Source organism: Embiotoca jacksoni, unplaced genomic scaffold (genome assembly GCF_022577435.1).
Source record: "Embiotoca jacksoni isolate LCO1_2020_lvr unplaced genomic scaffold, fEmbJac1.0.p SCAF_6, whole genome shotgun sequence".
NCBI classification, from domain to species: domain Eukaryota; kingdom Metazoa; phylum Chordata; class Actinopteri; family Embiotocidae; genus Embiotoca; species Embiotoca jacksoni.
Genome location: NW_027185414.1, coordinates 2653112 through 2797290, shown reverse-complemented (window position 1 = coordinate 2797290; position 144179 = coordinate 2653112). Strand labels below are relative to the sequence as shown.

The 144179-nt window shown below is 42.1% G+C and overlaps 1 protein-coding gene across 2 annotated transcripts; it reads left to right on the top strand.

Annotated features, from left to right (window-relative positions):
• Positions 1–41192: 41192 nt before the first annotated feature.
• On the top strand, positions 41193–104151 carry adamts18 (ADAM metallopeptidase with thrombospondin type 1 motif, 18). 2 transcript variants are annotated; one of them, XM_069174398.1, is made up of 25 exons: positions 41193–41544; positions 41834–41915; positions 43247–43560; positions 58656–58944; positions 59705–59919; positions 61190–61273; positions 61382–61541; positions 63114–63219; positions 63569–63706; positions 63798–63951; positions 64034–64093; positions 66236–66331; positions 66972–67120; positions 74884–75056; positions 75986–76116; positions 77063–77186; positions 77305–77549; positions 86485–86605; positions 87950–88076; positions 94233–94437; positions 96813–97007; positions 99902–99972; positions 100154–100319; positions 102026–102224; positions 103247–104151. In XM_069174398.1, exons 1-25 carry the CDS (start codon positions 41443–41445, stop codon positions 103360–103362), a joined length of 3822 nt encoding a protein of 1273 aa, XP_069030499.1. In that variant the 5' UTR covers positions 41193–41442; the 3' UTR covers positions 103363–104151. The 2 variants fall into 2 exon arrangements, with proteins under 2 accessions (XP_069030499.1, XP_069030500.1); XM_069174399.1 differs by lacking the exon at positions 64034–64093.
• Positions 104152–144179: the final 40028 nt, after the last annotated feature.

The following is a 144179-nucleotide window of genomic DNA, read 5'->3' as shown; positions in this document are numbered from 1 at the left end:
CATTTTCCATGTGATGACAGCTGACAGACAGATGTGTTTCTCAGGAAGTGGCAGATACTAGATCAGCATTAAGAGGACTATGAAGACAGCCAGAGGGGCCACAAACGTGACACCAGATGAATACAAATACAGTCTGTTAGAACTGTAAAATAACATGTCTGCTATATCAACTTTATTAGTTTGTGGCCATAAAAACTGATTAGGGAATATAAAACTATATATAAAAAGTTGTAAAAAGTGCACTATATGTATTAGTCAGAAGAGATGTTGGCCTTCTTCTTATTTTACAGTACTTTGTAACAATAAACTATCAAATATAGTGGAAACAGCAAACATATCATAACCCTTGCTTTCTTCCAGTGTTGTGTGGTTGCAAAAGAAAACATCTTTTTAGGGAAGGAACTCACCTGAATCGCTTCCTGAAACAATTCGTTTATTTCTCAGTTCATTTGATGTCTCAGTCAGCTGCCAGAGAACGAACAGTGATAGACTCACATGAAAGACATTCTTTTCTCCGACTTAACGAGCTGCGATGCAGCGTGAGATAATTTATGGCCTAATTCTGCACGTGCACTTACAAAGCCATCTGAATATTAACACACACACCTTCAAGTTCCTCGCAATTTTAACAAGAGTTCACCAATAAACTAAATTCTACAGTGTGAGGCTGCCTGTGTGATTGGAGAGGGTAGAGACTCACCGGCACTGCAGCAGCTACGATGAGAGGAAAATCCTTACACTGTGAGTCAATGGTGCGTCTTCACTGATTCACTCACTGACCATAACACACAGTAAACTACACAATGAACGTGAGCCCGGAGCGACAGTCAGCTCCTCAAACTGCAGGAATGCCCGGCAAGTTCAAGAGCCATGCCAGACTGTAGATCAGTTATAAAACCTTTATAATATCAATAATTCTTAAAGTCCCGGAAACCAGGAATCATGCAGAATATATGGCATATTCTGCATGATTCCTGGTTTCCAGAACTGTTGCTTGAGTTCTGAATGTTTCAGTTCAGTGACTGGAATTACGCAGTCGAAGCTCCAGTCAAAGGTTAAACGATTCAGTGAAGGAAGTTTTTAAAAGAATCTTTTTCATGCCCTCGGTCCTGTGATTTGGGACACTAAAAAGAACTGCTTTGCATATCACAGCTTGCCTCTGTTGGCACGCTGTATGTGCTCTGTCAAATAACTGCTGCAAAGCCCACAGAGCAGCTGCTTTTACTTGCCGTGGAAAAGCAGCTTTGAGAGGGCAGCCGACCTCCCACCTTTTCCAGAGGTAGAACAGCCAAGCGTCCCCTCTGACCTGCGTGGTAAACACAGGGCGACGCGCACCGTGTGCCTTCGAGGGATAGTCAGAAAACATTAGGTCAAAGCTGGCAACATCAGGTCAAAAGTCCTCATGAGTGGCAGGAACAGGAGTAAATAGTTCTGTTACATTCTAGAAAGTAAACAAGAAGACTTTAAATTTCTGATTAAACGAGTTGGAAAATTGCCAATTTTTTCCCCAGCAGATTGTGGAGTGCCTCGCAGGCAGAGTCCACCTCAATGTGCTGAAACACGGGACCCCACCCTAACCCTACAGTAAGGCTGCCCAACAAATCAGTGCGCCCCCGGGGCAGCACGGCCTGTCTGCTGAACTATCTGTCTTCTGCAGCACCCACCAGGAGGGCGACGTGCTGCTTCAAACGCCGTCACATCTGCTGGTGTCATGTCGGTGCTTGACCAGCACCGTCAGCTCATCACAGCTGATTTTCCTGATTTACTCTTCCCGGGACGACTTTATCTCTGCCTGTCAGTTCATCTGTGTGGCTCCTTCTGTTCTGTATATATATTTCCGTTTAAAGATAAGAAATGATAACATTTTACTGATCCCTGTGAAGAGCCCAGGAGTCAAAGTAACAGAAGAAAAAAAAAAAGAAGAAAAAGGAAGAGAAATCATATTCTGGGCTTACATTTGACATACAAATGCTACTTTGCTGATGTTTTGAAACTTTTTGGACACATATAGCTTATTATTGTTTGTATAAACTGCATGCTGAGACAAATTTAAGCCAAAATGATGAAGGATATAAGCCCATATGAATACATTGTCTTTAATGAGAGAATATCTGCTACGCTGTATCATTTCCTCGTCCACAAACGAATTAGATCCCATAAATATTATTGAAGTTTTGTTTTTTTAATTCCTAATTTCTGTGATAGCTGTAAAAATATCTCTTATGTGTTGTGTGTTATTCTCCAGCAGACCTGGAGACAAAACATCTACGAGATCATTAAACTTCTGCTTGTCCGTTTTCCTCCTTACAGTACCAATGTTGGCCACAGGATGGCGGTAAACGGCAACAAATTGGACAAACGTGGAGAGCCTCACAGTAGTAAATCATATGTGGAGAACAAGAAGAACAAGAGAAAACATGGAGCAATTTAGTTTTTGTTTGCATTTTAAGGGATAATTTTAAACAATCAATATGAGACAGAACGGAACCAAACCTCTGCAGCAGGTAAAATCTTCACATAATTTCAGAGAAACAACATTGGATTTTCATCAAGTGCAAACATGACCTGATTGCTCTGACACATCTATGCTTTGATCTTCTTTGTGAAGTCTGGAAGCTTTGACTAATGGGCTACATTGTCGGCGGAGTACCTCAAGGCTCAGGGCTCGGTCTCACACTATTTAGTTTGTCAATAAATCCACTGGAACTTCTCTTACTCAGTTGTGATATTTACTAGTTGCAGTGGTCTGCAGATGCATATTTACAGTGTGTCAGCTGAGATAAGTATTGTAAACTGTAATATGGGCATCAACACATGAAAAATAATTTCCACGCTTCTGACTTTGTCACGAAACATCCTGTTTCAGGAAAATAGTTTCGGGATTTTCATACCAATTAAATTTTGAAATGAGAAAGGAAATCTCCTTTTATCACTTGAAGTTTGTTAGTAACGTCCGACGGACAAAATTCCTGAGGAAAACTATGAATGCACAACAATTAATCCATCATACTGCTTGAAAAAGTTTTTCTAGAAATGACAAAAGTGCAGTTTTCAAAACTGAAGAGTGTCCTTTTTCTTGCATTAAAATAAAAATCTATTGTTAGAAAGTGGTCGACTACAGAGTGCTGCTTCTGTTTGTCAGATAAAAGACCGCAGCAGGATAACAGCTTTTTAAATATACCTCTACTTGCTTCAGATGATACTGTTCACTTTCTAATCTCTTGTTTAATTAGTCAGACACCGAATCCTCTACTTGTGCTTTTTAAAACACGTGTGGCCACTGTGACATTTATTGTGGATTTATGGCTGCTGACTGAGAATTAATTTCTGTGGTCTGTAAATGTTTGTCAGAAGCTCTTCCACCACATCCTCTCTGATGTGCAACACCTTATGTGAGAGCATGTTAATCCCCATCTCCTGATGTTCACAGGTCAGACTGCACACCTGAGCTGGATAACAAACAGCATCAATATATTCTAATTTTGAGAACCTTCGCTGCTACATGGAGTTTGACAACATATTTTGTATCAAGAAGTTAAAAACTTACCGTAATTGTTGTATTTGTTACAAAATATAGAACAGTGCTCAGAAGTTTTACTGGAATACTTCATTATGCACATCACGCATCTAAATATTCTGGCATGCTTATGAGCATCGAAGCAGCGATTGACCGTTTGCTAAATCCCTCCCCTGAACACTGACCGTTCAATCATAGCTTGTCAGTTTTGAATCTATGTGGAAACAGCATCTTTATCTCAGTGTTTTCTACATGGATCTGCATGAGTAACAACAATAACTAATGTGGGAAGGACCTATTTTCTATTTTCACTTTGGCATTTAAGTAAAATAAATTGCAACACAATCAAATACAATGCTGGATACCTACTGTTTTAAATACTTTAACAAATAGAAGGAACCAGATGTAATTTTGTCAAATGAGGAAGTATAATACATTTAGTCCTGTTCTCCAATTGGAGTTGAGAAATGAACTCCACAGAGAAACCAGACTGCTGTTTCCTTCAGTTCAATGTGTAATAACTGACAAATAAGCCCTTGCATCCCTCTGTAGTGAATACGGAGTGAGAAAATAAGCAACATTTGCATCTCTCGCTCCTCTAAAAGTTTTAAGTGCTTTAATTTCCCAGTCCTGTGCACCCTGATAATTGTCTGCTGCTAATTGATTCTTTAGTGTGTATTAAAAGCGAAGCTGCTGTATGCATGCTCTAATAACAGCTTCCTTATACACTGGTTCTTTGCCATGCACTTTGGTTGGTTTACAAAGCACTGTTTGCCAACTTGGGTTGCCTTGAGGCAGCAGGAATGCTATGAATAACTGATTTAAGGGCCATGTTTACACTCAGCTTGTTCAGCTGCTTTAACACCAGCAACACTGTGCAGCCTCTGAAGGAAGCAAAAGTAAAACAAATTACCGTACCTCTCAGTGAGCTTCTTTTTTTCTGCCCAGTAGTGCCAAATAAAAACAATTTGACTTAATGAACAGTTTATTTTGGATTAAAAAAAACAAAAACAAAAAATAAAATTATTAGGTTCTCTTTAGAATATAGCCATGCTCTTAAATTATGTTTTTGTCCAGTTTTCAGTCATATACAGTCCCTATGGGGCAGCATGTGTATCCATACATACAGATACATACAGAGGCAGTTTGAACTTTGACCAACAAAAACAAGCTGTCATTAAAAGCTACAACAGCATGGTGCTTGTTTCTATATTTCTATGTACAACGTACATGCTCACGAATACATTGATCAACGGTGTGCCATGACTCACACTTGTAAGTCCACACTTGTACTTAGAGCAGAGCGTATAATATGTAATTACTCTATTCAGAATAGTGCCAAAGTGCACAAGTTTACCCTTGTCTCGGCTGCTTCAGGATGTAGATCAGGTACCTCAGTCAGCAAAATGCACATGTGAAATGATAACTTTGTGGAACCGTTTGGCTGAAATAGACGAACACAGGTCAAGAAAAAAAGGTTTTCTCTGAACTAAATCACAATTATTGAGATCTCAAGCTGCACTACACTATAGAACTAACCAAGAATGTCACATAAAATAAGAATGCAGCTAGGCACACATTTTTAGATACACTGGTCAAAAACCTACTCTGTGGAAATTAAAATGTAGGACTTATATTAAAATTGAGAACCACTATGGTACTGAACCTCAAGCTAAATTTTATTTCTGAGTAAGCCAACGATCTTTAGTTGCCCAGCTAAGAAGTTTTGTACAGCTCCAGAAATTGGCAGGTTGGAAAACATCCAGAAGGAGCTGTGTGATTTAGGATAAATTATGTTGCGGTATAGATCAGGGCGAAGGTAGAAAAGCTTAGAGTGTTCCCACGAACACAGTGGACTCAATAAATGTGAAGTGGAATATGTTTTAAACCACCAGGACTCTGTCAGAGCTTCATAGGTCCTCTGCAGAGACCGGAGAACCCGCCGAAAGGACCACCATATCAGCAGTACCCAATTATGGCAGAGCGGCTAGACGGAAGCAACTCTGAGAAACAAGCAGCCTGCTTTGAGTCTGCCAAACTGCGAGGACATGAGGGAACTATTCTCTCGTCTGAAGAGTCAGAAACTGAAATAATTGGGCAAAACTCCAAGCGCTAAGTCTGTCGAACAGCAGGCACTGCTCTTCGAGCATCATGCCATGGTGTGCTTCATAGCAGTAGGGACTGGAAGGCTCTTCAGAACTGAATGAATGGAGACAAATACAGAGAAGAGAACTTGATCCAGAGTGGTCCAGCCAAAGCCCAGATTTAAACCACGCAGAACATCTGTGGAGAGACCTGAAGATGACAGTTCACAGACCTGTCCCATCCAACCTGACAGCGTGAGAGGATCTGCCTGGAAGGCTGAGATCAACTGGCCACATCCAGGGCTGCTTCTTAAGCTGTGGACTTCCCTCCTTAAACTTCTGCTGTCATGTATGGTGACATGCAATGCACTAATAGTACCTGGATAGTGGACTCGTACCAGTGCACAAACTGAGTATAGAACACTTCTCTGGCTCAACAGTCACCTTCATGGCAAACTAGCAGAAAGGGACAAACCTGTTTTCAAACTGCGGAGGCCGAGAAAGCTGCAGCTGTTGCACAATGTCGATATTATACAAATACAAGTTATACACGTCCACACAAAACTGTTGTTTTTCACTAATTACCACCATAGTGCTGCTGGAAAGAACGTTCAGTGAGCGATTTGAGACAACACCACCTTGTTGAAATGTACTCACTACACAAAGAAGTGTACTAAATTTTAAGTGCACTAAGAGAAGTATGTGAATTGAGACACAGCACAGGTTTTCAAAGTATGTAGCGAGTTGTAATGGCTGCCACAGGGGCTTCTACAAAGTACTGACTTTAGGGCCCAAATACTTACAAATAAAGAATAGCAGTTTGGGATTTTTATTTTATAAATTTGTAAATGTTTCTACTGACATTTTTTTCACTTGTTTCATCATGGATTGTTGAGTGTAGATTGATGTATGGATGGACAACAACAATATGCAGCATGTAAAAGGTGAGGTGGTCTGAATACTCTCTGAAGTGAATGTATAGTCACAATCCAAAAGGATTTTTGAGCACTGATGAACAAAAGGCACAACAGTTTCTTTAATAAAGAGTGGTATTGTAACTCATATAGGATCCTGCAAGTGCATGCATTTGCAATTTCTTTATGTACCACATAAAGTATATATGAATGGAACTTTCAACCACAGAATATAAATACTAACAAAATGGATCCAGCTTCTGATCATCTGAAGTGTAATTTTGACTGTAACTAGGATGCCATCATCATCATCACATGTAGTCACATATTGACAGACAGGTCCTGTCTTTCTATTGTTTATGTAGAACATCGACACTTTCTTTTGGTTAAAAGTTCTTCTTCACACTCGTGTTTTTCACGTTTCCTTAAAGACAGAGAGGCATTGTGTTATTTTACATTAAACACCTTCTCTGATTGACAATTCAAGATGAGAGCTGGCTGACTTTTGTTTGGTTGGATTTTCCTGAAATGACTGATCTTCAGTTTGAAAGCAGGTAATTGTTCCTGTACGTGTTTATGCAGACACTCGGGGCAGGTGAGGGGATTTCTCTTCATCAAAGGGGATGTGGAGTGCTGCAGAACTTCACACTTTAGTTTGTTGGCTTCACAGATCATGTTCCATGTTTCATTCATGAAAAGAGTGCAGCCTCCTGAGAAAGAAACTGAAATCACAGCCCTCTGGGAAAAAACAAAACATGATTTAAAAGCAGCATCATTATATTGTTATGTTTTCTAATGTCTAACTGAATATGTTTTCTAAATGTTTGTATGATTTTCTCCATTTTTGTATAATTCTCTGTTAAAATGGAAATGTTCTCTCATCCACACATACAGTGGGTACGGAAAGTATTCAGACCCCTTTACATTTTTCACTCTTTGTTTCATTGCAGCCATTTGCTAAAATCAAAAAGTTCATTTTATTTCTCATTAATGTACACTCAGCACCCCATCTTGACAGAAAAAAACAGAAATGTAGAAATTTGTGCAAATTTATTAAAAAAGAAAAACTGAAATATCACATGGTCATAAGTATTCAGACCCTTTGCTCAGTATTGAGTAGAAGCACCCTTTTGAGCTTGTACAGCCATGAGTCTTCTTGGGAATGATGCAACAAGCTTTTCACACCTGGATTTGCGGATCCTCTGCCATTCTTCCTTGCAGATCCTCTCCAGTTCCATCAGGTTGGATGGTGAACGTTGGCGGACAGCCATTTTCAGGTCTCTCCAGAGATGCTCAATTGGGTTTAGGTCAGGGCTCTGGCTGGGCCAGTCAAGAATGGTCACAGAGTTGTTCCGAAGCCACTCCTTTGTTATTTTAGCTGTGTGCTTAGGGTCATTGTTTTGTTGGAAGGTGAACCTTCGGCCCAGTCTGAGGTCCAGAGCACTCTGGAAGAGGTTTTCTTCCAGGATATCTCTGTACTTGGCCGCATTCATCTTTCCTTCAATTGCAACCAGTCGTCCTGTCCCTGCAGCTGAAAAACACCCCCATAGCATGATGCTGCCACCACCATGTTTCACTGTTGGGATTGTATTGGGCAGGTGATGAGCAGTGCCTGGTTTTCTCCACACATACCGCTTAGAATTAATGCCAAAAAGTTCAATCTTGGTCTCATCAGACCAGAGAATCTTATTTCTCATAGTCTGGGAGTCCTTCATGTGTTTTTTGGCAAACTCTATGCGGGCTTTCATATGTCTTGCACTGAGGAGAGGCTTCCGTCGGGCCACTCTGCCATAAAGCCCCGACTGGTGGAGGGCTGCAGTGATAGTTGACTTTGTGGAACTTTCTCCCATCTCCCTACTGCATCTCTGGAGCTCAGCCACAGTGATCTTTGGGTTCTTCTTTACCTCTCTCACCAAGGCTCTTCTCTCACGATTGCTCAGTTTGGCTGGACGGCCAGGTCTAGGAAGAGTTCTGGTCGTCCCAAACTTCTTCCATTTAAGGATTATGGAGGCCACTGTGCTCTTAGGAACCTTGAGTGCTACAGAAATTATTTTGTAACCTTGGCCAGATCTGTGCTTTGCCACAATTCTGTCTCTGAGCTCCTTGGACAGTTCCTTCGACCTCATGATTCTCATTTGCTCTGACATGCACTGTGAGCTGTAAGGTCTTATATAGACAGGTGTGTGCCTTTCCTAATCAAGTCCAATCAGTTTAATTAAACACAGCTGGACTCCAATGAAGGCGTAGAACCATCTCAAGGAGGATCAGAAGAAATGGACAGCATGTGAGTTAAATATGAGTGTCACAGCAAAGGGTCTGAATACTTATGACCATGTGATATTTCAGTTTTTCTTTTTTAATAAATTTGCACAAATTTCTACATTTCTGTTTTTTTCTGTCAAGATGGGGTGCTGAGTGTACATTAATGAGAAATAAAATGAACTTTTTTGATTTTAGCAAATGGCTGCAATGAAACAAAGAGTGAAACATTTAAAGGGGTCTGAATACTTTCCGTACCCACTGTATCTGCTGTGTGGTATAGCAAGCTAAATGTTGGAAACTGGAGAAATGCCTATACGTGTCAGTGTGTGTGTCTCTGTGTCTGAGATGATGAAAATTGCATGGTTGGATGTTTGGCACTGGTGTGTGTGTGTGTGTGTGTGTGTGTGTGTGTGTGTGTGTGTGTGTGTGTGTGTGTGTGTGTGTGTGGGAGGATGTGAGCGGACACGCTTGCCAGAGCACCCTCAATCCGTGTAACCTCTCACCGATGATCCTCCACATTTAGCACAAGTTTTACATAAAAGAAAATATCTGCTCAGGCCAACGACTCTGCACAGGCTCATTATCCCATCCGCTCTTCGCTGCAGAAAATTAGTAAAAGACCCTGGGTGAAGGGATACGAGTCTGGGCGTTAACACTCCCACAGAACAGATTGATCGTTAAAACGCAGCACTGTAAACAGTCATTACCCCGTGCGATGATTGAGTCATAATTTTCACGGCGGATTTGAAGAGATATTAGGTGGAAGTCTGGCATATTTAAACTCATCCCTGGTTACAGTAAAAACAAATCTGTAATAAATTGTAAACTGTGCTGCACACACACACACACACACACACACACACACACACACACACACACACACACACTACGAAATGTTACCCGTCAAGACCCAGCGCGCCTTTATGTATACAGTAATTTAATAAGCGTTGCTGCAGGCGGCAGTTTAGTTGAAAAGAAGAGCACTGATCTAAGAGAAAACTCCTTGTCCTGTTAGTTGTACTGTCTTAGTGAGTGTTGTGAGGCACATGTTAAACCTGAAGCATCAGCTTATAAATTACACAAGACAGGCTGCTCTATGTGGGAGGATCAGCCTCTTCACTTCATTACGTTTCAGACTGTGAAGTTGAAGATTAGGTGTACCATGTGACATCAGGAACTTTCTTTGTATAGTGCACTTCTGATTGAAACCCCGGGGAGTTTGAGGGCAAATATGTGTACTTTCACAAACAACTTTTGAGGCAATATATTATGCATGGATCATTTCCATGTGGCAACCCGCCATGATTTCACACATGGGTTTATGAAGCTTTGAATCTGGCATTTTAGCCGCCGCCATCTTGGATTTTCAGAGCCAGAAGTGACTATATTTGGACGTGTTGGGGAGAAGCGAGGGGTGGATCTGGTGGAGAACCAGGTGACCCTATGCCCGCCCTTATATACTGACACCCCCCCCCCCCCCAAACATAACTCTTTGAAGCCTAATATCTAATTAATTATTATATTATTTTCAAAAGAATTTCCACAACAGTGATCAGAACGAGTGAATTTAGCGAACGACACCATTATTGACTTTGTATTTTATGAGAGAAGTTGATGTTTTTTGAAAGGCATGGCAGCTGAAATACCAATGGGTGATGCCTCAGTAGGGTGCCAATGTCTTTTAAAACTGTCAGAAAACTTAGAAGATCCTGTTTTCTGTATCTTTGCCACCATGTAATGCCAATGCAGTGTTATGCTTAATATATACAACTGCAGTAGCGTGCATCCCTGTCATGAACGAGCATCAGGCCTGAGATGATGTCACATCTCGAGCTGTACGAGTGTGTCATTCTGCCTTCATGCTGTGAACTCAAAGAAAAAGAGAGGGGGAGAGATTCAGCTGAGCAGCAGAATGGCCACTCATTCACTTCAATCAGGGCGGAAAATCGAGAGACAAGAGACCCTTTCCCTGCTGGGCTCCCACCCAACACACACATACTTACACACTGGTGATGACTGCCTTCCTGTGGCCCTGGCAGCAGTTGAAAGTGGTCGGTGGGATCAGAAGAGCCGAGTTAGGCCTCTATTGTAACAGATGACTAGAAGAGCCATGTCACCACTCTGATGCTGCCTGCCACTCCGCTGCAGGGTGGGCGGGGCCTGTCATAGCATGAGCTTGTGCTTGGTGGTTTGCTCTTGTCATTATTTACTGTTGTTGCTGTTCGGTTGCGCTGACATGCAGCTTCATTGTGGACAGGAGCGCAAATCAGAGGCAATGAAAAGTCCGCAAAGCCACTGATGTATCTATCACAGTCAGAAGCTGTTACTGTCAAATTCATCTGATCCTTTAGAAGTACGAGGCTCCCATTGTGAGACACACTACTGCCTTGGCTAATGAAAGACACTCGTGAAAAAGTGTCTGTTTCTCAGGCCCATAAAATAAAGAAATAACTTTATTGTTCAATGTGCTGAACAGATATATAGCAGAGTGTAGTTTCTGTTTAATCTAGAAACTAGCTAAACTACTTACCACCGAATAAAACCAAACTTTAAAGCTGCTATCGTCAGTATTTTTATGTTAACAATAGATCACATGTCTGCATACAATGTGCTTGTAGTGTTGAGCCCACAGTTCCTCTTAGTTTATTGAGTGTTTTAGTTTTATATTTCATTGTTTTGGTTTTACGGTCTGCAACTTCATTGTTTTGATTCATTCTTGCTCTTAAGTGTTATTTTCAGTTGCACATAGTACTTCTGTTTTCATCCAGAAACACGATGGTAAAACCACTGTTCACCACCCAGCCCCAAACAGCAGAGACATAGTTAGCAACTAGCTAACAGCAACAAGCTGTGCACAGTATGTTTGGCGTTCAAGTGGATGAGTCATGACAACACCGTTGCTAGGCAACAGCAACACGGGCGGTGTCTAGAAGCCACAGAGGCTCACGATTTAGCAAGCTATCAGATGGGTAAAGTGATGCAGGAAATCCAACGGCAAAATGGCAGAGTGAAAAGATTAATATTCGTTTACAAAATTTCCCCATTGTGGGGTTAATCTAATCTAATCTAATCTAATCTAATCTAATCTAATCTAATCTAATGAAGAGGAAAAACTGTATGACTAAAATTACAGTACTACCATCCAGTGAAAACTAAATGTCCATAGCCTGGGCCATTTCTGTAAATGTCAGAGAATAGCCTGCATCTACAACCTGTCAACATTTGCCTGGCAAACAGACTTCAGGAAGTTTCTGGTCGCGGCTAAGAAATAGTGCAACATTGTCAGGTCATTGGAGGACAAAAAAATCAGAATAGATAAAAGGGGATTATGTTACATCAAAGCAGCAGATATGGTCTCAAAAATACAGACATACTAACAGTATGGTCGTTGAACTAGGAGCCTATAGCATTTGGGAGGTGACGGCATAAAATAGTAGGTACTACCTGCATTACTGCCAGGTTCATATACTACATATGGTGATTCAAAAATACCAAATAACGCTGATGGTTCCTGTGCAGCTTTTTGCAGTTAGATGATGGTCTCCTCTCTCTGTCTCCAGTCAGAGTTCTCTTATAACAAGAGGAATAATATGCCATTGTCACATTGATGGCTTTATTACTTTCATTAGTCACCCGTCAGAAAGATTACGAAGAAAAGTGGAGCTGACCTGGCTGCAGTGTGTATGAATGAGCCTCAGTTCTCCGTTTGTTTGATACTGATATTAAATCACTTTAAGCCCACACCACTGGAGACATGAATCCTCCCACAATGTAATAAATTTGTAAATCCACACCATCTCAGTCCTGCAGTAACTCACTGAACATCCTCTGGATTCCCCTTAAATCTGGATTCAAATGTGTCAGGTTTTATGTTTAGGTCCTTTACATTTACGAGAGCAAATAGCAAAGTAATGACTCGATGAAAAGGGGTCAACATGATGCTCTAACACAGTACTTTGACGTTCATGAGTCTTTTGGTGTCTCGGCGCTGGGAGTGAAGTGGCTGAGGAATCTTAATTGAGAACTCATCTGTTAAGTGTACTTTTATAGCTTCCTTGGCTCAGGGCGTTACAGTGATTTACACGAGAAAAATACACATTTCTGTAGATCTAAGAAACTGCTTTCAGACCAGCAAAGACATAAACTGCATAAATCACAGGACAAAATGTCTTCTCTCTATCAGTGGAAACAATTCGTTTAAAACATTAAAGATGTACATCATAATTACCATCATCTTGGAAGTATCAGACCTGAAATTCTGCACTTTTTGTATTTTCAGTCACAAGCTAGACAACAAAAATCGACCCAATAAGACATGTTCCATGAGTGTGAAGGCTAACCAGATGCAACAACACTGTAATATGGTTTAATATGATAAAGGATGGCAGAAATCTGGAAATGTTTATGGTAAATGTCCTGCTCTTGCATATGAAAAGCCAAAAAGGATCATAAACATGTGCAGTGAGACTTAAGGACCATTAATACAGGGGTCAACCCCTTTTAAGCATATGGTCTCAGCCATGCCTGTGATAAACACGTGTAGACTGCTGCCCTCCAACGTCGGCTTCAACATGGGGTCTTACCTGGTCTTACCTGGTGATCCATGGTTCTGGAGGTAGGTACGGATTACATGACTATTTAACTTTGAATGATCTACTTAAAAGTAATGTTTGAAAGAGAATGACTGGAGTGAGGCGCAGCAACACACTCACATAGCTTAAAAGTGAAAGTGGTTGCTCCCAGTTGTATATGATTAAGACATTACAAATAAACCTGTTAACTTATTTGAAGTTGATAATATGTTAGCTCATCTTACACACATATGTGTTGATGTGCATTTGTGCTCAGGAGACTGCATGTTTACATACCTGACGCAAGTAGTAAATGCATTTTTTTTTCTATGCAGTCCGAACTGTCCCATAACATGTACATACCAAAAGTGTGTTCATATTTGTTCACGTAAGTATGGACATGAACCCGGTACAAGGTAAATGTCAACACATTTCACCCACCATATTACAGTACGTTTTTCTTTCGATCATAACACCTTATGCTCATATTTCTCATGCACTGAGCATGTTTGCAACAAGCAGCTTCATGCACTATAATTATATGTTATTATTCTCAGGGGTAGAGGTCGGGTCCATCCCAGGCAATTTTAATTAGTTCTGCATGGGAAGATTTCAAATACAAAGAACCATTTACGTGGAATCTGAGCTTCATGTTTAAGTAGTTATTAATTAATTTGTTACAAAAACTTTACTTGAACATCACCTCTCTTTATTGCCTTTGAGTATCACAGCCTGATATTGATTTGAAAGCTTTTACTTCTGTCATCAATAATATCCTCAGGAAGTCATGTCCTGTCCGAATCCAGTGTCATCATTTCTTGAGTTGGAGTTTTGGAGCACTGCTAGGTGTTTGTGTCTGGCCGCGGTCCATTTGGTCATCCTGACATATTGTGAATCAAGAAGTGGGGGAAAATGTTGACTGCTGAATTTATCGGCTGCTGATCAAAGAGCCGCTGGGATTGTGGCTCAAACTGTGGAAACACGAAGATGAAGTATGTAGGATGCTAAACTGCTTAAGCTAAATTTATCTCTACAGTTTTCAAATGGAAAGTAACCGCAGTATTTTCTCCATTTGGTTTCAGCCATGTAGAGCCAAATGGGAAATATAAAAGTATTCATTGTTTACGATGCCGTTAGTAGACTAACAGTTGGTGCTTTGTTTGCTCGTCGCACAAGCCTTCGATTTAGGCTGGTAATTTGTGAACGCTGCGTACATCCTGCACAAGTCAGCACTATACCGCTTGTGTTCTGAAGTCTTTCTCACTGTCGTCGCCAAGCTTCATCAGCTCACTTGCCGACCACAGAGGCTTAGATTGTCACTGTATGTGCCAATATTTGTGACGCCATCCACGTCACGTGAACCCACACATGGTAAGATGCTTCCAATAATCATCAATTAATTGGGTCGCTTAGAAAACGCACAGCCTGGAGTCGAAAATAGTTTTATATCTAAAAAAGAGGAGAACTCGTGTCAAACTTCTCTGGGATGCAAAACAATGCTATCATGCAGCAGCCCCATGATTGCTGATTTGATATTGTTTTATTCATTCCTAATGGAACACTGCATCTTATTGTCTCATCGACATAAAAACAAACTGTTCACATTTATGGCCTGTGGGATCGACTCTGCCCACAAAACACAAAACACAAGCAAGGAGGGCGATGAGGAAGAGGAGGGGGGGGGGGGGGGTTCCCAGGGAGGTGAAGATGAAGAACACTTGTTGCCTGGTGCTGCTCTGTCTGTTTTGATCTTTTGCTTGATTCATTATGCTTTCCCCTAGGCTACATGCAGCTGATGAGGAAAGACGGATGATTTATTCCAGTGAATCTGAGAAAGCAGTTTGTATTTTCTGCTACCAGCAGAACTCACTTTGCTTCATCACTGACTTTAAGAGAACTCTCTGTGCTTGTGCTAAAAAACCAAGGTCAGCAGGCTTAAGACCACATGGTGAAAAGAGTGCGTGGTGCAGCAATATCCTGCTCTATATTGTGGGGTCGGGGACAATGACCCTGGTGTGTGGGGGTGTAATCCTATTCGAAATGATCTCACCTCTCTTCAGGTCACTTCATCATTGAAGCCCTCCATCTTTTGTCCTCTCCTCTCTCGCGAGCTGTATTTCCTTCTGTGTTTTTCTTTTGATTGAAAAAGCAAATTGGCTTACCCGCCGACAAACACACACACACACACCAGTGAGAGGAGAGGAGATGGAAAAGTCAACAGTGCGGTCCCCTTGGAGGACGGGGTGAAAGGGGTTTGTCTTTGCCCATTGTCTGGTCGTGGAGGCCAGAAACAGGGGAGGGTTTCCAGCTTCTGCCCCCAGACAATGGGGCCCTTGGAGGGGGCCAGGACTGACAAAGTACAACAAGGTCCCTGGTTCTGATAGAGAGGGTCAGAGGGGTCATTTGACTTGACACACCTCAACTTATTTGACTCTTTGATGACTTCTAATGGAGTTCAGTCTGACGTTGCCTCAGGTGAAGACAAACTTGACAGACTTCAAAGATTCTTTCAAACATGTCAGCATCCTCTTGTTCAAACTGGTGCTTCGTCTGATTTTTTTTGCCTGTTACAGCCCTTTAGCTTGCGAGCCCTAAGCTATGATTGTCTTGCCAATGAGACACCATTTAACATGAAATAAATGACCTCGCTGTGGTTCAAAGTTCTCTTATTCTCCGTGCTTCCCCTCTACTTTGTGGTGCATTTTACAAACAAGCAATACATATTTAAAAATACATCAAAGGATGAACCTTCCACCCTCAGTCTGTTAGAGAAGCCACAAATTGAGAACCATGTACAGAAATCAGAGGATGAGAGTTTCCGTAGAAAGACAGGTTCTAAATACAGCCGGCCAGCTCGCCGTCCCTCCGTCGCGCCCTGCTTGGTGAACCTGCTGGCTTCTCTGCTCCTGGCTGCTGGGTGTATTTTTACAAGAGATGTTTATCCTCAAAATGCTGCTAGAGCTGTAATTTTGGGTTGTCCATCCGTCTCTGTGTCTGTCTGTTGCTCTCCGGGGGAGGAGGGAGGTTGTGGCTGCTGACCACTGGCACAGACTGAGGCTGAGCTGCTCGCACAGCTTCTCCTCAGGCTGAAACAGTAACACTCGTGTGGCGTGCACCGCCTCCGACGTGTCCTGGACACATCTTCTGTCTCGACAAGAAGAACTGCTGCTTCTTACTGTTTCATTTGAAGTTCTGAAAATGTCAAGTTCACCCCAATAACTAACATCCTGTTAACAGTTTACAGCTCATTGTCCTGAAGAAAAACCAATGATGGTCCTTGTGTCGCCTTGAATAGATAGATAGATAGATAGATAGATAGATAGATAGATAGATAGATAGATACTTTATTAATCCCTCAGAGGGAGATTTGTATGTTACAGCAGCAGCATGTACAGGGAAAAAATATTGAATATAATAAAAAAAAAAAAAGAAGATTTCAAATCCTCAAATCATAACAGATTTCCACCGGTATGATGTCTGTTTCTTGAGTCTCTTGACCTGAGTGGTTCAAGTTTTCCTCTTGATCTTCCTCAGCAGTGATTTCTTTGCAGCATGGATGTATTTGTTTTCTGGATTTTAAAGAAGAAAGAAAGAAAGAAAGAAATGTCCTACATTGCTGAAAGAGTTCATTGCAGTTGTTGGAGGCCGGGGCCTCTCCCAGCTTGGACTGGTTTACATACACTGCAGGTACAGATGAACGCATGGGCCCTTTGGTTGTTGCTCAGGTTGGGGCCCTTCTGATTAGACTCCAACTAACTGGATGCGTTTCCTCTGGGCGCTCTGGTTTCCAAACATTTGTTCGCGTTGGGAATAATCAGAACCATTTTCATGTATGACTTTATGGGCTTTTCAGATGTATTGTTGAACCCTGACAAATATTCATGAGACTCTGCAACCGATTATGGTGCACATTTGCACAAACAGATGCTCTGCGTGGGGAACCAATGACACATGCTGCCTTTGTTTGTCCACAAAAATGAAAAATCTGACTTTAAATCTGCATGCGAGGAGCTAGTGTTAGGCTCTGTCATCCCATTATTTAGTGCAGCATTCATCAATGCTTATCAAATACCAGAGTTCACGTGAGGTCTTTCTGGAGCCAAGATCTCAGCAGCAATCATATCAGTCAGTGACATCGTGTAACAAAAAGCCACGGTGAGCAGCAATAAGCCTGCTTTACTTTGCCATGATAGCATGGCTACAGACCTGCGCTCTGTCACGTCCCCCCAGGAACTGAGCGGGCCTGACTTGACCTGCAGGAGGAGGGCGGGGTAAGGGGGTTAGGGGGACACCAGGGATGACTATGGGAAATCCCAGTATGCAGCGCTGAGCCACTGGTCCTGCACGGATGGCGAGCCAGCAGACAGCGGGCCATGTGCTGACTGAGATGGGTTTGGGGTGGAGATGAATGTGGAGTGGGAGGGCAGACGGGAGGGACGCTGGCCGGGCGGTGCATCGCAGATGGAGGGAGAGGAGCGCTGCTAGTTGTCACGTTGTGTTTGTAGCCCGGTGGAAAACACAGAACTGCAAGTCTGTTGCTCTTGGCCGGACCTCATTATCCCATCAGCTTTGAAGTGAGGCACTGAGGCAGACTGCTGCTGCTGTCACCGGCCTCACTCTCACTCGCACTCTCTGCTTTAGCTGATGATGCGGCTTCACTCGCCTGTTTCTCCCTCTATTATATTCCAATTTAGTATCCTGATTTTTACAATCTGATTTAAATATTTAGTCACTTTTATGGAAAAGGATAAAATAATTTAAAGTAGTAATTAAAGAAAAAATTTAAAAGGTGATTAATTTTGCTTCATATGTGATCCATCTGCTTTCATGCAGAACAACTTTTTACTAATTACTATTTACACATTACTAAAAAATACTACTTTTCACAACTCAACTTTATTTGTATTCCTCAGCGAATCAAAGCAGTCTTTAAACAACTCCATATCCTTTTGTATTTGACAGAAACACACGTGGTTTGATGAGCAGGTAGCCTTTAATATGGAGGGATTAACTGACAAGCAGCAGCGAGCTTAGCCAATGTGACTACAACAATAAATAAGGCTTATGTACGTGTGGCTAATGTTAGCAGGCCAGCTAGGAACATGCGAAAAAGATTTTTGAATTTCTGCCCCTTGCTTCTCTGTTGGTGTAGGCTAACCGCATCCAAAGCATTATACCATATATACCTAGATATTACATAACAGTTTGTGAGATCATTGCTGATTTACTGGTTAAAGCCAGTTTACATTGTTAAAAAAAAAATCAAAAATCCAGACTTTTGTTCATCTTTTGGGTGTTTAAATGAAAGTAATACCAGAAGCAAGTAACAAGAATAAAGTTCTGTACATTTTTGAAGAAATATTTAGGATCAGTCAGCTACCTCTGTTTCTGTGTTGAGTATTCTAAATATAAAGTATTTAAAGCTGTGTTGTTACAGAGTTATCAGAGGAGAACTAGCTTCAGGTTGTCTCCAGGCACTAATTAAAAATGAATACAAAAGAATATACAAAAAATGTGGCTAATTATCCTGTATCATTGGTAGATCACATATCTGGCATTTGTAATAAACTAATCAGCTTAACATTGTTGTAAAATTTAGGAAAGTTGTGGTTGTTTTAATTATTTTATTTTAGTGGATAGACATCCTGTCCTGACAGAAGTGTATACATAACGAGACACTCCTTCACTGGAGCAATATGATATGATTGGCAGCAGCCAATGAGGTATCTCTGTGACTCCATCCCCTCATTTTACCTCCTGCACCAAGCCACCACGTACCTGTCTGAATGCAGAAAGACTGACGTGTGCTCATAGAGTGCGTTCCAATGCACAAGGCTGACTGTCTTATGTTCTCTCATGAGACATAAATAAAATATTCTGCCTTTACCTCATCAAAACATCACTGTCTTTTTGAGTGTTTCATGCTTTGCAATACCTGAACAACATGTGGGGAAAAAAGATCCAGAGCAATCCATCCTTTGACTTTAGATTTGATTCAAACATTTCCTACAAGGCTGTCGACTCTCCTCACTGTATTTAAGTGAGGCAGTAGCAATGGAGAGGGGAGGTAGGATTGCACCTGAATTGCACCAGAATAAGATTAAAGTGCATCAGATTCATATTTCACTTCATATTTCCCTAATCAAAAGTCAGATTGCAGCTCTCTTAACTCTCTTTGTCATCTTTGTGATATGCAAAACTGAGGGGAAAAAAAACACCTTTGTGAGAAACACCATCTTTTCTCTCCACACACACCAGTATCCTGTTTTTATACATACATCTGACCACAACTGTTTAGTTGGATCTATTGTTTGTTTTACGGATGGTTAAAAATGTTGCATACATTTCCCACCACCATGTTTTGAAACCTGCAGTGTTTAAAATCTGCATCCGGTTGTGGTCTTCTTCTGTGGTCGAAAACCACATTTCAAACAATGGAAAATATTCAGCTTTACTGCACCGACAGGCAGAATGGTGAAGATCTGCAGGGACCGCCGTTTTACCACTAAACAAGGAATACAACTCAGCTCTTTAGGTTTTAATATCTTTTTTTAATTAATTTGCAATTGGCCTGAACTGCACAACTAACTAGAAGTATGGCAGTGACCAAGGTTTTTGTGGTGGTGTGCAACATGCGGTTGTTTGTTTGTTTCTTCTCTTTTCTACCTAACAGACTTGACAGTACAAGTCAAAAGGTCTGTTTGAGGAGCTTCAATTTGATATTCTTGATATCAAGCTATGTTTAAAATGTTCCACCAAAGGTTTCCCTTTGGCTTCTTGCTATTGAGCTTCAAAACACCTTCTGTCTGCTTTCTACAGAAGACAAGGAGTGAAGCTGCTGGTGACACGGATTTATCTCTGCACACATCCTGCTGACTTGTAAATGATGAGCCCCTCTCCCTTGACTTTTACTCACTATTGCCTCACTATTGACATGCAAACAGTCTCACAATTCAGTTTAAAATAATTAAAATACTATTGGCCTTAATTGCATAATGTCTACTACCATGTTGCCTATTTTTTAACCGCAGTAGGTTCAGAAGACTTCAAACTAAACCTTTAAATGAATTATATTTGCTGAGCTTCATAGATTATGGTCCTAAAACCGAGACCCTTTCAGACAGTGAGCGGTCGCTGCCGTGGCTGCTGTCTACCTCCTGTTACAACCCTGGCTCAACGGCAGCAACATTGAGGAAAAAGCTAAATTAAATAAACCAAATGTCCTCCTGAAGTGTCTGCTGGCTGAGAGAGAGGGTGTGAGCTGGAGGAGGGGCATTTGTTGAAGCTTCGTCAGGTGCCTCTGATTGGTCAGGAGCAGTTGATTGTTGGTTAGACTTCCTGAAAGCAAACAATCAGAGCAGGCAGGTAAACAGACACGTTTCACACCAAACCTTTTGTACCTCTCCTCTTCACCAGTTCGCACTATGCAAGTGAAATCAGATCGTAACAGTCGTCTTGGATTCGACTGTAGCGGTTTCCTCCATCACGGTGAACAGCAGCTGTTGGCAGCTGGATTTCTAAGGAAATGTCTTAAAAATGTCCTGCAGTAATCCACCTCCCAGCTGTCCGTCTACGTCCACAGCATTTGTTTGGGAGATAACAGCTGTGTCAAATGACACACCTCATCAAGATGAATGATGAGCGATGGAGTGAAACCACACTGAAAGACTAATAACACACTTTTCGCGAGAAGTTTTACATCATTTCCTTTTTGGTTGATGTCGGTTTCTATGTGTTCAATGTTTACTTTACCGCAACTTAAGCAATGCTCTGGCAGGAAGTGTGTTGTCTCCTGTCAGCCGCCCTCGGCGCCTCACCAACCCATTAACAGATTGAAAAAAGCAAAGCAGTGTGCTCCATGGCTCCTGAAAAGACCTAAATATAAATGGAAAAGTACTGACTAGGCGGTTTTGCCAAACATTAGCTCTTTTTATCACCTGTCACCTGACGCCTGCAACTCTTTGTCTGCGTCGAGCCATTAAAGCCGGTATCTGAGGCCTTGGGGGCACCGGGTGACACAAAACAAACGCCCTTCTGTTATTCTTTACCTGCAGCTCCTGGAGGGACGGGGAATGGGGGGCGAGGGGGTGAGGGGCGGGGCAGAGTGAGGTAATGCTGCTCCGCTTACACGATATATGTCTACATGCAGATACCATCATAAACCTTTACTGTCCGATGGATAAACGGAGTCCCGTGCCTACGTTTTCTTTCCGGGACAAACTCTCCTCAGTGAATCTGGAGCAGAGATCTCGCTGTAGCTGCTTTTCCTTCCACCAAACCTGCCTTCCTGTCATCCCCAGCTCAGGCTTGCCTTCTTCTTTAGCAGCATTAAGATATCAAAAGATTACCCCCATAGTGAGCTTGGTAAATATTTATGTCTGACGAGGGTTTATTAAAGGCTTCCTATTTTCATTGGCAAGTAGATGAAGGGAGAGGTTGACAGCTGCTTGGCATAGTTTCTACCTTTCAACCTCACCGTCATCCTTCTTCACTGACACAAGCCAAATACACAATTGAGTCATCTCTCGACAGAGTTTCTACCTCTGCCAAATTCCTGTTTGTGTTGATATCTGTGAGCTAGTGAAGGCAAAAGTAAACAGGAGTTGCTATCTGAAGAGCAGTGCTTAGATTTATTGCGATACTTTTGAAAATGCACTGTACAAATGGGAAGCATTTTCAGTTTTCTCTGTAAGTCATCCAAAAATAACAAGAGCACAAAGTGTCAGGGTAGTTGCTGTGAATCAAATACAGGCAAACTTTAAGTATACTTTAAGTATATATACATGAAATTATTTTCCAAACATGATTTCTGGGCTGCTCGCCAGAGGAAAACAGTGACGGTGGTTTTGTGGGTGAGCAGAATCTAATGAACCTTGTAAATTCAGTATTTACATTGCCTACTGTATACTGTATTGATGTCAACAGGAGAATGGATTAAAATGTTTCAGAGGAAGGTATTTCTATACAGACGGTATAGTTTTAATCGGTAGGTAAGTGGGCCTGAAAGTATTAAGCAGATGCCTTTCAAAGTAAAGTTTTTAAAAGAGGCCGGGATCTCTATAGGACTGAAAATGTGCCATTAACGGACTTTCATACTTCTGATACTCTGCACTGTTTTGTCTGCTGAGATGACGCTGCACCAGCAGAGGCATTGAGCAAGACAGTGGAACGTTAGGGGCTCAGTGAGTTTGAAACAATTGAGGAGGTGTGAATAAAAAGTTCAGACTGTTCCTCATGAATGGAGGACAGCACAGTAATGTGCATGGAGCAGCGGGAAGCAGCAACTTTCACGAGTTTGTATTCCAAATTACGTCACGTAATCAACATCAATCTGACATACTCACCGAATGAGGTGTTTCGAGTGCCATTCGTGTGTCAAGAGGGGCGGAACCTCACTGTCCAAGACCGAAGAAGGTGCATCAGGTCAGGAGCACAAACAGCTGGGTTTTCTTTGACGTTCGCATGTTGTGCAACTTGGATTCATCCTCCAGGGTCAGACTGTCAACATCGAGTTCTACTGTAACCCGCCTTTGTTTTGAAGCGTCTGAGGGAAAACATTCGGCACAAACGACCTGAACTGTGTCATGAATGCACTTTGGTTCTCCAACATGTCATGCTCGCTCAGAGCCCTTTAGAAACACTAACTTTCTCACCACTAACAACACAGCCGTCGCTCCCCACCACCCGTACTCGCTGGACTCTTACAAATGCGGCTAAAGGGATACACTATCAGACTAAATGTCCTCAAAGACTTTCATGTTGTTGCACTTAGTTGTACATGCGATAAGTGATGGAAGTATTTCTGTGGCAGAGAAGGTCCAGCACTGGTTAGTGTTCACACCTCACGCCTACAAAGTGACGGTGCTTGTTAGTTTGCTGGTTCAGGTTGAAATCAATTCCATGTTACTTTTCAATACTGTTAACAGATTTTTATTGTAGCGTCTACTAATTCAGCATCATGGACAACCATTGAATGTGCATTGGAATCAAACAGGACAAACTGTGACTTTGGAAACTGTTTAGTTTTCTCATATTTCTGATTTAACAGTGTGTTCATGGTGCTTTCAGCTCTGTCAGAAATGCTTTTTCCATCTGTGAGCTACTCCTCAATTTCTGTTGTGTTGCATCGTAGTGTCCACATTCAAACTGAAGCAACTTAAGAGCACTGTGACGGCAGTGGGGCATTTTTGCGACTGTATTTGAAACAGCTTTCTCATCTTTGTTGTGCCTTATTTGCTTCGGGCCGATTTACTGTGCAGCTGCCTTGCCACAACAACAAGAAGGAACCCCTTTGATTCAGATAAGGGAGATTTTCTTGCAATAACATAGCATCAGGAGGTGATGGACAGTGCAGTATGTGTGTGTGTGTGGGAAGCCTGCCACATACACCGAGACCCCAGGGCACCACCAGACCGTATCTAATGGGAATTAAACAGCGTATTAAAACATCGCCCTGTCATCCCTCTGCCCAGCTCCGTCACAACAGTTGGAAACTTCCTATGCTTGGCTGCTGAACAAGCCCAAGCTGAACATCTCATCCAGGGATGGAAGAGTGTGCACTCTGAACCGAGCACGGTGTGTAACCTGATGGAGGAATGCAACACTCGAGATGTGCAGAAATACTTTGGTACAATATCCAGTCCTGCGTTCATTCTTCTTGCAGTGTGGATGATTCACTTGTGGAGTAAATTATAACCTCACTACATGTCTTTAATTCAGTTAATGAGCCGCGTACTTTTCCTTAAAGGAGCAGTGTGCAGGTTTTAGTGGGATCTAGTGGTGAGGTTGCAGGTTGCAACCAAATGAAACCTAACCCTCACCCTCCTCTCCCCTGGTGGCTGCAAAACTCTTGGACAACGTGACAAGTTCCTCTCTACAGGCGGTGTTTGGTCTGTCCCTTCTAGGCTACTGTAGAAACATGGCGGTGCAACATGAAGGAGGACCCGCTCTCTATGTAAATATGAAATGCTCATTCTGGCTTAATTCTTAATTTCAGATGATTCCACACTAATGAAAACATAATTATGAATATAATATTCCACCTATCCTCCTAAATCCTACATACTGAACATTTCATTTATAATTCTGATATTCCACCACTGTAACTATTCTGAACCTATTTTTACATGAGGCGCTGTGATCGGCAGGTCTGTTAATTCAGATAAGATGGAAGCAAAAAGGTTTGTCTGGTGTGACATAGCAACAAGTATCACCACAAAACGGTTCACTCTTGAGAAATAATGGAGATAAAGTTTACTAACTAATGCATAATGCATACTAAAATCCAGCACTTAAAATATCTCTAACAAATTTCATCAAAACCAAACTAAGAGTTAGATATGGAGATTGTTACAGTTCTTGTCCCTTCTCTGTGTCGTGTCATTTAAGATAGTTAAGATAAAATAAGACTTTATTAATCCCACAGTGCGTAAATTTAGTCGTCACAGCAGCACAGGAATACAGTTAGGAAAAAAAGGTGCGCACATATATATAATAATAAGAAAAAATGACAAAATACACAGACAATAAAAATAAAATTGATAAAAAAGAATGATATTTTTTTGAAAAGTAAACCAAAAATAACCCAATGTATAAATACACACACACAAACTATATACACAAAAATAAATAAATACACCTTTGGTAAAAAACAAAAAAAACAAAGTGGAAGGTGCTATGATATACATATGAGATACAATGCTACATAATAATGTGATTTATTTTTTTGTCAGACTGAGCTGAGAATGAAAACAGAACTCCTTGACTCTGAACTGAGTTAACAGTTAACTGTAATTTTGAACACCAAACACATTGTCATCGATTTACTCTTCACAGCTTTTATACATTAACTTTATTTCTGAGCGCTTGTCAAAACAGTGTTACAAATTGCTTGATGAGACAATAAATGGAGCCAGTCAGAAAGCAGTGTGAAAAATATGTGCTCCTCTGACATTCCTCATTAGCTGGGTAATAGAAACTGGCCGGATCAATACTGTAGTAGCCGAGCCAGGTAAAAAAAAAAAAAAAGGTCTATAGATGGGTATATATTCTGGTTAGTTTTAATCTCCTGGAGCCTTTTTATGTCTTGATCTTTAGTATTAAGGATCTTCTTACATGCTTTAAATAGGAAAAGCCTAGTAGTAGATTTTCTGTTGTGGTTAAGTCTTAGTTTCTATACAAAATAAATACAAATTTTTCCTTATTTTCCTCTTTTATCTTTTACGTTGCAGTTAATATTATGTGTATTTTGAATCCCAAGCAATATATACATATCTGTGTATAATCTCGTGGAGAAAGAAAGACATTAATGACCAAAAGAGGACTGCACAAACAGTTAGATCACAACTGTCTCCTATAAGTGTGCTCACAGACTTTCATGTCAGATTTTTGTGAGAAAACACTGCACCTGCAGACACTTCACCAAAAGCGGCAAGAAGATGTGTGTGCATGTATGTGAATGCGTGTCTGAGTGTGTATGACAGATACTTCACACACATTTCACGATGAATTTAAAGCACAGAAGTCAATCTGAAAATAGTCTGGCCTGGTGCCACCAGAGCAGCCGGCTTTTACTCTGCCTGGCTACAAACACTGAGACTCACACATATACAACACACACACACACACACACACACACACACACACACACACACACAGACCGGGCAGTTAGCACCTACACTGGCAGCCGTCCGCTTGACGTCATCAAAGCCAGAAATCTCAGGTGCTGATGGGACAGGAAATTATCTCTCTGGCTCTCCCCCGACTCATGGCACCTGACTGACAACTGATGACATCTCCCTTCTCATTTAATGATCCCCTTGACTTCAATGTGAAAGTAGGGGAATCCCACCTTGGATACACACACACACACACACACACACACACACACACACACACACACACCACACACACGTAGACAAAGCATGTGGATGTGCATTTAGCTAATTTTTTTCCCCCTCAGTGGCAGTAGTGAGATGATTATAGCTGTTATTTCCTTTTTGTAAGTATCCTTCAGATGTTAAAGTACAGGGTTTAAAGTGAAGCATGTTTTGTGTCATTATGGTCACATTATGTGAAACCTGAGAAATCTAAAAACAAACCAGGGTGCAATTGGATGATGGTGCATTGCAGACAAAAAAAAATACATGTAAACTAGCAAATATTCTACTGCACATAGTTAGGCAAAAAATAATTTCTAACATGATATATGTGGCATTGTTGCATCATGAAGCCCAAACCTGCCAACATTTAGGTGTCAAAGCACAGCACTGTGTTGCCAAGTACTTTTAATTTGGGTTCTTTAGGTGTACTGCTGTCCTGCCCAGGCATTCTGACAACAGCTAAGTTGGCTAGCTAATTCATTCAGAACAGTGCTGTCAACTACTTTTAATGGAAAAGTAGGTTTTGAATTGTAGTGTTCAAAGTGAGTGTGTCGATTGTGTTTCACAGACAATTCTGCGAGTTAAGTAACAATAGAAAAAAACACAAAACTTATGGATCCAAGTGTGATGATTATTCATGATCAAGTTTGAAGGCCATGCAAATTAAGGGAGTTGAAACAGGAGATGGTCTCAAAAAACAGGAGAAATCCAGGAATGTGTTGCCAGGTATGATCAGGCTATTAAAGTGATGTTATTCAGACTTGGGTGATTTAAAAACATGATATATAATATTATGTATAAATACATAATATTTTACATCTAACACATGAACATACAACATGTATGTTCTAATTGAAGAAGAAGAATTCGAGGCTGTTTTGGCTCCATCAGTCACACAAACCTTTCACTCTCCACTTTTGTTGTACAGATTTCATTAGTCACACGTCATGCCGATGAGAGGAAGCACCCTGCAGCTTTCCAACAAACAATATTTTTACATGAATCATTTTAATGTTAATTTTTGAGTGACGGAAAGTAAATACAGAAGTTAGCCACCTGGAATGACTATTTTGAAACCTGCATTAGAGATCTCCATATCCGGGGACACTTGCTGTCTGACCTGTTTAAACTGCTCGCCCCCATATAAACGTCATATTTCCCTGAATCTCTACAATGGAGGTGAAGAGTTTCAAGTTAACGTAACCCATCGAGCTACAATAAACAAAAAATAGGGAAATATACTGGGGTGAAATTAACCTGAATTATCCTTTAACTTCCCTAAATCCAGTGAAACGCAGGACAGCAGGGAGAAAAAAGGAAAAATGCTACACAAGACGTTTAGCATCACTTTTAACCCCACAAACTAATGCGGTTGTTCAGGTAATATGTTACAGCAGATAAGCACAGATGGTGAGCAATTCATTACACTTTGTCTCTTCAGTTTTTCAAAGGCTCCAGAAAAGACACAACTCTCCAAACACTTGCTACAGACGTGTACACCGAGAACTCAAAGGCTTGACAGGCCGGCTGTGCCTGGTTAGAGTTGCTAAGCTGTGAGTGGAAAATCTCTGAAGGGTTCAGTGAACGATCAATTCTAATGATTCACAGTTTACACATAAAAGATTCTGTGGAAGCGTTGTCATCTTTGTCTTGACAAGAGACAAACAAGTCCAAGATCCATTCCATGAGCCTTTAATCTGAGGTCAGATAAACACAGTATAACCTAATCTGCACTGTTCTCTGTTCCATGACTGATATCACAGGTGTTGTGTAAGAATTGTAGATGGAGCATCTGGGAGCTAAACTACAGCATTTCATGTGTTTGATGCTGGTGGGGGGTAGAGAGAGATGCCACAGGAGCTGCTCAGGAAGAGATGAGGCTATCAATGACACTGACTATTACTGGAAACACACCCTCGCAGAGACTTACAGCGCTGGCATGTGTGCTGCACTGCATTTGCTTTTAAAACACTGACCATCTGTGATAATACATTTACATCTTAATCTTTTTACGTGGACATTTTCAAAACCTGTTTTGGTGGTATTTTATCTTGTAAAGGTTATCACACTCATAAACCACTGACTGTACAAAAAAAATGGACATGGCTTCCAGGTCTGAAAACTAAAGCCAATGTGGAAGTGCCTTAAGCTGCAATACCACCGAGTACCACTAGAGGTTGGCTCAAAAAAGCCTTGGGCTCCATAGACTCCCATTCAACTAGTCTTATACAATTCTAAGTCAATTAAATTTCTCCACGAGTTATTTTGGTGTTGCTAGCTAGGGTTGCTCCTTCTTATTAGTTTTCTGGTGGTCCATCTGAAAATAATCTCATCGCTAACTACAGAATAAGCCTCAAAAAGCCATGTTTTGGGGGGCGTGTCTGTTTGATTGACAGCCCTGTGGTGCAGTCAGGTTACGGCTATTGTTGGGCGGTATGTACACTGCTCAAAAAAATAAAGGGAACACTTAAACAACACAATGTAACTCCAAGTCAATCACACTTCTGGGAAATCAACGTGTCCAGTTAGGAAGCAACACTGATTGTGAATCAATTTCACCTGCTGTTGTGCAAATGGAACAGACAACAGGTGGAAATGAGGCAATTAGCAAGACAACCTCTATAAAGGAACGGTTCTGCAGGTGGTGACCACAGACCATTTCTCTGTCCTCGTCCTTTCTGGATGATTTTTGGTCCCTTTTGCATTTTGCCAGTGTCCTCACCACTAGAGGCAGCATGAGGTGTCTGAAACCCACAGAAGTTGTTCAGGTAGTGCAGCTCATCCAGGATGGCACATCAATGCACGCTGTGGCAAGAAGGTTTGCTGTGTCTGTCAGCACAGTGTCAAGAGCACGGAGGAGATACCAGGAGACAGGCCAGTACACCAGGAGACACATGCCCAGGCGTTGTGGGGAGTACATACGGGCACGTGGAGGCCAAACACACTACTGAGCTTCATTTTGACTTGTCTTCAGGAATTTCCGCAGAAGTTGGATCAGCCTGTGATCTGATTTTTCCACTTTTATTTTGAGTATGATTCTGAATCCAGACCTCCGTGGGATAATGATTTTGATTTCCATTGATCATTCTTATGTTATTTTGTTCTCAACACATTCCACTATGTAATGAATAAAGATTTTCAACTGGAATATTTCATTCATTGAGATCTAGGATGTGTTGTTTAAGTGTTCCCTTTTTTTTTTAGCAGTGTAGTATTGGCAGGTTTCTAATTTAGATCAAGTCAGATCTTATAATTAATGATTGGGTTATTTTCAGATGGTCCAACAGAAAACAAATGAGAAGGAGCAACTTTAGCTAACAACACCGAAATAACTCGTGTAGAAATTGAATTGACTGAGAATTGTATGAGACGAGTTGAATGGGAGCCTATGGAGCTGGAGGCTTTTTGGATCCAACCTCTAGTGGCACTCAGTGGTATTGCAGTTCAAAACACTTCTGCATTGGCCTAATTTTTCAGTCCACTTTTAAATACAGTTTGTGGACCAAATATGCTCATATCCGGCTTCAGAAACCAATGAGTGACGTCACTGTGAGTTGATACAAACACACCCGTTTGTTTCTGACCACATGGAGGAAGAGATCACACAGTACCGCAAAGGACAAGATGTGACTAACACGCAAACAGATGCCTGCCACTGTGGCAACCACTGACACAGCTAAAAGTGAGCCTGGACGGGCAAACAGACAGAAAGTCACCCCAAAACATCCCATGTGACAAGCAGCAGAGAAATTGCCAGGTCTGAAATGAGGACCAGACACAAACCGAGTGGACGGGAGAGGAAAGGAGCGTCTGCTGCTGGACTTGTAAGTGCTGGAGAATGCTCTGGAAAAAGCAGTGCCACATGACAGGCAAAAACAAACAAACAAAAGCAAAGTGAAAAGAGGAGACATCATGGGAAAAGCTGACATATTCCTGAGGTTACAGCTTGGGCCTCTTAAGGCTTCACTGAAGTGTTTGACTTTTCAGTAAATAGGCCCTATGATTAGAAACAGAGTGCATCCACTTTCTTGGCCGGTGCTACACCCAAGCTTGAAGGGAAGGGGTCTCCCCTGTGGGTAGATCTCTGGAGCAGTCGACTGAGAGCTTACGTGGTGATGAGTGATGCCAGTGCAGTCCCCCAAAAAACCAAGGACTTCCTCACAAAGTACAAAGTGGGGTCTGGGAATGACCTGCAGCACGTGACACACACACACATTTAGCTGCTGTTTATCAATGGAACCTATATTTCTGTGACATGAGTGTAAATAACCAATAAATTAGAAATCTGAGGAGCATTTATAATGTGTTCCACCAGGTTTGGATGCTGTAGTTCACTGCTATTTGAGTCGAAGCAAATTGTGTTCCTGCCTTGCGAGTATAAACTGAGTTACACAATCTTCGGTGTAATCTTCAATTATCAGACCTTCATCAGAAAAATGTTGTGCCATGTGTGTTTCTCATGAAGGTCTGACAAACTAAAAACACCTACAAAAAAGTGATATGTGCATGGATCTAAATGTGTGTACATCTCATTGCATATCATTACTGACACATTGTTACAAGACTGTTATTTACGATGGAATTCCCAGTTTTTATTGGCAGAAGTAAAAATGTAATTTATCAATGAAGTTTTTCAAATCTCATTCTGACCCGTTGATGGAGACAAGGAGACCCTTTGAATTACAAACATCTTCCAGGTGTCTCTTATCTATGGAGCCCAAGCCTGGTCCAAGTTGTGAGGCTGTTACTGACTTATTTTGAGGAGTTTTTGATTTTCTTCATGTGGACATTTTAAAAAAAGCCAAGCGCTTAAGTGGTTATGTGTAAACCCCACAGACAGCATATAGATGGATAACACATGAATACTTCCTCCCACTCCACAAAAGTGAGGGCAAAAACCTCAGAAGTGGGTGCTGCCATCTTGTCAGTTTTGGCAGGGGTGCCCAAGGGGTTGGTTGTCTCCAGTCTTTTGAAAAATCTTGCTGCTAGTTGTCTGACGAGCTAAAAATATAAACTACAATACAACTATCAATGTGGATTCCTTTGAAGTACGGAAATAACTTTAAGCTACGTGATGTACATAACATCGCTTATATAAAAGGTTTTATTTTAAGCCAAACCATTAACTTTTCTTCACCAAATATTTTTGGTGCCTACACCTGAAGCTACCAGGCTGTGACAAAATGGCAGTATTTGATGCCCTGGTAAAAGAATGGGCTGTCAAGATATTCGGATTTCAGTAATGGGAAGCTGTCATGTAGCCAATCTTTATCAACAGTTTGTGGCGGAACGATTCCATTGGATGTAAGATAATTGCTGTTTTGTAATATGTTGACATGGGATGACATTTGCCCAGTACTTGGATAGTAAGTAGCATGTATAATATTGTTGTGGACAAAATAAAATTGTGACCTTTTCACTTTATGGTGGCACTAAAAGAAAAATTTGGAAACTCCAAAATCATCAGGATTTATCATCTGGGGATCATGAATGAGATTTTGAGTCAATCCATGAAGTAGATGTTCAGATTTTTCAAATGATAAGTCAAAATATTTATGAAAACGACATGAATACCATTGTGTGTTTTACTCCTCTGGGAACTTCATTTATTAATTATGGACTATTGAATCATTTAAAAATATTCTATAGTAGATCAGACTGAGCTGCGTTCACAGTAACATAGTACTGGGTCATGTAATCATGCAGTCATGTTTGCCATCACGATAAAGTGCTTTGAAAACCAAGTACTTTTAAGTAAGTAAGAATGTGGAGGTTATGTTACCCTGTAAATGCAAATAGGTTTGTGTGGGTATGAAAGCAGTCTGCTAATCCTGAGATACCATCAACTTGTCAGAGGGTCTCTTTACTCTGGTTGGTCTCACGTCTTGTTCCCAGGACAGCGGGCTCAGGGGTTCGATCTCCTCTCAATATGCGCTCTAAATCTCTAAATCTATTTCCATCCCTGGCCAGAAAACCCAAATATATTTCCCTCTGCAACTAGATATGTTGTATTTCTTTAGGGAAACAAACAACAGACAGGCCAGACAGGCCCTGGTAACTCTACAGTCCAACAGGGGCAGAGACGTTATGAGAAAGGAAGAGACTGCTAAGACCTTCGGACTGACGGTTTCGCGTGCCGTAAATATGCACATCGTCTGTCAACACGGTGGCACGGTGTGACGAGCTGCGGTGTGCCGGGGTGTAACATTATGCAGAATTTAGGTTTAAAAACATCTGTAGCTACAACCAACAATGCAAACTACATTTTTCAGAGGGAAACAGAGAGGTGTCCGGGCTGGAAGAGCTCAACAGTCGAGGAGGAATAGCAAGAAACAAAGTGCAAGAATCACTTTCCAATCTTGATGTCGTGTGTTTTTGTGTGGCTCAGGACATTAAAACAAAGAGGTGGTGGTGACCAGGTTGACAGCTGGAGTGCAAAAGTTGAATAATTTTCTACAACAACTCAGGTACCGTCAATGAGACCTCGCCGAAATATTGTGGTTGTGTTTATTTACTAACTCTGAATCACACTGTGCAGATGACAGTGCAATTACCCTCCAAAGTGCAGTGCAGAGCAGGAAATTTCCCAGCAACCTCAAATCACCGACACTTACACTGACACTTAGGACCACCAAAATTGCACCTTGCATCTTAATGACAAGCGATACCAGTGAGGTATAAATCATATGAGCATAAAAAGAGTTTAGCTCCAACATGTGACATCTTTTATGGAAAGAGGATGGAACTCTTTTAATGGTATTTAAAGAAAGAATATACCAAAAAAAAAAAAAAAAAAAAAAAAAAAAAAAAAAATAATAGCAATAAATAAAAAGCCTTTTTTTCCCCCTGCCTTTTGCTGTTATAAAACTATTGAATAGGTGGGTACATCACACCTCTGGTTTAGGAGGCCATTATTGACATATGGCACATGACCAGTGGACAGTACCAAAGACAGGAGTACCGGATCATCATCACGGTAACAAAAACATGTGGTTAACATTGTTACATTGCAGTCTGGTTTGGTTTAGACACCATAACTACTTAGTTTGATTTCGGAAAACATAACTTAAAAAGTGATATGTGAACCAGCTTGTGTACGTCACTTACAATAAGTTAATGCAGCCATTTGTTTAGTCATCGCGATATCACCCACTTGTTTGTAAAGTGAAGTTGTGAAGTTTGAATCTGTCATTTTTTACATCGTCTTCTTCGCATTTTGGTGCCAAAAGTGACCATATTTGGAGGAGCTGTGGAGGAGTGAGGGGTGGATCTGACGGAGAAAACGAACACGCCTCGCCTGGCTGCGCCGACCGTGGTTCACAACTTCAGTTTTCTTCACTGATTGGTTCAAATTAACCGGAGGTCTACGCCAAGTAGGATGGAACAACTGCAAACAATTGTCTATGGAGGGTGACCAGATCCATATATTCATGGAGTGAAATAGGGATCTGGTTCGCACCAGGCTTGAGCACCGCAGGCACGTCAAAGTAACCAGGCCTAATAGCTAATCGTATTGTGGAATCATTTTCAGCAGGACCACCAGAACACTGATCAGGCTTAAAATATATTGACTTTGTATTTAATGATAGAAGTTGACCCTTTTTGAAAGGGATCTATTGCAGCCAGAGGTTTTTGTGACCAGTCCCTACAGGCTTAGAGGTATTGCACTTGAAGGCACTTCTGCATTGGCTTCACTTTTCCAGAACCTGGAGACTATGACCATTTTCATACAGTCTATACTTATGCAAACTTTGTCACTGTACTATGTGACCTTACTTCCTTCTTTGCTCTCGTCATAATTACTACAAACCACTAGAGGTTGCACTTCCTGGAATCATTTAGCTCACCAGTAGGTGCAGTGTGTCACTACAAGCCCATATATTTGGGTCAGATGTGTGATGATAACTGCCCACTCAATAATTTGATAACAATTAGATCAGGTGACTAAAAAAGTGAAATTTTTCTCACTGTTATATGCTTCTTATGCTTTTTGAATGTACACTTTCACTATTTTTTCAAGATGGAAGAAACCATGAACTTACCCGCTGAAGGCTTTAGAAAACTGTTATAACCCCAGGCCTCCTTGTTTTTTTAAATCCCTTGAAAGAGCAACACCACTACAAGATAATTACGTGGAGTCGAGGATTACATCATTGCCTATTGTTAACCTGCCGCAGTGACACCATAGCGCATTGGTGTCTGCAACACTGCCTCCAACGTGTACCTGTGTGTACAGCCTGTCAGCTATCAAGAACACCATGCCAATGTTTAGCCTTTTCTGGCTGCCACTGATGCACTTTTAATGATAAATATAGAAAACTCTATGTGTTGGTGTGGTACGTTTGGAGTTCCTGGTAAGTAATGCATCTCATTTTTAAGGAAGTAACAACGAATGGAGAACTGATTAGCATCTTCCTCAATACCGATGCATGCTTTGGCATGCTGTTTGGAATCCACAGCCTGTTTGAGGTGCTTACAGCAACCGTTTATCTGTTTTGATACGATTCATACAAGTCCTTTCAAATCAGACACTGGCTCATTAACTACCGTAAGATATTCCTTATGCTTACATGCAGGTAGTTTTGGATCATGCAGGTGCTGTGAGCACGTGCTCCACCAGAAGTATACCTGCCTTAACAGCGTGGTTGCTGTAAAGCTTTTCATCTTGCTCTTTTGTTTGCTGCAGGATTTTTCTGCACAGCTCAAGCTGCTCGGAGTGGCGCTGGCTCCTGAACTGACTGTCTGGTTGGTTTAGTTCTCTTCTTGGTACAGCTGGTGTTTCTAAGTGCAGAGAAGATCGGAGGCCATATTGGAAAAATATACTTATTATGTCTAACTTATAACATATATATATATATATATATATATATATATATATATATATATATATATATATATATATATATATATATATATATATATATAAGACAGTTGCAAATTTTGTCTGCTGTCCTCGTTCAATTTGAAAAAAATATTAATACCATAATGAGCCAAATGTTCAGTGGGCTGAAAGTTTAGGGGTCAAAAGTAAATGGAAAAGATACATATGAGGATTAAAAAAAACAAAAAAAAACAATATTTTGTGGAAAATCCTTTGCAGTCAATGACTGTCAGTCTTAATTATGAGTCACGTATGAGCTCTTCTGTGCACAAACTTAACTTTAAACACCACACAGCTGACCAAGAAACATTTTATATCCAAGTGTCGAGTTTGTTTTCAAAACTTGCAGTTTAAATCCTGTGTCTTAAGAGTTTCAAATACAGTTATTTCAGTATTGATTTAAACCTACTCAAATTAAAGCTGAAACTTTGTATTTTGTAGAATCCATTATTTTTGGTTGGTGTCCCATCAAATCTAGCAAGATCAACTTTGTTGTCTGGTGGCAACACTGATAAAGTGTCAGTGTTTCACACCTCATAGAGACCTGCATTGGTTTATCACCTTAACTAAGATTAAACCGGGATAAATAAATACATAGGCTTTGCCTTGTAAAGTATATGACTTTAAAGGACCGAGCTAGCTGGCAAGAGGAATCACAGGTATTTTTCCCCAAAAATTGGTTTTATCTGACAAAAAAAAAGAAAACAAATTTGAAAAAAAAGTGCAACTAAACTTCTGGGCCCATAAATGCAGTCAAATACACAGAATTCAGCTCAGGCTACAACTGACCATATACAACTGACCTAACAAACAATACGCAATGGGGAACATGCAGTCACCGGCCACTTTATAAGGTACACCTTGCTGGTACCGGGTTGCCTTCATAACTGCCTTAATTTTTTTGTGGCATAGATTCAACAAGGTGCTGGAAACATTCCTCAGAGATTTTGGTCCATATTGACATGATAGCATCACGCAGTTGCTGCAGATTTGTCAGCTGCACATCCATGATGCGAATCTCCCGTTCCACCACATCCCAAAGGTCGTCTATTGGATTGAGATGTGGTGACTGTGGAGGCCATTGGAGTCCATTGAACTCATTGCCATGTTCAAGAAACCAGTTTAAGATGATTTGAGCTTTGTGACATGGTGCGTTACCCTGCTGGAAGTAGACATCAGAAGATGGGTACACTGTGGTCATAAAGGGATGGACGCGGACAGCAACAATACTCAGGTAGGCTGTGGTGTTTAAACGATGCTGAATTGGTACTATGGGGCCCAAAGTGTGCCAAGAAAATTTCCCCCACACCATTACACCACCACCACCAGCCTGAACCGTTGATACAAGGCAGGATGGATCCATGCTTTCATGTTGTTTACGCCAGATTCTGACCCGACCATCTGAATGTCGCAGCAGAAATCCAGACTCATCAGACCAGGCAACGTTTTTCCAATCTTGGTGAGCTTGTGTGAATTGTAGCCTCAGTTTCCTGTTCGTAGCTGACAGGAGTGGCACCCGGTGTGGTCTTCTGCTGCTGCAGCCCGTCTGCTTCAAGGTTCCACGTGTTGTGCATTCAGAGATGATCTTCTGCATACCTCGGTTGTAACGAATGCTTAGTTGAGTTACTGTTGCCTTTCTATCATCTCGAACCAGTCTGGCTGTTCTCCTCTGACCTCTGGCATCAACAAGGCATTTTCGCCCAGAGACCTGCCGTCACTGGATATTTTCTCTTTTTCGGACCGTTCTCTGTAAAACCTGGAGGTGGTTGTGAGTGAAAATCCCAGTAGATCTTCAGTTTGTGAAATACTCAGACCAGCCCATCTGGCACCAGCAACCATGCCACGTTCAAAGTAATTTAAATCATCTTTCTTCCCCGTTCTGATGCTCGGTTTGAACTTCAGCAGGTCGTCTTGACCATGTCTACATGCCTAAATGCATTGAGTTGCTGCCATGTGATTGGCTGATTATATATTTGCGTTAACCAGTAGTTGAACAGGTGTGCCTAATAAAGTGGCCGGTGAGTGTCTATACTGGCTGATCAGACAATTTTAGAAACAAAATTGGTTACACACAAACACCACACTACCAACTGAACTACAACTCACAAAAACAGGACTAATCCTGGAATAGCAAATTTACTGGAATATTATCCAAATCAAATTATACCAAAAATGTATAAATTCTAAAGAAACCCACCAAATATCTAAACTAAGAAACACATTTTCACCCCCAAGGTGCCGCAGGTTTTTGGTAGAGTGTGATTGGCCACTTCCTGTATTGAAGAGCTTCACTTCCTCGAGCACAACTTTTACTTAAGCCTTGCAAGATGTTCTCCAGCAGCATCAATCAACAGCGGCACCCCTGGTACTGGTAATTTAAAAGATGAAAGTTAAAACTTAACTAAGATAAATATGTTGACTGTAGAAAAGTTAATTAAATGTGCACGCTACAAATATAAAACTAATCTACTCTGAAAATTACTAAATTGGATGAAAGATGCATGAAATGTCTCATGTCATTTGTGGCAGGAATGCATTGTGACCAAGCATAAGTAAACTAAACTTACACAAACCAACTGCAAATGTAAATTTAACAAAAGGTGTGAGTGGGAGAGAGTTACCGACTTAGATTCCCTGAGTCGCTGTGAGTGCGGCTATTGAAGTTATACTCTTCGACCCCATATGATGCCAAAGCGTGTAATACACCCATCGGTCCACAAGAGGATACCGAGTCAGTCTCACATTTGCCTCATGTACGCGTCAACAGTAAGGTACATTACATTTAGGCACCAAAAACTTCTTGGTTAGGTTTTTGGAAAAGATCAAGGTTGTCAAGAGGTGTGACAGGACAGGACCCAATAGCAGACCCAGGATGGAGATCAGGTACAGAACAGACTTTATTTTATAGTGGATGAGTGCAAGGCAGGCTAGTGGAACAACCGTGAGACAAACGTGGAGGAACCAGAGACGGGACTCTGGCAGGAGTAGGCTGGATTGACTGTGTGGAACCCGTGGACCGACACAGGACAGCAGACAGATAGATGGCAGGGTTGACGACAGGCTGCACGGGAGTAGACGTAACGAACCGAGAAGCCGGAGTGCAGGACCAGGGTTGACATACACCAGGTTGGTGATCAACTTGACTGCCAGCAGCTGTGCACCACTCAGGGGCGTGGCCATGGGAGGTGTCTGGAGGCAGGAAGTGGAGACAAAGACCAAAACACAAAGCACATGGCACACCACAATAAACAGGGGAATGACAGCACACATGAGGAGAGGAGATCGGGGGAAACAGGTCAAAGCACACAGGGTCAGACAGGGATCCTGACAGAGGTTTGTGTTTAAATAAATAACCTTGTAAGTTACTGAGCTTTATGTTACGCAAATCAAATATGTTATTTAATGTGTTTAACTTGTTTACGTTACTTAAAGATGTCCATGTTTGCTTTTTCAGGGACTCAAACACAAACCCCCTCCCTACTTGGATGTTTTTGCTCTTTGTGCTTTGTCACAAAATCTGATGAAGTACTTTATATACCTCGGTGAGGCAAAACTTGACACTGACACCACAGCATCTCTAGTGGACTGTGGAGTGTATTACACACATTAGCGTGATACTGGGCTATGCTGTTGGCAAAATTCAATAATTAATTCCCACAAAATGTTCCTGTGCTTCCCGGTCTTATATTTAAAATGTAATACTGCAGATGAAAAAATGCCACAACAGTGACTATTTTAGTAGACTGAACATACACTATTAAATAGAACAAATATTTATAAACCCCATGAGCATATAGTGGGTTTATTAAGCTGCTGTTACAGTGCATCCGGAAAGTATTCACAGTGCTTTACTTTTTCCACATTGTGTTATGTTACAGCTTTATTCCAAAATGGATTAAATTCATTTTTTCCCTCAACATTCTACACACAATACCTCAAAATGACAAAGTGAGAAAAGTTTGTTTACAATTTTTGCAAATCTATTAAAAATAAAGAACAAAAATATAACACGTACATACGTATTCACAGCCTTTGCTTAATACTTTGTTGAAGCAGCTTTGGCAGCAATTACAGCCTCAAGTCTTTTTGAGTATGATGCTACAAGCTTGGCACACCTATTCTTGGGGAGTTTTTCCCAAGGATGATCAGTGGAAACAGGATGCACCTGAGCTCAACTTTGAGTATCGTGGCAAAGGTTGTGAATACTTATGTACATATGATTTTTTATTTTTTTAAATTTTTTAATAGATTTGCAAAAATTTCAAAAAAAACTTTGTTCACGTTATTATTATAGGGTATTGTGTGTCGAATTTTGAGGAAAAAAATGAATTTAATCCATTTTGGAATAAGGCTGTAACATAACAAAATGTGGAAAAAGTGAAGTGCTGTGAATACTTTCCGGATGCTCTGTATATTCAGGCTGCACTTCGTGCGCTGCCAGAAAAGCTGGCGAGAGCAGTGAGAAGCCTTATTATGCTCGGCAGAGTGTGAATATCTGTGCAGGGAGCTGACTGTTCACTTCAGCTGTGTCTGTCGGTGCATTCCTGCAACCTATCCAGGTGTTTGCTAGTACTCCGAATGGAAAGGGCTACTGCAGGACCACCTGTTCACAACAATTAGGATTACACACATGCTTTAACAATACGGGCAAGTGAATTGTGTTCAACCTGTCGCTTTAACAAGTCACGTTTAATTATATGACTTTAAAATGTTAATGCAATGTGTCTACATTTTGGCTTGTAGCTATTGAAAAAAACATGGTGGTGCCTTTAGATACTGTCAGAAATGTTTTTAAAAGGCGAGTGAGTCTGTGAAGTCCACGACTTTTGAAAGCTATTTTGTGTCAGAGTTTATTTTGAGCACAGCACTTTATATAGAAAACACTTTTACAAGAAACACTATATGATAACACATGTAGTGCTTTTTTGTATTAAGCTAAGCTCTGTATGGCATATCCACTATTTCTATGCATGCCTGTATTGTTTTTTGTTGGTGTATTGGTCCAATGTGATGAAAGCATAATGTTATTTTCAACCCCAAAATAAAACATTTTGCTGACAGTTCCACATTTGCAGATGAAATGGTTCCTCATATGGTCTGACATACTTCAGGGACCCCTGGTAATTATCATCGAGTAGCAGAATGGTGAAACCTTGAGCGAGCATTCAGGGAATCTTGCATCCTTTATTTGTGCGCCGTAGCTGCCAGTTGTTTATGTGCAGCTCAGCCGCAACAAGTAACCATTCTGCAACACAAAGATGTGGGTAAGTTTGTGGAGACGGATGTGTGAGACAGTAAAAAGAAAAGTTGCCATTGCACATAGACTGTGACCAAATGTCTGGGTGTGACAGCCTGACGAAAACACGTTTTAAAGTGGAAACATGTCGGTTTCAAGCCACAATTCAGTAAAGACACTTGTACTTATTTATGGCCTGCCTTGGAATGCTTCGGATTCTTCTGTCCTGTGTTGTGCCTGAGGATCGCCTGGACTGCCATCCTGTTGTTTTTACACTCGATATGTGACCCAGTGCAGGTTCTTTTATATACTGATCACTGCAGTTTGCAGATACAATTTGCCAAAGCAATGTCTTTGAAAAAAGTCTTGAAGTGCATATATGCTAAAACCTTGTGATTACAACATTTTGTGACACTTCAAATTTAGTAAAATTAAAACTTTATTTAAAACTAATGTGAACAATCATAAAGCATCACTATCTGTCTGATATGATTAGTTTTTGTTCCTGAAAACCCTAAACTTACTAGTAAAGTTTACTGACCAGTTTAGAGAGCTTTTCTTTTTGGTGAAAATTTTAACAGCATTTTTAACCCTAAATCCTAATCCTTTGAACTTTGAAAGTAGAAATTTCCGAGCGGCCTCTGAAGGCATCAAGTCGTCCTACAGCTGCCAGGAGGAGAATCTCTTTTTCTTGTCTTTTATCTGCGCGTGGTAAATGATGCTGGCCGCTGATTGGCTGACGGCTGCTGACTTGTGCTCCATCCTGCAGGGCGACTCTCGCAGAGCCGGGCTGAGTGCTCAGTCAGCGCTCCTCCCGGTGATCCCCGACACAGCTACCCGCCGCTACTCCTCACACACGCGCACACACGCACACACACACAAACACACATCCACACCTCCACACTTATGAGTGCGTCTCGCGTCTCTGCGCACCAGCGGTCGCTTCAACCTGCCGACTTCACCTGAACGAGCAAAGCGCGGGACAAGAACCACTGAACAATGCGTGCCAATTGCATTATGCGCTCCTACAGGTTATTACTACTCTTGCGCTCTCTCAGGAGGTAACGGGGGAGGTGTGAGCTTGCATGCCATCACCATGGATTGCCTTTTTCTTCTGATATGGACTTTAACCATCCCGCTGGTCGGCTGCACCCCCGTCAAGCTCCTCTCCACCCTGTTGTCCTGGAGCATCATCAAGGCATGTTGCAGTTCAAAAGAAATATGTGCACTTTGAAATTCCGCACATGCACGTGCAGTTTGGGACAAAAAAACAAACAAGCATTTGTCTCTTTTCAGCATGATTTATGTCAGCAACAAACTGACATCTGCACTTTTATTACTCATTCATTGTGTTGTTAAGTGATCCCAAATTAAACTCATGTGTCAATAGAGAAAATCCATTTCTCATTGGTTTTTTTTTTGGCTTCCACTTCTCCCACTGCAACCTGTTGCTACCTGTCCATTTATGATTTCTCTTTCTTTTGCAGACGCTGCACATTCACTGCTCACACGCCTCCCGCTCCGTTTCGGCCAGCTCTTCTTCCAGCAGCAGCCAGGGATTAAATCATGGTGAGTGCTTGTCTTTTGACATCTGATGTTTCCTCCAGCTGGCAGTGTTCCACAGTTGTAGAGAGAACGGCAATAAAATGAGTTACATGGCAGTGAATTGGTTCAGTTACTGGACCAGTGGTTTCCAAGGAGAAAGTCTTTGTCAAATGCAGTAACATGTCTACTGCTTATCTGGTAAAAAAAAAAAAAAAAAAAAAAAAAAAAAAAAATAAAAAAAAAAAAATGGTATGCAGCCATGTTTACATCTTTGTAATGTGCTGTCACTGTTGCAGTTGCTGGCATGACCAGCCAGTAGAATGCTTGTTCAGGGATTCCCCCTTCCTCCTTGCTTTGTCCTGTAGAAACTGTGAAGAGGATTTACATACTTTGATTTACTGAGGGGAAATGGGAGGTGGGAGCATCTTAATTCTCCCACAGTTACAGTGCTGAATGATTTAGGTGCTAAACACAAAGGAAGTAAGACAGTTGAATTAACAAGGCTGAAAGAGAGATGGAACCATGAAAGACTGTGTTGCCTAAAGTTTACAGTACATCTCTCTACTGACCCATAAAACCAAGAGTTTGCAAATACTCACACTCCTCCTTAGCCAACTAAATGAGGTGCAATCAAATAGTTCTGAGACTGTTCGATGTTTTTGTGAGCAGTGTTATCTGTGTCATTGCAATTTCACGGTGGACTTGAGCAAAGAGAGCACATCCAAGCTTGTGTCAAACTTAAGAAATCAGCAATGGAGGTCCTTGGAAGACTTCAGAAAATCTTTGGCATTCACGTTTCAAGAGGGGCAGAACGTCTCTGTCCAAAACTGGAGAAGGTGCATCAGGTCAGGAACGCAACCAGGTGGGATAACTTTGAAAGTCCCTCAGGGTTAAACTGTCGACACCAAGTTCAATTGTGACATTCAAAGGCGTTTGAGGGAGAACGCAAGAACACAGTCGTTGTTCCCCACCTCAAGTCACTGAATTTGTTTCCTTGTGACTTCTTTCTGTTTCTTGAAAATTAGACCCAAAATTTAAAGTGCTCAAGGTGCAGCTGTATGTTCAAATCACAAATGTGCGCATGCCAATGTGTAACTCAGGTGCTGGTTTGGATCAGATAACAGAACTTGGAATACTTGCTCACAAAGGTTACAGCTTCCTTCTGCCCGTGTGCCTCACGGTGCTGCTCTCCATTCGTGCACTGCAGGAGCATTTTGATTGCCCGTCGAATGCTAGAAGATACCATAAATAACGAGCCAAAGCAGAAGGATGTGAATCAGCATGTAAGAAAGTGTTAATTGATGAGAAGTTGCCTCACTGGAACTTATTTACCTTTCCATCCCCCTTCTCTTCAGACTACGTGTTCGTAACGCCGGTGGAGGTGGACTCTGAAGGAGCATATCTGACCCACGATCTGACCAGGAGCCACCATCGCAGCAGGAGGTCCCTGTCTCCCTCCCTGCACTACCGGCTCTATGCCTTCGGGCAGGACATGCACCTGGACCTCCATCAGTCCTCCGTTGTTGGGCCGGGGTTCACCGTGCAGACGATCAGCTCGGGTGGCATCGCCACGGTAATGAGCGATGAAGGGTCTCACAACTGCCTGTATCAGGGATATATCCGTAACGTGTCAGCCTCCTCGGCAGCCATATCGACGTGCTCCGGACTGGTAAGTGGCTGGCAGTTACTTCTGGCAGAGCTTTTGTCATGTGAAAAACTCCACAGTCATTTTGTGTTTTACTTAACATGATTACATGGTTATCTTCTTAATCGGATTACATGGTTTCTGTATGGTTTGAGAAAACGTACCATTCCTTGGGTTACTGAAACATTTCCAAACCATTTTAAATTAGTCAAAAAGCCTCATAATACTGTTTTGAAATCATATTTGTGACAGGCTAACTTTGGCTGTTATGGAAATAAACGGCTGTCACACTGCAGTCATTGTACTCCATCTCTACCTCAAGCTCCCTTGTAGCTGCCTTCATATCCTAAAAGCCTTGTCCTCTAATGACCCACGGGCTTTGATGCATCATTGCCTGCACTATTCAGACCTTGATAATATTACGGGGGAACTGTAACATGACATCATTACCCATGAGTGTGAGCATCGGTTTCTGGGTCTTTGTCTGGCACTGCTTTGAACGTTGGGAGGAGTAGAAAGAAGAGAATGAAGAGAGGCCATCATTTCGTTTAACCGTTTATTGTATTAAACGTATCGGGAGTTGTGTGCTCGGTTTGCTCGGCGTTCAAGTGGTCAAGTCGTGAGAACAACGTGGACAACTTCTGGAAGCCACAGAGGCTTACGATTTAGCAAGCTAGCAGGCGGGTAACCTAAGAAATCCAAAGAAATAATGGCAGACGGAGAAGATGAAACCGTTGGGAACAACAGTTTACTCAGACATATTGTTAAATTAAGAAGAAAAACGATGAGAATAAAATTCCAATATATTAGCTTAAACATTCAGCTAAAATGACCTTCCACGGTCTCCGCCATTTCTGCAAACGTCAGCAAATACATCACAACTCATCAACGCCGAGCTTTCAGAAAAGACGTGACTAACACGACAGATATGAAGCGTTCGTACGGCGACCCCGTTCAAAGGCAGCATATGTGACCAAAGTAGCAAGAAGGAGCGCTGGCTTATCTTAAAGGCTCAGAGTAGGAAGAACCCACCAACGTTACAAAGTCAAAGCTGCCAACCAACTCCGTTCAAACAACGTTTGAGCATAAATAGAAATGTCAAAATGAGAATTGGTGCTTTTAATGGGAGTTTCATGGTGTGATTAGCTAATCATTCTGACATCAGTTGGAAAGGCTCCATAGAAGAACTGAGCAAAGAGAAACGTCTGTTTCTCATCAACAGCACCAACATGTGATGTCAAACTAAAAACAAATACGACAAAAGCATTCATTTTTACATTACATTATTTACGGGTGTCGTGTTACTTGTTGAAGTAACTCTAACATGTGTTCCTATGGTGTAAATCTCCATCACTTATAATCAACAAGAGATTTCTGCTATTTTCAACTAGTCTAAAGTGTGATTGTCAGATTTCAGGCTCATGTTCCTGCAAATGGATGTCGTGAATTAATCCAAATTAAATAGAACAACCTTTGAACACTTCATTTCCTTACCTGGCAAAAAATAAGTGGGGAAGTGTTGCTCCGGCGTGCTGCAGCATCACGACACCTGTGTTTAGCAAACCAGATCCGTGTTAATTATTGAGCTTTACAGGCTTTGTTTTTTTCAGTTTAAAGAGACGACATGAGCTTGAGTCCTGACTCCAGATCCATACTGAACACTTGCGACATGTTTTTATATCTCACAGAATGATGTTTTAGTTCACACATGACAGACCTTTAGCCACGATTTGATTGAGTTGCATCGAAGACACCGATATTTCCCCCTTAAACCTCAAAGACTCCGTCATTACAAGATCCCCTGGTTTCATCGGTGGATTATATGTCTGGACCCACCAGAACACACACATCCCACACCAGCCTGGAGCAGATGGAGACATATTAGACTTCCATAAAAGATACGTCCACTTATCATCCAGGCTTCATACCTCCTCTTAACTCCTCCTCCTGCTCTTTTGTCCTCTGTTTGCCCTGCTTCTACATCTCTTGTTCACAGCAATTAAAGCCAGAGTGAAGTTTGAGCCGCCTGGCTGGCACTGCTAATCTTCACATTGTCCCTTTCATTAGGCTAGCTCCCACTCACAATAAAACACCACTGACCCGTTTTCTTAAAAGCGCTGTGAGGACACAATGTGATTGGGTCGTGATTGCATTTGAATGGGCCGTTACGGACGCTTTGATCTATTTTTTACTCCTCCTGACCATTTGCCGAGTTTTTTTTTTTCTTCTTTCTCTCCCAAGTGTGACCCCCGGGCCATCGGTGGTTGGATCTACTCACTGGGATTCACGTTTCTTTTAATATCTCTAAAAGATAAGCAAGAAATAAAGTAAGATAACATGACAAACATCAAAAGGACGCTATGGGCCTCTTTCTCTTAGTGCATCAATCAGTGTGTATGTGTCAGATTGCAGGGAGTCTTTGGACAAGGAAAGCGGTTAAACCCTGCTTTTCATCCAGCCCTCGGCCCAGAATATTTCAATTAAGTACAAATGAGTAAAGAGCCATTCAAGCATACTAGACACTCGACTAAGAGATTAAGATGGGATTAAAAACAATGCTTGGAGAGAAGAAAGTCTGAAAACGAAAAGAAGAAGACAAGGAAAAGACAAGGAAAAGACAAGGAAGACAACGGCTGACAGGGAGGAAGAATGAATGAGAAGTGCGCTGGGCCGGACTGGGAGGGCAGCCGTAGAGAAAGAGAGCGGTGGGCAAGAATAATGCAAATTTATCGTCCTGGATTGAAGCTCCCAGGGAGGCTGGATGGTCTCTTTATAGAGAGTTGGAAAGATGGACTCGGTTTATGTCAAAGGGCTTTGGAGAAGAAATGGGCTGAGAGAAAAAGAGGAGGAGATAGGAAGAAAACGAGCTTCCTAGTTCTTTATGTCATTGTATCCTTTCAACAGGAGACAAAGGAAGAGGAGAAAAGGAAAAAGAAAGTGTGTGAAATAGGGTGGATTTTTTTTGGGGCTCTGACCCTGCTTCTTAATAACAGCAGAGGTGTCAGCACCAGCTACTTGGCCAAACCAGGCTCAAGTCTTTTTTCAAACAGATGGAAGTGGGATTCAGCTGTTTAAATGAAGAGCAGGGCGGGATGGTATTAAGAGCAGGGCGGGATGGATGGATGACTGGAAAAGTGGGATTTTCTACTGTAAATCCTTAATTGAACGGGATGTTATTTGCTGGTTTTTAATCACTCTCTGTCCTTAGGAAGCAGCACGCTCAGCTCATGTTTTGGATTGGAATGAAGTTGTCTGTCTCGCCTTTGCATGAGAGGTGAAAGGATGTCATTTCAGATGTAATGCTCTCTGATTTGTAAGAGAAGTGGATGAGGGGCTGGTGGTGGGCTCTTCTCTCTTTCTTCTTTTGAGCGTTTCTCATCTGAGGTCGCTGTGCTGCTTGACCCCAATCTTCTGCGCTCGGGCGTATGGTGGTGGTGGGGGTGGTTGGTGGGCGTCAACCTGACCTCTCGCAGGGTTTTTTTTTTACCATGTAGTGCAAGTTCAGAGCTGCTTAGCAACTCGCGTGATTGCCGAAAGCAGCAGTGATTTACAGCTTCCCTCTGTCCTCCCAGCCCCTTCCCAGGATAGGATTCTTCTCTCTGCGGTGGCGAGGGCAGATCTGAGTGCTGCTCCCTGTGAGAAAATAGTCAAACTAGGTGTCCTCAGAATAGTCTGAAATACGACTCGAGAACACGAGAAACGAACAATAAAACTGTGAAAATACAACGTAGATTTCAGGCTACATCGCTCGGAGGAGATTGTTCTCTTTTGCATTGCAGTTGCTGATGATTTTTACTGTAAATTAATCTGTCAATACGTTTTTATTTACTGGCTAACTGTTTGGGATACCAAATTTTATAACATTTTGAAAAAAAACAAAAAAACATTTGCGAGATTTGAAGTTGTCATCTTTAAATTCAAAAGTACAAACATTTCCAATTTAAAATCTAAAACAAACAAACAAAGCAAATCTTCATCTTGAAAAATTGTAACCAACAATTGTTTGGCATTCGTACAAATTTGACAAATAAACAATTCATTTATTCTAAAGCAGTTTTCTCTCAAATGTTTCTATAATTAATTTGTTACTCATTTCTGCCCTTGATATCCAATATTAGGATGGAAAATTTACAGAGCACCGCATTTTTTCACTTTAAGGTTATCAAGATTAAATATAATAGAACTGTTTGGCCTTTAAAAATGCACTTGCTACAACATTTTTGAAGTTTCCCCGTATGACTGCTCTGACCGGCATTATTCATGACTCGTCAGTCTTCATCACTGAAACATTTGAGCGTCGGGTTCACCCGACGTCAGGCTGGCTGTGTCGGGGTGAGGTACAGCTGAGCGGGACATTTACTGTGACCTTTCCCAAGCCTCTACAGGCCAGGTCAGAGACAGGTTCAGCTCTCTGGAAACTGAGCAGCCGGATCCAGTGCGACCGATGTGCAAATGAAGTGATCGGTTTCTCTCCTCTCTTGCTTTTTCTACAGTAGTTTCTCAGGTTAATATACCAATCACAGACTCATTTAATGAGTATTCAGTGCCCGGTGTCCAGTTGTGAGCTGAAGAGAACAAGTGTTGATGACGGGGACTTTTCCAAGGTTGTGTTTGTCGATTTCTGTAACTTTGTGAAACCGATGATCACACCTACTTCACACAGTGGCTGACCAGCTGTGTGTAGATGGAAAAGTGCACTGAGTTTGAGGGGGATTGCACACCTGCTTCTCCATGCTGTACTCGAGTGGGATTCGGCTCAGAGTCCAGTACGTCTGGTAAGTGTGAACATTGCGTACCGCACACCCGTGCCCAGGGCTTTTAGGAAGAGGCAGACTTGAGCCCAGATCTGCTGTACGCAGATACAGAATGCATCAGGTGTGAGAGCTGGCTATACCGTAATCAGGAAGTGAACCGCTATTGACAAACATCAACATAACTCAACTGTCTGTCACGTTTTCAAATCTTAAAAAGCAGTTCCCTCCACTGTCTCTTCAGAAATCTGCATGTGCAGGCAGATCTCATCATTTGCGTCCACTTTTGAAGTTTGAAGGCAGGCGAGTGAGTAGAGTGTTCCCCTCCTTGTTTGTGCGCCCAAAACAAAAACCAGCAGTAACATTAATACTCCACTGAAATGTTATCTGTAGGAAGTAGCAATTGGATTAGAGACACTTTTTTCCGTGTGTTTTCTAGTATAACCAGAAATGCTTATTTTGTCGTTTATTTTATAAAGCAGCCGATTAACTTCAGGGAGCTCAGTTGCCTGAAATAAACAGCGCCTCCACTAATGTCAGAAGAAATTATAACTTTTATAGAAATATGTTGAACTTCAGAGAAAATTAGCAGAGGCATTAATGCATAGGTCACATTTAGAAAGTTAAAACCATCATCTAGTCCAGGCGTCTCCAACAAGAAGCTACTAGTTGGGTATTTATGTGTTCAGTATGAATTTGTTATTGTTCACAAAAAAGAAGCTTGTTCTGCTCTGGTTTCGTGGAGATCAGCTAAGTGAATACATGCTACAATGTTTGAAAGCTACATTAGTAGTCAACTGTTTCATTTTATCAAAGTAGCTCTCAGAGGAAAAAAGGTTGGGAGCCGCTGATCGAGGCTAAATTAGCATTGCTAAATGTTCAGTAAATCCAAACTGTTGGTGTTTCGATTTGTGCGTATTGGGGGCAGGGGCGATCGACTCGGGTGTGGTACCGATAACTTGTAATCAATGTGGACTCAGTGTGTGCCCTCTTACCCCTTCGTTTAACTGATACCTCCCTCAATGGCAGCAGACTTTACATTCTGCTTCCCAACCTGGTCATCCAACAATTTCCGAACCACTTCTTTTCTGTACAACTCGACCCTAAGAAATAATTATTTCCTTCAGTTCCAATGTGAATCAGCCGATTAATGTCTGGCAGTTCAGTGGATGCACTCTGCCTTGCCTGAAATAAAGAGCGGCTCTACTAATGTCACAGACAACGAGCAGATGCATTCATTCTCATGTCACAGGCCACATTTAGAGTGAAGAACATTTTCTTCAGTGAATTATCTTGAGGTGAGATGCTTCAGTATCTTTGGATGGAGTGTAACATTGGTTGATTGATCACTGTATGTTTGAACATTAACAGTTTTGTATGAGCAGTGTATTAGGAAGCTCTCACAGATCTGCTGTTTGAATGTGGAATGAAGCCTTCTGCTTTGTGCCTGAGTTTCCTTCCCTGGTCAGTTGCCTCTGTTTACATGCCTGTAGTCTGTCTTCCTTGTGGTCTTCCAATAACACAAATGCTCAGTAAACATTATAAACAAGACACATTTGTGTTGTGGTGAAATTCTTTTACAATGGCTTGGTTTTGGATGACACTCCTTGGATGTTTATTGGGAGTAACGACCCCTCCACCCCCCCCCCCCCCCTACTCCCCCCCCCCCCCCCCCCCCGGTGTCACAGTTTATAGCTTAAATAAGGGTTTGAACACCCACGTGTGAGAACAACAACAACACAAAAACAGCAGAGAAAGTGTCGTTACGCACCTCCTCCAGCCTCCTTTCATGTTGTCAGGCAGCTCAGATCAAACTCACTGTCAGACAGACGTCATTGACACGGTGCCGCATGTTGTGGAAACCACCGGTGGCTGTCCTCGACCTTCGACCTCTCTATGTCCCTACCAGACGTGGGGCTCCCTGTGGTGTGAAGAAGGAGTCTGCTCTTTTCCCAGCCATTGTTGTTGATGCTGGATGTACTTAGAGGTTGTAGAACACATCACAATAGGTTGAGCTTCATTATTTGTTAAGAAACTGTGACATTGTCTCTTAAAAAACTGTTGTTGGTATCAAAGCCTCTCAGTTCTATTTTCTTTCACTGAATCTGTATTTCTCAAATAATTGATGATTTAAAGGTCAGTTCTTGTTTTGTGTGGGATTTTAAAACAATAGTCTGACAAGTGTACTTAAACTACATCTGGAAAATAAAACATTTCAGCCAGTAGACATGTATTTAAACTGACTTGCTCTGTTTGAATGTTTGAATATTTAACATGTGCAGATGCTGTAATCCCGTAAGACTCCACATGGCGCTGAGACAATATATGATTACTCATCCATAGGGCAGGGAATGGAGGCAGCATATGAAGCGTGTGTGTGTTTGTCAGCGTGCTCCAAATCCCTCAGGCTTTCTGCAGACTTAAAATGACACCTGAATGACCGATTTCCAGACAACTCTCAGGCCATTTGTACCTGTCTGTTTTCTGTAAAGGCCAACAAATTGGAACGTCTCCCTGCCACAATATGCTCCTCTGGCTTGGCCATAATTCAGTGACTGGGCCGGGCCACGGAGGAGCTCAGAGCTTGGCGCTACAAGAAGAGAGTGGCCCGGAGCTTTTCCCTGGTGGTCTGGATGCTGACAGTGATGTAGTGCCCTCTGTTAGATGCCAGCAGGAGAGGCGAGTCAAGCTCTCAGCTTGGGTGTGGGATAATAATGTGTGTGTGTGTGTGTGTGTGTGTGTGTGTGTGTGTGTGTGTGTGTGTGTGTGTGTGTGTGTGTGTGTGTGTGTGTGTGTTTATGTCCTTTCTGCTCTGTGCAAGGTCTCTCTCACACAAGACTAATGGCCAGTGTTGAAGTGTTCAAGTGGATGCTGCAACTTCTACAAACAGAGCCCGTACATCAAATCTGACCTACTATTGTCACCACTGGGCTACATGGACTGGTGCTGCTGTAAAACAGTCCAGGCCTCCAGTAAACTTCCTGTTAATAAAGAATAACAAGCAGTTTGGTGAATTCATGTGATGTTCAGTGTGTTAGTTGTAATTTTAGTCGGTTTCATGGAGTTTTTCAGACTTTATTGGTCAGGAAAGAGGTTAATGTTAAAGGTTTAAAAACAACATTCATAGTGGACAACCTCAGTGAAGTCAAAGAAAACCAACCTAGTTGTGCTGCTGACCTGAGGCAGCTTTTCGGATTTTGGACAGTGGTGTTCTGCCCCTCTTAAAACTCGAATGTCACTTGAAACACACCTCGCCTTCCTCCTTGCTTCATGACTGTAGGTTTTAAGAAGCAAAACTTGATGAGCACTCTCTGCTCAGGTCCATGGTGAAAAAACAAATGTGCACGTACCAGTGGTCACAAAACCGCATGGAAGTCAAGTGATGATGTTGATCAAGCAATGTAAAATGGAAGACTTAATCACAAAAAATTATAGCTTCCTTCTATTTCATGCACATCCCTGTGCTGTGTTCTCCGTATGGGCACAACAAGAACAGGCTGAGAAGTTTTTCATCTCATCATCAGCCCTGATCATTGCATATCATGACCTACTTAAGTACAATTGCTTCCCTTTTTCCTAAAGGGTGTGGCTTCCCATCTCTGCCACCTCCACCTTCCCAGCTCCAGGGTCTATTACTGAGGTCTGGACCACCTTCTCTGGAAAACTGAAAAGCTAATATCACACAAATATCCAGCTTATTTATGTGCATCTCAGAAGATGCGTCTGCCTTTGAGCTGATTTGATTTACACTCTGTAACACTGTACTTTCTAAGTCAGTAAAAGTGATAGAGCTGCACTGTAACCCAGTTCGAGTGCAATTAACAGCACTTTGAAGGAGGACATTTCCATTTGTATGGGCTGGTGTGGGAGTCGTCCTCCTGTTCCCCGCTGTGGCTACATGGGATAACGAGTGGGACCGTGCCCAAGGGCTCTAACTGACAAAAGACTCATCCAGCACCATCACTTTCTCTCTTTGTCTGTGCCCACCTCTGCGGTGTTCCCCAGACTTGCTCCGAGGGTGTCACTAGGTTGTTCAAAGACAATTAGTGCGGCCAAACAAGAGCTGCAAGACCTCAGGCTATTGACACATTGTGATCCTAATGAGTTGTACATGAAGAGGGCTATCTATGTAGGCTATCATTAATAGAAGGGTTGTAAATGGCCCAGCTGCAGGTCAGCAATCCTGCCATTTTTCTTTTCCATGAATGCCACATCGCGCTGGGAAATACAGTTGTTTGAAGTCAAAGGAGGAGAAATTCAACCAATGTTCTGCCCTGTCATTGCTGCTTGGCTCGTCTCTTCTTCTGATCCAACATCCAAAATTAACATTTCGTCTTTACCCATTTCTTACCCCATTTTAAAGACACATAATTCCCATGAACAAACTGTAATTACTCAGATTGTGATTCTATTGAATATGTTCGATGCCTGAGGGCCCTCCTTTGCTCCTGTATGCTTTTTTTTCCCCCTTCTTCACCACACACTGTGCTCACGTGACTCTGCTGAGCTGGAGTGCAGATGTGCTTTAGAGCTTGGTAATCACCGGCTTGGGGCTTCTCACCGCTCGGCCCCAGTCTTTAACAGCATGTAAGCACTTACTCATTTGCCTTATAATATCATGGTAGGAAACCTTAAAAGAGGCTAGAGTTTATACAGAGACAAGCTAAAGAGGCCGTCTCCCCAACATAAACCGCTATGTTGCCAAAGAGATGGAGCTGTTTAAGTAGTCCATACTGACTTTACACAATGACACAGAAAAGTTATTTTTCAAATTTTTCTCAATAGGGACTTTGCTTGATTGGAGGTGACCGAGTTCAACCAGTAATCTGTCTGTGAGCTTATGAGTGTGAGAGTTAGAGAAACGTGTGAGTCTGCATGGAAACGTGGGAGGAAAGTAAAGTGGTGTTTAGCACGGAGCGTTCATCCCTTTAATCTAGTCGAGTCTTACAAGTGTTAACGTAGAGAGATAACTAGAGGTCTTCTCTATCAGCGTTACAGCTGAGCCTTCTCTGGTCTCTGAGAAGGGCGTCTGCTGCACTCTTTGAAACTCTATACGGCTCATCTTTTCATCTTCAAACATGGAGACCAGCACCTGAGTGTTGTGGTTTCACCAAATAAGACTGACAAAAATGGTCATATGGAAAGTTTAAATTATGTTGTAATGCTCTAAATTTATCAGGATGCTTCACGTTTTTTTTTTTTTTTTTTTTTTTTTAAAAGGCCTACAAATCTCATTCTTTGAGGTAAGTTTTTGTGCATGTTTTTGCACTGCAGATGCTGTTGATCACCAATTTTACTGAATCTCTTTACATCAGCCCTCTTAGCATTTTGCAGGTATCGACTTGGAAAAATTGTGCACTAAATATTTAGTATTTCACCTCTACAAAGCCAGAATATTCTTAAATAAGTTGTCAGAACGGTCAAAGTTGCAGAAGAACTTTTAGTCCCGAGCATGGGTCAAGATCTAGAGATTCTGGGTGCCATAAGGCAACTTCACAGAGGGATTTGTCAGACTCTCGATGCCAGGCCCACATTTTTCAAACTCCATTCCCCAGTTCTCTGGCTTTCTTCGGAAACAATTTGAACTCTCTGTAACCAAGCCGAGACCTTCCTGATCTTTGTTTTGGCCAGTTGGAGGAGTCAAAGTGGGTGAAGATAACAGCGGGAAACAAATGACAAATGACAAATGACTTGTGCAAAACACACAACCTGACAATGCTGACAGATTGCTGGGAGGTGAAGGGCGTGTCGAGAATTCAGGACTTGAGTTGGATTTATACTTGGCATAAAGGAGTGGAGTCCTTCTGGAAATACCTACAGTGGCCTGTCCTTCACCCAAAGTCAGCTGACCTGATAAAGTGAATATAGATAATGGATGGATGGTTGGAATTTGGACAAATGAGGCCTCTGTTTTTGTTACATTAGCTATAAAACTTGGGAGGGATCACCCGTCAGTGACAGCCCAAAAAGCTTTGGTTGTCACCAATATAACGCTATGTTTCCATATTAACAGCAGTTTTTAAGTTCTTGGGAGGTTTTCAGTCATGTTTTACTCGGGAGAGTAACAAGACTAATTCAGGACTGTAACCTTTGCTGCCTCAAAGTAGCTAACAACACTAGCTACCACCTCACCAGACTCAAAGATGGCTCTCACTTGAATGAAGATTGAAAAAAAAAAAAGTTTTTGATTGACAGGCCTGTGGTGCAGTCAGGTTCTGACTATCGGTGGGTGGGACATAGTATCACCGGGTTTCCAATCGGATTGAGTCAGATCGGAACTCGAGGTTTCGTAACGGCTGTACACAAACCAACGGGTGATGTCACTGCTGTTTGCCCCTTGGTAGCAAGGCTGAGTGACGGCGTCGTATCCGTCTCTGGTTAAACCACCGCAGCTTTGTAGAGTCTCAAGGCAGATGGTCCTGCCCCAGTTTTACAAAATTAACCAATCAACAGTAAGTAACAAAAACAAAGGCCTCATTTGTCCAAAAATACCATCAGGCATTGTTAGCAAAAAAACTTTGCCTGCTCTTGAGATGCTTTTCAGTTCGCTCTCAAACTGCAATTTGAGCGAAACAGCGAGTGAGTTGAGTGAGAGCAGGTGAGCTCTCAGCGTGTGCAGACAATGGTAAAGCCTGCTCCACTCCAGTGTGTAGACACACACTATTTTTCTCGCTGTGCATTTCACGAGCTTATCTACACCCTCCACATCAAGTACTCATGTCTCTCAACATACCATAGATGTGTGCTTTCAGTGTTGACAAGTGTGTGTTCAAAATTAAGAACCTGGAGTTCACTAAAACACTCAGAACAGGCTGAAAAAAAAAAGTTGAATCTGCACACACTCACACTCACTCACACACACACACACACACACACACACACACACACACACACACACACACACACACACACACACACCACCATTATTAGCATTGCTGCAGATGGAATTAATTTCCTGTATTTATCATGAGACACTTCCATCTGCTAACTGCTGGAAAGAAAGTGGAGAGCTGGCAGATGTGGTGATGCAGCAGAAGAGAGAGAGAGAGAGAGAGAGAGAGAGAGAGAGAGAGAGGAATATGAGGGATGTGAGTTAATGAAGTAACTTCACACATTTGGGCATTTTATAGTTTGACTGCTGGAATGCTGTGGTTGCCAGGTTGGAGGTTAGTCAGTAATTAAACTTAAATAAAGTTTGTATGTTGGTGAATAAGATGACAGGCACAGCAAAAACTTTCATTCATATTCATTCATCTCTCTTAATGTGGCCGGTGTCATGTTCTGATGGGGTTAGATGAGCGAAGAAAATATTATTAGATGATCTGTCATTGTTGCGCGTTGATTGGATTGATATCGTTTGGCAGAAGGAGCTGTCAGAAAATTCCAAATTAAAGTCTTCTACCCATTAAAAGAGGAATATTTAATGAGGTGTGTGCTTTTACAGGTCAGGTCTGCCACACTGATGAAAAGATGGGCAAACGAGAGGCGACAGCAGTGTGTGCTGACGGGAAACACCTCCTTTGACCTTCATCAGCTCTGTTTTGAATTCCAATCTATTTTAGGAAGCTGTAGAGTTTCTCTCGCTCTCTCTCTCTCTCTCTCTCTCTCTCTCTCTCTCTCTCTCTCTCTCTCTCTCTCTCTCTCTCGCTCTCTCTCTCGCTCTCTCTCTCTTAAATCAGATCTTTGAGTTGATATATTTTATTCATGGCTCAGAGGATAATTTTCTTCTCCACAATGTGCTTGTAGTGCAGTGCTGCTGGAGTAGGTAGATGTGAAGTATGTGACTTGTGTTTTTTTGGCAGGTGTTGATGTGCTGGGGTTCAAACCTTGGCAATGCAGAACAAAACGTCCAACCACTGGACCTTGTGGAACTTACATGTAGTCAAAATAATGAAATTTGACAGTTAAAATTTCACATTGCACCACAGAAGATTGATGGAAGGACAATATGATTTATGGACAGAGAGATGTGCTGGCAGCTGGATGGATGGATAGATGGATGGATGGATGGATGGATGTTTCGATGGATGGATGGATGGATGGATGGATGGATGGATGGATGGATGGATGGATGGATGGATGATGGATGGATGGATGGATGGATGGATGGATGGATGGATGGATGGATGGATGGATGGATGGATGGATGGAGAGATGGATGGAGAGATGGATTGATGGATGGATGGATGGATGGATGGATGGAGAGATGGATGGAGAGATGGATTGATGGATGGATGGATGGATGGATGGATAGAGAGATGGATGGATGGATAGAGAGATGGATGGATGGATGGATGGATGGATGGATGGATGGATGGATGGATGGATGAGCCTGAAGAAGGCTGTCTGCCATGAATCCAGTCACTGTTTTGACAACAAGAGCTTCACCATGGCTTCCCTTTTGTCCTGCCTCTGTTTATTTTGCCACCTGCTAGTCTGGGGGAAATGGGGTCAGTTCAACAGAAGCAAGGTCCCGTCACACACACAAACACAGACACTCAAACACACATGCACACACACACTGCTCGGGATGTAGATGACACAAGCACACACACAAAAAGGTCAGCGGGTCAGTGGGTCAGTGGGTGTGTTTTTGTTTGATAAATGCAGCGAGTGTGTGTGTGTCTGATGATTGCACAGCTATTTTGTATACATTTGTTGAGTCGCGGGGTGAATTAGGTAAAACTCCGTGGTCAGACGGAATGTTTAAGGTTCAATAGCTCAGTCTTTCAGTTCAGAGGGCAGATGAGGCCACTCCACTGAAACAGCGAGCCAAAACACTGAGATGACTCGCTATTTTGACATAATGGTTTGGTTCATGAGGTGTCAGGGGACACAACTGCTGACAAAGGCTGGAACTCCCTACGTTTTTCTGCAGAGGTGAAGTTGAAATAGGATGTTAAGATGCCTTCTCAAGTGCGGCCATATTGTTTATGCATGTTTACTTTATTATGCTGTCTTCCAGTGAAGGTGACATGAGATGAAACTGGAGCCAATATTGGCCTACCACAGATATACTAGTATTAGTGTATGTTGTCTGAAAACTTTTTTTACAGAACATAATGAAAAGAAAATTCCTGGGGTTATTAAGAAATTGTTCTATTTGTGTTTTTATTTATTTATTTAAAATGATTAATAATTATTACATTCCATTAAAGTTCACTGCATCAATGCACTGACAACTTCATTGTCTCTTTCAACAATGAAGTTCATTGCCTCCATTATATATCTTTGTCATACGTGTTTGATAACTATATTTTGCTCGATATATTGATATCAATTTCTTTTTTTACTTCCTAATGTCATCATCTATCAGTATATATTGGTATTGGCTCCAAAATCCAGTATCAGTCGGGCTTTAGGTGAAACATTAGTTAACATTTTCATCATAAATATAATGTTTGATAAGTTTGTGTCAGGAAATAGATGGTGGTGTGAAAAAGAAGCATTTTGAGCTCACATATGCAGTTTCAAGAGCAAAGTATTTTCTATTAAAAACTTTGTCTAAATCAATCTCTTCCTTGTTTCACCTCTGATTCGATTACATGAATCAAATCCTTTGCGTTTCCTTATTAGACTTTTCCAAATTGAAGAAACTGTTTCTCGATACACTTCGTTTTGAGAAAGTGTCCTGTACACTGGACAGAAATATTCAAAACAAAGCGAGGAAGAAATCAAATGTTGGAACTGATGTGATTAAGTCAACAAGAAGTGCTTCAGTCTCGCTTGCTTACCGTAAATTATGTTTTGAAGTAAAGCCCTAAACTGCAGTGATGTCATTCATACGCTCACAATTTCGATTTTATTAAAATCAATTAAAAACAAATCTCAATCCTTTAAAACCAACTGCAATTTCACGCTACTCTATCTTCCAGCTAAATAACACCTCTCCTCCCCTCAACAGCTGTAATGTGTTGCACCGTGCACATCTGCCTGATGTTAGGACAGAGTTAAGGTTGTAGGTGGGGCTGATCTGGGCGGGTCCGGAGGTGAAATGTGTGTTCGAGAAGGAACACAACAACTGCTTTAGCTTCACTGTAGATTTGTCAAACCCTAGCAGTGCAGGTCAGACAGTTCTGGACTGCAGTTATTAATATAAAGGCAGTTTTTGCATGTGTAGTGTATGGCTGCATCGTGACATCACGTAATACAGAATGTGCTGTATGTAGGATGGGTACATTTTCTTTGAGAAACACCTCTTATGATGTAATAATCACTTGTCTATACACTACTTCAAGAAATGTCAACAGTCCAAACTTGTCATAATTTCAACATAAAAAATAACACAAGTTCTGTACTATGATTTATTTATTGTCGGATTTTGTTAGTTTTTACTCATTGTCTGTTCCTCTTACGTGTGTTTTGCAGTCCGGTTTGATCCGAGTGTCTCAGGAGGAGTATTTGATCGCCCCACTACCCCAACATCTGGCCCACCAGCACGACTACAGCGCCCCTGATGGTCACCACCCGCATGTCGTCTACAAACGCTCGGCAGAGCACGTTGTGCACAGAAGATCCAGCAGCTCATCCAGTTCTTCCAGACCTGACAACCCTTACCTTCAACATTATCACCAGCAGCAGCAGCAGCAGCAGCAGCATCATGACTACCAGCATGGAAAGCTGCAGAGGCAACACTTCTGTGGACGCCGCAAGCAATGTATGTAAGGGAACCTTATATTCCTTATATACCAAACCATCTGATAACTATGTATCCATCTTTTGATCTGCATGTAAATATTTTCAACACATTTTACATAATTATCTGTAGTACAGTCATATTTTATCATACTTTGAGCTTCGTCCACATGTCGCTATCAAATTGTTCACTTTCAGTTTCTATTTGACAAACACTGTGCAGGATTATTGAATCTAAATTTCTTGAAGGGCGGAAGCAAAATTGCATCTTTAGCTTTATATCATAAATATATAAATATAAATATATTATCTTCTCCATTAATGCTTGCATGTCCTTCTACATACAGAAAAAGTGGAGTAATACAAAAGACATTCTGAGACGTTCACTGATTCAACTGTTTTTGTATTAAATTTGAAACACAAACACTAAAACAGACACATCTTCAGTACCAGTCTCAGACGTTTGGACCCCACTGTACATATTCACTCTCTATTGAGTATATAGTGTATTTTTGACTGCATTGTGCCTGAGGCGACTCCACTCTCTGGCTCATTAACATCCTTCTTTGCAGTGTTGAGCGGAACCGGCGTGGGGAGTGAGTTTCCTGTCCTTTCAACACCACAACCTGCACTCTTATCACCTGCCACGAGCCAGGAAAAAAGCAGTTTATCCGTTTGACCCTCCCTGCCAAGTTCTCACTCACACTGTGTCTTTGTCTCTCCTCCCTCTCCCTCCGCTTATCCTCCCTTCCTATTTGCCTTTCCTTTTTTTACCCTCCCAGACGCTCCCAAGCCTCCCGCAGAGGAGCGCTTTATCATGCCTGACGAGTTTGCGACACCTAAGGTGGAAGGGCCGGGCAGGGCAAAAAGATCAGCCATCAACTCCAACAGGGTGGGGAGTCTGAATGTGGAGACCCTGGTGGTGGCAGACAGGAAGATGCTGGAGAAACACGGCAGGGAGAATGTCACCACCTACGTCCTCACCGTCATGAATATGGTGAGGCTGGGACAGACGAGGGAGGAGGAGCAAAGAAGGAGGAACATATGACATAGTGATGGTTTGAGCTAACCTTCTAGCATGCTTCCTGTTTTTGATTTAACTCTTACCTTCTTACAAACTCATTTAGAAATGTAATACATAAATTGCACATAATTTAATGACAACATGAATTACAGTAAATGACCTCGACACACACAACACGCGCACACAGTCGCAAACAAACACATGTGCAAAGGATATAATGTATACAGTAATACATCATTTTATGTATTTTATGTCTTATTTGGATGCATTGGCAACACAGCCCTTTTAAAAATTCAATTTCTTCTAAAGGCAAACTTAAAGGAAGACTTTGTAATTTTTAAAAGAGGAAGTAGCATGTTCATTACCTTTTTAAAAAGTTGAATTTGAATCATTAATACACACCCTTGCTGTATGCTACACATTTATGTGTTTTGCTGATGTGGCCTCACTTGGTCTGTATGACCAGTAGTTTGTGTGGCTTCTGCTATTGTGTCACATTGTTATATTTGTAACTAGTGTGTAATTGTGACGTGTTGGCAAAGTGGCTTCTGCTCTGAAAAGGTTTTGTGAGCTAAAAGTGATTAGAAATGATTTCTAAAAGAGGATTCATGATGGATACAATGTCGTGAGGGAGGTTCATGGGCAAGTCTGAAGATTGTTTCTCACATTGTCATATTTTTTAAGTGGGGAAATTTTCAACATTGTTTGACTGACTTAGATAAAACTACATTAAAGGTGAAGGAAGGTTGATAAACCAGTTTTAACGCATTCAAATTCCCTCTGCTGACTGAGTTTTGCTAACTTTCCAAAGACCGCAGTCTGATGCACTTCTTCACCAGTAGACAAGCTAGTGAGGCTGAGGTAGCTACTCGGTCATGGGACTTCCACTTTGCAGGTTTTAACGGTCAACGGAGAATCTCACTGATTCTATCATCAAAGGGTGAAAGTGGAAGAAACTGGCCTCATCGCAGATGGATATACCTATAACCTAACCCAGATAAGAGTCGTGCCGACAACCAACTGATGCTGAGTATTCATTTATATCCCTCCTGGAGACGGAGAGCGGAGGACAATCAGATAACCAGCATTTTTAGATTTGATGAGGGTTTGCCGTAACTTGGTAGCTAAATGGTTACAATGCGTCCTGTATGGTGTATGTTTCTTCTCTTCCTCCTTGCTGTCAAATGAGGCAAAATGGCAAGAAAAAAGTTGGAAGTTTCCAAAAACTGCAACTCTTTTGCAGGTCTCCAGTCTTTTCAAAGACGGCACCATTGGGACCGACATCAACATTGTGGTGGTTAGCTTGTTGCTGCTGGAGCAGGAGCCGGTGAGTGTTCTCAGAATAACTCTGCAGAACTTAACTCATTTATGTTCACTGGATTTAATTGTTCATGCTCATCACTCATGCGCTCCATCTGTCTCCCTTCACTTCCAGCTGGGCCTAACCATAAATCACCACGCTGACCAGTCCCTCAACAGTTTCTGTCAGTGGCAGTCGGGTCTGGTGGGGAAAGGCGGCAAACGGCACGACCATGCGGTTCTGCTCACCGGACTGGATATTTGTTCCTGGAAGAACGAGCCCTGTGACACCCTGGGTAAGAGAGTCCTCAGCTCACCTTAACACGCCAAACCGTGTGTTTTACAGCAGCAGTAGATTTTATGGAGCACGACAACAAGGTTGCGGGAGATGGAGAAGCAACTTAGAAGTCCTTGTATTGTATTGATTCATACAGTCATATTGGCTATAAAGACGAAGTGGAGGCATATGGGTGTGATATTGTCACAAAAAGTGCAGGTGCAGGCAAAAATGATTATTAGTGAAAACTGTCATTTGTCACAGTGGCAAAACCCAATATTTTATTTAAACACTAACACAAAAAACAAAGACGGGGTGATCTTTTTTTGGCATTTTGCTTTTCTTGGATTGCAACCCAATGTATGCAGATGAGAAACATGGAGAAACGGAAGTGGTCATGACCAGGGGTGTCATGCTATTTGTTGAAGTACCAAAGCACAATTGCACACACAACCACACACATGGCGATGTGCACGGCTCATTTATACGCTGTAACCCCTGTTCCTACGGTGGCAAATTTACATATAATCGTCAGTAATGCATATTTACTTTGCTTTTATTTAATAACAACAAATTATGTTATTTTCAAAGTGTTTTGGGGGGGGGGTAAAGTTTCAATCACATCTCAGTCAAACCACGTTCCTGCAAATGTTTGACAAAGGCTTTTCTCGTGTTAAGTGCTAAGTTTATGTTAACACGTAATGCTGTAACTTTGACAGTGCAAATGGTAGCTGATCACAACAAGGCTTTAAGTTGATGTTGTGAATAAATTAATACATCTTAAATGTCACTGTGATGTGTTGCTGGACCATTCCATTTGTTTTTCGCTCTCTTGTGTGACATACGCTTTCGAGATTAGAAAAAAAAAGCACAACACCCATGATATGCAACAGTGGTCCTTGTAATGAGATGCCAACATTACCTTCGTTAACTGTCACTCTGGGACAAAAAACTCATTAAGAAATATTCTGTTATGGTTGTCTGCAAAAAATGTTAAAAACAACACGGTCCACCAGATAGGTCTTTGACTTAAACAACCAGTGATTTTTACATTTAACATTTGGCTCTTTAAGTCTAACACATATTCAACAACCACATACTGATGTTTCTACTGTTCATGCTCTTAGATTTTTGGGTCCTCTGGGAGAAACTGCTGCCAGAAAAAAAAAACAGGTCCACAACTGAATATTTTCATCAGCTTGTCAGTTACAGTAAATCCCACATGTAGGATCAGTTACTGTTCCTTTATCCTGATGCTGTTCGGTCTACAATCAGCATTCATCCTCGAAGCTGATTGGCGATCAAAGTCTGAGAACAAACTTACAGTAAATTGGCTGAGGCTTGTGATATCACACTTGGCAGCTTCTGTGAACTTCTCCTCCAACGTAGGCATGTATTCGAATATGCATATGTGACAGACATTTATTGGCACCGGATCTGTCTGAACAGAGAATGTGCTGAGTACAAACATGGAGAAGACACAAGGGACTTTTGTGCTGCATATTTGAGGTTTGATTTTGTTAACTTGTGGCTTTTTGAGTACTCCCTATCACTAACACCTCACCTCTCTCTCTTTCTTTCGTCTCTGCAGGTTTTGCCCCGATCAGCGGCATGTGCAGTAAGTACAGGAGTTGTACCATCAACGAGGACACAGGACTCGGCTTGGCTTTTACCATCGCTCATGAGTCTGGACACAAGTATGTTTAACCAAAAATAAGTAGGATGATTATCTATGATTGTCTTAATAAATCATATAGTTCTGGACAAGACATGACTTTATGTATTCCACATTTATAAAGCTGCTTTGACAGTTGAATTTGGCAAAAATTGTAGCAGTAGACTTAAAATAGAAGAAACCGTATCAGACTTTTTATTTCATTTCAAAACTCTTTTGTTCGTCTGACATTTCTGTAAAACAAAGAAGACATTTTACCCTCAGTTTACTCACAAAGATCTCACACTACATACCAATCATTTTTGTACTCTATGGTTCATTTTCTTGTTACATTAACCTCAAAGTATCTTATTCTGCCTATTTTTCTCCAGTTTTGGGATGATCCATGATGGTGAGGGAAATCCTTGTCGCAAGACAGAAGGTAACATTATGTCCCCCACTCTGGCTGGTAACAACGGGGTCTTCTCCTGGTCCACCTGCAGTCGACAGTACCTCAGCCGCTTTCTTGGGTAGGCCTAACGCACATACACTTTTAAATTTGCCTGTCAGTTTTTGTGTCTCCCTCTCTGACTGACACGGATGGTGTTCTGGTTTCACCAGAACAGCCCAGGCATCCTGTCTCGTGGACGAGCCCAGACAGATCGGTCAGTACAAGTATCCCGAGCAGCTTCCCGGGCAGCTCTACGACGCAGACACACAGTGCAAGTGGCAGTTCGGCTCCAAAGCCAAACTGTGCAGCCTTGATTTTGTGAAGGTAGGATATTTACCTTGGACATTTCACTGCCTCATTTTTTAACCAGAAAGGTGAGTGTTTTAAGTAACTCAGTTTCTCCAAGTCTTCAGATCGGAGAGGGAAAATGCAACATCAGCAAGACTCATTGGGCCCCGATATCCAGGTTGGAGGAAATCCTCTCCATATAATTCCCGGACATTTCATCTGGCATCATCATCAAGTCGTAATTTTACATTGTTCACTGTGTTTGGTTCATGACCAAATATCTGTAAAACTAATTACATTCCCATCACCTTCAGCGTCACTGTCTGCTCAGTGCTAATTAGCAAATGCTAATGACACACCAAACTAAGATTGTGAACATAAGAAACATTTCTGCCTTGAAATGCAACTCGGGAGCTTGTGGGAAGTTGTGTGCATGGTATGCTCGGTGCTCACATGGTGAAGTTGTGAGGACAGAAACAATGCAGGAAGCTCACAGGTGGTGCCAGATAAACTTCCCTGACCTCGGCAATTTTTCAAAACGTCAGCAAATACATAATAACTTGTGAACTCTTTCAGAAAATTGCAAATACTCTAGTTGTGAATATCACAAGAGGGGGGAGTTCACATGGATTCTCCTTGTCAACACAGTAAACGCGACCCCAATTGAAGGCATCAATTATACCGGCTAGTTATTTTGAAGTGGGCATGTTGATGTTAGCATTTCACTGAAACAACCTCACTGAACTGCTAGAAGACACAAGTCTTGCTCAATTTAAAAAAAAAAAAAAAAAAAAGATATGTATATTAACAAAGATAGTTAATTTTGGACTTAAACAATAAGAAATGTTCCTAAATTAAAAAAAAGAAAGTAGCCTAAGCATCGTCATTGTTATCATGCAGAAATTTTAGCAATTATCCTAAAGTACTGCTGCGTACAGCCACACTGAGGAGACAGCAGAAACTCTTAATGATGTTTACCTTTCTTTAACAATTGAGATATTGTTGTTAATCCTGGCTAAAATGGCACCATCGGCACGCAACACAATACACTAAAGGAAGAAAGAGGAAGGAAAGGAGGAAAGATCGTTCCTGCAACAGATCATGAAACGAGCACTGTTGTGAGCCACACTGACCCAAATCTATAGTGGCTGAATAGTGCTGGTATTACATGGGCCAACAGTCCTTAATGGTTTACTATTCATGTGTCTCATTGCCCACACTGAGACTCACTGGAGCCTCCAGTAATGAGACGGAGCACCTCTAGATCATATAGGGGCCGGGATTGTCCGCTTTACATCACTAATGATGCAGTGCTAAATTGGCACTTTATTAATTAGCATGATCTGTGCAAAGCAACCTCGAACCCCCCACATTTGACCCACCATTAAGATGCATTCCTTCATTTGAATGGGTAGCCCCCTGCCCTGAATCGCCGTACTCCAGGAATGCAAGGTGCATTCAGTGTTGTTGATTCACATGTAAATGCTGTTTAAAATACTACAAACTTTCCTCTTGCAGGGCTGCTGGGAAATTGACTTTGCCAAATCGTATATCTGATGGATTAACTCACATGACAGCGCCGTGGCTATTCACGGCTTCCCCAGATCCCACCTGCGTTTTCCCAACAGAAGATCAAACACTACATATGCATTTCTTAGGCCCGTGTATGAGTCGGTGGGTGGTAAATTAACCTACATGCTAATGAACGGTCGACTTCGGGCTGCCTTTCACATTTGTTCACCCTTCTTTTTTGTCCCTGAGGGGCTCACGTACAATGATATTCAGCACGCCGGGATGGCTGCCTCCCACCTGCTCGATGTCAGAGAAGTAGATCTGCATGACAAGGACTCATACACACACAGGACATGTTTCTCCTGCTCTTGCCCTGCCTCCTCTCTGGGTCCTCTCCTCTCGTTGCCAGCTGCAGTTGGGCGGGTTGCCAGACTCCGCCGCCTGTCTCTCGACCCCTGTTCTCCCTCTGTGCTCACTCACTTGCTCTCTCTCTCTCTCTGTATTGTTAGGTCAGATGACACGTACAATTATAGCTCGTTTCATTAAAGAAGTACAGTGATTAGATTTGACACAGAGGCTTTGTGGAGGAGCCTATTGGAGGCGATGGGGGCTTATCGACCAGCGTGATGGTGGTCCTGGCAAGAAGCAGGTGCTGTCGGGTCAGCGAGGAGGAAAGAGGAGGAGGAATGTGATGGCAAAAGGTGCCACAACTGATGATAGCACAAAACACCGGATTTGATGGATATCTCATTGTGTGTGTGTGTGTGTGTGTGTGTGTGTGTGTGTGTGTGTGTGTATTGTTTGACAGGACATCTGCAAGTCGCTGTGGTGTCACCGCACAGGGCACCGGTGTGAGACCAAGTTCATGCCCGCTGCAGAAGGAACCAGCTGTGGTCCGGACATGGTGAGGAAACGTCTTCTTGTTCCCATGAAGAATAGCAGCAGCCATTCCCTCAATCTCCTGCCTGACAATTCCACTCACTGAGGCTGTAATTAGACAACATGCTTTGTAATTAGTGATAAGTGGACAAATATGGGCCCAGCATTTAGATAGCATCCTGATCCTGAGCCAAAGCAAATCCTTGCTGGTTTAAAAGGGAGAGAACAAAGCTTAAACTACTTGTAGATTCTTTTTTTTTGGATAGTTACTTGATTAAAAAGGGAATTATGAACATCAATAAATACTCAATAATGTATCCGTCCATGCTACTCTCACATGCATGTGCAGCTGCAGAAGCATTTTGGCCGCTGTTTCCTCTCACAGCTGGATTGCGCCTTATTTTCACGTACAGAAAGATGATATTTAGAAAGAGCGACAGGTGGTGATGTGTGTGAGTGCACGGTTTGGCTCGGATCAGCCCGGGTGTGGTGCACAGTGGATGTGGATGTGTTTTGGCTGTAGCTAGAGACTCCAGGTGTGGTGCTGGGCATTTGTCCAAACCAGGAAACTCAGGCAAGACACCCAGGCCAATGTTCAAGTACTGATAAGAAAGCTATTTCTGCTGTTTTCTCCTCTTTCATTTCCTTCTTTCTTGTTTCTGTAGTGGTGTCGGAGGGGTCAGTGTGTTAAATATGGGGAGCATGGCCCGAGGGCGGTCCACGGCCAGTGGTCAGCCTGGTCCCAGTGGTCCGACTGCTCCAGAACCTGTGGAGGAGGGGTCATGTACAGGGAGCGCTCCTGCACCAGCCCAAGGTATCCACACACTTGCACACACTCGCATAATCTTCTAATCTAATTCATTGCCTCTATTTGAATGCTTTTAATAAGATTAAGTGGCCAAACAGACGACAAAGTGATTCATGTTGTGACTTAGCTGCCTCTACAGTGAAAACCTGAGTTGCAGTTTCGGCCAGAAAGTAATTCTTGAAGGCCTCACGTCCCAAAAACCTTCCTTTCTGAACACCTGAATGTGCCGTCTGCCAGGTAGCTGTCAGCATAGATATGTACACAGATTCTGTACATGCACGCACACACACACACACACACACACACACACACATACACACACACACACACACACACACACACACACACACACACACACACACACACACACACACACACACGCTGATAACCATTCTCATCAGTCAGGCTGACAGTCCAGACAGACACACTATCTCCCCCCATGATCCAGATGGAGAAACCTTCCTAATAGCATGCTCTTTTCTCTGAAGGCTGCCAAGACAGTCAGCAAAGGTCCCATAGTGCTGCTCACTCACACAAATATAATTCTACATAATTCTCTAGATCCAGGTCCCACAGTGCATATCTCTTTTTTTAGCTCAGAACTTTGTGCATGTCATCACAAGCACGTGAGAGATTCTCGGTTTTAATGTCTCATAACAGACATGCAGTCCCTCACTGTTATTCTTCAGAACACCAGATGTCTTTAGACTTTTATTTCACTTTCACGCCATACAGAACAGATTTATTGTTGTTGTTCTGTCACTACGCTGCGATCGAGTAATAGTGCTGCTGATTGACTCGGCCTGCAGTGTATTAACCAGCTCCCACAGTGCACATCTTTCAAGTTAAATACATGAAAAAGCAATGGGGCATTTAGAGAAATGATTCATTTCCTGTTCATTTGCACCATTTCATCCTTTCTTCTGCCTTTACTGTGTTGTATGAGAAACCCACAGACCAAAGTCAGTCCCACAGGGGTCATCGTGCTGAAGGTTTGTTGTTTTTAAGGGTTCAAAGTCTTCTCCTTGAAGAGCATATGTTTAAACTAGCAATTTCCTCCACAGTGTAACCCAGGATGGTGGAACCAATTAACAGAGGTTTTATTTTATCCTATTGGAGCCACAGCCAATTAACAAGAAAATCAACACAAATTCCTAGACAGCACCTCTACAATTTTTCCTTGTTTTGCTTCTTGCCAGCTGTCAATTGAATTTTAAACTTTCTAAATATTTGGTGAAGGAAAAAGAAGCAGAACTGACCACAGCAACAACTAAAGGAAAGACAATTGCTTGCATATTCCTGCATGAATACCCACACACAGCATAACCTGATCATGACTCATAAGATCATGACTAATGGCTAACATCCAAAGGCCACTGTACTACCTTGATTGGTGGACAGGTCTCAAAATTTGCTACAAAGAATCTGCTGTTTTGCACTATTAATAATTGTCATCCTTTAAGAATTAGTTATAGCGCGTTAGATCATCGTGGCATGTCACATCCACTTCCACTTCCATGTTTTGCGCACACAGATGTATAGGTCCCTGTGTGTTTCAGTGCAGGTGAAAGGTTGTAGTCATGACAGGAATACTTGGGACACAGTTGCTTCTTCTAATTAACGCTACCCCAGTATCATTCATTTTAGCAAAGCAGGGCCTAAATGACTTGAATATCAAAATTACTTCATAGCATCACCTTTTCATCACACACAGACATTTACACAACTTGCAGGCTTGTCAACCAAATACATTTGAGTCAACATAGGGCAAAATAACAGGCCCACCTGAACAATGACATGCAACTCAATCTTAATTGAATAAAACAGGAAGTGCTTGTAAACCAACCAACTTCTACTTCAACTTAAATTTCAACTGCTGTCAGTTGTTAAAATTTTCAACTGTGTCTCTTAAACTTCAATACACAATCCAACTACTTTGGCTGCTGACACGTCACCTCACGGCTTTGATTTCAGAACGAACTGACTCTTAAAACTTCACCTTTGAAAAAGAACCTTTTCACTTAACTCCACTACTCTAGGCTTTGATGACTTATGCAACTTCAGCTGTCTTTTCTAGTTCATGTTAAAAAATAAACCTCGACAATTTCAACTACTTACAACGCCTGGCTTTTAGGTGAGTCTTCGACTTTCAGTACTTTCACTTCAACTGATACGGATGTCTGAGACTGACTTCAGTCCTGTATGGAAAAAAAAACATGCCCCTCAATTGTTTTAAATGGGAGTCAGTACAAGAAGGCAGCAGGGATGCCAACGCAGCGAACTCCATCAAAAAGTGCAACATGAGGTTGAGTAAGTTAGTCCAGATGTTCGTCTCTCCAGCAATGTTTTCCAGCCCCTTCTGGTGTATTCCAAGGCATTTGGAGACCAGATGAGATACATAATCCCTCCAGCATGTTATTGGTCTACCCCGTGGTCTCCATCCCCTTGGAGGTGCCCGGGAAACCTCCTATGGGAGGCATCCTAATGCCTGAACCACTTCAACTGGCTCCTTACGACCGAGCTTTACTCAAAGCTCCCTCCGGATGTCGGAGCTGCTTAACCCAACTCTACAGCTGAGCTCCATGCAGAGGAAACTCATTTCAGCTGCTTGTGTCTATGATTGCCTTCTTTCAGTCATTATCTAAAGCTCGTGACCGTAGGTAAGGGTCAGAATGCAGATCGACTGGTAAATCAAAAGCTTTACCTTCCAACTCAGCTTCCTCTTCACCAAAACGGTCCAGTACAATGCCTGCTTTACTGCTGACACTGCACCGATTCCCCTGTCAGTCTCTCGCTCCATCGTACCCTCACTATAGAACAAACCCCGAGATACTTAAGGTCCTTCACTGTGATGTGGGTGGATGTATGTACGGATCTGTTACACGAACTGAACTTCCTGGACTGTATTTCACGTCTCTTGCCACCTGAAGCCGCAATAACAAAGCTCCCTCTGTTGTTCCAACTCAGGGCTGTTTTCACATTTCAGTAATTTCTACCACACAGTTGCAGTAAATTTCCATTTCAGTATGTTTCAGTAATTGTGTTTCAATAGGTACTCCACATTTGACTGGAACTTTTCAGCCTCAGTTTCAAATGTTTCACAGGCAAATTCTCAGCTAATTTCTTTTTTTTTTTTCAGGAAATGTAGCCTCAATGTCTCGTTTCATCATATCACCTCCAATAAGGAGTCCGTTCAGACACTCACAGACTGCTACTACATCATCCTCTTTACTCCACTGGTTTCATCACTGCTTACTTAACAGCAGGGCAGACACTGATGTGGCTGTTCTGTCGGTCACAGCCGACTCGTCTCCTAATCCCTCCGAGAGATCAAAGACGTTTTCAGGGGCAGTCCGGCCCTCATATGATACACATTATACACCATGACTGGCAGACCGAAAAAGGGCCACAGAGCCTTTTAAACCAGGTTATCTGTCAAGTTCATTTATCATTCCTGTGGCACTAAAGAGAGATTTGTAGAAGCAGCTGCGGAAAGAACGGATGGATGCTGCTAAACGGGGAGTTATGGGGTCAGTGAGACAGAGAGGGGATAGAAAGATGGTGAGGGGCAAATATTAAATCCAATAATACCAAGTCATGATATCATTATCAGAATAAATACAATGGGCCAACTAGTTGTCCAAACTTGAAAGGAAGACAATAATATTAGACTGGTTCATATATTAATACAGCATCTCATTACCTCCACCACCCAAACACACTCAGACCTCATCCCGACTGCATCACGTTTTATTCCATGACTCATGACATTCAGATTGTGTTTGTGCCCAGTAATCTCTGCGATTATTTTGGCGAGGCTCCTCATCTCTTAATCTGAGCAGAACAAGAAGGATTAGCCTGAATCTGACCGCTTGTCTCTAATGTCATCTTCACCTCAAAACTCAACAGTCTGAACTGTCTGGAGCGTTGATGGAAAGATTCTTTTATATGATGGAAAGATTCTTTTGTTTTTTTCCTTTTTATGTACATGTTATGTTATACTTTGTATAAACAGGAGGGATATGATGGAAAGGAAGGATTTGTCTCTTCCTCTTGTTTGCATTGTGGCTCCGGAAAGTCTCTTTGTCAAGCAGGCTCCGAAAAGTTTCCTTTGTTTTCTGTCTTATTTGCAAGTGATTCTTTCCGCATCTAATTGACGACTCCCCGGTGTCCTTATCTTGTGACCTACAACCAACTCTGTATTACCATACAAAAGCAGGTACAAAAGGAATGGAGGTGATGGGCTACTGTTTGTCCCACTGTATAAAAGCTGACCTACGGAGGAGGGAAGGCCCTTCTTTGCTGGACACCCCTCTTTGAGGGTACATGTATGTGTTCCTTCTTGCAAGAATAAATGTCCGATGTGTTTGATTTTGAACCAAGCCTCGAGTAATTTTTCCAACTGGTGTCCTCCAGAAATGTCGTGAAAAATCACTGCCGTGGAGTGGAAAAATGCCATCAATCTATATGACTAAAATGGTAGATGACCTGTACATTTTCACCTCTGCCCTGCTACAAAGTCTTCACGCAGCAGGTGCAGTCAATTGGTTATTCCATATCCCATCCATTTTATGAGGCAAGCGTGTATCTTTTGTGCAGACTTATAAAAGACTTCTGTGGGATCAGCCGATTAATGCCTTCCCTTCTAGAAGTTGTTTCAAGATGGAGAATGAATCTTCTCCCCATCCCTCCCTCCGTTCCTCCCTCCCCTTCTTCACCTCCCTCCTTGCTCCTCCGTTCCCCCATAGACCACCTGCCAGATCAAACACAGTCAACCTAATCCTCACCAACAAGCCCGGGAGATTAGGTTCACGATCTTGACCTGGTTTTTTAGGCAGCACATTTTGTCACACACTCGATTTAATAGGGTGCTCGATGAGGGGGCAATGGTGCTTGTTTGGCGGAGTCTCCCGGAAGACTTGTAAAGATATTTAAGAGAGGTTAGGCCGGCGGCACGGCAGTAGAATGTGAAGGTATTTCTATGTGTGTTGAAATGCAGAGGGAAGTCCTGAGAGGGTCAGGGAAAGAGCAGGTGACTCACGAAGAAGACAAGACTAGACGTGGCGACCTCTGACCTAAAGGAGTTTCAGCTTCTGTTGCTGTGCAGATTTATCAAGCTACTGAGACACTTAAGCACCGGTAAGGGTCCTGAGAGCTGCACCAGGGCTGCGGTGTAGACAAAGAAGAGGAATGACCGAAACACATACTAAAAAACTTGTCATATCTCGCTTGTTGTTGGAAGTGGATTTACAGTTGTAATGATACTGGATGGAGAGAGGGGTCCAGGAAAGGATGATACAGAGAGGAGCGTTGGGAAACTCAGGCCCAGACAGTCCCTAGTCCATGGAGTCGATTCAAGTCTCTTCTCAAGTAGATGGTCTATCTTCTGTGCTCCTCTGATTAGGATGCTTTTGACAGAGTATACGGTGTAGTCCCTCGCTGGCCTGCCATGAGCGCATTACCATATGGGCTGTGTTGTCTGCTGCTAAAGTCTTAATGGGATCAGGACTAGGAAAACCTGTGCCAAATCCTCCCTCTCACCAAGGGAAGCAAGATTGCCACAGATTTACACACACACACACACACACACACACACACACACACACACACACACACACACACACACACACACACACACACACACACACACACACACACACACACACACACCTTGAATGGAGCTCCATCACTCTTGGCAGCTATGTCACTGTTATTGAGTCCAAGTCTGAATGGAAGGAGTGAGCAGTTGGAGTTAAAGAAAATGCAGTCAAGCAACATGTTGTTTTAGTTTTTTTCTTACTTCCCATTGTTGCTGATATCCGTCTCACGCAAACATTTTCAATATTGCTGCAGAACATTGAAAAGAAATGTGCCTCCAGTTGCCTTCTCCTCCTTGTGGTGTTTACTGTTTCTATTAGGCACTGTTTCAGTTCCTTTGCCAAAGCGTTTCATTATATTGTAACGGGTAGTGAACTGTTTTTATTAGACATGTTTGATCAGCATGGTTCCCCAAGTCTGTGTCTATGTGTGTGTGTGCACGCCACATTGGTAAACAGCTAAACTCAATTTTCTCTGTTGGTGGTTGTGTTGGAATGCTTGGCATGAGTTTAGAAAGCGTGGGAAGTCCGACATGGCATCCTGATGTTCGCTAAATGTCAAGACTCTGGTTGTCTTCTTCTTACAAGTGGTGTTTGCTTTTATCATTTTTGTGGTATATTAAAACTCCACTATCTGTTTATGTTTTTTACTGTAATTATTCCCGAGATTGAAGAAGTGTTGATCCAAAACTTTAATTTACACTTTGATACCACAGCTAACAATACACTGACTGATCAGGAGGTGCAGTTTTCATGAAATAAAGTAGCACTTTTGAGGTAAACAAACCTTTTAATCAGTTAAAAGATTTGGTATTTGAGGATCGAGATGGGGACAGTTAAAAAAAAAAAAAAAAAAAAAAAAAAAAAAAAGTTTTATGAAATGTTAAGAATTGTTTGCTTTCTTGTTTGGAGATTTCCCTGGTAGATCAATATCACTTTCCTATCTCTATGGCAAATATGAAGCTGCAGCCAGTCAGCTTAATTTACCTTTACGACTGGATGTGGTGAAGTAGTCTGAGTTTAAAGGTAACAACACTGGACACACTGTGTGCTGGACAGTTTCTTGGAGTAAGGTTGCCAGGCAACTAGCGAAGACCCCAGGTAGAAGCGGCACTTTACTTTGGACAGAGTCATTAAGTGTTTCTCTTTTTTCTAGTTTTAATGCTGAGTATCTTCTGGCTATAGGTTAATTCTTCAGTGTACCTTGATTGGGATAATTCTTTTTATATTTTAAATTTTCCCTTCACCAAAAACAAGCTCACACCAGTGCAGACACACATATGCACATTTAGCCTATTGTGTTAACATCTTGTCCGTTTGCTGAAGACCTTCTTGCTAAAAGGTTGAGCAAAAAAACCTGTCATGATGTCAATGCAAGTTATCACAAATAACGGGGAGCAAGGTCATTCCACAAATAGCAAGTTTTATACTTATAAATTTGTAATATTTATAAATAAAACAACCAAATTAGACAGAACTAAGTGACGGGTATGAATAATAGTCTATTCATTTTTAATAGAACAGTTTTGGAAAATTTTAATAAAGACAAATAAAGTTACATTTAATAGGCTGTGATTCCAAACCATAGTTATTATACACAAGCTAACAATAGCTCTCACTAACAGAATAGCTCTTAGTCATGATTACTTTGAAGACTGAGTGAATCAGTCAGTGTTCAAGAGGGCCTGTGCTGAAATTCTTACATGGGCCCCTCGCTGTTGATTATGCTATTCATTCCTCAAGGTCAAAAATGTCAAGTGGTATATTGTGACATTCAACTGTCAGCAAGAAGGCAATTAAGCCTTAAATATCAAACTTTGTCAAACTACAAGATACATTGGACACATACATTATGGTGATGACCTCAAACATTATGACCATTAGTCATAACTGCTTCCAGCAGGTCTATATCTGGATGTTAGAACTTTGTAGTAACGTCCCTAAAACAAAACTGAGCAGTTTCAAAGAGAGCTTGGTTGGGTCCATTAATCAGCTGTCTCTTCTATGAACTGTGAATAACTGTTACATTAGCGCACTTAAGATGATATAGAGCTGTAACTACAATTATGTTAGTTTTACATTGCCAACGGTGCTGTGGTAGTAAAACAAACCCACCTTCCCTGTTTCTCACTTCCTTTTCCGCTTTCTTGTCTTGTCTCGTCTTCCACCCAGGCCACAGAACAATGGTAAATTTTGCTCGGGCTCCAGCCGTCTCAACCTGCTTTGTAACACTCGCCCGTGCCCTCTCAATGCCGGGGACTTCCGGGCACAACAGTGTGCAGAGTACAACAGCAAGCCCTTCAGGGGCTGGTACTATAAGTGGAAGCCCTACACCAAAGTGGACGGTAAGGTGGCACCCAACAATTACAGGGTTCAGTCCTGTCGTTCAGTTATGGAGAACTTGCTCTGTGGATGTAATCACAGATTTATTTTTTGTCAGTTGTTTAATCTTTACACAGCATTTATTGATGAGAATTAATTTCTGTGTTCTTGGCACATAATGTTAATTATTTAAAGAACACAGCCCAGTTAAATACTCAGAGACTTGCAGATTGCTGAGGACAAGTTTTTTTTCTTGCCTTAATTCTGCATATCTTTTATATTCTGCGCTCATCCGTGCTTTGCTTGTCTAAATCTCTTTTATAAAGTGTTCTTGTAATGCCGACCTCTATTTACTGCTGCAGTGATTAGGGCCAAAAAGCTGGAGGAAACTATCACTTCGTGTAATGTGCATGGGAGACATGTAGCCACCTGCACCCTCTGACACAGTGGGGATAGATTTAAAAAGGAAGCCTGCGGGCCAGCTTTGTTACAGAGGGCAAGGGAGAGAGAGTGCAATGAAGGAGAGCAGTGTGTTTGGCTGTCGTCCCAGGCCTGTTTAAGCTGTTGATGAATGGGGGTGATGTGGAGAGGAATAGATTCTGAACTGCCTTCTGGGACCTTGGGCCAAGTCACCTTCACCGTCATTTATTTTAATCAAAGACGGCTGCAGAGACTTGTCTGTGATAACTGATCTGAACTACAAAATAAACCTGCAGCCCCACATGAATTGCCCTGGGTGCATTCAAAGTCAGTTCCTGTCTGTTTCAGGTCTGTCTCAGCAGGGGCTGTGCATACTGTATGTGTAACAGGTTGCACTACAGTAGCCTTTTTAACTTCAAACTGACCACATCATAGAAGAACTTTGGTGAATCAACAATTTACACATTTTACTGATGCTGCCTTTCTTGTTAACACCAGAGTTGCTCGACATCATTTCCCCTTCTCTGTGCAGATGAAGACATCTGTAAACTGTACTGCATTGCAGAGGACTTTGACTTCTTCTTCGCCATGTCCAGCAAGGTCAAAGATGGCACCTCCTGCTCCGACCACAAAGGAGACGTCTGCATTGATGGCGCGTGTGAGGTACAGAGGCCGCATGGATTCACTGTTCTGCACGGTGAAACGTTGAAATGTTTACAAGTTCTTTAAAATCCATTTCCTTAACCTTGTGTTTTTATTTTACTTCAGTGCAATGTAGGATTACATTGGGATTTCTGGATGTGGTCACCTTGTCTGTTTTTATGTATATTTTACCACAAAACTAATTCTTTTTTTAATTGCTGTGTTACACCTAGTGTTCAATACTTTTATGGTACAGACCAAATGCTTCGGTATTATGTACTATCAAAAAAATGACCTTTCATTTGCGACCAAATTTCTACACCTTGTCTTCAAAAAAGGGGTCACTGGGTTTTATTATAAAAGGCATAACTTTTACTACATTTACAAAGCAAACCCAATCAGCATAAGTGAGCGACAGCATTTGTCATACATCGCCTCTACTTGAATGGACCCATGTAGATAAACTCACTTGGTTTCAGTTTTAAAAATCTTGCACGTCACCTGAAAACAATACTTGTCTGAATCGCATGTGCTGCAGTTGCTCTATGATGTATTTCGGAAATACAGTATATTTCGGGAAAATTATAGAAAATAACCTGGGTTACACTCTCCCCCTGTAAACTCCATGAAAACTAAAGATTTGTAAATAATGTGTAATGTAATTTCCTTTTTCTTACAGTGGATATTTTTATGAACCAATATAGAAGTCAAGGTGGTGGTACCGGTACTGGTATCAAACATTTTTGAACAATACGCAGCCCTAGTTTTATCTAACCTCCAAAGTAATTCTGCATCTCCCCTATAGATTATGTTGTCCTTGAAATACAGATGCCAGGTGCAGGAGTTACATGATACCAGAGAGTGTTCACTAAATTACCACTTGATACACACATTACTTTATTCCATTGAGCTTATCATCTTTATTATAGCTCCGTCCACACATGAGTGTTTTTGTGTGTGTGTTTAGGCGGTGGGCTGTGACCAGATTCTGGGCTCCAAGGCCTCTCTGGACGCCTGCGGAGTCTGTAAGGGAGACAACTCCACTTGCAAGTTCTTCAAGGGCCAGTACACCCTTCAACACCGGGCCAACGGTCAGCTTGTTTGGATGATGTTAGCAGGATGAAACATGGCATAAGAATTACAGAACAGCAATGAACAAATATCTAATTCTGATATAGCCTTGATGGTTCTGTCCCTTTTTTCCCCCAGAGTATTACTCCATGGTGACAGTCCCAGCTGGGGCTCGAAGCATTCGTGTTCAGGAAATGGAAGTCTCCACCAGCTACCTGGCCGTCCGCTCCCTGAAGAGGAAGTACTACCTGACCGGGGACTGGACTGTGGACTGGCCGGGAAAGTTCCACTTTGGTGGGACCGTGTTCGACTACCAGCGGTCTTTCAACAAGCCTGAGAGCCTGTACGCCGCTGGACCGACTAATGAGACGCTGGTGTTTGAAGTAAGCCGCCGCTGCCGGGTGATGTCCTTTTATGGCAATTGACAGTGACAGGGTCCCTGGCAGAGCTGCAGCACCTCTTTTTTTAATGCCTGGACATGATGGAGAAAAATAAGTTTAGTGGTATGGAGAACAAGGGTGGTTATATCTGCCTGCAAATGTTCTATGGGGGATTTAGTGTTTTGGGTGGTTGGTTACGGCAGGGATGATGATGTGACGGGTGGGTGTTGGGGAAGGCTTTAATCAGAAGACATGTTTAGGGTCGCAACAGCTTACGCTGTGCAGAGCTTTTCTATGTGAGTGACAAAGGGAAAGAAAGAGAACATAAAGGTAAAAGGGAAAAGACAAAAAAGGTTCACAGCGCATCAAGGACTTCATCAAAGTCAAAGCCAACAGTTTAAAAGGTCGGTTCATCTAGGACACACTGTCAGCAGATTTCAAAGGAACTGGACTTTTCAGTAGAAAACAACTCAGCGAGATCTGTGGATTATCCAGAATTAATTGGGACACTGTCTCCGAAAAGATGTTGTGATTCAATTTTAGAATATAAATTAGTGTCCAGACAGAATGTGAGGCACATCAATGAATCACACTAACAACTACAACTCACAGTAGCTAATTTATCAACTGTGCAGGCGTTAGGATTACGTACTGTCAAGGGCTTTTTTTCAGTTTGCATTCACTCTATCAAAAGGAACGCTAAAATTATGTAAACTGGCCAGCAGTTGGCAACGTCTCTTCTGTACAGCAACAACAAGGTTTTGCTCAAATTCTTTAGATAATTGTCCGAAGTGAGATGAGAGTCTACACATCCCCAGAGTGGAGAAGCAGGCAGCTGTACCGGCAGAGAGGCTTTCCTATGTACTGCTGTGGATGAGATCAGCAACAAAGCTCTCCTAATTAAATTAATATCAGTTAGTGTACACACATTTAGAATGCTTTCTTTTCATTGCTGTCAGACAGCCCTCTCTGAAGGGGAACTGCACCATTATTGCTCTCTTCAAAAGCCACCAGACTCCTTGGACAAAAACAATAATTTTACCTGTCAGCACACGTGAGTTGTCGGTCCACCACTGCCTCGATCGGTTTGTTTTGTATTATTGTGTGACTTTGGTGTTACTTCTGATCTAAGCTAAAGCTAACATGTTAAAACACCACCAACGTCACACAGAACACCGTTGCCGTACACTTGGTCACTGTAGTTCATCTTGTACGGTGAAAGTACCTACTGGGATGTTGGAGCTACAAAGGTCCTAAGGTTCTAAGAACTACAATGGTTCTTAGTTCCTGCAGTGTGAACATGAAAAAGAAGGAACTTCCACTAACAGTTCTTAGTACTTTGGAGATCCTCCTTTCTGAAAGCACCTAGTGTGTTCACAACATTAAAGGATTGTTTAGAAGGGCAGTTCACCCAGAGCTCATTGGCGAGAGTTTTCAGCGGGACTACTTTGGTACTAGTTGGGACTCTGTATCTGAAACCAGTTGGGGCCTTCAGAAAGAGCACAAAGCAAAATTTTGCCTTGTTTTGTTTGCACAGATTTGACAGCTGGAGTGCACTTTGTGTTTATAGGCCTCGTGCTTATGTATGAACTGTACAGATAGTTGTAGATCATTAAAATTCCTGCGCGGTCAGTCAGTAGTTTCTAATTGGGAAAATATGTGTTTTTGTAATTTGGATGGACTGGTCCTTAAAGCCTCACCAGAATGACAGGGGAATAATTCAGACATCACAGAGCGAGTTGTGACACAATTAGTCGAACTCAGCCTTTGTGCCACTTTCACTATTCAGATCAGTCTCCCATGGCACAGGCTCGCCCCTTGTTTAGAAGCAGGACAGCTTCTTGGTACTTCCAGCCCCAGCGTAAACACAGTCACATGTTCACCTCCATGTACACACACTCAAAGCCATGGACCCTGTGGCCACTGACCTCAAAAGTGCTTTGTTGCAGCCATGTGATATGAGGCTAACAGAGCGCGTAAAATCCTCCTGTCAACTGCCCCTTTAGAGGCAGAGATGAGGAGTAAAAAAAATCAGATGGGTGCTTGGAGTGAGATGTTCTGCACAGTATAGCAGATGAATTATGGGCTGATGGTACTTTTTTTTCTTCCTTTTTGCATCACGTTTGCAATCAGTTGTGTGTTAGAAACCAGAGCTTCGAGGTGGAGTGCGAGTCTTCACCTGTCCTCCAGCTGCAAAACGTGATGCTGGACAGGCGTATCCGTCCGACAGAAAAACTAATATCCAACAAGTAGCCGAGTCATCCAAAGGTTTAAGTGAATGCTGTTGGGATGTGTGGGATGTTCTTCTGACCTAACTTTGTCAGCAAAAGCAATTATTTTCTCTTGACCTCTGAGCCCTGGCTGTGAAAACAGAAGTGGAAACCAGGTGAAGAGGAGACAGTTATTTTTTTCCCTCCGTTATGGTTGAAGTGATATTCATGTAAAAGCTTGTCTGCCCTCAGTCCCTTCGGCTACTGAAATACTGTGGTTAAAGCAGGAATGACTGGCCTGTAAATGCAGGAGGAATACCAGTATGATATTTCCAAAGGGCCTGGTTGGTCACTTGTTTGTTTGGCCATCAGGAAGCATCTGAGTGTTTATGTAGCTATTTCAGAAAAGAGGCTTCGGTCTGTGGGCAGTTTTGCAGAGTCAAGGTTGTAGTTGGCATTTGAAAAGCAGCACATTATTGTCCTTCTGCAAAATTAATGCTTGCAGAAATGCAGGGATGCATGCATAGATTTGATATGTATTTCTTAGCAGCTTTGACCATAATTTTGTAATTTTTTAGGATAATTCTTATTTCTAGCCATGTTAGGGGCCTTAACAAATAGCAGTGCTGGACTGTTTGATTGAATACCACTTTGTTCCAGGCTGAAAAATCTCAAATCTGAATAGATTGCCATGAAACTTGGTACAGATAGCATGGTGCTCAAAAGGACAGATCCAACTTACTTTGGTTATTTCCCCGACTTCTTCTGTAGAACCACCAGCAGACCAGTGTATTCACTTATTGATAGAATTATCTCATTGCCACAACATTTTGTACAGACATTCATGGTTGCCAGACTCTGCCCCAGTATTTGGGTTTATGATCAGATACCTGCAAAACTAGTGAAATTTGTGTTTGGCAAGAACAATTGGGGAGACACTAATGCCGATATGCAGTGGACCGCATAACACAGAAGCAAACCCAGAAGCCAGAAAACATTTTTTGTCTCGAGCCATCTTTGAATGCACCAGCTAGTTCTGCTTAATACAGCAATGGTGTAGAGCAGGCTTATTCAAGCTCCGACCGGCGTGTCGGATGTGACCGGTTTGAAATGTTCTATGGCTGTCTGGATACTGTTTCACTGTTTTCACCTTTAACAAACATGGCTATAAACTTGCTATAAGCACCACATGTCTGCTTGGAATTGTATTCATAGTATAATAAATATGTTAATCTTGCATTTTGCTTTCTGACATTCATAACGTGAAAGGGATGCACGTCAGTAGTTTACATATATGGTAGCAATCACACATAGCTCAAAGCGCCTCTGTTCCAAAGTTCATTCTCTCAGAGCCAGTTCCACGGCTGGAGGCTCCTACCAGCAACGGTCACAGTGAGCAGCTGTGTCGTGTTGCTGCTCCATTCCAGGAAGAGAGACTGTATTGTTCTGGCCTGTCCTGCTCCCTGTGATCACCTTACAGTTGTTCTCATCTACATTTTGCAGATGAAATCATAATTTTAGCACTAAATTTTTCACTCCATCATTTGACAGAATGAACAGTACTGGTTCATGAGAGCAGCCATGCTTAGTTGGCATGGGGATGGCAGACATCAAATGTAGTCACGAAGCAGCTCGCCCAGCTGGAAACATGCATTCAGTTTGCTATAGAACAACTGAACAATATTAGAAGAGCAGCTGCTGAATTGTTTCGAGCGGAGACTGGAAGCTGCAACAGAGCACAGCTGGAATTTGACACGTCGTCTTTTTGCTGATGATGACATTGTTATTGGCAAAGTAACTGCTGAGAATTGGCAGCGCGGCCATGTTGCTGTTGACCGGGTGAAGTTCAGGTTGTTTGGAAAGTAAATAGAAAGCAAACTGTAAAATCGCACGTCATATAATGTAAATATCCATCATGGTTTACATACTGACTTCCTGCTTCAACTGTGGCTTACTCACTGTAGCTGTGTGGGCACTGTTGTCCTGTGCAATGGGAGGATTATTACAGACATTTTGGGTGCACTTACTTTCAGTTCTGCCTTCAAATCAAGTGGTTTAGATAATCTGGTAACGGTCTTAACTGTTGCCTTGTGTACAACCGTTCTATCTTAACCTACTTCTCTTTTACAGATGTGTTCCCAGATCTACCCACTACATTTGGTTGCCTATAATGTTATCATAACCAAAGGAAAACATGGCCAATAATATACCAATAATTATTGTGTTGTAATAACCTGAAATAGTCCTTTAAAGAAAGGACTTTGCACAGTCTGACCTGTCTGTGTCCCAGCCATACATCTGTCCAGCAGAGCACTCAGCGGTAGCATGCGGCTGATCTGCAGATGACATGAGCATAATCTCTATAAGTATGTCCTGTAATTACTAAAAGGAGAAAGAGGCTGATAGAGAAGGAATGGTAGAGAGAGAGAGAGAGAGAGAGAGAGAGAGAGAGAGAGAGGAGAGAGAGAGAGAGAGAGAGAGAGAGAGAGAGAGAGGAGGGAGAGTGAGATTAAAAGATTAAGAATTCTGCAATTGAACTCTTTGGATGTGAGGAGTTAAGGTCAGGGCACAGTGACTTTAACTGCAAATGAAAAGAGCCAAATGAAGGAAAGAGAGCTTTTTTCTTCTTTTTTTTCCAGTGCAGTTCTTCATCTGTGTCACACATTCTACCTAACTGGCGCTGTGACAGAAAAACTGAGAGAGCGCATGGGGGAGGATGTAAGCACAGATCACTTGCAGACCCTTACTCGGCTCCAAACACTTGAAAGAAAAACAAATGTTGAGGAGTGTGAGCGTAAACTGTGACAAGGTCCTCACATCTGCACAGCTGCTCAGCTGGTATGGAGCAGGAGGGGAAGGAGGAGGGTATAGAAGTATCTCACAAGATGAGGAGGAGGAGGAGGAGGAGGAGGAGGAGGGAACAGACATAACATATGGCTGCTTCCGGAGGTCTCAGCGGACACCGAGTAGGATTATTTTCCTCCGGAATTGACATTCTTGCGGTATGGCGAGGCAAGGTCATGCCAGTCCAGGGCAAAGCTTTGTGAGACTATCTGCGTCTGCCACGTCGTAATTCATCATCCTCTCATCTGACTTGATGAGTGGTGTGGTCGTCGGGTTGCGTAAACCGAGACACTCTGTGGTCTTTTGTTGCCCTGTGGGAAGATAGACTCACATCAATCATGCAAATTAAAGATATTTGTAGCCATGATGAAAAACATTCAGAAGCCAATAATGAATGTTTCTCCAACTTAGAAGAGGATAATTCAAGTTGGAGGTCTCAATGCTGTGTTAAATCATGTTGTTTTATTGCCCACCAATCACATTTGTATTTTTGTACCTGGATTGCGTTATTATTTTAACACTATTTGTGTTAAATTTAAAGCATTTTTTGGCGGTCGAGAGAAGAATTTGTTTCACCGTGCTATCGGGCTGCCACAGCATTTTCATGTTGTGATGTGTTTTTAATCCAAAATTTAGCCTGATATCATGAGGAGGCGAGATCAGCTCTTTTGGGTGCCACTGGCTCTCCAAGTAAAACTCCTGTTCGTTTTTCACATAGACGATTTATAATCGGAGCACTTCTACGTCTTGGATGGGCACCGAATTTTCCTCTCTGACTTGTCAGAACAAAAGATTAAAATGTACTTTCAAAAATATATGGTTCTTGGACAAAAAGTACATAAAAATAGTAATGTGAAACGTTAACAACAACTTCCAACATGCATTTTGGCAAGGAACACGCAATTAGAGCTTAAAACTCTGTTGGGTGTGCCGCTAACGATGAGAGGAAACTATCAATCTCCAACTTCAATGCATTTACATTTGAGTTCAGTACCAATTTTGGATAAATTTAACACGTCTATGGTGCCATTTTTAAATTCCATCTGCAACCACGAAACATTCGAAGCTCACTACAGCTCTGATTAATTCATCTGACGAGCTTTTTCTCCACAGCAACGGCACTCAAATCTCATGGCTATTGTCGTATTTGGAGTCAAAAAAAGAGAAAAGATTTCTCAGAAACTACGTTGTAAAAAACCCAAACTTTTGGGAAAGTAATAGTAGCTGGTAGAATCTTCTGTGTAGCATCTGAAGTTGGGTTCAGTCCTAATTGCATGTAAACTCACTTGGTGAGTTGTATTGTCAGTCCAGATAATGCTCCTTTATTTGCCAGCTGTAGAACTTGGGTCGAATTTGATGTTTTGTGACTAAATCAAGGCTGTGATTTGCTGCTGCTGTTAGTTTGCTTTGACGACTAAGGAATTCACAAGACCAGTGTGAGTTCTGTCCATGAAGTGGGAACAAGCATGAAGTCATTGTTGCTATTTGCTGATTGAAGGGGGTTGTGGATTTTGGTTTGCAGTGGGATATTTTCCTTTGTACTTACTGGTGTAGTTGTCAGTCAGAGGATGAGCTTTGGCTGCAGTCGTCCCAGACTGAAGAACTGGAGAGAAGACAGGTTTGGATGTGTCTGAAATTATTGTTTGAAAGAAAGCGTCTCTACGGGCAGACAATGCTAATGCTGTGGTTGGTTGGGTGTATTCAACATTGTGGATGGCTTAAGAAAGAGAGATCATTTATATAGAAGGCTTCAATGCTCCGAGGACAGTAGGTCTTCTATTTGGGGGATTATAAAAAAAACAACCTGCCCAGTGTTGTTTTTATAGCTGCTGGTTGTTTGGTGAAGGGGCAGAGCTATTGCTGAGAGTTGGTTTGCCTGGATAAGTTTAAAAGTCTCAGTGTGGTGAGTGGTCGCAGTTGTATAATGGCAGTGAGTTAGGGGGGGGGGGCATCATGTAGAGAGGAGGATCATCATCCGAGTAAATGTTGATGAAGGCTTCAGTTTGTGCTCCCCCCCCCAAATAGAAATACAAAATGAATTTGCATCACTAGCCGCCACTGATTATCAGCCTGATTTAAGAAAAAAAAAATGAAGTACAATTTTGGTTTTGGTGATGTGATCATGCTTGATGGTGCGAACCAAATCAAAGGAACTTGTTTCTGCTTAGCTCTCAAATTTACATATAATTCAGTGCAGATTCATGTGCACAACAGGTTTCCATCCAGCATCCAAACCTCATACAGTTAACCTCAAGCTTTTGCTAAGTTTTAAACACCAACCCAACAGAGTAGTTTGGCACCGTGGTACCATTCCTTTAGAGTTATGAGTTAAGGAGTTCCTTATTTGCTTCCATGAACAGTGTGTTCCAGCTACTGCTGCTGCTGTAAGTACAGCTATTATTGGCGAGTGGACCAACTTATCAGTCCAAACGACAATAACTAACTTCCCATTGTTTTTAGAACTTGTAGCGCGGCGTGCCTCGGTGCCTTTCTCCTCATGCATCATGCGTCTTTGCTCCATGTTTCTCCCTCAGTTGGAAATCCTGCCCTGTTGGATTATACTGAATGCATGTGAATTTGCCTCTGTCACCATATCCACTTATACTATACCTCTATGCAGATGTGTTTTTCTGACATTAGACCGCTCCAAATGTCCTTTTGTCTCCTGTCGGGCATTGTGCCGACTTTAGACACAGATCAGTTAACAAGCATTCGAGGATGATTGGTTGAGTCAGCGTGGAAGCGCTCCAGGACTGTTGAATGTGGATCAAACCCAAGAGGTGCTTGGCTTTCTGAGTTGGATGGTTGATGGTAGATTCCTTCATACTTCAGGATATACCCCAAAGAAAATACACTTGTCAAAGCTCATTACTGCAGACACTGATGGACTGATATGTTTGTCAGGCATTGGAATGGATGTTGACAGTTAAGACAATTTGCCAAATGGATTGGGGATTAATTCCCACCCAACCTGAAATAAACCATGGTGGGCTGCAAAAGAAACATAGCTATACTAAACACAACAAATCCAGTGCAGTGTTTGGAAATGGTTTATAATGACACCCTGTGATCTGACTATATAAATGCGGCCTCAAACAAAGCTCTTCTCCATGGCAGTGTATCCTGACGGGGTTGTTGTAATGATAGCCTGTAATGGGTATGTCTGCTTTCATTCATCCGGTATTATCTGCTTGACTTGAATGTCCAAATAAATCTCCCGTACAGAAAAGGTAACTCAGAATCACCGGCCAGTATAAAAAAGGATCTGGTTAAAGAAAAAAAGGTAACTCACAAAATAAAATGGAAATTACCCCTCATGTGTGCACGGCCCTGTCCCAGTGAAATCATCTCGTAATAGTGTGGTCAGCCAGTTTGGACTAGAGGCGGTAAAAACGTTTCTAAAGCCTTTTTGTTAGTAGAAGCTCAAGGGACCTTGAGTGAGTGAAATAGGCCACCATGTCACTCGTGGTCGTACGTTTAGTCTCTTAAAATTTAAAAAAAGAATTGACTTTTTCGACAGTACACAGTCAGCATTCTACTCTCAGGGTTCTACCAATCAGTACACAAATGAGGGAATACACGGGTCGAATGCTTAAAAGATTGATTATTTTCAAAATTTTTCACTTTTCTTAGTTCAGTTCAGTAATTCTAAATCCCCTGATTTACAGTATGAGTGTTAAGTTTAAAAATCGAGGGGGGAACTAAAGGTTGCTGGTTGGAATCCTTCAAGCAGCTGGTAAAAAGCGGTTGTGGTGGTTGACTTCCCGTTTGATAGATTAGAAATCCTGATGGAAACAGGGTGAATCCCACTTTCCCCTGATGAATAGACAAACTATATTCATAATGCTGACACCTCTCTGACTGACTGTTTTCTTGTCTGACAGATCCTCCTGCAGGGAAAGAACCCTGGAGTGGTGTGGGAGTACACTCTGCCTCGCACTGAGAGGAAACCCGACTTCGGCTGGGGCGTGGTGCGTTCGGACTGCTCTGCTCCCTGTGCTGGAGGTGAGACTCTTTCTAATTCTCTTTCTACTAGTATTTTATGGTGTAGATAAGTGAGAAAGTTCTGACCTCAGAGTGGGAAAATCCACCTGAACATCTGTCAAACTGCAGAATTTAGTAGGAAAGTGGAAGGTTTTTGAAAGCTGAGAGAAGTCCGTCTGACATGACTTGAATTGGGAGTGTTTGTGGTGAAGGAAAGGTGCTTGCTCTGAAAATAGCCAGACTTGGTTTTGCCTGTACTAGTTTGGTAGCTGTGTTAAATGATAAAATCAGTGTACATTAAAACATGTAGAAATGCAGTGTACAATTATTATCAACCTCCTAAGCTCCATTCCGACCCTGTGTTGGTTGATATGGATGATGACGAGGTTGTTTTTCACTTTTCTGTATTGTGACTGCAGAGATAAAGCACATTTTCTGGGGTGGCCATGTTTCACTGTTTGTGAACGCTCTTAACCAGGAAATGGGACATTCCCAAATGGGAACTTTCCCAAAGCCTAGCTGCCTGCACGCACGATTCATTTTTCTATATGATGCAAAGGCCTACATGAAATGGCTTTTTACTCATCCACACGTTGAAGTTGTGTGCATCTCTTGTTTAGCCCTTTCAAAGCCAAAAACACAAGAATTAATTGAACATTGTGTCTTAATAAATTTTTCCATCCACTGGTGAGGATGCTGACCTTTTGCCTTGGACATGTAGCGTTATCCTCACTCTGTACCACCAAGTGCCTTCTTAAGTCCACTTTTACAAAATCCTAATTTTTAAAATCAACTCATAGAGCTAAATTCAATTTGCTTCATTAGGAAACTGATGATTGCCAACTAAACCTTTACCTTGTTTCAAAAACTACTAAGAATGGACAATTTAGTAAATTTGAACCCTGTCAACTGCATAAGAGCCATGCAAAGATGGAAAGCTTGACAGGCATATCAACAGTAACTATGGACAAACATAGGTAGAAAGTGCACATGCGATATATGTGATCAAATAAGTGTGTATATTGGATAGAAAGGTGTGTAGATGTGTTTTTGTGTTGTGTACAGTTACCATCTGCTACAGTGAGTTCCAGGAAGTGTGTTGAGGCTAATGAAAAGCACCTTTGTCAACTGAGAACTTCAGTCTCACAGATATGCCGCCCTGTTCACTTGTCTGTGGAAGGCTGTGTGTGTGTTTGGGCTTGTTTTTATATCCCAGTGGGGACTGTAACCTGAATGCAGACTAACCCATGGGGACATGTGGCACTGTGGAGACAAAATCTATGCTGCAGGTATGAACACTGAAGATGTCAAATTACCTGCAAGATCTACATCAATTCTCTCTTTCTCTCCCTCTCTCTTCAACAGGTCGCATCTCGACCAAGGCGATCTGTCTGCAGGACCAGAAGGTTCAGGTCAACTCCACCATGTGTAATCCCCACACCAGGCCGACACTGGGCTCCCATCTCTGCAACACACAGCCCTGCCCTGCATAGTAAGTGTGGCTGTGTGTGTGTGTGTGTGTGTGTGTGTGTGTGTGTGTGTGTGTGTGTGTGTGTGTGTGTGTGTGTGTGTGTGGGTCAGGCCATTTCTCTGTGTGGGCTATGTGTCTCTATGTTGCTAAATGTTCAGGAACCTACGGCCACACACACACACACACACACACACACACACACACACACACACACACACACACACACACACACACACACAGACACAGACAGGCACAGACAGACACAGACAGGCACAGACAGACACACTATGTGGTGTGGTTGAACAGTCCAGAGGTTGCTTGTGGTCCATTTGCTGTGGCCAGCCAGTACTCTGCTCAGCCTGTATGTGTCCTCTCTGTCCTTCTCTCTTCTCTGCCTACTCTCTAATTTTCATTCTCAATTTTCCTTTTTTTGAGACGACATAAAATCCCTCAACATCTCGTGTCCTTTTGAGTTACATGCAGTAAGTAAAGACTGAAGGGTTTTTGTCCATCGGACTGTCCAGTGCTCACGTGACATAATTATGAAGTGTCTGATTTATTGTATGTGCTGTTGATCTTCATTCTACTATTAACACGCAGACAGTGTAGTTTACCAAGTGAGTCCCAACCATTAGATCATCCAGGGCCTAATCATTTAGAATATGCAGAAGTGCTGTATTTCTGTATTTACTGTCATAGACACTTTTAAGCACACTTCACTTGCGTGTTGGCTCTCCCCACCATCGAGGTCACAATGAAAAAAGCACAAGTTTACATTCTCTACATCCAATATGATAGCAATCACAGAATGTGAAGTACTTTGATTTTTAAAATGCATTCTGAGATTTGTTAGGCTAAATATCCATTTAATAAACACAATTTACTAATGTTTGGCAGAAAATGTATATCTGTCAGTGAAGAGAAGGCTTTGAAACAACTCTTAGACAATGACGTAGAAAGATCAAATTAAAAGTAAACAACATTTTCAAGTGAATACGTAAAATATCAACATTTCTATTTGTGTTTGTTTCTAATTAGCAAATGTTAGCATCCTAACATGTCGAACTAAGATAAAGGTGAATATTTTACGACCTCAAATATTTCTTGGATAGGTTTTGTTTTAAGAATTTCGATTGTGACCTTCACCAGGAATTCTACAATCCTGACTAGGGCCTTTTATTAGTCTATCCACTACAGGTAAGGCTAAACCAAGAAGTAAATAGACAACCCAGTATAGCACCAAAAACCACGTGGTTAGGTTGAGGAAAATATCATGTTTCGGGTTAAAATAAATAATCGTACATTAGCAACGTTCCCTAAGTTACTTAAAAATACATTACGCAAGTTAAATATGTTACGTTACGTCAGTAACTTACTTAAGTTACAAAAGTTAACACATCCATGTTGACTTTTGCTTGCTCACATGTAGCAGTCCCGTGTTTGTTCCATCCAACCACCCCTGACTAAGACTTCATCTCTCGTTGTGCTTTGGTCATACATGCGTGTACTTCTCACGCTTAGGCAAGGCAGAGCGTGAAACTGACACGGTATCCTCTAGAGCACTGGCGAGTGTATTACACGCTTTAACGTGGTTTCGGGCTGAATTAGAGAATGATGTTTTGAAGTCTAGAATAGACCTTTCACCTTAGGTGACCTTGAGAATAAGTATAACAGAGAAACATAAAGAACGACAAGGCTAAACACAAGAAAGACAACATCACAGGCTGCTCAGATTGTTTGTTGCTTAGCATGCATATATCATCACTCATATATTCTCAGCCCAAAGCTTCCTCTATTTCTCAGTGGCAAAATCACGCTCATGTTTTTTTCTCCTTTGTCTAGACACATATTCACACACAGACACACACACACACTCAATGACATGCATTTTTAAAGGAGACTGCATTCAGGGACCATTGCAGCAAGCAGAGGAGGAAACCAGGCGAAAGTGCAGTGGAGTGACAAGTCGAAACAGCACTGAATAAATGGCCTCTCTTCGACAGTATGTAGGCCTTTGGCTGAGGGGACTGGAGATAGCTTGATTTACAACACCGCTCCAAAGAATAGGCAGGGAACCGTGTCTTGGGTTCAGAGAGAGTACACACACACACACACACACACACACACACACACACACACACACACACATGGAGGCAGCATGTACACGTATAGTTAATATACGCAAACATTTTCCCAATCCATGATGCTGAAATCATGTATTTTGGTTTCAAACCATGACAAAAATAATGGAAATACAAGCTGTATGTGTTTGATGTTAATGATGTTGTCAAGTTTGTTCACCATTAGCCATGCTGCAACAAGTCTGGACTGAACTTTCTCCTGTGTCAGGGGATGAACAAGCCAGGCAGCTATCGGTTACACCTCCAACATACAGCCTCTGTTTCGCACTAAGTTTCCCACCACTCGAGAGGACATTTCCTGCCCCTAATCTTTGGCATACCGTTTCTCTTATCTTGGCGAAAGGTATTAAACAGCGCTGTTGTGTATCCTGACCTCCCCTCTTTGTTTGAGTAAAGAAAATGGTATTGTCCAGACAAATACATATCAGCGTGGTTGTCCATTCAGGAACATAAAGCAGTTGGACACCCGTGGGTCTCACTGTGTACAGTTGCTGACACCTTTTTCTCAGCTGGTTGTGTGTTTGGGCCAATTCATGGGCACTGCACAGGAAGAAAGTTGAGTTGAGTGAGCAGCATGAAAGCTTGAATGACTGCATTAAGACCTACAGGATGTATGGGTACGCATTCAAGAGCCAAGCAGAGAAAAGAAAAATTGACAATGAGGTGGGATGCATGTGCGCTGTGAGTGTGTGTGTGTGTGTGTGTGTGTGTGTGTGTGTGTGTGTGTGTGTGTCTGACAGGAGGGGGAATGTAAAAGTGCCTGTTTATCTCCGTGGCGTGTATCTCGGGTGTTGACAGGCCTATCCATGTTTTATTGTGCAGAGACGGCGGGATTCCCTTGGGGCCCGGCCAGTCTAGCCATGCAGAGCCAGTCAACCCCCCCCCCCCCCCCCCCCCCCCCCCCCCCCCACACACACACACACACACACACACACCTTCACTCTCATCTACCCCCTTTTGCTTGGAACCACATTGCCGGGATGCTGGACGGTAGTGTTGCAGCGTTTTCTGAACATAAAACAGAGATGCTGGGAGAATTTTAAGACGTCAGTTCAATCATATGGCCCGGCTTGCAGTTAGGTTGAGATATGCTCATATATTTATTCTTCTCTCTTTCTGTAGTTCTTTTCTGTTTTGAAATTATTTTACTCTTTCTTGGCGATCACAGTCATTTCAGTCAAGTTGGGGATTTCTGTGTGCATGCCGTCACCAGGGGTTACAGGTCTGCTGTTATGAGCTATCACTATGGAAGCCCCAAAAAAAACAAGGGTGAACATTGTGTGTGGAGCATTGCTATAACAGCTTTGAAAACAACATGTAACATTTCAGGATATGAACATTGTGATGACATGTAAGTTAAAAACCTGAAACTTCTGCCCTAGAATTTGAGGGAAACATGGCAAACTGGTGGTTTTTTTTCTGAAAGGGGTCAGCCAGGATAGCCTGGTGCGAACCCGAACCAAATTTTACTCTGTGAATATGGGTAAGCCACACTCCGTAGGGAATCATATGCAGTGGTTCCATCTCACTGGGCGTAGACCTCCGGTTTTGGGTTGGGGCATGAATTTTTCATATTCGAAGAGTCATTATAATCTTACAAAATTGACTGGTACATGCGATTTTCCTTCTTCCTTATTTCCCCTGTTTTTACCGGCGCCTGGTTGTAATGCATTCTGCCGTCAGAAGGTGGCAGCAATGTGCTGCCTGCCAGCCGTATTAAATAACATAGGGAAAAGAAGAACACGCTGCTTTCAGTGGTCCACAGCTTTGCAGGTAAAACTATCCCGGTATTAGACGATTAAAAATCAAATAGTTCAAGGCAAATTTTGAATAGTAGTTTTGCTTGAAATGCCCATCCCTACTCCGGTTACCAATCTGCTTGCGCCGAAACCGGACGGCACTCTGCCACCGCTGCAACTACATACCGTGTCCACCAAAAGATTTTTTCCTGAGTACAGCATATTTTTTGGGGGATTGTTTTAATGAACTCCAGCAGCGTGACGAGGTGCTGAGCGTTTATTCTGCGCTGAACGCTGAACATTCGAACATTCGAACATTTTCAGGTCATTGGGAGTTGAAAAATATTAACGGTGCCCTCATCAGTCACCAGTCATCCAATCACAGTAAAGGAGGGGCGGGACAAAACAATTGACACTGGTCGCTGATTGGTCCATCCTTCAGTGTGGCTGTGCAAATGCTAATTCTAGCCAATTTACCAGACTGTATTCACAGGGAATAAAACTGGAGCTGTGAGCGAGCATGCACAATAACAGGGCCCTGAAACTCAAGCTAAATGGAACTAAGCACTTGCTCATTTTTAATTTGCACCTGTACTTTACCTTCTGACATGTTAAAATGTCTGGACAGGTCTATTCTGGGATGCTGAGAAACTTTCACTGAGTGAAACAGTAGCATTAGCAAATATCAACATTACAACGAACTAAAACTGGATGACCATATTGGAGTGAAGATTGTGAGAAAAACAAATACAAGTAGAGGGACACAGTAGACAGGATATTTTTTGCAAAGAAAGCCCACACTGAACCACATAAATGTAGTACCTTGCATTTAAAAAAAAAAAAAAATCCTAATTAGCCAGGAATCTTGGTTAATATTAGTACAGTAACCTGTTCAGCAGAGGTGGTCTTTATGGTCTATACTTAGACAGAGAAACTTAAGAAAGCCTCTGGCTTCCAATCAAACTCAATATTAGGGTTAGAATGAATGTTCATTCATTGGTGGTACCGGGTCTGCAGCCATACGAGTACTTGGAAATGCATAGTTGAGCATCCCAGAACCTCCCTTGCAGCTTTGCACTCTTACTACCTCAAAATGTGTCAGCCATTGAAACATTTTAGAGATACAAATTAGAGCTGGGTCAGTGGTGGTTTGTAGCGAAACTGAGTGGTACTTCAGCCACTTTTTCCCAATGATATATTGTTATTTATAAGCCAGGGAAAACAGAGGGGGAAAAAAAAAAAAAGCTAACAGTCCACAAGCCAAAAATTCCAACCCGATGCTTTCGGGTCCCAATGGTTCACATCTTTCCTGTTTCCAAATTGCAGTTTAGTCAAGCAGCTTCATTTGTCTGCGGCATTTGAAAGAGAATGAAAGCATTTTTCCTCCCCTGAAGCAGGTCGGCGGTGTGGAGGAACGCTTTTTGCGGCAGCGTGTCGCCTCAGAATTGGATGGAGCCATCTGCCCATCTCTCCATCTCCCTCTTCGAAGCCTGTGGTTGTCAGGCCACTCATTTCACTGAAATCTCCCCTCTTCAGCCGCGATGCCAAGACAGAAGCTATTTTAGAAGCAGCCGTAGGCTTTTCATCAGCAGGGTTTCAAAGACAAGGGAAAGGACAGAACACTGGACAAAAAGCAGAGAGATTAGAAATGAGATGATGAGGGCAGAGAAGACGGGGGAGAAAAGAAGTGAAAGGGGAAAACAAGAGACGGCAAAGGAGAAGAAAAAAGTCCATACCTTGTATGTTGCATATTGCGGTGGGCCTTGGAAACCTTGGAAAGCTGTTATGGAGAGTTGTATATACAATATGGTTTTTATGTTTACTTTCAGAAAATAATAGGGTAGAGATGGATGGAAGTGGGGGGGCCATAAGAACATATATTCATGACTGTGTATTTTCTTTTTCTGTACTTAACTACCAATTTGTGACATAGATGAATTTGTACAACTTTCATGAGCAGCAGTTCTATATTTTAGTGAATCGTCAAGACTTTTAGGTACAACGGGGCTCGACCTCTGTTTGGAGTTTTGAACCGCCCAATAATAAGTGTTTTTCTGACTCACTGGTGATTGAGGAGGTAATTTAGGTTTTTTGGGCCTAAAATAACTAGAGTTTGAACCAGTGGTTGGGTGTCCTGATTAGGAGCTCCGTCATATGGTTGGTTTCCTGATAACAGAGGCTGAGTTCAGCCTGTATGTGCAATTAACCCGTTTTTTCAATCACTTGGTCCTTTCATCGTCACCGTCTTTTACTGATGACGGATGCAAACCCTCCATATTTCATATCTCCCTCCACAGCTGGGCGACAGGAGACTGGGGGCCCTGCAGCCGCTCATGTGGAGGAGGTCAACAGACCCGGACGCTGCGCTGCCTGAGGAAGGTGACCTACCAGAGGGAGGAGGTGGTGGCGCACTCCCTGTGCCCCGTCATCTCGCCGGCCCAGGTCCAGCCCTGCCACACCCAGGCCTGCCCGCCGGAGTGGAGCACTGGATCCTGGTCACAGGTGGGTTCGTGGCAGCATCGGTCGGTCCGCTGCTTCAGTCCAGGATGGACTGCTGTGAGATTTTGTACAGATATTCCTGATCTACTGAGGATAAATCCCAATGACTTTGATTATCCTCTAACTTTTCCTTTATTGCCACCATTTGGTTGACATCTATGGTTTTTGGTAAAATATTTTCACAACAGCAGAATGGATTTCCCTGACATTTGGTACTGGTTGGTTCATGCTCCCCAAAGGATGAACTGTAATAGCTTTGCATTGTCGTTAGTGTCGTCATATTGAAGCACACCGGTACGATGCCCCATCATTTTTGTTCTCCAAGTGAGTAAATGAAATATTCGCAGTTCTCGTTAGTCCTGTACTGTTTGCGTTATTAGGGTTACTGGATCCCGCATTAACAAAGTTTCTGTATGTTTCAAAGTAAAAACTTCCTAGTGTGTCAGCAAACAGAAACCCTCAATTTGTCAACAATACTTTTATCGTGAAACATCTGCAGGACGTGGTGACTGAAAGAAATCATGCAATCACACTTTAAGTGAGTAGTCCGGAGAACAGTTGGAAATCAGGATAATATTTTTGTTAAATTAAAGTATAATAATAAAAGCATATTATATAAATGACTGACTCTTGTATGTACATTTACAATCACAGTGGTTAGAAAACCTCAGAAATGAACCACAACTTCACAGTGTGAGCCCCTGTGTGTGTGCTGGTGTGCGTGGGTCACTCTGGTACTTCACTAAACAGTAGTACATCCCTGGTCATAGCATTCACAGTGACTTGTGCGCGGCCCATATCAGGACCCTGAAACTGAAGGTCAAAATTAATGTTATTATTTACTCCGGGGTTTTTTGCTACGATGAAAAGTGCTAAAGGGTTGTTGTTACCTTTTTACTTCTTTTTAAAGTGAGTTTAAAAGAAAAACATTGTTCTATTATGCCGGGATACTGTAGCTCTGTCTTTTTTATGTCTGTTAACTCACTTGTTTCACTGTCAGGTTATGATCTCTGTCATTGTTTCATATTTTGGCTAAAGGCATGTAGGCCATCACCAGCCTTAGGTTAAAACACAGTGATGTGTTCAGTGCCTAAGTGTAGATACACACACTCACACACACTTTGAATTTCCCACGTGAGCTGTCAGACGTTTCACTCACGATAAAACAAAGTCTCTGCTGCCCTCTGTTGGACATGTAGAGGACACTGGAAGAAAATGACAGAATTTATAGCGTGCCACTTGTCTGAATAAAAATAAGATACTTTTCAGGAATATCGAATTGTTATGATTTTTATGATTTCATTGCAGTCACAAAAACACGGTTTCTCTCTTACAGTGTCTAAATTAACATACTCAAAATTAACTCTGCATATTTCAACCAAATACACCAATGAATCACATAAGAGTCACACAAAAGTGGTCAGAAATGATCAATGTCTGTCTTACAATGGTCCTGAATTAGTTCTTAAATGCGCATGGATTTGTTTTTCAAAGCCAACACTTAATTAATCCTTTTTAATCCTCTGGCTATTAACCAAGTATGACTTTAAGGGTGTTGTCTGGTTCCTCTTTAACTGCAGTGCACCACACATCAGACTGAGCCTTTCTTTGCTCATGTCGCTCTATACAATATTAATAGCCTGGCATCAGATCAGATGCTTCGTCAAACATTCTGGAGTGATCAGCCGGCGTGACCCGCACAGCTCGGGACATTCAGCTGTCATTCAGTCATCTCTCTTCAGGACACTCGGACTGTTTCGCAGCACCAGTCCAAGTTCAGTTGGCGGTCACACAGAGACGAGGCCGCGTCTCTGAAAATATCAATCACAGCTTTCAGTGACAAGAGGACAACTGAGATGTGTGCGCTTGTGTACGGAGATGCACAGATGTGTGTGTGTCTTTTGTCTGGTAAATTGATGCAGTGTTGTCAAATAAACTGCCCCGACGGCTGTGACCGTCAGTCCCAGCGGAGCAGTTTGACTCTGTTGTCCACCAATGTGCAGTTCACGGCGAGTTTACAGCAGCACTGTCTGCTGCTGCTGGACACTTTGATAGGTTGGAGTCACATTCATCCCAGAGTTATTGGTTTATTGTGTTTAACGATAGGCCATAATGTGCTGCCATCAAGCCTGTGACCTTCTGTTTGCCTGTCCACCATGTGCTGAGTTACAAATGTATTGACAGAGTCTGTGCCTGGGATTTAACCTCTGTTGATGTGGCTTAAACGTGAAGTTGAAGGTTAAAACAGTTATAGAAGACTATAAGTTTCAGCGTATGTGCAAGCGAGGATGATTGTCTGGTTAAATCGTTGCCTACTGACTATCCGGAGGATAATCTGTGTCTTTGACTTCTTTTCCTTCCTCCCTGTCTGCTCTCAGTGCTCCAAGTCCTGCGGCCGTGGGCTCAGGAAACGGAGCGTGTTCTGCCGCAGCACCGATCCGGGGGCCAAGGCGGTGGTGGTGCCTGACAGCATGTGCAGACAGCACCACAGACCCAAAGCCCAAGAGACCTGCATCCTGCGGCGCTGCCCCAAGAACGAGAGGCTGCAGTGGACCCCGACTCCCTGGGGAGAGGTGAGGAGAAAAGGAAACATGAAACTCCTGGAAAGTGTAATCGAATTTTGAGGAAAGCGCTTCTTTTTTGGGTCCATTTTGTTGCTTAGTGGTGTGTTTGTCTCATTCCAAATGCAGAAAACTTTACATTGAAACGTTCACCCTCTAAAGTGTGGCTTGCATCTATATGCTGTAAAACATCGGGAGTACACGTCAAGCTTTGATGTCTGTCCCTCAGAATTAAGAATACAAAAGGCCTCATTCTGGCGCTCCCATATTTCAAAGAACATTTAACAATCATACAGGGAGAAATCCATCACAGAACAGAGAGAGCACTTTCACAGCAAGCAGCCTCAATAGACTCGACTGCAATGCAACACGCTTCATCTGGAACTATCATTACTGCTCAGCTTCACATCCCTGCGCTGAGCGGGGTTCAAAATAATCCTGAAAAAAACACAAAGGGAACTGGGAGAGCTGGGGAAAAATAAATCACTGCATCTATTTCACAAAATAACCTGTCTGGGTGTAACTTTTTTTGCAGGATGGAAACGTGTCCCGTAGATTAAAATAGCAAAATAATTTGTCTTCTTCAGCCTCTTATCAAGCAAAAAGAGGTTTTTCCACTTTTTCTTTTTTACCATTATGAATTGGTTGCCAGTTAAATACCTTTTTTTGTCATGGTGGCAGCAATACCCTGCTGTAATAATCAGACATTTATAGTCAAAGTGAGTAATTGACTAATTGGACTAATCATGGTAATGGAGGTAATCATTAATTGTGGCCTGAAAAGCAGCTGTCAGTGCACAACACTTGATGTCATGTATAATGTATTCATAATAGGCAGGGCAAGTGTGTGAAATACAGGAGGTCAGCAAATGAATATTTAATGTTTGAATATTGACAGTGTACATGCAACTGACAGAGCTGCTGGCATCGATCCCAGATAGTTCTGCAAAGCATAATTAATACGCTTCAAATGTTACATTCTGAACTCTGCTCCTCCTCCATATTATATTGAAACGCCTCATTCAAGTCTTATGTCCTGATTTCGCCAGCAGAAAATACATTTTTTAAGTCATAAAAACAGTTTTTTTTTTGTTTGCTCGCGGACTGCTATCACTGTATAAACTGTGAATGTTTTCAGAACAGCTCACCGGTGTCAGAGAAGCTGCCCGGGTCAGCCTAGGTCAGGTTTGAAGCTGAGTTAAAGATAATCACAGGTCTGTTCCGAAGCTCTAACACAGCAGGTTTGCAAAACTGGAGTTACATTTTTTTTTTAGCTTGTTGAAATATTTTCAATGAGAGCTTTTTTGCTGCATTCAGGTGTACGGGATGAAAAATTGTGTACGTTAACGTGTGGCTGATTAAACCATTTTACCAAGCCGTGTATAAAACGTCAGAAGGCTTTTAATATGACAGTTTGTTTACAGCTCAGCTGGGAGAAGCGGCAGCAGTAATGTATCTTTAGACAGTCCAGACTCAGGGACTGCCCAATTCAACACCCGGGCTGTCAACAACCTCATACTGAGTCTGAGACAACGCATTAAAATACTTCACTGTTGGTTTGATACTCTGCAGTATCTCTTTCGCTCTCCTGTTTGTCTCCTCACATCCACCCTTCTGCTACAGTCATAAATCACAAACTTCATCAGTGAATAAGACCCTTTTTCAATCACCCACTGTGGAATGCTGGTGTTTCTTAGCCCACCCCAAGAGTTTGACCACGTTTCCCCTTCAGAGAAGTGGTTTAGAGACACTACTGAAAGCAGTACCAGACAGCCTTCTTTTAACAGGACTTTTGCTGACTGGAGTCTTGTGTTCTTTATTTAGAAAATGATGAAGCTGCTTCTCAATCTTTCACATAACAAAGCCTAATGTGTCGATCTTCTGATTGTGTTTTCACTTCTGATGGTGCTTTGAATACAACTGATTGAGTTTCCATAGTGTTTTTTTTTTTTTTTTGAGTGATATCCACTGTCTGCTTAGAAATCTGAGAAAGTCACTCTTCGCTCAGGACAACAATTTGACCTCAGACCCTTTGTTCTGATGCCATGTTTTCCACTCTGGCAGTGTTACTTAGTCAGCAAAGTCTTGCAGTAAACTTGAGGCACAGCCATATTTATAACAGGTGAACAACAGCTGCAAGTTGGTTTACTTGAACAAGCCTCTGATGAATTGATCAAAGGAACTTAAGGAAATCAACCCTTTTGTATAAAAGTTAACATTGCCACAAACTTGCTAGAAATCTTGCTAGACGTCCTAGAAATATATTTCTTTATTATTTAATTTTTACATTTTTTTTATTCTAATGTTTTAAAATGTTTCTAATCAACAAACTTTCTGTTTATTTTCACATTTACATGAAAACATGACTGATTTCCTGTGTGGTCTCAGCCTTTTGGACCCTGCTGCATCACTCACACTTTTAGAGTGTGTTCATAGCTTTGCCCAGCAAATCTTGCCAGATTACAAATTATGAAGGGTTCCGTGCAAACAAATTATACTGTTAGATAACATACTCCATTGACAATTTGCTTACGATGTGCTGGCTCGCTCCAAAGCTAATTAGCATCGTAAAAACATGGAGGAGTTTCATACATTTGTGAAGAATCCGATTTCTACCAAAAAAAATAATCTAAGGTTTATGAATCTGCGCAAATATCAAAGTTTGGATTCAGTGTTTGTGGCAAAGAAGAGTGAATTCTTACCAGCCTTGCTGCTTTAAATCCCTCTCACATTGTCTTCTCATCATATATGTATAATACTCAGTAAAGCCTACCGTATATTATTTTGGCTCCATTACGAAAACAATAATCTTGTGGTGTGCTGCTGCAGGAACCCTTCACATCACTTCCACACACTCGCAGAGTTCATTTTCTAAAATCGTGCCTCCTGCCTGCACTCTGTTTCAGTGCTCCAGGTCTTGCGGCTCAGGCATCCAGAAGAGAGAGCTTCGCTGTGGGGAGAGAGACTCACGGGGAGGGTATGTGCCCTCGGCTACACACCAACGCATCCCTCACACTTTGATAGATCTGCACAGATACTTGAGACCACGCTGTGTCATCTGTGTACCATCCTCTGAGTCCGAATTTCAATGTTTTCAAAATGGGAAGCTCTGTAGGAAACAGTCATTTTGAGCACACAGCATGGCCTCTCTCATACAGGTATGTGGAGTTCCCAATACGGAGGTGCCGGAATATGGCCAAACCTTTGATGGATCTTCAGCAGAGCTGTAACCGAGGTCCGTGTCCTGAGCTCCCTCGGGTGGTCCCTGGCAGAACCACCTCCGGCGCTGTGGTGATCGGCTGGTACTCCTCTCCCTGGCAGCAGGTACATTTGATCGCGCTTCGATCCAAAACTGTTCATGAGAGACTTTTAGTGCTACATGTGTCTTCCAGCTGAAAGCTTTCCAGCTTGGAGGTTTTCTCCTACATGTGACACAACATGATTATATCTATGATGTGTTCAAATCAAACTGGGAAGAGCTGCAAAGACTCATCTCATATTCAGACTCAGGTCAGGGCGTAGTGGGATTTTGGAGGTTGAGCAAAATCATCCCAATTTGTGATCAGTAGCTTCTAAGCTTAAATCCCATTCAGACTGACACAGGTTGAACACATGTTGATGGTCCATGAGGTGCAATCCAAAAGTTCAGAGGCCACTCCTGTTGCTCACAATCAGAGAACAGCACACTGATGCCCGTGGAGCAGGTGGAAGCAACAACTTTGGTGAGGAAGGATTCCAAGTTACGACGCTTGTTCAACACCAGCACCTGAGTTACACCACTGGTATATATGCATTTGTGATTTCAACATGGACCTGAAACTGAAAGTGCCCAATGTTTTCCCTCAGATGCCTCAGAAAGCCCATTATGGTGCTGCACAACGTTCGTGTGCAACAGGAACAGTTCCTAGACTTTTAGATCAGACCTCCGACAGGTGTGGGTCACCTCCCCTCAGCCAGCCGGCCTCCACCGGGGTTGGACGCACGTTGATTTTAGCATGAATTTGAATCTGATTGGTTGTGTTGTGATGCATGTGAGGCTGACATAAATACAACTTTTTATGGATCAATTAGCTTCAACTTTTATTCGAGTAATATTTCATATGTTGCTCAAACAAAGAACATAGATCCTGTTAAAACGATGGTTTGCCTGGGGAAGCTTCACATTGTTGGCTGTTCACAGTAGGTTCATTCCTCAGAGCACAACAAGTGACAGCTAGCAGGGCAGTGAAATGCCTTAGAGGGTTACAAATTTGAGCAGCGTCAACCACTTCGGTACACACGAGGCTCACAAACATATGCACACCTGCTCAGTGTAAGGGATTCTCACGTTTTATTTTTTTTTTTCCACCTCACCATATCTCTCCATTGATTTTGGTTTACCAGGCTCTCCTCTCGGGGAGGCTCTGGCATGAAGAAGGCATCATTAATGTCTGGGTCAGAAGTCTGATCAGCACAATACATGAGGCCATGACTGGCTCCACTGTTCCTACATCTCTGTAGCATCAGAGGCAGACTGTGCAGTGTAGGTGGTGTAAACTCACAGATGTAGCGCTGTTGTTAGCCAACGTGGGAACACTGGCTACGAGGAACGGCCCTTAGATGAAATCCAAAAGCTCCACTCGCCTTTTGGAGGAAGGTTGTGTAGGCAATGTGTTACATCATCTATTATGCAAAAAGTCTTAAGGGCAACCTCTTATAGCACAGTATCTTATTCTGCTTGATGTGGAGCTTGTGATTCCTGTGTGTTTCCACAGAGAACATATCTCCTGACAGCTTGCTGGAGGGCGAGTACATGCTGGTTGGGATGTTTGTTTTCTTCATCTGTTCTTTGTCTCTGCATAGACTTTCCCTCCATCCTCTCCCCTCCCTCCTCCGCTCCCTTTATGACGACTGCTTTTTTACTCCGTTCACTTCAAAGTTTCATCTCGTCCTATTTATATCTCCGCACCCCCCTCTCATTCCTCTCCTTCTCATTCTGCCTTTCCTTTTGTTTGTGTCTCTCTGCCGTCTCTCTGCTGTCTCCGTCTCAGTGCTCGGTGTCCTGCGGTGGAGGGGTCCAGACTCGATCCATCCAGTGTCTCCGGCAAGGTCGCCCCGCGGCGGGCTGTCTGCCCCACCAGAGGCCTGTCACTTCCAGGGCGTGCAACACACACTTCTGCGCTGCCGCTCCCCCGGCTCCGGCACAACGCCCTGGAAGCCGGGTCACAGCTGCTGGACCGACACTGAAAGGTAAATTCTTCTGGGGGAAATAAGCAAATGTATCCAGCTTCATTTAATGATAGCCATGAAATCAAACTACTGTGTGGAGTTTAATTTTCCCTGATTCCTCAGCTGTGAATCGTGACTCTTCATAGTTCAATGGCAAGCAGGTGAAGTGACTTCAGCGTGTTTGCGTTCTGCATATGTCGACTTGTCCGGCCAGCTGATGTTTAGCCTAGATGTCGCTGTCGGGATGGTAATGTTCTCGGTCCTCAGAAGATGAATCCTACCGACATAAGCACACCCAATAGACTGACTTTGTTTGTGAAATATCTGAGCAACTATTGGACAGATTGTAATAAAGTTTGGTCCTGACATTTATAAAACAAATTTAATACTTAATTTCATGACCAACTACCCCAGTGTATTTTGCGCTAAGTGATAATTTGCAAATACAAGCATGCTACTGTGTTAAACGAAGGCGGTAAACAGTTTAGCGCTTTAGCATGCTCATTCACAAAACTGTTCACCGTGTAGGCGTTGGCATTGTGAGCATATTAGCATGCTGGCATTCACATTTAGCTCAAAATATCACTGTGTGCCTAGTATGGCTGAAATGATTAGTTGTTTAGATGATCAACAGAAAACAAAATTCCGTCTGCAGTGAATTTTTTGGTATTCATTTCATTTCATCTTAAGTTAAATATCTTTGGGGTTAAGATCGTTGGTCAACCAGTATAAACTCTGAGAGCTCTCTAAGCTGAACAATGAATCAGTCCAGACCATCATCAGAATCAGAATCAGCTTTATTGGCCGGGTATGTTTACACACACAAGGAATTTGACTGTGGTTGTAACTTGCTCTCTCAATGCACAAACATAAAAACAGGCATAAATAGATATATATACATGTAAAAAAAAACATACATACACCTAAACAATGGAGCAATTGCACCTCGTGGAAATGGTGATGATGCAACTGAGTATAGTGCAAATAGTGCAGTGTCATGAGTTGCAGCTAGTTTAAACTGTCCCTTGTTGTTTTCCCTGCAGATGAACTCTGTGTGGACCACTTCAGCTGGTGTCACTTGGTTCCCCAACACGGCGTTTGTAACCACAAGTTCTACGGCCAGCAGTGCTGCAAGTCCTGCTCCAGCAAGAGGCCGTAGACCTCCGACACCTGTGAGTGTGTGCGGCACCCGGCCCCTGAAGGAAGCACCGCCACGTTCGGGGGCGATCACTCACAACACGCAGGACTGTGCTCAACTGTGTGTGTTTTCTTCCTGGAGTACTTGACTAATGCGTTTTGTAAAGAAGTAAAAAGAGAGAATACGTGGACTCAGTTAAAGAAGGCAATGTGGCGGCTGATGCTCTTCTGCCAAAGCGGTTTCATCAGGTCACTGATCACATTGGAACTGGAAAGAACAAATCCCATCTGAAGACTTGTTGATGTAATATATATATGATGTCATTTTGTTGAGTATTTTCCTTTTTGAAACCTCTGAACATAGAAAGCCATCAGGAGAACAGGAAAGGACAATAGTGTTTTTAGCTTGCCTATATGTTGTATATTTAAAGGCGTTGGGCTTCATACGCCTTTATTTAAGTTATTATGGGTCATAATATATGATTTTACATTTTGTCAATTGTACAGTGGATCTGTGACATGTTGTTTTTCTGTGTTTGGATATACCGCAGGTTTGTGCCAGTCACCCTTGATTCCACGTGATGAGATTTTAGATGAGGCGTTAGTAATCAGTGATCTGCACTTCTCCTTCACACGTTATCCGCTTGTCATGTTTACTACTGCTGAGTCACACCGGGACACACTTTTCCTGTGCATTCCGTTCATGTTGACGCTATGAAAACATGCCTATCCGTGTATGTAAAACATTTTATTCAGCTGCGTTGTAAGTGGTTGTTTTTATCTCTCCTGTATCGTTATGGTAAATAACTTGACCACCTATCTGTCTTTTTTCCTCGTCCTTGTGTTCTCTCTATCGATCGCAGCCACAATGAGGTGAATCATGAGCGAGGCCGTCTGCAGGCCTGAGGGAGAGGAGAGGAGAGGAGAGGAGGGTGAAGAGGGAGAGAAGAGGATGATTGCCGGGTGAGCGTGGGTGCAGTCTAGATAGTAAGAGGTTTTGCTTGTTGAGAGAGAACAGTGTAGGTGTGTTCTCTACAGAAGTCTGGTCACAGTGCAGAGATTTGGCAGGTGGAGCTCGAGATAAGAGGTGACGCACTCGCGTTCGGTTTGATGTCGGTGAGCTCACGAAACAGCAGGATCTGGTTTGAAGGCACAGACGCAGACGTGTGTCCTGCACCCTGATCAGGTGAAACAAATGAGGAAGATCATTTCACATTAAGCTCCTCATTTTGAACCCCGAAGCTCTCCCAGTCAGCCCTGAACCAGTTGAAGGTCAAAAGACGTAGTTGAGTCGACATCTCAGAAACTATTTAAATTGCTTTATTTAAGTGTTGTGCACGCAACATTTAAATTAACTCATTGAAATGCTGTTGGAAAAGGTTATATATACAAGTATTCAACCTTGATAGAGGATGAAAGGCGGTTGGGTTAGTTTGGTTGAGGTGAACCATTATAGCTCAAATTCTATGAAATATACCAAACAAAATAGCAAATGAGATTGAAATGACCTTATATTTTGTCAGCTTTACTGATCTGGTTCACTGTGACATCACTGATCAGCACAATTAGCTGTTTCCATTAAAAAAAAAAAAAAAAAAAGCTCACCTGTGCACTTCCTGCCCAACACCACAACGCAGTTCACAAAGTTAGCGAACAGCTGGTGGACATAGTGAAGCATTTTGCCAAATAAAAGATGGATACTTTTCTCCTGCGTTAAACCAGCAAAAATTCATGTTTTGGCCACTTGAGGGCAACCCACTGTGATGCCACCCATTGATTTGTGAACCACGAAGCCTCGACTGCAGCATTTTGGCATTCGCCGTCTTGTATTTTGGAGCCAGGAATGGTCAATTTGGACAAGCTGGTAAGACGCTAGCTCGGTGCACCTCAGGCATATCAGTCAAACTAGACGCGCCCCCAAACATACCTCTCTTTAGGCCCAATGTCCAATTGATAAAGGATATGTGTTTATTAAGGATCAGAAGGAGTGAATTTAACTAATGACATCATCATGAAATTCTTGACTTGGTATTTCATCAGACAAGTTGACACTTTTTGAACGGGAGTCTATGTGGCCAGAGGTCGTTGGGAGCCTGCCCCTAGTGGCCCTCAGTGGGTTTGTACTTTATGGCACTTTGGCACTGTCTTTACTTTTCAGACCCAGAGACAACATCCATTTTAATATACAGTCTTTGGCGTATTCACATTTAATACTGTACATCAATGGAGCAACACGTCATGTCCTTTTAGCTCCAGTTTGCTCTCCACCATCTCCTGACACACGAATGGGGATTTTGAATTGCTCACTGCTCCACCACCAGCTGTCTTCCATGTAGCGCACGATAATAACAATGTTCAGCTGAAAACACCAATCAGAGCTGTGAGAGCAACTGAAAATATTAAAGCTTCAGGTTGCAAAAGCAAAACAAATTCTTTCAATAGGCTAAAATGCTCCACAGAGCTGATGCGAACTGCAGTTTGCTGATAAATTCCTTCAGTTTTATATCACTACAGAATACCCCGTTCACACTGAATAGGCTCCTCCATTTTTGGTGGAGAAAACTGATGGTGCCGCTTCAACGTTTTGTATCCTAATCTGTCTTGCCCTCCCCATGAACTCTGATCATAACGCCCATTTAGGCACTACCTGCCCATTATTTCTCTGGCCACTCAGTGGGAATCTGCTTGCACTATTATTGGCCTCTTGGCAACTTTAGACATTTGACAACTTTTTGCCCCCCCTCAAAACTTTCATCACTAGAAGCGTGCTGAGATTTATGCCAGCAAACAGTGTTTTTCTTACGGTGATTATGCCACCCTTTCTCACACTGCGGGGGCTGCGATTGCTCTTTAATCAAACCGTCTGCATGAATCACGGAGCCTGGAGTCCTCACATCATCTCGGCCGCATGCTGTTTACCGGCGTGCTGTGCGGCAGACACCGCAAGCTGGGGCTCATACACGTACACACAAACACGACGGCTCGGCCAACATACACAAACGTAACGTGCTTACGGAGGTTGACTGTGAAGGTGTGTGGGTGAGAACACGCTCGTGTGATTTGGGTGTGCATGCTTACATCCTTTCCCGGCTGCATGCCTGTGTTTGGTGTTTGAAGTCATGCGTTTACAAGTCTGTGCCTGTGTCTTAAAGACAGAGAGAGTGTTTGTACAATACATATGTATGTCCCTACGACCCAGCTTGTGATGTCTACCTCTCAGTGGGGTGGCAATATTACTGCTGGGCTGATGTGAGAATTTCTATTTTTCCCTCCTGCTTTCAGTTCCAGATGGGACTCAATTTTCCCCGTCCATATTGGTTCATAATGACATATTCTGATTATCTTAGCATGGGGAGCCACATCCACCCTCAGCATTACTGCAGCGGAGGAATAAAGAGACCAACACTCGAATAAAAACACAGAAGCGGAGGAGTATCTTTATTTGGTTCTCTCTATTGACGTGTAGGGAAATTGCTGTTGCATCAAGTATTAAAACTAAACTAAATAAACAGATAACTCACCATTTTAATAAAGATTTGGGTTATTGGAGATTTTAGACTTATGTCAAGTTTTTTGATGCACTCAGATGAAACTGAGAAGTTGAACATATTTTGGTGAATAGAGTCTATGGACAAACAAATGGTAATATATAACTCAATCTGAGGTATCACAAAATTAATAAATTGTACTGAAACTCAACTACAGATCATGCGACAGCAGTGCGGCTCTAGTTAATAGTCTGTGTGTCAATCGGCCCAACACATGAATATCTTTATGCCTGTGGGATGGATTGTCATGACATTTGGTACGCATACTCTTACAGTAAAACGGTCATAAGGATAATTATGAACTCCTGTCTTGCCACCTTGCACCACCATGAGATCAACTTTTCGATTTTTAGTAAATTCTCTGCGGATTGCCACAAAATGTTGCACAGATATGCATTTCCATTTGGTGATCTTTTAAAGAATTCAGTTTATTTCAGCCGAGTATATTTCCCATTAATGTGGCTATTGTGACTCGATCCTCCAATTGAGGAAAAAAGCTTTTTTGATCCACTGCTGTTTACCATATTAATGTTACCTAATTACACTGTTAAGATAGACCAAACACTTCCTGTACATTTCAAATTCAAATCCCTGGAGTATTTCTGTACACCGAACCTTTTAATTTCTTAATAAGGCTTTTATTGTGAAACATTTAAAGGAACATGTTGTTACTGAAATTATTGTCATCAAGTTGTTGTCTAATTCGTACTATCTAATGCAATTAGAGCATTATTAACCTTTAACTTATATTTTAATTATCCTTTATTTTGTTAGCATGCTGATATTATCCCTTTAAAACCACTGCTGTGCATCAGCACAGCCTCACAGAGCCTCTACCTCCAGCTGTAGCCTCGTTTAAAATGAATCACGTGTTTTCAGGTCCACTGTAACAACCTGCCTCGATGAGGAACCTTGTCTAAAGCTAAATAAGTGCACCATTTCACCCTTTTTGGAGAGCTGGTACACAGTGTGCACATACTGAGCCAAAGTAGATGCCCTGGTCTGTCAACTCCGAAATAGGCCTGTCTCTCTTAATACCTTCCCTACCCAGCCTGATCGATGCAGGTATTTCTTTCCTGATTTCATCGTGCTCTTGAGGTCCATCTTTTTCTTTTTCTTTTTTCCAGTTGGCAAAGCACCAGTGGTTGTCGGTCCAGCTGTAAGTCAGGGCTGGCTGTTATTTCCAGCTCTGACATTCCTCCACTAGCTGGCTGTCAGGCAGGCCGGCTAAGTCCGTCGTTTGTGTGCTCTTGGTGTGCTGTGGACCTTGATAGGACCCCTCACAACTGACAGTCAACCTAATCACATCTTAACAGAGTTCCATCTCAGCGTGTGTGTGTGTGTGTGTGTGTGTGTGTGTGTGTGTGTGTGTGTGTGTGTGTGTGTGTGGACAGAGAGAAAGTGAGAGTGATCTCTCTATTTCTTGCAGGGCTTACATCGAGGGCAGCCTTCACAACAAGTGAGAGCTGTCATATTTCAACGCCACCTCTCCCATCAGCACCTTTGTATCAGGCAGAGTTCACAGAGTGCGTGCCCACACATACAAAAAGACACACTCTTAACCCCCCCCCCCTCCCCCTCTCCTCCCCCACCACAGACACCCCGCAGTGCTTTTCTCTCTCTCTCTCTCTCTCTCTCTCTCTCTCTCTCTCTCTCTCTCTCTCTCTCTCTCTCACACACACACACACACACACACACACATAGACAATGTGGCTGCCTACACAGGGGAGCGCCTGGTATTTGCTGCAGGGTGATTGCAGGTGGATCACGGCCTTGGCAGGGCTTTAGAGGTGCGCGGTTGCGTGGGAGTCGCAGTGTGGGGCTCATTTGTTGCTGCCAGGCGTCTCCTCCAATGTTAAGAGATCTGCCCCTCGCAGATCTCCGTGATTAAGAGCTCAAAAGACGACTGGCAGCTCTGCATCAAGCCAAGCCTTTGTGTCTCTGTCACACTGGATGATTTAAGAGTCGGGTAAAGACCCGTGGATATCTCACTCGCGCCCAAATAAACCTCCTCAGCTCTGGTGAACCCTTGCCCATTGTATGCTCCCAGCCAGCCTCTCATTAGCTTCATCTCACATCCCTCTCCATCTTTTTTTTCGTTTTTTTTCTTCACCTCACCTCTCCACTCCCTCCCTCCCTCCCTCCCTCCCTCCCTACCCTCAGAGCCTCCTCCACCTAGATTTCTCTAACCCTCCTCACCGTCTCACCTCTCTCTCTCACTCCTTTCATCTCATTACCCTCGCCGATGCTTTCGTAAGCTCTGTAAAGTTTGTGGGTTTTGGCTTTCTGGAGCGCCCAAATCACTTTCTAACCCCACCTGCTGTGTGTTTTCTGTTTGCAGTGGGTGTCGGCTGGGAATCGGCCGCAGCTGCTGTCTCAGTTTAAAGGAAATGCGTCCCTCCTTCAGGGAATCTTCTGGAGCTCGTCCCTTGCCAAACCTCAGCATCCTCTGACCCCGCTTCAGGACGAGTCAGTGATTACTTCAAGAGCGCTTTGCACTGAAAACATTGCACCGTCCCTGTTTGTGGTACTGCAGTAGAGGCAGCAGTTACACCCCCTCCACTCTTACAAAATCCACCTGTTTTTGTACTTCGTCAACCACATGAATGCACTGATATTCTAACAAGCATTACTGTGCATTCTTCTTGTCCTCCCTGGGCACACAGAACCTTGAGAGTGGATGTTTTCTTTTTTGTTGTTTTTGCTTCTGCTCATACAAGCTGATTCCCCCTCTCGCTCTCTCTCCGGTGCATAACGGTGCTCTGCTGAGCATCCCTGCTCAGATCCATTGAGTAAAAAGCTTTTACTTAACGTATTTTCTCCTTGAGGCTATGAATATTATCGATCTGTGTGTTTGCTGCAACTCTCTCTCATCTATCTTCCTTTGAGCGGCCGGTTTCTCATCATTTTCCCCTGAAATGTAAGAATTGATTAGGATCTTCGGGGCCCTGTAGGCACCAGCTGCAGCCGTGCCCACCTGCCTGTTAGCCCTGCGACCTTGAGGAAACAGCATCCAAGAGGCTGTGAACGGACCGCGCTCCTTTTTCTGTCTTCCTCCACTTCACTTCTGTGTTTGTATGTGAATTAATCAACGCAAACCTCATCCATTTCACTCTCAGAGGAGATGACGTTTGTCCCTCCTCATCTTCATCCTCCTCCTCCCTGGAGATGCATTGCTTTGTGTGCCTTCAACTTCTATATATATAAAGCTATGTACAGTACGTGCACACATATATATGTATACACACGTGCACACAGGCTGCCTTTGAAGTGATACTGAGCTGCTGGTAAAGTTTATGTTGGAAACGTTGATAAGTTCCTGGTGTGACCACCAGAGGGCAGTGCCCACTCAATAATTCCACAGCGATGTACTTGTCTTCTCCCTCCACATTTTACATGCAAATTGCAAACAACAACATAAACAAAGAACAACAACAGCAAAATAAATCACACTCTCTCTCACATAGATTTTAGAGCTATGCAAACAGACTTGATTTCCTTGTAGCACAAACAAAGGCATTGACTTCTTTGACCTCTGTTGCCGAGTTAAACACGCCGGTACTAAAAGCACATTCCCAAACTTCATTATGACAGGCGTCATTTCAATATTTGTTGCTCCGACAGTCATATTTTATTGATGAACTGTGCGCTCAAGCCGGCCACGGGGAATACAAGTGCACAACAGATATGTAAATTCCAAACCTATCAATTTTTCAGACCTTTTGGTCCGGCGTGCCAGCCGAATCTCTGAGGTCATCCTTCATTTCTGCCCCTTGCGGATAAAAAGATGAATAGGCAAAAAGAAGGCAGGCTTGAGTTTTTAGACCACCGGTGATTTCCCAAAGTAAATGAAGTGCTCTCCGGCACGTCGAGGGCAAAGCTGAATTACAAATAATCAGGGGGATACGTCATCAGACGGAAAGAAACAAGGTCACAACTATTAAGAATTAACTATTACTTTTTTTGTGCAAGGCAAGCAACAAAAGAGTAAAGTGGGGGGTGAAGCGGTATCCTTCACTGTGGCAAAACAGCAAGGGAGTGTGTTTGTAGGTAATTGGCCAAGGTTACAAACCTCGATAAATCAAAGGTATGCTAGTGCTTCAAACAAGGACACAGCAGTGGTCGCATTACGGCGGCTACATTACTTTCAGACACACACTTTAGCTTCTCATACACGACTGTACTTCCCACCAGCATCTAGTGGCGCTCTGCGTTACTTGACCTCTTGAGTGGCACACATAGCAGATAAAGAGCCTCCACATCAGACTCACCTCCAACAAGACTTTCATCTTATTGAGGTCTTTATGAGACTGAATAGATTGTGCGTTGAAATTGAAAGTGCCTCTGCTGGAACAAACATTCAGAGGGAGATTCTCTTCAGTCGCTCCTGTCTCGACTAAATGGAGAGAACTTCTGAATGCTCGGAGTCCCTCTGAACGGACGAATCCTGCTGCCGCGGGAAGTTGATCTTTGGCAGCTCCGATCGGGTTTAATGGATCAGAACAGCTCGAATACAATCTTAAAAGTGGAGCTGAAATGGTTTTGCACAAACTGAGATGAGTTTGGACAAAGTTAAATGGCTGCTGTGTCTCATCCTACCGCAGCCTCGCAGTGTTTAAATACTCAGCTAGTCTCTGGCAAAGGGGCTGGTGCGCCTTTCAAATCAAGAAACGCTTCAATATCTACAGAAAGCCTCAGAAAATTGGTATAAATAGGTGCCAAAACAGTCCATCTGTATGCTGTGTGGCGTGCCGTAAAGCTTGCATCTTCAAATCACTTCAGAAAAAAAAGCACTGACGGTGTTTTTGTGACGTCTCAAACGGCACAAGTGGAAGCTATTTACAGCAGTTAACGCTGCATGTGTGTGCGCGCATGAGGTGCTCGTGCTGCGTGTGCGGGCCCGCGTGATTTCACACGTGTGCGCGCGGCGAAGTTGCACAGGAATAAATCATAACTTTCTCTAAGACAATAGTGACAACTGCAAGTAAATCTCAGCCCGCTGAAGTGTCTGTGGCTGTCAGAGGCGGCTCTGAAGTGGAGAGATTTTTATATATATACAGACAGAGGGGGAGAGAGAGGATGAGAGAGACAGACAGAGATGGAGTGAGAGAGAGGAGTCTGACAGATTTCAGTGACAATGTGCCTCACAGCCACTTCCTCAGTGCTTTCTACCCAGTGCCTCCGGTGAAGTACACACATGAAAGCGAGGGAGGCATCGCATGCAGCCAAAACGGCGAACGGCACCATTACAGATACAAAACAACTGTCACCTGAAGCCGGAGTCAGCGCGTTTGACGGCTTACCTCGCCCTACCTTCAGCAGTTTGTTTGCAGTGCACTTAAACAGGGGGAATATGACAGGCATGAAAAAGCTCTGCAACACATGTCCATGCGACTGTAATGTGAGCACGATAAATAAATCCCATTTTACAAATGATTCTCTTTATTAGACGAAGCACTTGTAGCAGCCTGCAGGATTCTCCGAGTATACCCCCGCCTGGTACGAACCTCTGTCGACAGCAATCACACTGGCAATAGACACAAACCCAAATGAGTCAAATCAATCTAACAAAATATAACCTGCCTCCCACCGGCAGAGAAAACTACTGCTGTAAAAGTGGAGCTCTGATGGGAAAGTTTGCCTCCGTTCGGGTCGGGTTTCCTTCGTGGAGCGGTGGGGTGCGAGACGGAGAGGTGGGCAGGTGTGTCTGGCTGTGCCGGCGAGGTTCAGTTTCCTTGTTACCTTTGCTACACCTCAGCTAATCATCTAACTCAGTGGTCGGTCCACCCGGCAGGAGACTCGGATACCTCGCCCCTCCCTCCGCCCTCCCAGCGTTGGCCTCAATTAGTGGGGAATTAAAGTCCTGCTTCACGGATAGGATTCATGGGGGACACTGCTCCTTAATTACAGCAGCTCTCCATGTGCTGCTGGGGACTGATTGCAAGGCAAGACATCCCCCAACCCACCAACCCCCTCCCAGCCCTATTTGGGGGTGTATGGAATACAGCTTTGTTGAAATCAGCAGGCAGATGCAGATTAGTTATTCAGCTGATACAATGGCGCAGAGCTACAAGTGTCACTGTAATTTTTTTCACTTTCTTATTCTGCTGCCTCCAACATGTCCAGGGAGAGAATATTTTCTTTGTCTAGCAAAGAAACAGTCACAGCTGTGAGAAAAGTTTGGTTTTTACGCCTTGTTTTCTTACAGTCGACAGACTTTTCCATCTTCATTTTTCATCATCTTCAATTTTATTCTACTAATATGCATATAAATCCTCTTTTAAATCTAAAATAAGAACTTTTGAGTTCATTATTTTCTTACCTTATTCTTGGTCTTTACACACCGGGGGCGTTCGTTTCGTACGTCAGTATATTTTTTCGACCTGTTGTTTTTGTCATGAATACTTTCACTCAAACCATGAATATTATGCTGGGAAAAAGTGCTGTTTTATTTTTTGGGGGAAAAAGGATGCTTTTTTTTTTGAGCCTCCGCGCCACAAATAAAGGCATCAACCAATGACGTTATGCATTTCAGCTATTTTGACACCTTTGGTTTCCCATAGTGGAGAATAGTCATGCAGATGGGTTTGTAAGCCACCCCCACAACTTTCATTGAGCAGACAAGAGCACACAGCTTCGTCCATGTTGGTCAGCTCACCTGTATCATCAGATCTGATTACAAAATATTTGTCTATTTGCCTTTATAACGACTGACTGTTGTGCGCTGCAATCACATTAAAGCATCACTGCATGAGTTTAAAAGAGGCACAAAAAAAAAGGAGCACAGTATTGAAGTTTTTCACCAACAGTGGTGTTCTTTCATACCAGCAGGGCAGACTTTTATTTTTTGCTATTTTGAATCCATTGTTTTTTTTAGAATGAGCAGGTGCGAATCTATTTGAATGCTTCTTTTAAACGCATCACTGCCAGTAAAAATAATTATTTTGCAAAATATACTACGGCAAGTATTTTACATTTCCGTGTCGTTTATTCGTCACACCCCTCCAGTGTGTAAATACCTTAATGCACATGTTAACTTACTGTCTATTTCGACAAACTTTAGGAGAAAAAGGTTAAGATACTTCATTGGAATCATTAACCTCTGAGTCGTTGCAATACGTTTAAAACAGACTGTGGCTGTTGTTCCGAATCTAGAACTGAAGTCTCACAAGAACTCCAAAGATATTTGGTGTCTATGTTGTGATGGATTCACTGCTGCATGTCAAACTCAGATCATATACAGCCGCTTCAGAAAGCATTCCAACCCCTTCATATTTTGCACGCGCTTTGAATGGATTGGACAGAGTATAGAAAGGCTTACACCTGTGTGTATATAAGGTCCTGCAATTCACTCTCCATGTCAGGGAAAGACCAAGCCGTGAAGTCTCCGGTAAATAATCAAATTGAGGTGAGCCATAGATCAGAGAGAGAGTATAAAACCATTTCTGAAGTTCTGAGTATTCCCAGGAGCACAGTGGTCCCAATAATTATTAAAATGGAAGAAGTTTAGAATCACCAGATGTCAGAGTCGACTGTAAAGCCAAACAGTGACCAAGGACCCAACAGTCAGCAGATTATGTTGTGGCACATTATGAATAAAGATAAACAATCTCGATGCATACTACATAAATTCAATTCCTTTTATATACAGGCGCCAAAAATGCCCTTTACCTATTGGCCAGTAAATATAATTGCATTTTTTTCAAACCATGTACTGAGCTGAACATACTCAACATAGAGTCATCCACTTTACGACTTGGGCCTCAGACTGCTGACTTCTTAGAATTACACACACATACAAACACATGTTGACTGCGTCTGATTGAATCACATTGCCACGGTCTTGGAAGTACCCTTGACACACACTTTCTTCAAGTACAGAAACCCATCAATAAGTGAGAAATTGTTAGAATAATGACAAATGATAAACTTATCATAAACTTGGATTTTGCATTTTAAGGAGTCTGAAATGTATGAGAAAAAATATTTTCTCATTCTTTTGGCAGAACTCCCTATGTGTGATGAATACTAGGCACCACTGTCTACGATCATCCATGTGGGGGTAGCATCATAATGTGAGCTGTTTCTCATTCTCTGGGGAGAATGAATGCCGCCAAATACATAAAGGTCTTTAAAAAAAAATCTGCTCCAGACTTGACACTGAGGTGACAATGACCTGAATCATACAGCCAAGAGAACAAAGGACTGGTCTCAGGACAAGTCTCTGACAGTCCTTGAGAGGCCCAGCCCAGAGGCCAGACTTAAACCCCACATAATATCTGTTTGAGGGACCTGAAGATGGCAGTTCACAGAAGCTTTCCATCCAATCTGACAGACTTTGAGAGGATCTGCCAGGAAGAATGGGATAAACTGCCCCAATCCTGGTGCGTATTTCTTGTAGAGACTGGAAGCTGTAACTGTTGGCAAAAGGAGCTTTTGCAAAGTTCTGATTTGAGGGTCTGAATATTTTTGTAGATGAATTGTTTTACTTTTTGATTTTGAATACATTTGCAAAAACATCTTTTCACTTTGTTCATTAAGGGTTTTTGAGTGTAGATTGAAGTGGAAAAATGCATTTACCACATAATAAAGAATGCGAAAAGTGGAAGGGTCGGAATAATTTCTGAAGTGCGTGTCTATTAAAAAGCGAGCTGAAGTGTTCAGTGTTTATTCAGTGTTTTATTTTTAACTTTTTCTCTCTAAAAATTGAAATAAAAAAAAAACCCCACAGACATCCAGAGAATAGCTATAACCTTGTTTTTGCATTTGACCCTGGAATTTGAATGTCCTGTCTGCAATGGGAAATACATGTATAATCCAAAATGTAATGTATTCCAACGATAGCTTTACACTAAATATTCCACTAAATGTACTGGCACAAATGTACACTCAAGAGCATTATATCTGGAAAACGGGCATTGACTGAACCTGCACTTGCATCCTCAAAGAGCCTCAAGCTTTTGATGCTCCCATATGCATTCTTTATGTGGAAGGGCAGAAAATTACACAGCTTGTTTCCACAACCCACATCTCAATGTGTCTTTTTGTGAAAAGGTTGGAATAATTGCTCTTTGTCTCAGCACCTGTGTTACACAGAAACCCCAGAAAACCCTCCTTGAATTTCTATGAAAAAGCTGACAAGAGCCACTTGTGGCATGGGAGCAGCAGCGGGCTGAAGTGGCTGCAATATTCTGGAATTAGCAGTGATAGCTGAATACTCAGGGAGGCAAGTGGGTACACATCTCCTTATGTTATTTTTACATTTCATTTCTGAAAAGACAGAGAGGGACACATCCATAAAAATGATTTGCTGGAACTGTTAGCATCCACCTTACATCAAGTGTGAATATTCAAGGTACAGAGCGAGAAAGGAAGCTAAATACTTAATTTGTGTTCTCTTTAAGCAAGAAATGTCAACCATCAGGATAACAAATTTGCATTCTGAGGTAGTATTTTCCTGTCACGCTGCATGTTCCCTTTGAATAGAAGAGTCTTTGGTGAATTAACACAATTATTTCAAAGAAGAGGCTCAGTCCTAGCCGCACAAACAGCAGAGATGGCCTATTTTTCTCTCGCTGGGAAACCACATGCAGACTGTATCCATTGCAAGACAAATGTCACCGGGCTACCTTCCACATTGGATTCTGCATTTTGTATCAATAGTTAGGGAAGTTTCATAAATCAGCTGAGACAAGTTTTTCCCAATCTTCTTAGAGCTTAGATTTACAGCAGCGTCAATGATGGCATGAGAAATGAGGACCACCAAAAGATAGGTGGATATATGTCAAAAAGAGACAGAAGAGGGGAGGAGAGCGCATTCAGGGTGAAAAGAGCGGAGTGTCAGGACAATACCAGATCAATTGGAGACACTTTTTTTTTTTATTTTACAGCTTTCTTCAACCTACTGACCTCTGCTTAAACGCATATTGACAACTTTTGATCAATGTCAGACAGTGATGTAGGAGAGATGTGCATTTTCATGGAAGAAGCATAACCTTTTGTTTGTGTGAATACCTGCGTAACAGTCTTGTGTGAATTATCATCACCATTACAGATGAGTGATGGACAGTGAAAAGCCAGAAAAACAACATCTGCTGTGTGACTTCAAGCACACTGATACATCAAAGGTAGATATACTGTAGATGTAATGGCTAATTTTGTGTGTGTGTGTGTGTGTGTGTGTGTGTGTGTGTGTGTGTGTGTGTGTGTGTGTGTGTGACAAAAACATATAGTCAGACTCACGTTTATGTCAATGAATGTAGGCCTTTAAATACAGGTTCTTTTTAATTTTCCTCATAGACAATTAGTAATAAATGCATACGTGGAATTTCAAGTTCCTACATAGTCTATAAAAAAGCATTAGTGTGTAATAACTTACAAAACGTTTATAGGAAACATTAAGTTTTAAACAATTCACAGCTGCTGCAGCATGTTGCTTGATAATGTGTCTCTGTGTGTGACATAAGTTGAGCCTGGTTTAACTCTTCTGCTGGACGACCCAGCGATTTTTTTGTTGGCACCACTGCTGTGGCACTATTCAAATAAATACCGTTTGACAGAAGACTAACTGTGATTGAGTGAGGAAATGAATGAATATACTGTATGATTGGGCTCCATGAAAGATCCATCGACTGTGTATAAATGTGTAGACTCCGGGCCTGAAATGTGAAACCAATGCAGGAAGTGGTGGAGAGTCATGAACGTGACATGTTGCTCCACTAATACACAGTATTCATGTGTGAATACGTCATAGACTGTATATTAAAATGTATATAAAAAAAAACCTTCTACTATAATACACTTCCACGTAAAAAGTGTCAAATTCTCTCATGAAATACTAAGTCATCCCTATGAGTCAGATCCACCCCTCACTGCTCCGCAGCTCCACCCTCTTGACCAAATATGGTCACATCTGCCTCCAATGCAAAAAAAAATTAAAAAAATGATGGTAACTGCCAAAGACACAAGGCTTCACAACAACAGATCACAAACCAGTGCTTGACATCATGGTGGGTTGCCACTTGATAAAACATTTTTTTTTTTATCTTTGGGCATGTTGAGAGCAGCATAAAGTTGTAAACACAACATTGACATATAATTACAAAGCACTTTATTAGGACCAAATGCACACCTGCTTATTCACACAGTTTTTTTCAATCATGTGCAAGTCCCAAACCCAGATAGCCAAACATGAAATCAAATAAAACACATTTACACTATTTATTTGACACTTTGTGGTATCCATCCTTTGAGAAAGTTTTAGTGTTGTGGTTTTCGGTTATCCACTTCTAACTCTTGTGCTGCCACTCTGATTGAGGTGAATGGGATTCTGTTTGTTTGGCTCAAACCTTTGAAAAAGTCAATTTGATTCAATTTCACCCCCATTGTACTGGAGTGGCAGCAAACAACTCAGAGACTTACAGTATATCTCAAAACCTCAGCAAATAAAAACCAAAGCTATCTGCATGGCCACAGGAGTTTGGGCGAACTGACCCTTCAACAACCAAATTCTGTTGATCACTTCAAAATGGGAGAATTGTGTCAGAATAATTGAAGGCGCCGCCGGCCTCAGTCACAAAAAGATACATCAAGAAATAGACAAATGAAGCATTGCTGTTCCACCACAATTAAATGCTGCCATAAATCTTCTTAAGCATCAGCCTCTAAACAATCCAAACGTGGCCTCTGTCACTGTGGCGTCTGAGAATAATGACACGCTCACTTTTCCCTGTTTGACACCCTCTGTTTTACTCTGAAAGCAGCGATGTTGAGGGTTTGGCAGTTCACACAAAATGAGGGGAAAGGAAGCATTGGGTTTCTTAGCAGCACAAAATTAAAATGTCATGATGTATCTCTATTCTTAGCTAAGACTGCTGCAGGGATCTCCCACATCTCTGGCTTTGTTCAGAGAAGTGGCATGTGGTTTCACAAAAGTTCACAATTTCATGTAAATCCCGGAAGGGACTAATGTGCTATTGTCTAACAGGATTTTAATATTTAGTTCACAGACTGTAATACACATGAATGCACAGGCAACACCCTCTAATAATAGTTAGAGCTGTGAAAAGGATTATCTAGACAAGATAACAGTGAGGTATCAAGATGTCAAAGTCGGCTTTAATAACTTAAAAGGGATATTTCTATTGAACTCGTACAATGCACTGGTGTCTGGAGATGGTGAGATTATATAAATACCATAAACTGGCTTGTAGTTGAAACAGAATTTATTATTTCAATGTTTTTGGGTCAAAATGTCTCTACTATGCCGTTCAAAGAATTGAACATGAATAGCTCAAAGCAAAAAATCTTGCATGCCAGCAACATTTGTTCGCTTTCTACGTCACTGTTGTCGGTTATCATTTAAGATTCTGTGTTCAAATCATGCCACCGCAATTTAAGATTCACTTTAATTTCAAGGGACAGCAAGGGATATTAAGGATAGATGTAAATAACTTATGGATGGAAGATGATCTATCTATCAAATTATCTACCTTGTCAATCTCATCCCTACAGTGAAGCATGGTGGTGGTAGCATCATACTATGGGAGTGCTTCTCAGGAGAAAGGACAGTATTATTTGGTCAAAAGCTCATGGTCAATAATAAGTTCTGGGCCAAATTCCTGAATTACTTACTTTGTCACAATAGAAGTGAGCGGACCATTTAAAAATATATCCAAGTGGACGCTGGTGCGGTTTGTTTGAAGCCTGAACGTAAACTACTTTCTGATAATAGACCTTTGATTTTAGCATGAACACAGACACTTACTAAACAATCTGCTGTTTGTTAACTGTTCAGGAAGCAATTAAGTGCTTAAGTGCTGCCTACGTTGGTGGTTCAATTTTCATTACGTCCTGTCCACATGCCGAAGTATCCCTGGCCAAGACATTGAACCCTAAATTGCTCCCAATGACAGGTGAGCACTTTGCAAAGCAGCTTTATCACCATTGGTGTGTGTATAACTGTTTATGTTGTGAGAATGGAAGGCAAAAATTGTAATGCCATTTGTAATACCACCTTAGTAAAGTGCAGACTCTTTTACCATAGTAATGCAGATGAAGTAACAAAGCTGGGAATCAGTTATTTCTTTGTAGCGCCAGAAAACATGAATATACACATCAATAGCATCAAAGTGCAGAAAGACCTGCTGTTACTAACCCCTGCTTTGATTTTTCCCTGTGACGCCTGGTGATTGCAGTATGACACCACGCAGACAGTCCAATCAGTGAGTCTGTATGAATTGATGTTATATAGATTTGGTCTATTTGTAAAAAGTTTGCGTGAATATGAAACGGACCAGAACTAAACTGCTCCAACGTATACTTTTTTTCTCTTGGTCCAGATCAAATGAACCAAGCTTCAGGTTTGAAAACAATCAAACATGTTTGTGTGCCACATTTCACCATTTACTATTGAACACAAACTGCAGCTGAGGTTGAAGAGAATGTCATGAGCTTTACAGGTATTTCAATCACCAAGGTTACTATGACTATAAATCTTTGTATACCAAATGTCCAAACCAACAGGCAGACTCATGTTGCTCTTTGCTTGCTAAAAAACATCTGTGCTGGAATCATGTTGTTTGTTGCTGACTTGAAGCTGCTTACCAGGTGTGCAACAACCTCCACCTTGCCACTGGCACTGGTGTTGCTATATTCAGTTGTTACCATCAGCCTGGGCCAACCAGTCAATGTCATCCTCTGCTCATATTGCAGAGAGCTCTTAAAACCAGTCATTTTTCATTTTTTCCCCCCATTACCATCAAATCAGGCTGTCAGTTTCAGCCTTGTTTTTTTCAGTCAGTGTTGAGTCCTCCTTCCCTCCTCCCTCTGTCCCTTAGGCAGTGTGTAAAAAAGCAGCCTGTTGAGCAGCCATCAGCCTGCTGGCATTTGATCAATGCCCAGGTCCCTTTGTGCTGCTAAGCGACAGATAAAAGAGACTGTTATCAGCTCCACAGCATCGGAGGCAGATAGCTACGTTGCAGTGGCAGAGCGGGCCAGTGGAGCTGAGGAGGAAGAGGAGGAGGAGGACGGAGGGGGGTTGAGGGGTACACTTCAACAAAGTGTTCGAAGGGGAGGGATGAAGGGGAGGAGAAGAGGGAGGAAGGGGCAGCACATGGTGGGTCAGCACCTTCATACAAGGTTTGAGCTGTCACAAACCCTCTGGAGAGAAACACGGGCCGGGAGGAGATGTGGAGATGAGGGGGAGCGATGTAGAAGAAAAGAGAGGCATAGATTATGAGGAGAAATGGTGTAACAGCCACCGTGAAGCTGCGAGACAAAGAATCGGACACTGCTTGTTTGGTTGAACTACGCTGTTGACTGCGACTGCCAGGAGCGCTCAGTCAAAAGAAGGAGCAGCAGGCAGCGGATACCAAGCAGAAACACACACACACACACACACACACACACACACATATAAGATAAAGCCACGTGTGTGTGTGTGTGTGTGTGTGTGTGTGTGTGTGTGTGTGTGTGTGTGTGTGTGTGTGTGTGTAAATATATGCACACAGCCTCCAAATGCAGAGCGTTTATATATCTAAATTATGTGTCTGCCTTGTTATCACTTAATAAATACGACTGGAGTCGCAGCTATCCCATCAAATCTCCTTTCCTTCTAACATCCACTGTCTCCAGCCCCATCAAATGCTGCCCCCTCCTCTTTGAAGAGTCAGCGAGGAGCATTGATTGGGATGTTTATAAGATCTCTATTCACAAAGATTTTGTTGACAATTTTGTCAACACCCTTTTTCTGTTTGAAGGAGACAAATATATTAAATTTATGGCACCACTTTGACTAAAGCAAACAGCAAAACTTTATACTTTTAAGCAGCCTAATGGATTGAAGCGTCCAATTCTGCAAAGCGACGGATGGTACAAATGAGCGACACTGAGGAACAAAACGGAATCTGAAGCAGTGCGTGACAAGCAGAGTAATGACACGATGCTCGCAGGGCTTTCTTTTTTGATGTGGATTACTGGGAGCGACAAAGGAAACAATGGTATGACAAAAGGCTGACAAGACGGCAGATATCAACTGCTATTAAAGACCCTGAAGCGCAGACAGAAATAGTTTCTCACTCCCCTAATTTACTGAGGATGGGAAGTGAGGAGAAAGTTTTCAAAAACTGTTTCACAAGACGTCTGCTTATTTAACACGGGCGTAGGACCAACAGGGGAATTAAACAGCACAGACATCAAATCTGAATGGAATGTGCAAATGCTCATATTTTTGCTTGTCTACGCCATCAGGTCTGGTAAGAAAGACCCAGACCCTTTTTTGATGAGCAGTTGTGGTCGGTGGAGATTGATGACACGTTCGGTTCTACCGTTCTTTTCACACAACAAATAATAACCGTTCAATATATTCACACTCTGCAATTAGTCTCCATCAGAACTGCAAACGGTAGAGAATCATCCGTCTACATTGCGTTCCGACTCCAACACGCATTGACCATTTCAGTCAATGCTTGATATTCCATGAGATGCACAGTCAGCAGCGTTGCACAGATTGAGACCGTGTCAGTCTGCAAAGAGCAGATGAACCAATCAGGAAGTCAGACAGAAAGCATCCTGTCCACATTTCTAAATGAAACACCTGGTCGCACAATGCCTCACTAAATCAACATCTACGACCTCTGCCTTTCAAGTAGGACAAGAAATGCGTTCTTCTCTTGGTACAGGTTGTATGTAAAATAGTAATGAAATAATTTTTGAGCATAAAATAAAACACAGTAAATGGTATTAAAAATGTTTACTCGATTGGAATCACAAAAACCAAAGAAAAATGACCAAATCACGAAGTAAAGAAACACAAAAAGAACAAAGTCATGTTCATGACTGGACCTAAAACCCAGGTTGGCATTTGAACCTGTGTGTGTGTGTGTGTGTGTGTGTGTGTGTCTGTGTCTGTGTGTGTTGACAGAGCAGAAATTAATAGCAGCAGCTCAACACACACTAATCCCAACAAAAGGTTTGTTCTTAAACACGTCTGCAGGCTTCAGCCCCAGCTGGTTTATGAAGGTCTGTCCCGGCACCAACTCAGCCATTATAGCTAACCATTAGCCAGATATGTAGCTGATAGACTTGCAGTAATGATAGTCATTCTCATGTGCCGCACTGTAGCCTCCAAACAGGACAAAAGTAGCAATGCACATTAATGTTCGCTGCATAAACGGAAGTTTACTTCAAGTTTTGGTAACGTTGGACACCTCCTTCCCCTCCTGTTGTATAAGACTCTCTGGATCTGTGAATGATCTGGTTGACACTAAAATCATGATTGTCGCCAAAAAATGACAAGTTATCAGCTATTCCCTATTAAGTTGTATTTATTGTTTGAGGTGAGAGCTGCCATTTCCAAACTGGATTCAAAGGCTTGTGGGATGTCTATTGCACCTAGGCCTTAGTGCTCGTGTTAAATCCCGTGTTAATAATCAACCTAATTCCTTTTTATACAGTCACCAACAGCTGTGTAAGAGCTGTATTAATTTATAACTAATGAAAACCAAACATTAGCTACTGCTACTGATTCTCATTGCAGGTATTGGCGAGAGGCTGGGCCGCTTTTTTGTGAGTCTGCTACAATGTGCTTGTAGCCTCACTGACATAAGTACATAAGTATTATCAAAAAAAAGTACTTAGATATCAAAAATACTATTGATAAATTAACATGTCGCCCTGACTCTCAAATGTTGTAGCTTTTCAAGGAAGGCCTAATGTCAACTACTTTACGTAGTTTACATTGCATTGTGTTTCTTCAGAAGTCATGTATAGTAACTAAAATATCAACATTTTAATATTAATTAAAATTGTGTGGAGTTGACACTTTGTTTCAATCTGGTTTCCATAGATTACGTTGATTATTAGTATTGAATGTTATACTACCACCAAAGGATCTGATAACTTCTTCCACCAGTGTTCTACGGAGCAGGAAACCTGCCTTGGTTTATTTGTTCATCTGTTAAATCCTCAGTCAGAAATCTTGGTTTTACTTTTGACCAGACCCTCACTATGGAGCAGCATGTAAAGTGTTTGATTCACTCCAGCTGAGGAATATTGCTCAGACTGAGACTAATAAATCCTCCCTGAATCGTTTGCAAATAGTCCATAATGAGGTTGCTAAATTCCTGACCAGGTCTTCAAAGAGGTCTCCTGAAAAAGCCAAGTCTTTACAGTCATTCCTCTTTAAATTCAGAACTCAGATCAAGATTCCTGTGATTACATTTTAGAGCTACGTAGGATCGGGCACCTGCCTTACATTGGATACCTCCTTCAACCTTCTATCACCAGTCGCTCTCTGAGGTCTCCACATTACAGTTTGTTGATTATACCTTGATCCACACTCCAAACCGAGGAAGACTTACCTTTGAAGTGGGGGCTCCTGATCTTTGGAACACTCTCCCACTGGATGCAAGAGCTATGGTCACCGTGGGTAGCTTTAAAACACAAGTCCACACCTATCTCTTTTGACTAGGAGTAGCATTATTTTATTTGTTTTTGGTCTCTGTCACTTTGGGATGTCTCATGTAGAGAGGAGCTGTTTATTTAAATTACTTCCTTACTTGTCTGTGGAGTAGAAATACAAAGTAGCTTAAACGAAAATACTAAGGCAACATTCACACAAATATTTCAAAACATAACCTGCTGTGTTTACGCCAGGGGTCTCCAACCTTTTTTGGAGAGCTACTTTGACAAAATGAGAGTGCCTGAGAGTTTATGTCCTCTGATCTCTGTGTCTCACTGTGGCCAGAGCTCAGACTGTGCTGCACTGACAAGGTGTGGAGCAGACAGGTGAAGGGAGCGAGGGGATATTGTCCACTCGCTAATGGATCGCGTTGATAGCGTCGTTCTTTTGGGACAGGTTGAAAAAAATTACAAATTAAAATGTGGAACTTGATTGCCAAATATATTTGGGCCCAGGTACGTCGATGTAAATCAGAGACGTTTGAAGACGCCTGTTACCCGGTTTTAGTTTGAACCTCTGTGACTGCACTATAGTCAGGATGAGCAGAAATTGAGATGTTTGAAAATTATTACGGAGACACCCATGTTCACTTCCTGATTGGGTCTAAACAGTCACTACATCAGAGTCCTTCCCTGATTCGTCAAGCACCAAATTACATGACCCTTTTCAGGACAAAATCAAACCTATCAGCCTTGACTGCCAGTGGTTAATTCAACATGGGTAACAAATTATAGGCAGTGCAGACCTTGTTGTCTATGCTAGCATATTGTGCAGTTAATTTCTGTATTTTATAAAGCTACTATTATTCAAGTGATTTACCACAATTCCTGAGTCCAGTAGCGTTGTCAGCCGTACATGGTGCGCTATATTTGGTGTCAGTAGGTGACCTCACAGGCAGGAAGCCCTCCCAGTCTCTTGCAATTATTCTACAGTCAGTTGTCAGGCCAGAACACAAAAACACTCTCTTATAAGCGTTGGCATCGACAGAGCTTTTGTTTCTCTGTTTTTGTCTCCCTCTTGTCTTCATCGCTCGCTGTCGTCCTCGTTGTCTGTTTTCTTCCATGGGTATAAAATGGTCTGAATGAATGTCTGTCAGCAGGGAGCCCACACTCCACGCATGTGTGGTTTACGACTCGGGATCACTTTATTTGTCCCAATTACACGGACAATTATAGTGCAGTGACCGACATTCACAGACTTAATGAATTAAGACTAAGTGTAGACATAAACTGCTCTCTCCTTTCCCACCCTCTTCATTTGTTAAGATTCACTGAATGGGAGCCGTTAGCACCTGATGGAGGCAGCTTGAAAAGCAGGATAGGGATGTTCAGAGATAATTTTACAAGCCTGTTTAATAAGACTCTTGTCAAAACTCTGTGCTTTGTGTGAGTGCGCGTTCCCTCCTTTGTGTCTATTGCATTACAGATCAGTCGCAAGATGATACGCCCATGAAACAAGCCGAGGATTAAACTTACAGGAGGACGGCATCATTAACTGCGTATAGTTAAATGTTAATGGGCGTGCAGCTGTCTTTGAGAGCACAAAAGGAGGAAGGTATAAAAGTGCAAGAGCGGACAAAGGGCAAAGAGAGAGGAAAGCTCACAATTTGTAACCTTTATTTCTGCAGAGGACGCTGACTGGGTGAGCCCACTCTTTTTCCAGCGACCTTCGACTTCGCACTCACACACCTGTTTAGACATGGGATCTGCCCCCATGTCTGCGTCCGCTGGCAGCCCCACTGCCTAAAGGCATTTCTCAGGTAGTTACACAGGGAAGGAAGTGCATTAGTTTGTTCACTTCCCCCATATTAAAAAAAATCCCCACCTTCACAGGAGATTCAAGCAAACTCAGTTTCAGGTCAACTCTCTAAAATTTTTGCTTTTGAGCCAATCCCAGGTGGTCATATGGTCAGCTGCCTCACCTTCAACCTCACCTTCAGCAGCATTAAACTACATTAAAGTGGGAATATGTGACGTCTGCTGACCATTCAGCAACTACATCTACAGTATGTTACTCCAGGGTTCTCTAAAGTACTGTCTCACATCAAGGATCACAAAATTCACGAGGTTGGGAAGGAGACTGGCAGTAGCACCTCTCAAAACAGGAAGAAGTAAGACTTCCATGCAGCTCACACAAAACTGTCTTCGGAAATATAATAAATAAAATAGACATTCATATAGGCCTTCTGTCTTGTTTGATTTTCCCAGTGCCTTCCTTAAATGTATTCAAAGTATCTTCTCTTTGGAAAATAGACAAATTATGGTGATGCAAAATTTCAACTCAGTTATACCACAGCAATAGATTTTAACACAAATTAATGAACGACAAAAATCATAGTCAATTAGAAACTGTTCAACTTTCACGACATCTTGCAATGATTAAATGTATCTAAAATGCTTTAATGTTTCAGTTATCAATTTTTAATAGCCTTTTCTTTCCCCAAGTTTCCCATTGGTTATTCTGGAGTTCCTGTTAGTGTTTGCAAACCTTAAGTTTCTTTAAGACATCAGTCCTTGTCTGGACTGATTTTTTTAGAGGTACCAATATTAATCTTTTTTGGACCCAAGAGCAAAAAGAAATCTGAGATCTCAGGGGGATAACAGAGTTCTCCTTTGTTAAGTTCCCTTTTATTTAGTTATTACTGATTTGCATTCAGTCACCTAGATGGCATCTATTGATCTATCTATGCATGTGAGCCATTTAAGGATCGTCTGTAATTTGTAGCTACAGGAAACGACCTGGCAAAAACCGACATTAACCAACATAAAGTAAGGCTGTAGCAGCAGATAATAATTAAGCCTAAGAGTGTTAGCGTGTTAATATTTTTGTTAACAGTTAGATGGGTAGATAGATAGATATATACTTTATTAATCCCTCAGAGATAAAATAAAATAAGATAACTAATATTAAATAAACTAACCTAAACAAAACCTAAACCTAAACAACAATGTAATGAATTAGAATAAAACAACATACAAAACAGCAGTGCAAGGGAGATATTGTTGTGATGGATTTTGCCAGAGGTGAGTTATTGTACAGTCTTATTGCGGTCGGCAGGAATGATCACCTGTATCTGTCCTTGTGACAGCAGCTGGAGGAGTCTTTTGGAGAAAGATGGATAATAGTTTGTTCAGCGTCCTCCTCTCCACCACCTTTCTCAGACTGTCCAGTTTGTAGCCGATGATGGAGCCGGCCTTCTTCACCAGGTTGTTAAGTCTGTTGGTGTCACCGGCTCCAATGCTGCTCCCCCAGCAGACTACCAGAAGTACAGTTCACTGGCCACAACAGACTGGTAGAACATCTCCAACATCTCGCTGCACACATTGAAGGATCGAAGTTTCCTCAAGAAAAAGAGTCAACTCATCCCCTTCTTGTAGACAGCATTGATGTTGGTCTTCCAGTTCAGTCTGTTGTCGAGACGGTGGACGTGTCCACCCCCCACCACCTGCAGCTTCTCACTCAGCAGCAGTGGTTGGATGGTGTTAAATGCACTGGAGAAATCAAAGAAAGTGATTCTCACAGAGTCACCGGTTCCGTCCAGTTGAGACTGAGTTCGTTGCAGCAGGTAGATGAGGGCGTCGTCCACTCCCACACGAGGCTGGTACACAAATTGCAGCGGGTCCAGTGAAGATTTCACCAGCGGCCTGAGGTGGGTCAAGACCAGCCTTTCCAGCACCTTCATCACGAGATGTGAGGGCAACCGGTCGGTAGTCGTTGAGGCCGGATGGAGTCGTCTTCTTCGGTACAGGAACCAGACACGACGTCTTCCACAGCATCGGGACTTCCTCCTACTTCAGGCTCAGGTTGAAGAGGTGTTGTAGGACCTCAGCCAGCTGGACGGCGCAGGTCTTCAGGACCCCGGGGCTGATGCCGTCAGGTCCTGCAGCCTTACGCTGGTGGATTCTCTCCAGCTGTCTCCTAACCTGGCCAGTCGTCACAGAGAGGTGGGTGGCGGGGGTCAAGGTGTCATTGGAGGAAGAGCCCTTTGAGATTGAGGGCTCTATGCAGTTCACCAGGGGGGGACAGATGGGGGAGGCAGCAGAGGTGTTTGGGAGGCGTGAGGTGTGGAGGAGACAGATGAGGGTGGTGAACTAAACCTGTTGAAGAAACAGTTTAGTTCATTGGACCTCTCCAGGTTCCCCCTGGTTGTTCCTCTCCAGGTTCCCCCTGGTTGTCTCTCTCTCCCCTTGAACCCAATAATCTCCTTCATACCGGTCCACACCTCCCTCACGTTGTTCTGCTGGAGTTTTGCCTCCAGCTTCCTCCTGTAGGAGTCCTTGCACTCCTTGAGCTTCTCCTTCAGGTGGCGCTGCACTCTCCTGAGCTCGTCTCTGTCCCCAGACCTGAAGGCTGCTTTCTTCTTATTAAGAAGAACTTTCAGATCACTGGTGATCCACGGCTTGTTGTTGGGGAAGCAGTGTACAGTCCGGGATGGTACGGTGGAGTGTTCACAGAATTTGATGTATTCTGTGATACAGTCCTTCATGCTGTTGATGTCCTCCCCATGTGGTCCAAACAGCACATCCCAGTCCGTGGACTCAAAGCAGTCCTGCAGGGCTTCTTTAGCCTCCTGTGTCCACCTCCTCACAGTCCTGGTGGTCACAGGCTGCCTCTGCACCAGGGGAACATACTTTGGTGTCAGCAGGACCAGGTTGTGGTCTGATCTACCAAGGGGGGAAGGGCAGTAGTACTGTATGCATCCATGGCATTAGCATACAGGAGGTCCAGAGTTTTATTGTTCCGGGTGGGGCAGTTCACATACTGGTGCAAAGTTGGCAGTACTTTATCCAGACTGGTTAAAGTCTCCAGTAACTGCCAAAAATGCACCGGGATGCTGAGTCTGCAGTTTAGACACCGTGGAGTGGATGGTGTCCACTGCTGCCTCTACGTCAGCTGATGGAGGAATGTACACAGCGATAACGATGGTGGACGAGAACTCCCTCGACAAATAATACGGACGCATCCCCACGGCTAGCAGTTCAATGTCCGGGCTACAGAAACGTTCCTTCACACACACGTGGTCGGGATTGCACCACCTCTCGTTCACATAGACTGCAATCCCTCCACCTTTCTTCTTACTGCTCTGCACAATGTCTCTGTCCGCCCGAACAGTCCTGAAGCCGGGTACGGCCGCGCTGTGGTCCGGGAGATGTGAGTGCAGCCATGTCTCGGTGAAACACATGATGCTGCACTCCCGGTACTCTCTCTGGGTCTTTACCAGCGCGCCGAGCTCATCAGTTTTATTGGCCAAGGACCTCACATTCCCCATTAAAATTGCTGGTACCGCTGGTTTGTGTTTCCTCCTCTTCGCCTTCAGTTTAGCTCCAGCTCTGGAACCCTGACGTCTTCTACGAAGTTCCTTTGGGATTTCAGGCCTCGCTCCGGGCAGCAGTAGGGGTTTACTCAGCGCAAACAGCTGATCGCGTGAGTAAACAAAGGCACCAGTCCACTGTGCGTGGCTCTCCGTTACAAGGAGGGAAAAAAGTAACAGAAAAGCCACCAAAAAAGAGGAAAAAAAGTTACGGTCCATTGCCTGACCGTCACTTAAACAAAACGTTAAGAAAACAAAAACAACAACCCAGAAGAGAGAAGAAGTGAAAAGTCTTACAAACTAAAACGCACACCGGGAGCTGCTGCAACAGGCTGCCACTAGCATGGCCGTCTCTCGAGCTATTATGAAACGACGATCTCCTCCGCATAAAGTATAAAGTACATGCAGTTGAGGCTTAATGTGATTGATTTTGCAGGTATTTGGTCATAAAAATCGAAGTATTGGTATTTACTCATTCAATTGCTGATGTAATATGTAACACTCTGGGAACGTTGCATCTTTTTATATAATGTGAGCAATGAACTTGTCAGATTTAGGTATAAAGTGGCAGGGCAGATGTGAATTTAGTTGCCCAACTGACTTAAAAACTAGAGTAGTCAAGTGTGCTGCTTTGAAACAACCTTTTAAGCAAACTAAGCAAAGTTTTCAACCCACGATAAAATCAGGCTTTTTAAACCGTGTGAAGACAGTCAGTCAAAATGTCATTTATGGGGACAACGTTCAGCCATAATTTCTTTTGAGCTGCAGAGCCAAAATAATTACAAAAAACTGTGGACAAAGAGAGTTTTTCCGTTTTTATTCATGTGTTTTTCTGTGTCATACATTGACACTGAGCCGGTGTGCTCATTGTCACTGTGTCTGTGCAGCGCTGAATAATTAAAGCGTCGCAATCTCTTGTATTGTGTTTTCATTAACTGAGGATGAATACATAGACATAAACCAGGCTCTCCTCTGCAGTCTTGGTTAACAGTAAACAATTTACACAACCCTGGATTTTTATTTGCAATATGTTTGTCCAACGTCAAGCCTGTGTATAAATGACATATAACTGAACAATGTTTAGTTAAATGGATCAGTTAATTAGAAATGACATAAAGGGGGAAAAAAAAAAGCCACGGACAAAGGGCTTGCCCTAAAGAGAATATTGCAATTGCACATATATATTAAGCCAGCTATAAATATAATCTATCTTTATCTCCATAGTCTGTTTTAGAGTTTTCCTACTTTTCCACAATCTATTTCTTGATTTCATAGCTTGGCCTCTCAGACTGTTGACTTCGGGCCTGTTTGTTGCTGGTTGCCAGGTTAGAGTGATCATCTAAGTAAAGGAAAAGAGACTGAAAGAGGACATGTTGCACAGCTGTGTGTGTGTTTGGGGAGGCAACTTTCTTAAACCCTCAAGTCTTGCATGAGGAGGCCTGCAGGATAATAATAACAAGTTAAGGTGAAGTGGGGGTTAAGGCAGGTTTTGTGCGTGTGTCTTCCCATCTGTGTGTGTGCGTTAGTAAGGCCACACATGAGGCAGCAGATGGCTGGTAAGGTTGCCTGGGAGATTGACAGGTTTTATCGTGTGCTGGGGAGCTGCCACCCACCACTTGTCCACCATGTGACACGGCCTGCCACACCACTTTGTCAGAGTGGGAGAGAGGTTGTAACACACGTCCGTGCACCAACACACATAAACACACACTCTATTTCAACTTTTAGATCAGGGTGTGAGAGGGAGATGAAGACGCAGAAAGAGATAAAGTGAGAGAGAGGGAGAGAAATAGATTCACTGGGGAGAACAGTGAAGAGCTGGTTTTGAGGGCCATTTAGAAGAAAGAGCCACATCAAAAAAGAGCTGTTTTCTATTCATGAACTCAACTAGAAGCCCCTGGTGTGAAGGACAGAACAGAAAGCTTTCAGATGCTTACTGACTTTTAGGAATTCTTAATTCAGAGGTCTCATATTATAGTGTTTCTCACACAGAAGCATCAAAATACTCAGTGAGCCTCGCCTTCCCCCTCTGTGCTTTTCTGTTCTCCTGCCAAAAGTAATTCATGATTGCCGCTGGAGAAGCTTGTTGTATGTGTACATCCTAATGTTTCTGACAGCATAGCATTTTCATCCCAAAGAGCAGCCCACCAAAAGTCAAATGTTAACAACACTGTTGTGCTTGTAAATCGCTCAGTTTTAATGCCAGATAAATGCAGCGCAGCTCAAAAGAGGGCTTATTTCAAAAGACTCAGTTCATGAAATGTGTTATATGCTAAAGGACAACAAAGTTGAAGTCACAATTTGAGATGGGGAGAGGCGTTTTCCAGCAGCAATGGCAGCGCCGGCTGAAAGCTGCATGGTTTATATGTAAACAAATATCAAGCATAATGATTTTTGATGGAGAAAAATAGTTTTCTAGGGCAACAAACTCGGTGCTGCTGCAGGTCGAAAGCTTGCCTTAATATACAAATAAAGCTCGGCTGAAGTTGAAGGGCTGGTGTTCGCAGGCAAATTACTGCAGCAAACTAGGTCAAAGATAAAGGTAGCTTTCCCTTTGATGTAGGCAGTGGTAAAAAAAAAAAAAAAAATTACTTTCATCACTAAATGGGGTTTAATGGGTCTGCTATCACAACAAACTGGACATGAATAAAGATGATACGGAAACCTGATTGTCTCAGGTGTGCAAAAGTTTTTATGGCTATGCTATGACATAAAAATATCAAACATTGCCCCTCGTCTCTGTTAATACATAATACAAAAAACAACATGCAATGTTATGTTTTCACCAACTGAATCAGTCAGGTGTGACCTAGGTGGTTGGAGTCAATGGTGGCACTAGGCTTCACTAAAACGTACGTTATAGAGAATACTGGGAACACGATTCACTCGAATCAATAAACAGGTTTCTTAATTTCTTCATTAGATGGCACAAATAGTAATAATTTACAGGATATATTGTAGGTTATTCTTTTTGTCAATTAGCTTTTTACTGTCGGCACTTTTTAGTGCTGTAATGATTCATTGATTCAAATCAATACTGTAAGTTATGTGTCAGAGCTGAATCGGTTCCAAAAGCCTGAATGTGGTCAAAGCTGGGAGAGGATCACGGCTCTAGTTCAGCTGTCAGCAATAGATGTGACTTGGTGAGCCGTGGAACGAGAATCTCAGGGTCCCTTTGTCACCTGCAGTGTAAGAAACTGTTGCACACAGTCGGAAGACAGCAATACTGAACTACTACTACTAGTAATATTAATAATTCATATAATCATAATAAAAATAATAAAGGCCTGTCAAAAATATGACTTGGCGTTGACCATGAGCACTATTTATTACAGCCCAGTATCATGGCAAAGTGTTTAATACACCTGCCTGTCCAATAAAGGGAATTGTGTCTTTGTCAGGCCTGGCATCATCGACACGATGATGTTCGATTCCAGGAGGCAACAAAGTGTTTTTTTGTTTTTTGTGTTTTCTAACCATAACCACATGGGTTTCCACGTGGTTTTGTTTTCCTGAAGCCCAAGACGCTGATTCGTCTCACAAGGCCAATACGTGACACTAATACGCGTCCCTCTAGTGGACAGGTGTGTGTATTACACTCTTTGCTGTGATAGCGGGTTGTTAATTAATCATGTTAAAATGTGACCTAGGCCTACATTTATCAAACTTATAAAAATGACACTCTAAGGAGCCAACTTCAGAGAATAAAGAATAAAAGGCATTTATCAAGCTACTTACTCCAGTTTAGAAGTAACTTTTATGAGGAACTCTCATGTGACCACATGATTTATCTTATTAGCACGGGGCGAAAGAGGCCAGTCAGAGACAAGGATTTACCCTTCATGTGCAACATTGTTCATTCTTGTTAAAAAAAAAAAAGACCTTCTTTTTTCCTCCTGTAGCAATTAACATACAGCCACATGAAAAAAAAAAGAAGTACATCCCAATAATATGTCTTTTTTTTGGACAAACACACGTTTAATCCTACTTGAAATAGTGCATACAGATAAAAGTGATGAAATCAACCACAAGAAATATTTGCTTATTCAACAAAAATATCAACAGTTTTGAAATTTTTTTGAGGGGAAAAAGGAAGTACACCCTTGGAACCATAAACTCAAATTGTCCCCCCCATGATCAGACATTTTGTAACTTGGAGGTGTTTTGCATAATTGTCCACCAGTGTCTAACATTGCCTTGCTAAAATTTTCTACCACTCTCCCCTTAATCAGTTGCAAGATGTTTGAGGGTTCTTGCTTGTACTGCCTGAAATTTCCCCACAACATTTCAATGGTACTAAAATCTGGGCTTTGACTCTGCCATTCATTGTCCCCCCCATGTCCTCTTTTTTAACCATGCCTTGGTGGATGTTCCAGTGTGCTCGGGATTGTTATGCTGTTGAAAGGTCCACTTCTGGTTCAACTTCAACTTTCACATTGATGGCCTAACATTATCTTCAAACACTGTTTGGTACCGAATTCACAGTTGACTTCAAGCTGCCCAGTCCCAGAGGCAGCGAAGCAACCCCAAACCATCCCATTTAACCACCGTGCTTCAAAGTAGGTTCTTCTGGTGCATTCAGTGACACGTCACGCACCCATCAATTAATTCAGAATTCATCTTTATCTTATTGACCAAACTATAGGATCATTGAGGATTAAATCATTGTTAAATTTAATTGAAATGCATAAAAAAAGCGAAGATTAAACACGATGAATCAGAAAGTATGCAGTACAGAATAATCTAATTTATTTCAGCATTTATTTGCTGAAGTATTTTTTTTTCTGTTATTAATGTGGTGGATATCAAAAACAGCTGTGGTTGACACAAATTGAGCATGTAATTGTATACAGTATTTCAGACTCAGACATGTAATTGTCCATTACATCTAGATTTCTTCATATTCATCTAAGTGCAAGTCAGTGCCAAAGAAAATACATTGATCGTAGACACACACACAAAAAAAAAAAATCACATTTGGCTTCAGAAAAATTAACCACAATCCTGTCACAGCGTATAATATTATGAATACAGGCTGATCATCATTCATCTGTTAATTTCTGACAAGCCATGACAGCTCAAGTGTCTCCAACTCTGGCTGACATCTGCTGCTACAGCACGCGGTGTAACTGCACATGCCTGAAGCAGTGGAGTCGTCTCATAGGAGCCGCAGTCGCAGACCTTCAGTCTCCAGGAGGAAAACAACTCCCAGAATGTATTTTGAAATAGAGAACGAGGTGTAAGGAACACCATCACACAACTTGTAATGGCTTTCAAAACACTCGCAGAACTACAATAAACCTCACTGGGGAAAACGTTTGTCACTGCAGAAATACAAGAAATTGAATCAGACTCTTTCAGTCTTCAGAATGTATTACCTCTGACAGTTTCCCATTTACATTTCCTTTTTATGAATATACTTTTATTCATAATTCATTTGCATGTCTATTTAATTCCATTCCTGGTGCCCAGGGATTATCGGACCACAAGAGTTAACAGAAAGATTTTCCTGTAAAGACATGCAGTTATCATGCATTTAACAATAACACGTGAACTTTCTAGTTTTGATATTAGCAAACTAAATTAAGAATGTATAACCACGCCAGCAGCTCTGTAAAGTTGTGTGGCCACAGTGGTGCTCTGAGCTAAATGCTAACCTGAACAATGCTAACCAGCGGTATTGCTCTTAAAAGGCACTTCTGCATGGGCCTCACTTTTTTCATATACAATCTATGGTTTCCACCAAAGTTGTGAAACATTTTAAGGCAACAAACTAAAATGTTGAGTTTAAACTTTTATCCTACGTATCATTTTTTTTAGAGGAACATATTATTTTACATTATTACAACTTGGGATTTATATTCATATATTGTTTAATATGATGATGACTCGAGTGCTTTATGTACATATGGTACAATGTCCCTTAATGCAATGCATCCTGGGAAGTACACACCAAATAAGCAAATAAGGTTTCGTAATGACCTCTTTCAATGAGTTAAGTAAATGTCCCATTGGAAATGTAGTCAAATGAACTCATGACTTTAAATTCAGAAAGTGTTTCGTATACTTTTTCATAAAAGTTTAGGGAAGCTTATTTAATGCAACTTATTATAATAGTTTACAGCGCAAAGACTGTACGTGTTAGATAATTGAAGCTGCCTGACACCTTTTAACTGTTTATATGTAAATCATATTTTTTTAATTTTTTTTTTCAAGGTATTACCTTTTAGGCAGTCGAGGTATCACTTCATGTCCCCGCTCTCTGTGTGTTTTCAGATCATCATGCATCCTTTATGTCTCCTTTACTTAGATTTTAATATCCACATAAATAAATGGCAGAGACTAACCTTCTCCTGACAGAGAATGTTTGTGGACTAAATCCCAGATCTCTAGAAGCCTCTGAATTAAAAGTAAAAATATTTTTTTCCTACTTCTTTTTCCAGTTTCCAAAGGGTGGGAGAGATTAAATCAAATCTTCTCTGTGATGTATCAAAGACTAATAGCTATACTTGAGCGCGGAAGACTCCGCTAATCCACAAAGTAAAGTGAATCTCCAGGTACCAAATTATTTTAGAGGTGTTGATTTTTTGATATTGTGAGACAATTTTTTTCTCGCTTGCGGGTCCAACATCTGTGCCCCCCAACGAGCGCACAAACACACACACACACACACACACACACACACACACACACACACACACACACACACACACACACACACACACACACACAAACAAACGCTACACTGACACACATCGCACTAAACTTCCTAACCTGCGCTTCCATCAAACTCCAAGGCCTTTGCAGGTTTGTCACTTGGAACGACCTTTCCCCTTCAATCCACATGGCTACAGCTGTCACACCTGAGACCAGGGGAGGGCCACATCAGGATTCCGCTCACATCTCCATTTCTGCTGGTAGCATTTAAAAACACTGTGCATGAAGACATGTCCTGGTTGATTCATTTAAGAGCTGAGTTGATCAGACAGTAAATCTATCTCAGTGAAAATTATTAGTACATCAGGAAATTTTGAGAGGAGATAAATCTTACTGAAAAAAAAATTGTAGCATGCATTTTGTTGGAGAAATTTAATCTTTAATTATTGCGATCAGCAATGTTGTGCGTTTCTTAAAACTGCTTAGGCTTTTACTGATGGTTAACTTACCAATTACTTTTTTTCCTAATTAATTGGGCATTATTTTCAGATGGAGTGACTTTAGCTAGCAAAGCTGAAAATAACTTGTGAAAAAATGTATTGACTTTGTGTTTCATGAGAGAAGTTGAATGGGAGTCGATGGAGCCGGAGGCATTTTGGATGTAATGTATATCATTATTATCTGTAAACAGCAACAGGAGCACAGATATTTATTATATTATAGTATTAGTATTATGGTATTAGTATTAGTTAGTATTGTATTCTATGTATATACTGTATGGTGAAGTATTTTTGTTTTATTTAGTCCATTGGTGTCCAAATGGGTTTAGTTCAGATTTCAGAGCAATCTATAGGCACATATAAAAAAGTGATTATGAGATTAATATGTAAACAGCCTCCGACCTGCAACAGAGCTGAGTCAGGATGATCATATACTGGATGTTACTTTTGTGGTCTTACACACATCTTTTAACGTTAAAATGACTAACTATGTATCACAGATGAGATGACAGTGGTGCACTCCATTGCTAAAAGGCACAGAGTCAGTCAGCATCAATGATGCAGGGCAGTCATTTCAGTCTAAAGATGTTGGTGTTAAAGCTTTGTGCATACATGTACTGAACACTGAGTCAAACTTCACTCAAACAAAAAATCTAAACACTTTTAGGCCAATGTGTCACAATGGGACTTCCTGGCAATGATTAAAAAAAAAAAAAAAAAAAAAAAAAAAAAAAAAAAAAAAGAAGCTTTTCCTGGGATTTCCATTTGACAGAAATGCCAGAAAGAAAAGGTTTTACTGAAATAGTCAGTGTCTTGCAGCAGGATATGTTGAGAATCACTTAAAGTCAGTTGAATGTGTCAGAAGAGTTTACACAGGGCTCACACTGCAGAATATGGGGTGAACAAACCTGGTTTGGTGATATTGCTCACTTGTACTGACTCAATCCAACCTGTTAATAATGAACAATGATTGGGTGGATAAAATCCCCAGAGATTAATGCTAACAGCGTTTGGCCGTGCTTCCCATCCGCAATAATTCTATTAACGGGCAGGCTGGGAGATGCAAGAATTTCAGCTGGGTAAATTCTGAAATCGATAATCTCTTCATTACCTGTCTCATGTTCACACCATCTAACAGAGGTGCACTGAGGAACTTGTTTATATACATGTGCAGCCATGTATGCCATATGTGTGCGGGTCCACAAGCACGTCTTTAAAATGTGCCCTCACCGCTTTCACGTCTCATCTTCATTTCTGTCCCTGCGCCTCATCGGCAGCACGTCTATCCGTCACGATGAACAGAGCATTACGTAGCCACCCTTTTCATGATTATGTCCCACCCCCTCCCCCACCCCTCCACTCCACCACCGCCCAAGTCCAGACATTCCTCCTGGGTGTGAAAAGACAGCACATCTTCCTATCTCCCACGTGGACACACACACACACAACACACACACACACACACACACACACACACACACGCACACGCACGCACACGCACACGCACACACACACACGTCTGCTGTCCCTCTCCACCTCCAGCCGTGAGCATCAATTTGTGTGGTGCTTATGCGCTCAGACTATAAAGGGCCAGACTGCAACTAGCAGCGTCTCATCCTTCAACAATTACAGATAACAAGATGAACACTGGAAATGAAAAGTCATCAGGGTTCCTTTTTGCAGCGGAGCGTGAGCGACCGTATCGGCCTTCTCCATCTCCGTGTTAACCTTGCCTTTGTGTGTGCTGGAGCCTGCCGTGTCTTTATTGGCATTAAAATCAAGGTGGTGGCGGGTGGGCAGTGGGCATCATCCCCCACTTCACCCTTCGACCTACATATACACACACACACACACACACACACACACACACACACACACACACACACACACACACACACACACACACATACTGCCAATGCTTGGTGTTTGTCGCTTTCCCAGCAGCCCCCTCTCCGTCTCATTTTCTCCCCAGCTCCATCTGCTGGGGTTGAAAGGGTTTTAATTTTTGGTCCAATCTCCGCTCTTTGGCTCGTTTAATGCGGCGGCATACTGTAGCCATTAAGAGCAAGAATGTGATGTTTGTGTGGGCCCGGTGTTAAATGCTACCTGTCCCTGTTAAGCCTGTCTGGCCATGTAGATTGCCTCCACTACCAAGCATTAGGCACAACTGGAACAGTTCTCATCTGCTGCAGGGAGCGGGGAGTGCGTCTGATAATAAGGTGTTGATAGAGGGACATTAACTTGATGGCTACTGCAGTCTGATATACCAACAGACCTTGGGCAAGGGCAAGCACAGGGAGGGACGGCAAACAGCAGTCACATGTCAATCCATATATCAATCATTCATTTGTGAAACAAACACATTGAATTAATTTGATGGCTGATCTGGATTACATTTTTAAAGGAGCCTCTGTCAGGTCGGACTAAGCCCTGCAAGGAGCCATTAAAACCGACATGTGTGAAAAATTCAAGTGATATTGTTTGTTGGTTTCAGTTAAAAGAAAAGTGAAACTTAAAGAATCTGACATTACCGCAAAGACAGCTTTCCCCCCAACATGGCAATTATAGACCTCATCAGAAATCCACAATTGTCCTCACTTGCTGCTGTTGGGTGACAGTCATGTGATGCTATTCCAATAAGGAGAGATCACCTCGAACTGAATGAGGTATCTCAGATTGGAGGGAGGACAGGATGCCCCTGAGTGTCGACGATGCCGGCGCTGGAGTAGAGCCAGGAAGCGGTTGATAAAGGCTTTCATTTACATTTTCCTGGATATCCTGCAGGTCATGGAAGGGAGGGAAGGGGGAGGGAGGGAGGTTACACAATACAACAACCAGGGACTGACTGGTTTGAGGAACAAGGGTGGAAAAATCCCAGTTTGGTGAGATCAAAATAGTGAACATAGGGGTTTGTTTGATTTATGATTCTTTAATGGCCTCATTTTTTTTTAAAATTCTGCATGATATATTTGAATCTGTCTGAAGTTGTGCAGCACTTTGGTCAACGTTTTGCTGTGTGTGTTTAAATGGGCTAATAAACTGACTTGACAGCGTGGGAAAGTAGAACATGAAGGAACTGATCTTCCTTTTTGAACTTCATGATGTGAAAGAGAAACTGTTTGATTCATTAAGGAACTGAGCACAAATAACTTGTGGAAATTATCAACACACTGACAGTCACAGGTGTCTTTTGTAATGATCAGGCCTGACTTCCCTTTTCTCCTCTTTCAGTCTGTGCATCACAGCCAGCATCTCATGAGCAGCAACAAACACAGTCTATACTTTTATATTGTTCCATTTCCATCCTCACCCAATCTAACAATTTAGTTGTTTCCATTAAATATTTTCCTGTTCCTGATGTCTACAAGAGAACAAGGAAAAATGATTGGATTGCATCTCATATATGTTACCTGTACCCCCAGGTAGCATTTAAAAAAAATTTCAGTGCAGTGATTCCTGCACTGAGACATTAATCAGATTAAGCTTTAAAGATGACAAGGTCATCTGGCAAAATAAACAACACAAAATCTGGCGCACTGAAGTCTGTGGGACATGCATGCGTTATTTAAACCGATTAATATCCTGGACTCCCTCCAGGTCCTGCTTCAGTTGTCCCGTCTGTTGTCCAGACTGATTGGTACAGATATTCTCTCATTCTAAAAAATGAATCCACTTTGACGACAACTTTTCATTCATTCATTCATTCATTCGCTCACGTGGATCATCACACAATAAAGTTCAAAAGTACCGAAAGTTCTCATTCAAATGTTCCCTCTACTTGCACCAGGCTGCATCTTATATTAAAACACAGCCTGACGCTAATTTGTAAAAGATGTCGGGCATTACATTCACTGAAGGGGCTATTTTGTACTGCGATGATTAAAATAGATGTAGTATTGCTGTGCTTCACTTCTGTTGCATCACATTTGGTCGAGCTGCACCTGAGAATTTTGAGAACATGTTCAACATCATCTGTATCACTGACTCCTTGTTACAAGGCTGTTACTAACGCTCTGATTTACATGGTCTTATTGGCGGAAAAAGATAATATTATGCTGGAGGAGACTTATTGTTCATTTTGCTGTTATAATTATGAATCTGTTACTGATGTCTTTTTTTGTTTTATACTGATGATTTTTTTTCAAGGATAAATAAAAAAAAAAAATAGCCTCAGACTACTGATTTTGAAGAAACCAGTGTTTCAAGGGGGTTTCAAATTTGTAACAAAATTGAAAAATTGCAATCTAGTAATGACCACATCAAGGCCGTTTTTCATATTGGCATTAAAAACACTCAGAAGAAATGTTCTGTAACGTTAGTTAAAGCTGTTTGCTAACGATGTCCAAAATATTCAATTGAAACCAAACTTTAGCTTCCAAAAAACACATTTTAATTAATACTTTAGCGAGCTCGGGTGAGCGGGACAACTAGCACTAAACTAGTCCTACTTTTCATGGATTTATGTCACTCAGCAGATCAAAGAAATAAGTTTGAGCTCTTTACCAAGCTGAGCACATTAATACTGTTACCATTGGAATAACTATAACGCACACACACAAGTTAAGTTGTGGCTCCTTCCTAAAGTGGTATAACCACTGTGGAAGGGAATTCACATTCAGTACTCAATACTTTAGCTGAGATATTTTAATTGCATTTATTTAATAAAGTCAACAAGAGAATAATGCTATTTTCAACAGTTGCTCTGGATTACTCATCAAAAGTGTGATTGTCCAATTTCAGGCACAACACATTCCTGCAAATGTTTCACAATAAAATTATTACTAAATGATAGGTTTCTGTCCACTGACTCTCAACTATAAAATCTATCAAAACCAACTTTCCATCAGCGCAACAATAGCCGAGATTAACATCCTCTCGCTTGCCTTGTGGACTTACCTCATCACTTGACATTGTTCACAAAAGGGTACATTTATTCTGCTTGCCTTCTCCTTGTGCATTTAGGGTCCACTTTAACAGTGCTTCACAACACCTCTCTGAGAAGACCAGGAGAGGCTGAAAGTGTGGCCGGTGAAGCATTTGTTTTGGTCTGAGAGGCTGGTGCTCTGCTGCAACATTAATAATGGTGACTGGTGGAGTTTTCTTGAAAATAAACAAAAGTCATGTGTACATCCAGTATCAATCGGAAAAAGGAACTTGTGCACGTCCTTGACATCAAACAAATGTCTTTCCTTCATCACAATGAATTATCTTTATTTTCCCCAAAGGATTGAAACCTACACCTTCCTTCTGCCATCTTTCTGACCTTTACCTTCACTGCATTTCTTTGTGCATTACTGCCAAATGTAGATTATTATACAACAAGTAGTTCTGACACAGAGATCTGATTGGTCAAATGTACATTTGGAATGTGCTCAAATCAGCATAACAGCACATCCTGCTCATGACTAGACATTTCACCCTGTCTTCTCAATGGGAATATATAATTGGAATTGAATTTCATACAGTATGTAATATAATGTTGTTTTTATAGGCCTCTTGTGATCCATTTGGCGTAATTGGGTCTCCTTTGGTACTTTTTTATTGATCTGAGCACCCGTACCGTAACACCACGGAGAGTCGTGCAGTTAAAATCATAGCGACAGCTAGCTTGACCGGTTTAGTTTTAACACGACACAGTGCTAAAATCTTAAAAAATACTTGAGTCCATCGATCTCTTTTTTCAGTGGATGTCTTACTTGTGTTTCTATGTGCTGCATTTATTCAGTTTGAGAAACGATCTCTAGAAAGCAATAAAGCGGACTATATCTCAGCCAGCCGATTTCCTGGAGTAGTAAATATTGCATACATTACATTTCAACATCCAAGAAAAACATAAATGGGGAACAATTCATAGAAATACTCCTCCATAGCGCTAATAGAGGTCAGAAACTGCATAGAAAACCTTTACTGCAGCTAATGACCTCAGTCAGATAACCAGGTTACTCAGAGAAAACCAGGTTACACAAGTAATCACACTGTAGAAGCCACACAAATCAGATTTCTCCCCTCTACCCAGCATTACTTTGGAAACATGGCATTATTCCTTTCTAAATAATAGAGGACACTGTGTCTGTCTCAAATGCCTGAAATGTTCAGATAGACCTATTGAAGTCTTTTAGAGGCTACTTTGGTTTAGTCTTGGCTGGAATTACTTTAAATATGAGAATGCTTTACTCCTCTCGTCCTTCCACTCTGTTATTACTCTCCCTGTTTGAAGTCTTTGTCATGAACATGCATATTGTAAAAGGCTGGTTGGGGACTTGGTGATGGTAAACAATGGCCAAAAAGTCTGTGTTCCAGAAGAAATCTTAATGTCCAATGCTTTTCACTGATTGCAGACAATGTTTCTCATATCGGCTACATGACAGTTATTAGAGAAAGCTGACAGTCACCCCTATATGTACTGTTTATGCACTGGCTGTAAAGTCAAGCCTACGTCATCATTTTACAAAACCTTATCTCGACTAAAATGCAAGGTCAGTGTTTTACGATTTATCCATCAGGACACTGTTTTCCAAAAGCTCACTATTCAGGGATTTGGAAAATGCCTACTTTGTATATATTTTGTAATTACAAATAGTCAGCACCATCCATTGGAATCAAAGACATGCATTCACATGCTCAGGAAACATGTCAAAAGATCCATTCAGTCCATTTTGTTAAGTTGTGTGTCGTGTGTGTGCTGCATCACTGCACACCAATACAAATAATATGCAACAAATGAAACCCTTTAATACCAGCTTGATTTAATCCTGAGGTGATTTGCAAATATCAACTAAGGTGAGACATGTTCTTTTAATAAAAAACGGACAGAAGAGGAATAAACAACTGAAAAAAGTAAATATTTAAGAGAAAATAGTGAGAATGATAGAAACGATACCATCAAGCACTGGGGAGGTAGGGAGTGTGCACAGTGCAGAGAGAGAGAGAGAGAGAGAGAGAGAGAGAGAAGAAAAAACAAAACAAAGGGAGGAAAAAAAGAAATCCACAAAAGGACAAAGTGAAAAATTCTCCTCTCTCTTTGTGGCGTCTGGGCCGGTCAGAAATCTGATAAGCATTTATCCTCCAAAGCACAGGCTCTTTTGCCACCTCCACAGACTTTAGGGAAAACATGATGCACAGTGTTTATCACCCCATTGCAGTCATTAGGAATCCCACAGATTAGCCTTGACATTCTCGCAGATGAGACGGGTAACAAAAGGAGAGAGCTATTAGCATGCTAATGCACATCGAAAGAGTTCAGAGTGGGCCTTTCATCCCGGCTTAAACCCTCTATTCTGGTGAGAAGCACACGGATAATACATTTCTGACTCACCTGTGAGCATTTCAGTGTGCAGAAGTGAATGAATCTTTTCATGTGTG

Bases quoted from the DNA above. Each gene is read 5' to 3' on its own strand.
- adamts18 (XM_069174398.1), top strand. From the start codon at position 41,443: ATGGATTGCCTTTTTCTTCTGATATGGACTTTAACCATCCCGCTGGTC. The intron at 66,332-66,971 runs GTGAGGAAACGT...TTGTTTCTGTAG, and splicing joins CCAGCTGTGGTCCGGACATG to TGGTGTCGGAGGGGTCAGTG. The intron at 86,606-87,949 runs GTGAGACTCTTT...TCTCTTCAACAG, and splicing joins CTCTGCTCCCTGTGCTGGAG to GTCGCATCTCGACCAAGGCG.